This window comes from Lepus europaeus, chromosome 13, assembly GCF_033115175.1.
Source record: "Lepus europaeus isolate LE1 chromosome 13, mLepTim1.pri, whole genome shotgun sequence".
Lineage (NCBI taxonomy): Eukaryota > Metazoa > Chordata > Mammalia > Lagomorpha > Leporidae > Lepus > Lepus europaeus.
The window spans coordinates 64360675-64504853 of NC_084839.1; the positions used below are offsets into that span (position 1 = coordinate 64360675).

At 40.0% G+C, this 144179-nt stretch overlaps 2 protein-coding genes across 5 annotated transcripts; one reads left to right on the forward strand and one right to left on the reverse strand.

Moving 5' to 3' along the window:
* Positions 1-7375: 7375 nt before the first annotated feature.
* FBXO48 (F-box protein 48) lies at positions 7376-10342 on the reverse strand. Of its 4 annotated transcripts, none has more exons than XM_062209565.1 (4): positions 10262-10342; positions 9255-9621; positions 8106-8443; positions 7376-7635 (listed from the first exon to the last, which is right to left on the reverse strand). In XM_062209565.1, the coding sequence occupies exons 3-4, from the start codon at positions 8409-8411 to the stop codon at positions 7474-7476; spliced, it is 468 nt and encodes a 155-aa protein (XP_062065549.1). In that variant the 5' UTR covers positions 8412-8443; positions 9255-9621; positions 10262-10342; the 3' UTR covers positions 7376-7473. The 4 variants fall into 4 exon arrangements, with proteins under 4 accessions (XP_062065549.1, XP_062065550.1, XP_062065551.1 ...); XM_062209566.1 differs by having other exon boundaries at positions 10266-10331; XM_062209567.1 differs by lacking the exon at positions 10262-10342 and adding an exon at positions 9899-10252 and having other exon boundaries at positions 9352-9621.
* Positions 10343-10576: 234 nt separating this feature from the next.
* APLF (aprataxin and PNKP like factor) lies at positions 10577-117389 on the forward strand. The gene is made up of 10 exons (XM_062208696.1): positions 10577-10878; positions 24115-24186; positions 48845-49017; positions 53261-53408; positions 54373-54505; positions 66774-66958; positions 76194-76546; positions 83354-83479; positions 109021-109067; positions 116905-117389. Exons 1-10 carry the CDS (start codon positions 10783-10785, stop codon positions 117099-117101), a joined length of 1530 nt encoding a protein of 509 aa, XP_062064680.1. The 5' UTR covers positions 10577-10782; the 3' UTR covers positions 117102-117389.
* The last annotated feature ends 26790 nt before the right edge of the window (positions 117390-144179 follow it).

Below are 144179 nucleotides of genomic sequence, written 5' to 3' on the forward strand. Positions count from 1 at the left end.
TGTAATAACTATTACTTCACCCATGTAGTATAATTGCTAAATGTTTTACCTGAATTAAATCATGAAAAGAAAATCAGGCAAACCAATTATGGAATATTCTATTGCATAACCAACTTCAATCCTTAAAAAAAATTGCTAATATTTTGAAAAACAAAACCAAAGACAGCAGACTGCTTTTGGTTAAAAAAGCTTGGGGACACAGAAATCAGATGCAAGTGTAAACCTTGTTTGGATCCCGAATTTTAAAAAATCTATAAAAGATACTTTGGAAGCCACTGGGAAATTTCAATATCTCTAAATTAGATGATATTACTGAATTAATTTAATTTAGACACGATGATTTGAGGCTGATGTGGTGCAGCAGGTCAGGCTGCTGTTAGTGAAGCAGGCTTCCCATATTATAGTGCCAACTGGAGTCCTGGCTGCTGTGCTTCTGATCCAGCTTTCTGTTACTGTTGACTGGGAAGGCAGTGGAGGATGGCCCAGGTGCTCGGGACCCTGCCACCACTTGGGAGACCAGGATGGAGTTCCTAGCTCCTGGCTTTAGCCTCACCTAGACCTGACTATTACAACCATCTTAGGGTTAGATGGAAGATCTGTTCCTCTCTCTCTGTTGCTCTGCCTTTCAAGTTGATAAACAAATAAGTCTTTAAAAAAGTGGTGACAAATTTTATATAGGAAAGTGTACTTATTGTCAGGGAATGCATGCTGAAGTGTGTAGGGGTGAAGTATCACGTATGCAACTTATTTCCAAATGTTTCAGCAAAACTAAATAAAACACAAGCAGAAACATGTTAACAACTGCGATATCTTGGTGGGTGGTATAAATGAGTTGTTTGATTTTTAACTTTTCTATGCAGTTTTTCAGAAGAAAAACTTGGGGGAACATTCTTGGTTCTTCCTCCAAGCAATACATTCTAAGCTTTAAAATCCATTGAGTAAACATTTACTGAATACCTTCTATGCAGCACATACTCTTGGAGGTACTGGAATGCGGTGATGAATTAAATTGGTAAGATCATTCTCTTTTTGTTTGCTGAACTATAATATGGAGGTGCAATAAGAACACAATGCTTGGTGCAGAACAGGCACACAATGAATGCTGGCTATTATAATTAATCAGCTTTGTCCACTGTTGATCTAATTTTACCCTTTTTTAAAATTTTTCAAATCTAGGCCGGCGCCGCGGCTCACTAGGCTAATCCTCCGCCTTGCGGCGCCGGCACACCGGGTTCTAGTCCCGGTCGGGGCACCGATCCTGTCCCGGTTGCCCCTCTTCCAGGCCAGCTCTCTGCTGTGGCCAGGGAGTGCAGTGGAGGATGGCCCAAGTGCTTGGGCTCTGCACCCCATGGGAGACCAGGAGAAGCACCTGGCTCCTGCCATCGGATCAGCGCGGTGCGCCGGCCGCAGCGCGCTACCGCGGCGGCCATTGGAGGGTGAACCAACGGCAAAAGGAAGACCTTTCTCTCTGTCTCTCTCTCACTGTCCACTCTGCCTGTCAAAAATTAAAAAAATAAAAAATAAATAAATAAATAAATAAATAAAATTTTTCAAATCTAAATAAAAGTATGTGATCTTCTACCCTTACTCTTCTTCCCAATCCAATTCCTGGTGTTACTATTCATCTATGTTTTGTTAACATTGTTAGAGTATTTGAAGTCTTGGAGAGAAGACAAGGTATAACATCAAAGCAAAGGTGAAATTAAAGTGGTTAGGGGTATGTTATATTTTACAAATTGCACATATACATATTCAAGTATCCTAAGGTTTAAAGTTTATATTCATATAGATTTTTATTCATGTTTATAACCTTAGGGAGTGGTTTAAAACTGGGTTATAAACTAGAGACAATAACAAAGCTTTCTAAATTTATTTTTAAAAAAATGCTAGCACTTAAGCTGATTACAAATTAAAATACACTATAAGTTCTCTAGTACTTTTGCCCACTAATCTTGCTTCTTTTACACACTGGGTGTACTTGGCAGGTTATTTTTATCTAAGAGTAAGTGCACGCCTTCTCCCATTCTGCCCCACCCACTCAGGTTCTCAGATGCTAATGGCCTGGTCTGATAAATGCACAGGTCACTCTAAGCCCACACCACGTAATTCATCATTAAGTTCTGAAGTTTTCCTTTCAGTTTAAACTGTGATCATAGATTATAACTTATTAGAAAGAGTTATTTTCATGTACTAGTAGTAAAAATATTAAAGTTTATTTATATAACTTGCACAGGTAATACTTACAATTAGGCTAATCCAGTAATTTAAAATAAACAATATTTTGAAGTTGTTTGTTTTCAAGTGTTTATTTAAAAAACATAACATTTCTACTTTCCTAATTTTCCTTTTTACAGCTTTGGAGAAGACTAGAACAATTATTCAAGAATTAATATCAAGCACCTCATATATTTTAAGGACTGTACATTGCATTTCAGTAAATCTTGTCCACTAACATACAGTAAATTATTTTTATTATACATTCATGGTAGGAATAAAATAAATAATTACATAAATAATTTAACAGATCTTTATGGAGTTCTTACTATGTACTAAGTTTTGGGAACACAAAAATAAATAAAAAACAGTCCCTGCCATTAAGAAGTTCACAGTGTAAAGGGGCAGAGAGACAAATAAAAGACAATTTAATGTAGGATGACAGCTTTGCCAGCAGAATGTATAAAGAACTACAGGGACCTTACCAGGGTCACTTAATCTAGATTATTAGGGATGGTTTCTAGGCCAACGTAATAAGTTTTTTTTTTTTAAGGAAACCTGGAGTCACTTGGTGGCAACCAACCAATTGCTTTTTTTTTTTTTTAAGATTTATTTACCTATTTGAAAGGCAGAGCCATAAAGAGGCAGAGGCAGAGGCAGAGAGAGAGAGAGAGAGAGAGAGAGGTCTTCCATCTGCGGTTTACTCCCCAGATGGCCTCAATGGCCGGAGCTGTTCCAATCCAAAGCCAGGAGCCAGGAGCTTCCTCTGGGTCTCCCATGTGGGTGCAGGACCCCAGGGACCTGGGCCATCCACCACTGCCTTCCCAGGCCACAGCAGAGAGCTAGATTGGAAGTGGAGCAGCTGGGACCTACATGGGATGCCGGCACTGCAGGGGGCGGCTCCACCCACAATGCCACAACACCTGGCCCTAACCAATATAATTTTTTACAAAAGATTTTGAAGAAAGGAATTAATGGTGCATGAGAAGAACAGTATAGGTATTATCAAGCAGTCTGTGTAAAGGAGGAGAAGTGAGAAAATTTTTTTCCCTTTTTTTTTTTTTAAGATTTTATTTATTTGAGAGATAGGGTTACAGAAAGGGAGAGGGAGAGACAGAGAGAAAGGTCTTCCTTCCATTGCTCCACTTCCCAGATGGTTGCAATGACTGGAGCTGCGCTGATCGGAAGCCAGGAGCCAGGAGCTTCTTCCCAGTCTCCCATGTGGGTGTAGGGGCTTAAGCACTTGGGCCATCTTCTACTGCTTTTCCATAACAGAGAGCTGGATTGGAAGAGGGGCAGCTGGGACTAGAACCGGCACCCATGTGGGATGCCAGCGCCACAGGTGGAGGATTAACCTATTGCACCACGGTGCAGACCCCAAGACAATTTTCATGTTCAGGGAGCTGCAAATAGTTTGGTATAACAGAACTGAAAGTTACAGGAAGGAACAGTTGTGAGAGGAAAGACTAGAGACATAAGTCCGACTGTATCATTAAAGGCCTTATAGGCTTTGCTAGCGATACAATTTCTACCTGAGTGCAATGAAGAGTTTAAGTCAGGAGCTAATAGCTATTGTAATAATTCCAACTTCAAATAAGAACCAGAATTAAGTAATGAAGCAGACATAAAGATGGAGAAGGGTTATATTACTTAGATAGTTGGATGCTAAGATCAGTAAGAACTGACTCTTGATCAGGTATGGATAATGATGGAGCAAAGTAAAACATGGTGACTGTCTTGGAGCACTGGTATGAATCCGGAGAGGCCTAGAGGAACTTCCTGAGCCTGCCTTGAATTTGAAAACCTGTCTTTAAGTTTCAAATTCCTGGTAGCAAACACCCCAGTCCCAGGACTCTTCTGCCTAAAGGATCATTAAGGTGGTATAATAGGAGTGGCTAGGACTCTTTTGCATCACAACACCCCATCCCTTGCCTGCATCCTCTCATCCGCTCTGTACCATCCGCTCTGTACCTCAGCTATATATACACCTCCCTTTTACAATAAAGAGAGACCCTGCTTCCACTGGGCTCCACAACACGCCTGATTGTCCCCGGGTTTGGGAAAGGCTAAGTGGCAGGTGGCGCACTTTCCCCTCCTCGGTCAAGGCAAGCTGTGGGCAGCCTGCCAAATTCTCCGGAGGTGGCGAGGAACAGTCACCTCACCGCAGTAATTCAGAACTAGGGACTCTGTGAGATGATGAGTTCTGATTCAGGAGTTTGTGATTTAGCTAAGGATCCAATAGAGGGTGGCACATGTGTTTCTGGAGCGATCTTATCTTGAGACACGGACAAGGACAGCATCCATACCAACAATGGTGGTTGACATTGAAGAGTAGATGGGATCACTCAGGATGTTTAGAATATGAAGAGAAGAGAGGACCATGGCCTGAACTTTGAGGGACCAGATGAAGAAAAGCGAGACTTTGAAAGAAACTGAGAAAACTGATCACAGTAGGAAAAGAAAAATCCCAGAGACTATAATCCCAAACCTAGGAGGAGGGCTTCAAGAAGAAGGGAATGTTTATGTGCCAAATACATTAACAACTAAACTACATCCAATGGGAGTGTAAGTCACTTGTGACTTGGATAACTAGTTTAAATCACATGAGTGAGGCAAGATTAGAAAGGACTGAGAAATGAAGGACAGGTGAGAAAGGAAGGAATTCCTTTTAGGAGGATATATAATTAGCAGCTCTAAGGATAAAGCAAGATTTGATACCCTAAGAAGTAAGATACTAATGTAAATCATGAATATTACATACTGGAAAAATAAGCAAAGGACACACGGGGAGGGCTCGTCTCGTATGGGTGAGCAGACCAGGAAAGGCTGTGACCAGGACCTCGGACACAAGTAGGGTTCTCCCTGCAGCCGTTTATTTCTCCTGTTGGCTACACATGCTCTTAATGGGTTCTGTTTCTCTGTGTGGGGAACAGTTTTATCACCAAAGAAGAAATGGCTTCTTTCTTCCAGCTCAGAAGGGGGTGGTTTGGGTCATGTTCCCGTCCCTACACCAAACACAGAAGGTTGGGGAGGCAGGACACTGTATAACCAGCATAGGGAAGACTGAGAAGGGTGATTCCCCTCCGTTAGGGTGATGGCTCCTAATACATAAAGGTGATTCAGTCAGGGGGCTGGACAAAGACCTGACACATCGATTACAAAAAACAGATAACAAATACCACATGTATTTATATGCTACCAGTAGTATATATTTATATATATATATTTATATATAGCATATATATATAGATAGCATATATATTTATATGCTATTCAGTAGAATGCTGTATAGCTTTAATTTTCCCCATAGTTTCAAATTTTTCACAGTGCTTTCTTATCATTTATTTTTAAAAAATCATCAAGATATCTTCCTTTCTAGGTACACTTTTGTCAACAGAGCATGGACAGAAGAGAATGCCCTGGGTCTAGAAATTATACTGATCAGCCGGTGAACTGAGAATATGGCACAGGAAGAGACAAGCTAGAAGTCTTTAATGTCTGAATGGTAATCATAGGGAGGACTGGATCCACCTAGACGTACAGGGTGGAACCAAGCAAACATTAGAGAGAGGTGGTCTTCAGTTCAGTGAGGAAGAATTTCTAAAGAGCAGAGCAATCTTAGAATAACAGCAGACTGAAACGTGATGGAGATTCTATTACAGTAAGTATCTGAGTTTGGACTGGCTGGACTTTCAGGGTTCCTATAGAGGAATTACTGAATAGATGTGGAGACTGGACTGCTTGATTTTCAAGGCCTCTTCCAACGCTATGCAGATCCCAAGGGAATCTGTATACAGTAGGGCATCTTTCTGATATTTGCTTACTTGTTAGATATGGGGTTCCTCTATATTTATTTTTTGCTATAGAACACACTTTTAAGAAGAAAACCTTGCACTAACTAAAATGTTTTGTAGACACTTTTTACTGTGGTGTTGACCAGAGATTCAGAGTGAACAATCTGCTACAGTAAGTATTATCTCATCTGGTTTTAAGAAAAAGAGAAACAAAATAAAGTTTCCGGGAAATTTTTATAGGTTTTTTAATAAGTCAAGTGTTAAGGGCTCTCTAAAATATTATTTTTCTTTCTTTTCAATATGGAAAAACAAAACAAGAGCTCCAAGTCCTCTGTCTCGGAATTTAGGAGCAATACACTAGATGGTGCTATAAGGCTGTCAGAAAAGTTTTACCACCAGTGTGCCCCTGCTGGTAGCAATTAAGTATTCTGAAAACTTTCCATATATTTTCAGCTCCTGCAAGCAACCCTAGATTTGTAGTAAAGTAATGGGAAAAGCTTCATACCTAAAATAAGATTAATTTGAAACTAAATCACAGGTTTAACATATTTTAGAACAGTTTCACTATTTGGCAATTCAATCTGAATTCCATGGAAATAGAAATTTTTTTTTTTTTTTTTTTGACAGGCAGAGTGGACAGTGAGAGAGAGAGAGACAGAGAGAAAGGTCTTCCTTTGCCGTTGGTTCACCCTCTAATGGCCGCCGCGGTAGCGCGCTGAGGCCGGCGCTCCGCGCCGTTCCGATGGCAGGAGCCAGGTGCTTATCCTGGTCTCCCATGGGGTGCAGAGCCCAAACACTTGGGCCATCCTCCACTGCACTCCCTGGCCACAGCAGAGAGCTGGCCTGGAAGAGGGGCAACCGGGACAGGATCGGTGCCCCGACCGGGACTAGAACCCGGTGTGCCGGCGCCGCAAGGCGGAGGATTAGCCTGTTGAGCCACGGCGCCGGCCGGAAATAGAAATTTTAAAGTTACTGAAATGCAAATTCACTGAAATGTGCTATTAATTTCACTTGGCTAGTTTTCCCATGAGACTGATTATTTCTACTACTTAATGAATCTTAAGTCAGTTTCTTCAGGTGGCTTCCTGAGTTTTCCAATAATCATTAAGCAGAAAACACCAATCAAATTTTATCATTGAAAGTACTGACACACTAACCCAAAGGCATGAAACAATACATTCTGAAGAAAAAAAATACATTCTGAAATTATTCCATCAATATTTCTTATGAAAATAACATTTCATGATTTTCCACATTAAAATAAAATCAGAAAACTATTTTTTACTAAAGTGCAAAAAATAAAAATAAAGTTTTATCATAATAATACTTTTTGTTTTCTTTTAAATATTAACTATTAGAAAGGTGACAGAAAATGGGCAGTTTAAGATATACCTTTTGCAACAATCTAAGAGTCATTTTAGTTTTAAACTCTCCAGGTTAGGAGATCTGTTTCTGATTTTTCTGGTTATCTTTCCAGCTCTGCTTCTAGAATCTCCCCCCATGTATCTGCATCCATGGGGTACATGATTTTCTCTGGAAGGCTAACTGGAGAACTTATGTTGCTGTATCTGCCACTTAGCCATTCATGTTTCACTTTACTCTTCTGGTAATTCCTTAGTAGTATTACCTGCAAGAGGTAAACCATCATCATTAAAAAAAGAATGCAGTAGTGGTTGGTTAGTGAATTTGTTTGAAACTAGAAAAGCTGACTGAAGGGGCTGAACAGAAGACTGAAGATTTACACTGATACATATAATAATAAATTTATGTGAGTGTGTATGAGTACAGAGTGAGCCAGAATTTACTGGAAGTTCTGGATAATGTGCAGTGAAAAGAAGTAGCTACTCTCCTTCTGGTTAACAGGGAAAAAATGCTGAATTCAGGATCCAAAAAATGTAAAAGGATGGATGGGAGATAGATGGAGACAAAGTGGTTGGCAGGAAAAGAACAGTAACTCAACTTTAACCCATTTCCAAGTCAACTCTGTGCACTATTGGGCACATACCATCCTACCTTCTCCAAACAGAAGTGAGAACCGGCTGAAATCTGCTCCCACGGCATGTCATAAACACTACACACTGCACAGATTAGACTTACCCGCCAGGAATAGCCGCGTTCCAGGTCGCCATCTATTTCTCTCTGGCACACTGTTCTTACAGTCAAGCAGTGAGGTTTCCATAAGGAGTCACTGTTTCTTATTGCATAATTCCAGCTCCTGCACGTCACTGACGCCCTGCACAAACTCCGAATGTCTAGCTGACTGAAAATTTTAAACGTGACTTCTAGAGGCAGCAGTTCAACAAAGTTATTTTGACTCTTGTTTCTTTCCGTCTCAGTATCCACAGAGTTCACTTCTAGGGCAGGAGCTCTTGAATTATTGTTCCTCTTAGAATTTTTCTGCATAGCTTGATGTTTTAGTTATCCTCATGGGCAACCTAAAAGGCAAAGTTTAAATACACTCAGTTTCTTCAGCCCAGACTGTAACTCCTATCCCGAGTCAGATACTTTTTGTTTATGATTTAATGAACTGTGACTTTCTTGACACAGAAGCTGTGTGTTCCTGCAAAGATGAACAGTGATGACATGTGAGACACCAGTCTCACATTTGAATTTCACATGGGAGGCACTCAACACAGGAAGTTAATCATGTTTTTAATAAACATTTTTGGTAAATGAGTATGTTTCAAAATTTTTGGTTTTGTTCCCAAAGATTAATATCTAAAAAAAAGAAAGAATTCTCTATATGCCTGATCATGTTTATTTGGTGGTGGCAATGCTACTGTGAGAATACATTCATGTATTTATCACAAATACTTTAGAAAAATTATATGAGTCAATAGCATTAAATTCCTGAATCCTTGTTGTTTGTGGGAAGTGATACTTTATCACTAAGCTCTTCAGCTGCAAATTCTGACTTAACCATAAAACAGCTGGACTTTATAAGAATTACCTATTCATACCTAATGTTTGGGTATTCACATTTGATACAAATACTATCTGAAATGGACAAGAGGATGAGATCTGGGTTATAATAATGCCAAATTTCAATTATTCAATGTTATTATAAGACTGGTATTTTGGAAATGGCTCCTTGAAGGTATGCTACAGGCGTTAGTTAATTATGAGCTAAGGATGGGTCACTGAAGCTATCAAGCAACAGCAAGGAACATCTATAAACAATGTCTGTAGCTCAGTCAGCAGTAGCATGTGATAAAGAATGTAAAAGTCCCACTTCAGCTAATTTACCCAAGGCTCCGGATGCAGGCTTCTGAAATCAGCTGAAAGCAGACTAGGTGCATCACCCCTCCCGGGACACTCCTCAGCAGTCAGTTCCTCTACTCACAACCAGTTGATTCCTTTTGGCACTTCCTTCCACGCTGGGAGGTGGTGACACGGAGGAGGAGTTTGAGATACGGCTAAATGCTTCTTTTAACTCAACGAGTAACAACCCAGATGCGCTACTCAGGCATATGTTTCAGGACGTGCCAAGATCATCGCGGCTCTCATTCAGCAGGCTGTTTACGATCCATATTAGCCGCGGTGGTTGAAAGGGAGGAGTCTTTGTTCGACAGAGGACTTCCTCTCCAGGGACAGGGGGAAGTAAGAAAGCAAACTGGTAAAAACAAGAGCAGGAGTCAAGAGCAAGTTCTTGCCACACACCTTCCTCCCTCCCATCATCAACAGAAACCAAAGCCAAAGCGCCACGTTCTGGGGAAGAATCTCGCATTAGGAGAGCGTTTCGGTGCGTTTCGGGGTTTGCCACTTCGCCCAGGAGCTCACTGGGGAATTCTCAATCCACAACAGGGCTGCCTTGGCGAGGTCCCCGGAATCCACTAGGATGCCTGGAAAACTACCTTTTTCCCTTTATGAATCAGCCTTTGCTGAATTACCTCTCCAGTTAAGAGAGAGCTCGTTCCCCTCTCCTTGTCACTCGGAGGGATGGGTCGGAGGCAGCGCATTCGGAGGGGTGGGTGCCGCTCGGCTCAGACTGGCTCTCAGCGGACCCCACTCCACCTGGACCCTGCAGGTCGGGGCGGGGGGAATGACCCCACGTCCCATCTGAGCCACCCTCCCTGTGTGCCCCACAAGGCTGCAGCAGCTGCCCGAGTCCTAAGAACACCAGGCACTGACAAGAGACACCGTCAGTCCTGTCACCGCGGCTCCAGGCCGCTAAAAGAAGGCTGGGCTTGCATCCGGACCGCGCCCCTGAGCGTGCCGGCACCTTCGCCACCTGGAAGAGAAGACCCTCCTACCTACTGGGCCGCGGTGACTTTTCCTCCCGCGGTTTAAATCCTCTGGAATTCAAATCCCTCCCCATCGTCCACCACATCCCGCCCACTCTAGCACCGCCTTGCTGACCTCGATTCGCACAGGCGTAGAGGGGATCGCGCACTGCTTTCTGGGATTGTAGTTTTTCTAGGGCGTCTCAGCTCAGGAGAGGCAGGAAGGAAGGGACTACAATGCCCAGCATCCTCTGGGCCCGCGGGGTGGTGAGAAGGGATGGGGGGGTAATAAGCCGGGGCTTTTAAACAATAACGCGGAAGACGTGGTGGGGGAATTCCCTAGTGCGTCACTGGCCCTGGTGGAGGGACGGGACTCCGGAAGCAGCCCCGGGGCCTCTGCCCTGAGAGCACAGAGCATTTCTGAGCCGGGTCTTCACTCCTCCCACCTCCGTGTCTTTCCGGGGGCCAGGGCATGCCTCGCGCGTGTCTGTGGGAGGCGGAAACGGCTGCTGGGGCCGTCTACTGGCAAAGGGGCCTAGTCCTCATCCGCCATGTCCGGGGGCTTCGAGCTGCAGCCGCGGGACGGCGGCCCCCGGGTGGCCCTGGCGCCCGGGGAGACGGTGATCGGCCGCGGGCCACTGCTGGGAGTAAGTGTGGGAGGGGGCTCGGCTGGCCCGGAGAGCCCTGCGAAGACCCTCCTGGCTAGGCCCTGCCTCCGGCCCTGGCCACATTCCCCACCACGTCGATCCTGCCTGTCTGCACTGTAGACGTTTGGGGGCAGCAGTTTTTCAGTCCAGTGTGATCACCCACAAACATTTATTGATGTTAACTTTGAAAAGCACCTACTGTATAGTCATCTTATCCAGAGGTTGGCAAACTGTGGGGAGGGGAGTGGAGGGTGAGGGCGCAAACCAAGCCTGTGGCTGTGTGGGCCAGTGGACTCAGAATGGTTCTTAAAGTTTGAAACGGAAAATGTAAACAAACAAGCCTATTTGCTTTTCGGGAACAATGGCTGCTCCAACGGTGGAGAATATTGTGTCTTGGCCTGCGAAACCCGAAGTAATTACTGTAGTATCTGGCGCTTTACAAAAGAAATTGACCAACCCGTGAACTTGCCTCTTCCAGGCTGATTTAGGCTCTGGCAATAGTGTTTTCCAGTAATATCCATAGCTAACTGTAAAATAGTGTGTGTAGTGTTTCGCTGGTTAAATAGACTACATAGGCCAACTTCTTTAATTCTTTCAAAATTCTTTGCATTCTTTTATCTTTATTGTTAAGATGGGAAAATTGATCCACAGATCATTTAAACGTCATATAGAAGCTTTAGGACTCATAGTAGCACCAAGTTATGTATGCTTTGTACCGTCTTTGGGAGGTAAGAGTCAGAATATTTGCATATTGCCTACTGGTAGGCTGTAGGTCTCACCCTGTTAATCTGTTTGACACCCAGCGTTTTCTGTTGGCACCCATTTTATGGAAAACCATTAGCAGACAGTGAATGAGATATGGACCCCTTCTCTGGGCATCTTCTCTTGGACTGGTCATTCTGTGTCAGCCAATACCAGGGAGCAAGAAGTGTGGGCTGTTAACCCTGGTTAACTGCCAGTGCCTGGGGGGACCACAGGTTTCTGGAAGGGCTCTTCTGGGAGCAGGAAAAGGCGTGGTAGTTTAAGGTTGTCTTGTGGAAGTTGGATCTTTAGTGGTGAGTGTGTCTGAAGGTTGAAGTTCACAGTATGTTTAGTTTTAGCTATTTAAATGTGCAACATCCTGTTATTTTCCATAGTTTATTAACTATAATGACATATGAAAGAACTGCCTGGGAGATTTTTTCTTTTCTTTTAAATCCCCTGGTTAGAAAGCTTCATGGAGTATATGCTTCACTTGACAGTCATATATCTAGGAATTAACGAGTTTTAACTTGAAGTCCTGTCACCAATGCAGAGTTCTGTGGGTCTGGTTAAAAGGTTATTGGATTTTAGGCCTGTGCTGGTGACTTGGTGCAGATCCTTGCACTATTCATACCTTGTTCTTTGTATTAAAAGCTTGCTAATGTGAGATGAGCCAGTTTTCTGTTTTTGAAAATGTTAAGTTGGGGGCTGGCATTGTAGCACACACAGCGGGTTGAGCTGTCGTCTGCAGTGCTGGTGTCCTATATGGGCACTGGTTCAAGTCCCAGCCACTCTACTTCTGATCCAGTTCCTTGCTAATGCACCTGAGAAAGTGACGGAAGATAGCCCAAGTGCTTGGGCTCCAGCAACCTCATGGGAGACCTGGATGAAGCTCCTGGCTTCTGACTTCGGCCTGATCCAGCCCTGGCCATTGTGGCCATTTGGGGAGTGAACCAGCGGATGGAAGATCTCTCTTTTTCTCTCTCTCTCTGTCCCTTCCTGTCTCTGTAATTTTGACTTTCAAATAAATAAATCGTTAAAAAAGATGTTAAGTTGTAAAAGTTGGTCAGTTATCAGGGGTTTGCTTTTCCTTTTAAAATAAACATTTAGCCGGTGCCATGGCTCATTTGGCTAATCCTCCGCCTGTGGCGCTGGCATCCCATATGGGCACCAGGTTCTAGTCCCGGTTACTCCTCTTCCAGTCCAGCTCTCTGCTGTGGCCCGGGAGGGCAGTGGAGGATGGCCCAAGTGCTTGGGCCTTGCACCCGCATGGGAGACTAGGAAGAAGCACCTGACTCCTGGCTTCGGATTGGTGCAGCACCGGCCATGGCGGCCATTTGGGGAGTGAACCAACGGAATGAAGACCTTTCTCTCTCTTTCTCTCTGTCTGTAACTCTACCTGTCAAATAAACATTTAGTAATAAGATTCTGTTGCTAAATTTGGTAGATATTAAGAGTGGTTATGGATGACATCAAAGAAAAAAATGAAGAACAAGCAAATCACCTTGTAGGTTTTCAGATTTTGGAGCTGACAGGTGCTCTTGTTTCTCTTCTGTGGTGTTGAAACATAAGGTGAAGGTTGCTGTTTCAAAGACAGCAGTGCCAGTGAGAATTTTGTAGTATGTGAGAGAGAAGACTTACTTCTAAGTGGGAAAACTCAGGAAGTTCATTGTAAATTTCTGTGCATCAAAAATGATTAATATTAGTAAGGATGACTTTTTTTTTTTTTAATTTTAGAGGCAGAAATACAGATAGACACAGAGACACACACACAAGCACATCTACTAGTTCACTTCCCAGATGCCTATAACAGCTGCATCTGGAGCCAGGAGCTGCAAACTCAATCCAGGTGTCCCATGTGGGTGAGAGGGACCCAACTACTTGTGCTATCCCCAGCTGGCTTCCAGGGTCTGCACTGGCAGGAAGCTGGAAACAGGAGCTGGAGCTGGAGGGTGAACCTGAGGCACTCGGATGTGGGATACAGGCATCTGAAACGTTAGGTTAAATGCCTGCTCCAGTAAGGATGACTTTTGTACTCTACAACTTAATTGTCCATGTTTTCCTGAGAAAAGCTTCATAAACCTTGATTACCCCATAGCTTAAGGGTTTATAATTTTGGTGCATAATACTCTTCATAGTAGACAGGGGTCCATGTTGTGGCATAGTAGGTAAAGCTGCCACCTGCAATGCTGACATTCCATATGTGTGCTGGTTGATGTCTAGGCTGGTCCACTTCCAATCCAGGTCTCTGCTAATGGCAGCGGAAGATGGCCCAAGTGTTTGGCCCTTGCCACCCACATAGGAGACCCAGAAGATGCTTCTGGCTGTTGGGGCCACCTAGGGAGTGAATGAGTGGAGAAAGATTCTCTCTCTCTTTCTCTCTGTCTTTCCTTTCTCTGTAACACTATCAAATGAATAAATAAATCTTAAACAAAAAGACAGTTTGACAATGACAATGTCTTTTTGTCTTTACAGTGGCAGGAAAACAGCAGAGAAGTCTGTCACTTATAGGGATTTTAAATAGAGTAAAGAAGCAGTGCTACCAGCTTCAAAGATTAAGAAGCAATGTTCGAAATAAATTGTTAATGCTATTCCTGTTTTGGTTAATAAGTTACTAAATTCAGAAAGGTCAGGGGGTGAGCATTTGGTGCCGTGGTTATGACGCTTCTTGGCATGCCTGCATCCTATATCAGAGTGCATGGTTTCGAGTCCCAGCTCTGCTTCCATTTCCAGCTTGCTTCTAAAATAGTTGGTCCCCTGAACCTATGTGGGAGAGTTGGATGGAGTTCCTGTCTCATGGCTGCATCCTGGCCCACATCCTGTTTTTGCAGGCATTTGGAGAGTAAGCCAGCATGTGGAAGATCTGTCTCTCTGTCTTTCATATAAGTAAAAAAAAAAAAAAAAAAAAAAAAAAACAACAACAAAAACAAAAACAAAAACCCAACTTGATGAATATATACTGTAGTTGGTTGAGAAGAAATAAAGGGAAATGAAGATGAATGGGAAATCCTTGCTCTCTAATTTTAGTAGGCACGAGAGACTATACACATGTAAGTGAACAGGTTGTAATCGGAAATGAGGACTGGAGCTAGATAGTGCTTTACGTGAAGTGGGAGGGAGGCAGGAAATAAGACAGTAGTAAATGACGACCACTGTACCTCAGGGTTGGAGAGGCCACACAAAGGAGGCTCTGATTCAGTCCCTGCTGCTTGCCCCATTCCTATCTAGTAACAGATGTGTCACTTTTTTTTTTTTTTTTTAGATATAATTCCTGATTTCTTTTTATCTATTTGAATTACAGAGAAAGAGAGAGGTCTTTTGTCCACTGGTTCACTCCCCAAATAGTTGCAATGGCCAAGGCTGGCCAGGCTGAAGCCAGGAATTTCTTCCAGGTCTTCCATGTGGGTGCAGGGGCCTAAGCACTTGGTTTCTCCTCTGCTGTTCTCCCAGGTGTGTTAGCCGGGAGCTGAATCAAAAGTGGAGCAGCTGGGACTTGAACCAGAGCCCATATGGGATGCTGGCATTGCAGGCGGCAGTTTATCTGCTGCACCACAATTCCTGATTTTTAAAAGGTTACATTTAATGAAAAGTTTTGTTTCAGTATTGTAAGCCAAGCACAATGATAGCACATAATGCAGAGAAGTAAAAGAAGGAACCCACACTTAAGATGAAGGAACTTGGTAACACTGAGCTGGACTTTGCAGTGTTAGAATTCTGAGTTGGGATTTTGGTAGGTGGTCAGTGAGCTGTTTGGAGGGAAGGACTATTTAGGCTAAGTGAATGATGATTTACAGCCATAAGATTTGAACCTGTATGGCATATTGGATGATTGGGTAAGTGCTGACTAGACTTGTGGGGTAATCACATTATATAAATGATCTCATTTAAGTTTTACAAACATTGCTTTGTAAAATATGTTAATTTTGGAGCCAGCATTGTGGAGTAGTGGGTTAAGCCATCGCTTGCAGCACTGGCATCCATATGGGTGGCCAATTTGTGTCCCGGCTGCTTCACTTTTGATCCAGCTCCCTGTTAAAATGCACCTGGGAAGGCAGTGGAAAATGACCTGAAGGCTTGGGCCCCTGCACTCTCATGGGAGACCCGGAAGAAGCTGCAGGCTCCTGACTTGAGCATGATTCAGCCCTGGCCATTGTGGCCATTTGGGAAGTGAACCAGCAGATAGATGATCTTTCTGTCTCTCTCTCTCTCTCTCTCTTTGTAACTCTGCTTTTCAAATAAAATAAAAACTCTTTAAAAATAAAATATTATATTTTAATATTATATATAATAAATATATAATAAACATAAAATATAACATAAAATAATATATATAATAAAATATAATACATTATATTTTAATATTAATTTTAAAAAACAGGCTTGCATTTATTAGAAAGTTTTAGGTTTATGGCAAAACTGAGTGGAAAGTACAGAGAATTTGCCATAGTTTTTCCTTTTCTAGGATGTTATATAATTGGAATCATACAATATGTAGCCTTTTCAGATTTCACTTAGCTTTGTACATGTGAGATTCATTCCATCATGTTTTTTAATAGCTTGATAGCTCATTTATTTTATTAATTTCTTTTATTTGTAAGGCAGAGACAGAGTTTTGTCCACTGGTTCAGTCATCTGATACCTACATCAGCCAGGCCTGGACCACACCAAAGCTAGGAGCCAGGAACTCGATCCATCTCTCATTGTGAGCAGCAGGTTCCCAAGTATTGAGCCATCACCTGCTACCTCCCAGGATGCACATTAGCAGGAAGCTGTGTTTGGGAGCAGAGCATTGCAATCCAGGCATTCTGGTATGGGATGCAGGCAGCCCGAGTGGTGTGTTAACTATTACCCCAAACTCTTACCCTGACAGCTTGTTTCTTTTTACCACTGAATAATATTTCATTGTCGATGTGCCACAGTTTATTCAGTTGCCTGCTGAAGGACATCTTGGTTGCTACAAGTTTTGTAATTATAAATAGTGCTGCTATAAATATCCATCTGTAGGTTTTTGTGTGGATGTGAATTTTGGGTCATTTGGGTAGATAGGAACATAGTTTCTGTATCATATGGTAAGAGTATGGTAAGTTTCATAAAAAAACTGCCAGGGGCTGGCACCGTGGCGCAGTAGGTTAATCCTCCACCTGCAGTGCCAGCATTCCCTATGGTGCTGGTTCTGGCCCGGCTGCTCCTCTTGTCCAGCTGCCTGCTATGGCCTAGGAAGGCAGTGGAGGATGGCCCAAGTACTTGGGCCCCTGTACCCTCAAGAGAGACCCGGAAGAAGCTCCTGGCTCCTGGCTTTGGATTGACAGAGCTCCAGCTGTTGTGGCCATTTGGGGAATGAACCAACGGAAGGAAAACCTTTCTCTCTGTCTCCTCTCCCTCTCATTGTCTGTAACTCTAATTTTCAAATAAATAAATCTTAAAAAAAATAAAGGGGCTGACGCCATGGCGCACTAGGTTAATCCTATGCCTGTGGCATCAGCATCCCATATGGGCACCGGTTCTAGTCCTGGTTGCTCCTCTTCCAGTCCAGCTCTCTGCTGTGTCCTGGGAAAGCAGTGGAGGATGGACCAGGTGCTTGGGCCCCTGCACCCAAATGGGAGACCCAGAGAAAGCTCCTGGCTTCGGATTGGCGCAGTTCTGGCCGTTGTGGCCATTTGGGAAGTGAACCAACAGAAGGAAGACCTTTCTCTCTGTCTCTCTCTCACTGTCTGTAACTCTACCTGTCAAATAAATAAATAAAAAAACCTTTAAAAACAACAACAAAAAGATACTGCCAAACTATTCCAAGTGGCTGTACTAGTTGCATTCCCATTAACAATGAGTGAGAGTTTCTGTTGTTCCAAATCCTTGCCAGCATGTAGTGTTGTCACTGTTTTGCATTTTGGCTTTTTTTTTTTTTTTTTTTTTTTTAAGATTTATTTAGTTGAAAGGCAAAGTTACAGAGAGAAGGAGACATACGCACAAACACAAAAAGGGAGAAAGAAAGAGGTCTATCTGTCTGTCAGTTCACTCCCCAGATGTATGCCATGACAGGTTCTGGACCAGGCTGAAGTGAGGAGTTTCTTCCAGGTCTCCCTTTTGGGTGCAGGTTTCCAAGCACTTGGGCCATCTTCCACTGCTTTCCCAGGTGTATTAGCAGGGAGTTGAATGGAAAGTGGAGCAGCTGGGACTTGAACTGGCACCTATATGAGATACTGGCAATGCAGGCTGTGGCTTGACTCATTGTGCTACAGCACCCACCATGGATTTTGGTTATTCTAATAGCTCTGTAATGAGTTATTTTCATAAAATATGACAATATTTCACAAATTCATGTAGATGGAATTAAAAGATAATGTGCATTTCCATGAACTTTTCAAAGACCCTTTGTGTGTGTGTGTATAGATGTATACATCCCCACACCGCACCCCTGTAAGTCAGTGCCTCCAAATTCTTACCTCTGATTTCCTACTGTTCAACCTAAATGTGCTGTCTTCTCACGTACCTCTGTACTCTGGTAATTTGACTCTGTAGGTGTATCTCAGTGATTATATTTGTAATTTGTAAAAGTCTAAAGATGATTCTGTTGCAAAGCCCGAGTTGAGAACCACTTGTGAACACACTAAGTAGAAGACTTGGTATAGAATAGTTCTCTAACGAATGTGTGCTGAGCTGAATTGAATAAAAATGTAACTACTCGGAAACATTAATTTTCCAAATCCCAAATGGGAATTTAAATCCAGTTTGATCTTCCTAAGCTCTAGTCATGTTTTTATTCACTATATTACCTCCATTATCATATGTTAATGATAAGATAATGTTCTCAGACTTTTATAACATTCATTGTGCAAGGAGCATTGCAAACCTGGATGAGCAGAAATTTCAGTTTCATCAAGTCCTCAAAATCCTGTATATAAGTTAATGATTCAAGTGCATTCAATTAGGAGCTCAGAAATTGTTGACTTTTACGTCTTAAAATTTAGGGGTTGGGGACTCGTGTGATGCAGCAGGTTAAGCTGCCACTTTTGATGCTGGCATCTTGTATTCGAGTGCCAGTTGGAGTCCTGGTTGCTCTGCTTCCAATCCAGCTTCCTACTAATGTGCCTGGGAAGCCAGTGAAGCCCAAGTGCTTGGGCCTCTGCCACTCATGTAGAAGACTTGGATGGATTTCCTGGATCCCAGCTTCAGTCTGGCTCAGCCCTTGCTGTTATAGTCGTTTGGGGGAGTGAACCAGCAGACGGAAGATTTTCTTTCTCTATTTCTCTCTCACCTCCTCTCTTTTCATCTCTGTGTCCCTTTCTCCCTGTCCCTCTTTCATGATGTGTCCCTCTGCCTTTGAAATAAATGAAAATTAAAAAGTGATTTAGAGCTGGGCATTGTAGCGCAGAGGGCTACGCTGCCGATTAGGACACCCTACTCCATATCAGAGTACCTGGGTTCAAGTCTTGGCCACTCTGCTTCCAATTCAACTTTCTACTAGTGCATCTTGGTAGGCAGCAGTTGATGACTCAAATGCGTGGGCCCCTGCTACCCACATGGGTGACCCAGATGGAATTCTGGGCTCCTAGCTCCAGCCTGGTCCAGCCCCAGCTGTTGTAGGCATTTGGGGAATGGACCAGTGGCTGGAAAATCAATCTCTCTCTCTCTCTCTCTCTCTCTCTCTCTCTCGTAGATGAGAATAAATAAAAGTTTAAAATCTAAGTGATCTACATTTCACCAGTACTGTGAATTAAATAGGTGTTTGGTAACCTAATAAACTAGTTACCATTTACACCATTATTCTTATGGGGAAGTATATTTCAAAGAACATTTATGAGTATTAATCTTTTAGAGAGAGCTTATTTATTAATTGGAGTTTGCACAGAGAGCCTTTGGCCAAAATCAAGTCCGTTTCCTCAAACTTGCTCTGTCTTAACATCAGAAACTGGATTTTGGTAGATTCCAAGTGAAATAGATTAAGCATCAGCTAACTTGCCCTGTAGAGGAGTTAGACCAATTTCTCATCAAATGTTCGTTCCAGCACAGTCTCAGAGCTGGTGACTGAGCTCTGGAGTATGTGCTGGGCCTGACAATGAGAGCTCTCACAACATTTTATGGTTTGTAGATTTCTTTGCAATAACCAGTCATGATTCAATTTTGGTTTTAATTTTAGGTTTATTTACTTTTCACACACACAATACACGCAAAAGTGTGAAGAAAGAATCTTATGCACATTATGCTCTGAATAAATCATATTCTTCATTAGGTATATATGCATTTTCCCAAAATATTGGCCCAAATCCCATGCTAGATGTATTAGGTTGCTTTTTGTTACTTTAACTAAAATACCCAGGAAGAATTTCTTGGGAAATAAAAGGTTTATTTCAGCTTTCAGTCTGGAGGTTGGGGTTCAGGATTGGGCAGCCCTGTAGCATGGTGTCTGGTGGAGACTGGTCATGGTGGGTGCATAGGAACTAACACATGGTGAGCTAGAAAGCAGAGAGAATAGCTAAGTCGAACTTGAATTCAATAATCAGCCCTTTCTAAGAACCACCCTCTCAGGGCATGCCCCAGGTGACTTAAAGATGTTCAGAGCCAGACCACCACTCCGAGACCATAATCTCCACCCTCAATCCATCAGCCATTAACATTAGACATCGTAGTTTAAACATCTGCATGAGTTCTGGGAAAACTATTGAACCCATAATACTAGATGATTTTGTTTTTGTCCATCCTGAAAATTTGGATTTGTCAGTTTTTTGCCTATTGTTGATAGAGCAAACTAGATAACCTGTGGGAAAGCCTGTAGATGAGAAAATATTATATAAGATAATTTTTATTTTATCAGCTCTTGGTGTATAATACAGTTTATACTGAAAAATAAATGTTGCTTATTTTCTGTTCTTAGGTTTATAGAAGCCAAGCTAAATGTGAACTTGGAATTCATGAGATATATTCTACGATATTCAGAAATTTCTCTAGGAAAACATTTTAAGAAAATTTAATTGGTTCTGGTTTTTCCATAAATGTTGTATACAGTCAAAAATGAAATGAAACATAGCATTCTATTATATTTCAGGATCCAGTTGCTTTTCTACTTTTGTTCTACTGAGTTTTCTTTTCTTCTTAGAATTTTGAGAACAGTAGTCAAAACAAATAGGTCAGGAATTTGATTCAAAATACCTAAGCATTTCTGCTGGGAGCAGAAGAAAATCTTCATTTTGTTGATTTTGGTGACTCTTGGTCTTCAGTAAGGAAACATGAGTAAGCCTTCAATGTGTTTTGAAGTATTTTGTGACATTTGTCCCTACCCTAAATGGTCTCTAGCTGTTTTTGAGTCCTTGGATTTCTTTGCTTTTTAATAGCTTTTCCTTTCAATTTGCAGACCAACATCAGGCATTTCTCCCCATTGTCAGCGCTCTGCCTACTAAACCCTATCTACTTTATTATCTGCTATGAGTAGAGAATAGGGAATTTGGGTAGCACTTTGTTAAACTTATCTAAGAGATTAAACAGAACAGAATGAAACTTGAGTCTTCATGGAATATCTGTTGATTATTAAATAATTCTTCCTGCATTATTTCCAGTCCTTTAGACAAATAAGCTAGGTAAATTATCTTTAAAAATAAAGTTTTACAGGACGATATTGAGGGAAGCAGTGCAGTGCTAATAGCTAATAATTTCTTGTGTCCAAACCCTGACCTTGCTGCTTAATTGGCTGTGTAACTGTGAGTAGTTGTTTAACATCTCTATGCTTCCATTTGCTTGTCTTAAAATGAAGACAATAGAATCTTTCACATGATAAGTATAGAACAGTGCCTTGGTCCTGATAAATAATTATTACGGTTCATATGTTGATTAATAAGAATGTGTTAGATAATAAGTTCATATAAGCAGCAGTGATAGGCTTTGAATAAATCAGGGTATCAGGTCTTCAGGATAATCTGTATGTTACCTGTTCCTACCCCATACTGCTGTGTTGCAATTAAAATGTTTTAAGTTATTAGCTCTTTAAGCTTCTTATTGAGAAAGCTTACTCACTATTTAGAGTTTTAGCTTAAAAGGAAGGTTTATAACTAAATAATGTTAATAAATGATGTCAGTTTTGAAGACTGAAGTACTTAATTTGTACTCTGTAGAGAAGTGTAGCATGTAATGAAATTAACACTTGTGGAATCATGTGTCCACTAGAGGTCACTTTATACTTTGTATTACTTAAACTATCTTTTCTCCCTGGTGTCAGTGAAGCCTACTCAATAGGGAAAGTCCATTACTCCTACGTGGGAAAGAAAGAAGGAAAGTTAAGAAGGACTGTTTCAGGAAGCATCATTATGTTATATAATAATATACACATAATATAATATAAACCTTCATATTTATTGCTGTGATGGTTGGAAGATTGGCTTAGGTTATTGAAGTAGTGATGAGATTTTAGTACCCACATTAGAAACAGAAACTTCTTTTTCCTAGCCACAGAGTAATTTGCGTTTCCTGAGATTACTTTTGAATGATTACACATAGGTGTAAAATGAATGCTTTCCTCCCATGAGGAGTCTTCCAAAGGTTCGTGGAAATATGAATTATGAAAAACTACACATGGATTTAAAAGTGTTTGCACCAAAATTAACTTACCTTTTAATTCCATTTTCCCATAAGCTTTTAAAATTATCCCTATATTATTTATTTTTAGTAACAGAACCATAGATTGAGAGTACTGCCGGTTTTTAGTTTCTAAATACATAAAATGTAAAGCATAGCTTTGATAGTATAATGGTGAATCTCAATATTTAATAGAAAATTCTGTGCACATGATAAAGTGAGTTGTCAAATAACTGGTGTCATTTTTGCCCACTGAGGTACATTCTGGGAAAAACAAAGGAGTCTAAATTTGTATGCTCTTTTTTCTAATAGAAAAGATTATTAGTTTATATTTACTTTTCTGAAATAGCCATTGTGGATAAAAATAGATATATATTTTTAGTTTATTTTTTTAAAAAGATTTATTTATTTATTTGAAAGAGAGAGGGAGAGACATAGAGAGTGTGTGCACTTTCATCTGCTGTTTCACTCTGCAAATGACTGCAGTCACCAGGGCTGGGCCAGGCTGGGCCAGGAGCTTCTTCCAGGTCTCCCAACTGGGCAGCAGGGGCCCAAGCACTGGGCCATTTTCTGTTGCTTTAGCAGGGAGCTGGATCAGAAGTGGAACATCCAGGACTTGCAATGGCACCCATATGGGATGCTGACATTGCGGGCAGGGACTTTATCCGCTAGGCCACAACACAGGCCCTGCTACTAACGGATACATTTTAGATGGGCTGTGTTTAAGATAATTTATTTTAGAGGATATACTAAAAACAAATTTTAGTTTTGTGGAAAATTCATGCTTATACTACTCATTCTTTTGTGATGCTTGATGTTACTGTTTGTATACAGTCATAGTGTCAAGTGTGGAGGAAAAAATGAGTTCCAATTCCTGACAATTTCACATTTTGGCAAGTTGTTGCAGAACTGATAGGTTTGATTTTGTTTAAACATTGCTGTAGTCTGCTTTTACAGATAATTTTGGTCTTGATGTGGATAATTCCACAAGTGCTAGATAACAAGGTAACCAAGAGACAGCTCAGATAATTATGGTGTTAAGTGAAGCCGATGCTTAAAATGTTTTCATTATATATCAACCACAAATTAAAAAGGTAATCTTAAATATAGTGTTTACAGTAACAGGGGAGGAATACTTGGCATTTTCAGCATTTAAAGTGCAGTTTTTGAACTTCGGTGTGCGGAAATGGTTACGAGGCTAAGTAGACTTATAGGTCACTGTTGGCTCAAAACAAGAAGCATGGGAGCCAGCGTTGTGGCGCAGTGAGTAAAGCTGCTCCTGTAATGCCAGCATCCCATTTGGATGCCTGTTAATGTCCTGGCTGCTGCACTTCCAATCCAGCTCCTTGCTAATGTCCTGGGAAGTCAGTGGAAGATGGCCCAGGTGCTTGAGCTCCTGCACCCAAGTAAGAGACTTCATGGCTGCTGGCCCTAGAGTTAAACTGCAGATCTGCTTATCTGGCTCTCCCTGACCCCAAAGGCTGTAGGCAGGCCCTTTCATTCTATTAACTAAACTGCCTCTTTTTAAAACTTCTGTTTTTTTAGCATACTTTATAATTCTTGTATTTGAAATATTTCCTAAGATGTACATATTAGATGCCCCCCCTCCCAATTTGGTGAATTTTACTGGTAAGAATACCCACTATAAGTCTGTCCTGAGTGGAAATTGCCCCATAAGGTTTGGGATCTGTTAGCTCCTAAGCTTTCAACTTAGCTGATTCTGTCATTTCTTCTTTCGTAACTTTGGGCAGGTCCCTTTATCTCCTTGTTTTGTTATCTGTTAAATAAGGACAATCATTTCAATATACAGTCATTATTGAATGATATATATTATATATAGCTTACTGGTTTCAGAATTGTTGCTAAGGGATTTGTTTGCTTGATTTGTTTCTTTAAGGAGGTGGCTGTGTTTGAAATTTAATTTTTCCCCTGTAGATAACAGACAAGAGAGTCTCCCGAAGACATGCCATTCTTGAGGTGGTAGGAGGTCAGCTTCGCATCAAACCGGTAAAGATGTTATTAATGATTTTTTTAACTTTCTACCTCTCACCCTTTCAGTTATTGATAAGAGATATCTATTTGCTAACTCTTTGAAAACAGGGAATTAATATCAGAGTATGTCTTTCATGTTTTTGAATGAAACTTAATTCACCCCATCTCAACCTTGAACAAATAATTTTTCAAATTTTATTTTTATTGTTTATTTTTATTGCTGTTTTACTCCCCCAATACTTGCAATGATTGGAGCTGGGCTAGTCTGGAGCCAAGAGCTGGGGACTCTATTCAGGTCTTCCACGTGGGTGGCATGAGCCCAGTTACTTGAGCAATCAACTGCTGCCCCCTCAGAGACTGTATTATCTTGAAGCTCAGGAACCAGAGGCAGAAGTCAAACACAGGCACACCAGTGTGGGACTTGAGCATCTTAACTTCTAGAATAAATGCCCACTCCCTGAATAAATAAATTTAAAAAAGGGTTGTGTCTCATTCTCATTCTGCTTTGCTTGAAAAAGTAATACCTGTAGTCAGCACTCCCTGGGAGCTGCCTGAGCCAATTATTAATCTGTGATCTTCCCTCACTCTCTTATGAGACTTTCTAGATCATAATTCTGACCAATTTGTATATCCCTAGGACTTAGCACACTGTCCAGCACAGAGTAGATACTTAATGAATATTTGTTGAATTCATGAATAAATGCTGTAGTGAGATACATATTTAGCATTTCTAGGGGCAAGTGGTATCATGATTTTTTATGAAAGTGTGTTAATTTTCCAGTACCTGGTTTCTAGTACCTTCTAATGAACTGCAATGACCCAAAATAAAGAAGTTTGTTTTTGTTACTGAAACACAAAAAGGGAAAGAATATGTGGATTTCTAAATTCCTATCTTGCCTTTCTGATAGAACATATTAGTTTGTTTTCACTTTTTTTCAAAATAAAAATCATACACCTGGTTCCTCAAATGAAATATCCATGTCTTAACCCTGCCCTTCTATGTGATTTACACTAACTCACAAAAGTTTCCTGCTAAGATGCCTGGGAAGGTGGCAGGTGGTAGCCCAAGTATTGGGCCCCTGCAGCTCATGTGGGAGACCAGGATGGAGTTCCTGGCTCCTCACTTCTGCCTGGCCCAGCCCCTGGTATTATGTCTATTTTAGAGGTAAACCAGCAGATGGAAGATCATTTCCTTTCTGTTTCTTCCTCTCTCTCTCTCACTCTGCCTTTAAAATAAAACATAAATAACTACATAAATAAGTTTGAAAAAAGATATGTGTGGCCGGTGCTGTGGTGCAGTAGCCTAAGCCTTTGCCTGCGGTGCCGGCATCCCATATGGTTTGTGTCTTGGCTGCTCCTTTTCCAATCCAGCTCCCTGCTGATAGCCTGGGAAAGCAGTAGAAGAGGTCCAAGTGTGTGGGTCCTTGCACCTGCATGGGAGACCCAGAAGAAGCTCTTGGCTTTGGATTGGCCCAGCTCGAGCCATTGTGGCCATTTGGGGAGTGAATCAGTAGATGGAAGACCTCTCTGTCTCTACCTCTCTCTGTAACTCTACCTCTCAAATAATTAAATAAATGTTTTTTAAAAAAGGTATCTGCATAGCAGTATTTGGTATAGCAAATAGTGTAGTAATAAATTTTCATTGATAAATATATCCTGATATATTTATGCAATGAAATATACTCCAAAAGTGAAGATAAATAGATTACAGTAAAAACATGAAAAAACATGAATTCAAATCAGGATCATAATATTGAATGGTATTAAAAGTATAGAAAGAAGCAAGAAAGTGATAAAAATCAAAATAATAATTACCTCTGATGGAGCTGAGAGCAGGGGACCTCAAAGGTAATAACATTCTTTTTCTTGAATGCAGTGGTGGGTCCACACATAGTACCTATGTATATATATTATCTCTTTTTTTTTTGGACAGGCAGAGTGGATAGTGAGAGAGAGAGACAGAGAGAAAGGTCTTCCTTTTTGCCGTTGGTTCACCCTCCAATGGCTGCTGCGGCCGGCGCATCTCGCTGATCCGAAGCTAGGAGCCAGGTGCTTCTCCTGGTCTCCCATGCAGGTGCAGGGCCCAACGACTTGGGCCATCCTCCACTGCCTTCCCGGGCCATAGCAGAGAGCTGGCCTGGAAGAGGGGCAACCGGGACAGAATCCGGCGCCCCGACCGGGACTAGAACCCAGTATACCGGCGCCACAAGGTGGAGGATTAGCCTGTTAAGCCACGGCGCCGGCCCTATATTATCTCTTTTTTTAAAGATTTATTTATTTATATGAAAGTTACACACACACACACACAGAGAGAGAGAGAGAGAGAGAGAGAGAGAGAGAGAGAAAGATCTTCCATTCGATGGTTTACTCCCCAGTTGGCCTCAATGGCTGGAGTTGCACCAATCTGAAGCCAGGAGCCAGGAGCTTCTTCCTGGTCTTCCATGCGGGTGCAGGGACCCAAGGACTTGGACCATCTTCCACCACTTTCCCAGGCCATAGCAGAGAGCTGGATTGGAAGTGGAGCAGCCAGGTCTCAAATCGATGCCCATATGGGATGCTGGTACTTCAGGCCAGGACATTAACCCTCTGTGCCACAGCACCAGCCCCTATATATTATCTTTTTGAAAATTATTATGAAGCATTTATGTGAAGAAGATGTAAAGGATAGTACAGTGTAATGCAGCTAACTCTGTTATGCCTAATTACCAAACATTGGAAGACATAAAAAAGAGCACTTATTTTTAAGGAAATGTGTAACTCTAGTTTTGAAATTTAATTACTGTTTTAGGAAACTATTTGAGTTTTAGATTTTATTCCAAGAATTAATGTTTTCACTTTTTTTTTTTTTTGCCAGGCGGAGTTAGAGAGAAAGAGAGAGACAGAGAGAGACAGAGAAAGGTCTTCCTTCCATTGGTTCACTCCCCTAATGGCCGCTAAGGCTAGTGCTGTGCTGATCTGAAGCCAGGAGCCTGGTACTTCCTTCTGCTTTCCCATGCGGGTGCAGGGACCCAAGTACTTGGGCCATCCTCTGCTGCCCTCCAGGGCCACAGCAGAGAGCTGGACTGGAAGAGGAGCCCCAACTGGAACTAGAACCCAGGGTGCTGGTGCCGCAGGCAGAGGATTAGCCAAGTGAGCCACGGTGCTGGCCAGAAAAGCTGCATCTTGGACTTGTTGATGCATATATAGGTCCTTTATTTCATGTAATGCTTTATTTATTGTTTCAGCAATATCATGTAAGCAATATAGTTTTAATAAAATGCCCTGTCTCTTGAAATAGATTAATTTATCCAGCTACTTGCTAAAAGATATAATTTAGAGAAATATAGATATAGTCTAAAATTGACTTTAATTTTTAATGGAAATTTTAAGATCTTAAAGATAATGAGAATGAGAGGGACAAGTGACTTCTAGTTCATTTTTTTTTAAACTTTTATTTAATGAATATAAATTTCCAGTGTACAGCTTATGGATTACAATGGCTTCCCCCTCCCATAACTTCCCTCCCACCCGCAACCCTCCCCTCTCCCGCTCCCTCTCCCCTTCCATTTGCATCAAGATTCATTTTCAATTCTCTTTATATACAGAAGATCAATTTAGTATATAGATTTCAACAGTTTGCACCCACATAGAAACACAAAGTGAAACATACTGTTTGAGTACTAGTTATAGCATTAAATCAAAATGTACAGCACTTTAAGGACAGAGATCCCACATGAGGAGCAAGTGCACAGTGGCTCCTGTTGTTGACCCAACAAATTGACACTCTAGTTTATGGCGCCAGTGACCACCCTAGGCTGTTGTCATGAGTTGCCAAGGCTGTGGAAGCCTTCCAAGTTTGCCGACTCTGATCATATTTAGACAAGGTCATAAAAGACAGAGTGAGGATAGTAACCAATGATCCTAAGAGTGGCATTTACCAGATTTGAACAATTATACAGCATTAGTAGAGCCATTGGTGGTAGAGTAGAGGTTATGATTACAAAGGAATGAGGCCCAAGTGTGCTAGACAGGGTCTAGAACAAAGGACAGAGTCATTATTAGAGGAGCTAAGAAAGGTGCTGTCTAAGCTACAATTAAGTTTTCTGATTTAGAGGCAAATAGAACCTGATAGAAGGGGCTTGATAATAATCTGGTGGGCTTTAGGCCTTGTAAGTTAAGAGGCCCAGACCTATCTATCTCTTCACATGGGGTATATCCTAAGGGAGGTGTGAACCTCCTAGGGGAAGGCACTCTGTTGACTTTCATTACTTGGCTGGCCTGGGAGGAGAGCTGGCCAGGTAAAGGCAGGGGGCATCTCTAACAAGAAATTTACAGTTCTGCCTGCAATGTTGCTGACCCTACTTGACCATCCCCTCAGCTGCAGTGGTCACTTTGGAAGTTGGGCTGAGTGAAGGGCTTTTCAGCTTAGAGCCAATAAGATCTGTGGCTCTGACCTGGGCATCCTTCGACTCCAGGGCAGGTCCATTTCCAGTGATCCAACTCTTGGCAGAGCTGCCAGGGCTCTTCACAAGCTGACTTCTGCTGAAGCCCAGGCTTACCACATTGAAAGCCACTGCAGTGGACTGGCCTGTTGGGTCTCCTTGAGGGCAGATCACTGTACAGATCAGCCATTAATAGGCCTGCCACCCATTGCTTCTGATGCCTAGCTTTCTTTTCCTCCTGGTTTGTGTTAAAGCAGACCAGAGGATGCAAGTCAAGGGAGTGCCCAAGTCCCATCTCTAATCTTCGGTGGCCTGAACTACAAGTCTATAGTCACAGGCATGTTCTGTAGTAGTTTTTCTAAGGTAGACAATGCCCATGAGGAAAATAATATTCTCATTTTAAAACTTTCTTTCCCTTTGGTCTGAAAGGGGTTTTTTTTCTACTTACTGTATACTTCGCTGATGGCAAAGTGAATCTAGCTATGAGATTATTATTTAAGTTCTTATTTTGGCTATGCAATTACAGAAAAATATTAGCCATCTCTTTTATAAGGTCTAAAGATTAAATTGTGTGTCCTACAGATTCCTTCATAATAGAATTAGTTTCCTACCTTGAAGAGAATAGAGAAATGAAAGAACAAGTTGGGCTTAGAATAGAGAAATGAGGGAGTAAGTCCTAGATCGCTTGCTGACAATAGCAATATTACATGAATACTTAGCAAACAGTTTCAACCACCAGACAACAACCCAAGAAAACATCTACCAGAAGGTCCAATGCCCTCTATAAATTTTAAGAATCATGTATTTGAAAACACCTCTTAAATATCTAACATGGTGTAGTTTGTTTAGCCAGTAAACTTAAGCACAACCATATAAAATGTTTTTAGTTTCTTTCTACCAACAAGTTTAAAACATATGATACACAGATTCAGGTCACACAAATTAAAATGTATCTTTGATTTTAGCAGCTTAAATTTATGGACAATCTTATCTATAAGCCATTTAAAATAAAACTCTTAATAAAATTTCCCCATGTGGACATACAATATGTACACACATATAACATAGCATAGTAGACCAATATAGCAATTTTAATAATAGCTTTTAAAATCTTTAACTCTTTTTGTAGATTGCCAATTGATTTGAATTGCTTTTTGTTTTTAGTAACCTCAGTTAACCATACTTTCTCTCAGTTGGTACTGTTAATACATTATTGGCTTCATCTGTTTACAGAGCCATCCCAAAGTACTGAATACAATAGAAGTGGCTGGAAAAAGTCCATAGGAACCTATAGGAGGACAGCTAAACACAGAACCAACAACGCTTTAGTTTTATGAGCAGCACATCATATATAACTGTGGATGACAAAAGACTTTAAGTTGCCATGTTTAAAATATAAACTCATCAACCAACAAGAGGCACTTGCTTACTTCACAGTATTTTTGAAAGCACCTGTAGGATTTTACAAGTATTTAACCCTTTAGGCCTCTGGGGCTTTCTCATTAAGATAGCTATCATGTCTAGTAACACAAAATCATTAGACTTTTTAATTCTCAAACATTTGTATCAATAGCATTTTCCATTATAGAAACTTAAAGTTTGGTACCACATCACATCTTGACAGTCCTTCTAATATAATCCAAATAGCCTGATTAGTTGGTGTCTCTATAAGATGAGAGACATAGGTCCTTCGATTTTTTCAGTTGGGCCCAAACTGGAAAAACCAAAGTCCAGGATTTACTGGAAATTTTAGAGACCAGATTGTTTGAAACTTTGATTTTTTGAATGCCTGTCAAGAATGCCAAGAAGGCTCAAAATCCAAAATATCTGGTTGAAATAAGATTCCTTAAAATCATGACATAACATAGACCAAATTTGATCATTGTTACAAGGTGATTATTCAAATCTTTGAAAATAAGCACATATAAAAATAACCCTTAGCTCTTAATAAAAATTCAGCTGTTTTTGAACAATTAGAATTAAACAGACATCAAGAGAACATAATAGATTACTTTAACACATTGCTTTAACAGAGCATCAGAGTTTAATTCTATGTCAAAGAGAAATTGAGCTTCCTGTGATCTTTTGCTATGAGGTTTCCTTCCTTTACCTTCTTTCATATTGGTGACCATGTTTCTATGTTTCTGTGTGTAACACATCTTTAAGCATCTTTTGCAGGGCAGGATGAGTGACAACAAATTCTTTCAGTTTCTGTTTGCTATGAAAAGTCTTAATTTCACCTTCATTCACAAATGAGAGCTTTGCAGTATATAGTATTCTGGGCTGGCAGTTTTTCTCTCTTAGTACCTGGGCTATGTCTTGTCATTCCCTTCTAGCTTGTAGGGTTTCTGATGAGAAGTCTGCTGTGAGTCTAATTGGAGATCCTCTAAGAGTAATCTGACGTTTCTCTCTTGCACATTTTAGGATCTTTTCTTTGTGTTTCACTGTGGTGAGTTTGATTACAACGTGTCGTGGTGAGGATCTCTTTTGGTCATGTTTATTAGGGATTCTATATGCTTCCTGTACTAAGGTGCCTCTGTCCTTCTCCAAACCTGGGAAATTTTCTGCTAGTATCTCACTGAAAATGCCTTCTAATCCTTTCTCCCTCTCCATGCCTTCAGGAACTCCTAGAACCCGAATGTTAGGTTTCTTAATAGTATCCTGTAGATTCCCGACAATATTTTTTAGATTTCTAATTTCTTCTTCTTTTCTTTGGTTTGCCTGTTTCCTGTTCTCTGTCTTCTAAGTCTGATATTCTCTCTTCTGCTTCGCCCATTCTGTTTTTAAGGCTCTCTAATGTGTTTGTCATTTGATCTATTGAATTCTTCATTTCATTATGATTTCTTGTCACTATCACAGTTTCTTGTTCTACTAGTTGTTTCATTTCATTTTGATTCCTCCTTAATATTTCATTTTCACGAGAGAGATTTTCTATCTTGTCCACTAAGGATTTCTGTAGTTCAAGAATTTGTTTTTGAGAACTTCTTAATGTTCTTATCAATTTTTTGAGATCCGCTTCTTGCATTGCTTCTATCTCATCATCTTCATAATCTTGAATTGGGGTGTCTTTTTCATTTGGGGGCATCATAGTGTCTTCCTTGTTCTTGTTAGCTTGGTTTTTGCGTTTGTTGTTTGGCATGTTGGAGATATTTGGTTTCTTCACTGTGGTGTTTTTTCTTGTTACACTATGGCTCTATATTAAGTGGACTGTCTGCTTTCGGTGGAGCCTTAGAGGCTTGAGATGAATGTGGACTGAGAGCTGTGTTTGGTTCCTCAGGGTTGAGGGTGTGTCAAAGATGACACTCCCAGGTTAGGTGTGGTAAATCTCTCTTTTTTTGATTTAAAAGGGAAATAATTCCGCACAGCTGAACGTAATTGGAGGTAGTTAGCAGGCGAATGATATACCCACAGGAGCCAGAGATCGGAAGCTCTTTCCCAAGGACCACACAGGGAATCTCTGCTGCCCTCAGTGTGGTCTCCAATTCTCCTGCAGTCTCCCACTGGGTTGCCAAGTTAGATGCTAATCTCCTGTTATTTCACCCCTCCCCCCAGAGTCAGGTTTTCTGCTAGGCTCAGGGCTGGTGCAGACCTGAGGTTGCCCTGCTTATGACGTATGTCCAAAATGGCGCCTGCTCTTTGTCTTGCTCGCCTTTGAGGGGTGAGCGGAGAGAGAGAAACTCGTGTCCATATCGGTCACTTTTTTTTTTTCCTCTCTCTCTTCTAGTTAGCCTGGTGAACTTTTCCCCACGGAGTTTCAAGCCTCGTTCCTACTCTAGCCTCCTCTTTCCGCTTGCCCGCTGGTGTCTTGGGCTATTGAGGTTCGGCTCACCTCGCGTTCCAGCGCTGGTGCGTTGAGTCTGCCACTGGTGTCCCGAACTTGGGCTCCCACGCTCTCCATGCAGGTCCACTGTGAATCACTAGTTCCGGAAGAGTGTCCTCTGCTGTTTCTTCCCCTACTCTTCCTTGACGCTGCAGTATCTCCACTTTTATTAACCTGTCTCTCCCCCGGACTAATAGTGTGCTCCCTTCCTGTTCCACCATCTTGCCGCTCTCTCTTCTAGTTCATTTTTAAAAATTTATTTATTTATTGGAAGGCAGGGTTACAGAGAGAGAGCTTCCATCTGCTGGTTCACTCCCCAAATGGCCACAGCAGCCAGGGAATTATGGCCAGGCCGAAGTCAGGAGCCAGGAACTTCTTCCAGGTCACCCATGTAGGTTCTGGGTTTAAGTCCTTGAGCCATCCTCTGCTGCTTTCCCAGGTACATTAGCAGGGAGCTGGATTGGAAGAGGGGCATCCAGGATACAAACCAGCACCCAAATGGGATGGTGGCATTGCAGGTGGTGGCTTAACTGGCTATGCCACAGCACTGACCCCAAGTTTGTTTTATTTTAATGCATGGTAAGTATAATTTATTCTGTATTCCCTAGTCATTCATAAATCTTTGATATTCTTGAGCAACTTACATTTATATAGCTGCAATAAAACATTGAGAAGACAATTTTAGTTTAAAAAACCTCTATAAAATTATATTAATGAATCTATCATGTTTTGTTATGATGATCTCTTATGTGTACTCTATACCTTGACATATGTTTAAGTGATTAAAATGTTTTTCTGCTTTTCTTCAACTTGTAAATCCAACCCTACCATCAAGTGAAAAAACTAGTTTTTATTTTGATAATGATAGTTGAGTGTAGGGCAATGACTATTTGTTCTTTGGATGAAATTCTCTTTTTCTCCTTTAAAAAATGTTCTAGCTTTCCAGCAGTTCTTGGAAATACTATATAAGGAGATGATGTTAGCTCACAAGGAAATGATGTTCCTAGCTTTTTAATGTGTAATTTAAACTTAATCTACAATCTGATATCAGCAGGGAGAAAATGCTTTATAAAGGCAAACTGATGATGTTCTTTGTAAATGACTATATCACCAGTTGTTACTTCTGTCCTTAGGGTGAATGCATAGTTGTCAATGATTTATTTCATTTTAATAAAATCTTACTCATTTTTATTCTTAGATGATTGAGGCATTAGTGTTATAACTACATATAAACTGTTTTGATATTGAGCCTCAAAATAAGTCTTTGGGTAATTATGTTTTTTTTTCTGTTTGTACAACATTTCTGAGTTGGGTTGTTTTTCTGTCCCATGAAATTATAAGCTTACTTGTAAAATATCTGCAAAAATCTGTATTAGCCTGTTCTCAACTCATTTTGATTTAAAAAGTACTTTCTAAATTTAAAAAAACACTGAAAATAAAGGAGCCATTTTGGGGAGTACACATCAATCTTTCTTTCATATTTAGTGATATATCGAAGAGAAGGCTGTAGAAAACTGGTTTGTGTTTTAGTTCCATTTCATAAGGGATCCTTTGTAGCAGATCTTATGTTATAGCATGATCTATTTAAGTTTGCATTTGTCATCCCATTGATATGTTAAAAGGCACATACCAGCACAGAATCTCTCATAAAGGCAATTTCTATCTTTTATTCACTTTGTTTTGTGTTTTTCAGTATTTTGTCTCCTTTCCTCTGCTTTTAGAATTAAAGGTAAACTTCCATCTTTTTGGTCTCAAGATGAGTTTGAATATTCTGAAAAATCTCTAAATCCAGTTGATTCTGATTTTGGGAGGGGTTTGAAAGATTTTAATTATTTTCAAAATATCAGCCTCCTTTTTTCATAATTAAATACTTTTAGACATGCATACATTCCTATACACAAACATATTTTTTAAAGGTCAGTTGGTATATATTCTGTAAGGCAATTATTAATTTTGAGCATACTTACAAATGTACCGATATGGCTCCAAGATGGCAGAATAGGGAGGGAGCTCACTGATAGTCCAGGAAGAGATAGTTTAATAAAAGATGAGATACTGTAGTTTCAGGGAAGAGTTAGAGAAAAAAACTGTAGAGGAAACTCTTCCGGAATTAGAGGGACATGGTGGATCTACGTGGAGGGCACTGGTGCCCATGGCTCGGGAGCCCTGCTGCCGAGAGACTCCACTCCAGTGCTGGAAAGGGAGGTGAGATGAAACTGCAGTAGCCTGAGACACTGGTGGGAGAGTGGCAGGAAGAGCCTAGAAGGAATGAGGCTTAAAGCCCCGTGGGGGAAAGTACACCAGGCTAACTAGAGGAGAGAAAAAAAACAGAAGGGACCAGTATGGACACAATTCTCTCCACTCACCTTACAAAGGCAAGCGAGACTATAGAGCAGGCGCCATTTTGGACATACCTAACAGCTGCACCAGCTTGGGGCTGTGCCCAACCTGACTTTGGTGGGGAGAATTAACAGGAGACTAAGAGCTAGTGAATGTGTGGAGCTTATGAACTGGGACTGTGGAAAAAAAAAAAAAACACAACTGAGGGTGTGTGGGAGAACTCACGGTGTGGCTGACATGTGAGTAGTCTTGGGAGATGCCACAAATTCAGGTGGTCTTGGCTACCCAGTGAGAGACATTGCAGGGGAATCTGAGCTTACACTGAGGACTGCACAGATCTTTTGTGTGGTCCTTGGGACAGAGCAGACAAATATTATACCCACTGGGGCTAGTGCTCAGGCAGTGATTGCCATCAAGGAGAAGAGCTCAGCTGAGTGGAATTACTTCCCTTCTGAATAAAAAAAAATAGAGAAGATTTACCACACCAAACCTGGTGTGTCACCTTTGGCACACCCTTAACCCTGAATAACTGAACAGAGCTCTCTGGCCACCACAAGCCTCTAGAGATTCACCATAAGCAGACAGTCCACTTAATCCAGAGTCACAGTATAACGAGAAAAGCCACCACAGAAAAAAAAAAAGAAGAAACCAAAGAATATCTTCACAATGCCAAAGAATATCTTCGCAAATGCAGAAACCGAGGAAACAAGAACAAGAAAGACATTATGACACTCCCAAATGAACATGACACTCCAATACAAGATTATGAAGATGATGAGATAGAAGACATGCAAGATACTGATTTCAAAAAATTTATGATAAGAACATTTAGAAGTTATCAAAAACAAATGCATGAACTACAGAAATCCATACAGGACAGGACAGAATCTCTCTCATGAAAATGAAACCTTAAGGAGGAATCAAAATGAAATGAGGAATTTAGTAGAACATGAAATTAAGATATTGAAGAGAAACCAAATGAAATGAAGAATTCATTAGAACAAATGAAAAACACATTTGAGAGACTTAAAAACAGAATCAGTGAAGCAGAAGAGAGAATATCAGACTTAGAAGACAGAGACAGTCAAACCAAAGAAAAGAAGAGGAAATTAGAAATCTAAAAAATATTGTTGGGAATCTACAGAATACTATTAAAAAACCCAACATTCAGGTTCTAGGATTTCCTGAAGGCATGGAGAGAGAGAGAAAGGATTAGAAGGCCTTTTTAGTGAGATACTAGCAGAAAACTTCCCGGGTTTGGAGAAGGAAAGAGACATCCAAGTACAGAAAGCACATAGACTCCCCAATAAACATGACTAAAAGAGATCCTCACCACGACACATTGCAATCAAATTCACCACAGTGAAACACAAAGATTCTAAAATGTGCAAGAGAGAAATGTCAGATTACTCTCAGAGGATCTCCAATTAGATTCACAGCAAACTTCTCATCAGAAACCGTACAAGCTAGAAGGGAATGGCGAGATATAGCCCAAGTACTAAGAGAAAAAAACTTCCAGCCCAGATCCTGGAAAGCTCTCATTTGTGAATGAAGGTGAAATAAAGACCTTTCATAGCAAACAGAAATTGAAAGAATTTGTCACCACTCATCCAGCTCTGCAAAAGATGGTTAAAGATGTGTTACACGCAGAAACACGGCCATTAATACGAAACAAGGTAAAGGAAGAAAACCTCCCAGTAAAAGATCATAGGAAGTTCAAAGCATATATTAGAAATATCTTTGGAAAAATGGCAGGGCAAAGTCACTACTTATCAATAGTCATATTGAATGTAAATGGCCTTGGAGCCGGAGCCGTGGCTCACTTGGTTAACCCTCCGCCTGCGGCGCCAGCATCCCATATGAGTGCCAGGTTCTAGTCCCAGTTGCTCCTCTTCCAGTCCAGCTTTCTTCTGTGGCCTGGGAAGGCAGTGGAGGATGGCCCAATTGCTTGGGCCCTGCACCCACATGGGAGACCAGGAGGAAGCACCTGGCTCCTGGCTTTGGATCGGCGTAGCACACCGGCCTTAGTGGCCATTTGGGGGGTGAACCAACACAAGGAAGACCTTTCTCTCTGTCTCTCTTCTCACTGTCTAACTCTGCCTGTCAAATAAATAAAAAAAAAAAGAATGTAAATGGCCTCAACTTTTCAGTTAAAAGACAGACTGGCTGAATGGATTAAATACAAAACCTTCTATTTGCTGCCTACAAGAAACACATCTTTCCAACAAAGATGCATGCATACTGAAAGTGAAAGGTTGGAAAAAGATATTCCATGCCAACAGAAACCAAAAAAGAGCTGGCATAGCCATCTTAATATCATTCAAAATAAACTTTAACACAAAAACTGTTAAGAGAGACAAAGAGGGGCACTATATAATGATTAAGGGATCATTTCAACAGGAAGATGTAACTATTATAAATATATATGCACCTAATTACAGGGCACTGGTTTATTTAAAAGATATGTGAAGGAACTTAAAGGGAGACTTAGATTCCAATACAATAGTATTGGAGGACTTCAATATTCCACTTTCAGAAATAGATCAACCAGGCAGAGGGTCAACAAGGAAACAGCAGATTTAATTGACACTATAGACCAAATGGATCTAACAGATATCTACAGAATTTTTCATCCTACACTTAAAGAATATACATTCTTCTCAGCAGTACATGGAACCTACTCTAGGATTGACCACATACTAGGCCATAAAGCAAGTCTCAGCAAATTCAGAAGAATCAAAATCATATCATGCATCTTCTCAGACCACCATGGAATGAAGCTGGAAATTAGCAACTCAGGAATCCCTATAACATATGAAAACACATGGAGGCCGGCGCCGCGGCTCAATAGGCTAACCCTCCATCTGCGGCGCCAGCACCCCAGGTTCTAGTCCCGGTCGGGGCACCAGATTCTGTCCCGGTTGCTCCTCTTCCTGCCCAGCTCTCTTCTGTGGCCTGGGAGTGCAGTGGAGGATGGCCCATGTTCTTGGGCCCTGCACCCCATGGGAGACCAGGAGAAGCACCTGGCTCCTGGCTTTGGATCAGCACAGTGCGCCAGCCACAGCGCACCAGCCACAGGGACCACTGTGGGGTGAACCAACGGAAAAAGGAAGACCTTTCTCTCTCTGTCTCTCTCTCTCTCTCACTTTCCACTCTGCCTGTCAAAAAAAAAAAAAAAAACCCACACATGGAGACTGAACAACATGCTCCTGAATGAACAGTGGATCATAGAAGAAATCAAAAGAGAAATCAAAAACTTTCTTGAAGTAAATGAGGTTAACAATACAACATATCAAAACTTATGGGATACAGCAAAAGCAGTGTTAAGAGGAAAGTTTATAGCATTAGGGCCTACATCAAGAAATTGGAAAGGCACCAAATAAATGAGCTATCAATGCATCTCAAGGATCTAGAAAAACTGCAGCAAACCAGACCAAAAACTAGTAGGAGAAGAGAAAGAATTAAAATTAGAGAAGAAATCAACAGAATTGAATTCAGAAAAAATTACAAAAGATCCACAAATGAAGAGCTGGTTTTTTGAAAAAATAAACAAAATTGACACACCATTGGCCCAACTAATAAAAAAAGAAGAGAAACGACCCAAATCAATAAAATCAGAGATGAAAAAGGGAATGTAACAACAGACACCACAGAAATAAAAAGAGTCATCAGAAATTACTACAAAGAGTTATATGCCAGCATGGCCGGTGCCGTGGCTCACTTGGCTAATCCTCTGCCTGTAGCACCGGCACCCTGAGTTCTAGTCCCAGTTGGGGTGCCAGGTACTAGTCCCAGTTGCCCCTCTTCCAGTCCAGCTCTCTGCTGTGGCCTGAGAGGGCAGTGGAGGATGGCAAAGTGCTTGGGTCTCTGCACCCGCATGGGAGACTGGGAGGAAGCACCCTACTCCTGGCTTCAGATCAGTGTAGCGCCTTCCGTGGCAGCCATTATGGGAGTGAACCAACAGGAGGAAGACCTCTCTCTCTCTCTCTCTCTCTCTCACTGTCTATATATCTCTCTGTCTCTCTCACTGTCTAACTCTGCCTGGCCAAAAAAAAAAAAAAAGTTGTATGCCAGCAAACAGGGAAATCTATCCGAAATGGATAGATTCCTAGACACATACAACCTACCTAAATTGAACCATGAAGACATAGAAAACCTAAACTGACCCATAACTGAGACAGAAATTGAAACAGTAATAAAGGCCCTCCCAACAAAGAAAAGCCCAGGACTGGATGGATTCACTGTTGAATTCTACCAGACATTTAAAGAACTAACTCCAATTCTTCTCAAACTATTCAGAACAATTGAAAAAGAGGGAATCCTCCCAAATTCTTTCTATGAAGCCAGCATCACCTTAATTCCTAAACCTGAAAAAGATGCAGCATTGAAAGAGAATTACAGACCAATTTCCTTGATGAACATAGACACAAAAATCCTCAATAAAATTCTGGCTATAGAATGCAACAACATATCAGAAAGGTCATCCACCTAGACCAAGTGGGATTTATCCCTGGTATGCAAGGATGGTTCAATGTTTGCAAATCAATCAATGTGATACACCACATTAACAAACTGCAGACGAAAACCCATATGATTATCTCAATAGATGCAGAGAAAGCATTTGATAAAATACAACACCCTTTCATGATGAAAACTCTAAGAAATTAGGTATAGAAGGAACATTTCTCAGTACAATCAAGGCAATTTATGAAAAACCCCGGCCAGCATTCTATTGAATGGGGAAGAGTTGGAAGCATTTCCACTGAGATCTGGTACCAGACAGGGATGCCCACTCTCACCATTGCTATTCAATATAGTACTGGAAGTTTTAGCCAGAGCCATTAGGCAAGAAAAAGAAATTAAAGGTATAAATTCGGAAGGAAGAAGTCAAACTATCCCTCTTTGCAGATGATATGTTTCTTTATTTAGGGGATCTAAAGAACTCTACTAAGAGACTATTGGAACTTTATTTAGAGGATCTGAAGAACTGTACAAAGAGACTATTGGAACTCATAGAAGAGTTTGGCAAAGTAGCAGGATATAAAATCAATGCACAAAAATCAACAGCCTTTGTATACACAGGCAATTCCTCAGCTGAGAAAGAACTGCTAAAATCAATCCCACTCACAATAGCTACAAAAACAATCAAATACCTTGGAATAAACTTAACCAAGGGCGTAAAAGATCTCTATGATGAGAATCACAAGATGTTAAAGAAGGAAATAGAAGAGGATACAAAAAAAAAATTGGAAAAATCTTCCATGCTCATGGATTGGAAGAATCAATATGATCAAAATGTCCATTCTTCCAAAAGCAATTTACAGATCAAATGTGATACCAATTGAAATACCAAAGACATTCTTCTCAGATCTGGAAAAACAATGCTGAAATTGATATGGAGGCACAGGAGACCTTGAATAGCTAAAGCAATCTTGTACAACAAAAACAAAGCCAGAGGCATCACAATACCAGATTTCAGGACATACTACAGGGCAGTTGTAATCAAAACAGCATGGTACTGGTACAGAAACAGATGGATAGACAAATGGAACAGAATAGGAACACCAGAAATCAATCCAAACATCTACAGCCAACTTATATTTGATCAAGGATCTAAAACCAATTCCTGGAGCAAGGACAGTCTATTCAACAAATGGTGCTGGGAAAACTGGATTTCCACGTGCAGAAGCATGAAGCAAGACCCCTACCTTAGACCTTACACAAAAATCCACTCAACATGGACTAAAGATCTAAACCTATGACCCGACACCATCAAATTATTAGAGAGCATTGGAGAAACCCTGCAAGATATAGGCACAGGCAAAGACTTCTTGGAAAAGACCCCGGAGGCATAGGCAGTCAAAGCCAAAATTAACAACTGGGATTACATCAAATTGAGAAGTTTCTGTACTGCAAAAGAAATAGTCAGGACAGTGAAGAGGCAACTGACAGAATGGGAAAAAATATTTGCAAACTATGCAACAGATAAAGGGTTAATAACCAGAATCTACAAAGAGATCAAGAAACTCCACAACAATAAAACAAACATCCCACTTGAGAGATGGACCAAGGACCTCAATAGACATTTTTCAAAAGAGGAAGTCCGAATGGCCAACAGACACATGAAAAAATGTTCAGGATCACTAGCAATTAGGGAAATGCAAATCAAAACCACAATGAGATTTCACCTCACCCCGGTTAGAATGGCTTACATACAGAAATCTACCAACAACAGTTGCTGGAGAGGTTGTGGGGAAAAAGGGACATTAACCCACTGTTGGTGGGAATGCAGACTGGTAAAGCCACTATGGAAGTCAGTTTGGAGATTCCTCAGAAACCTGAGTATAACCCTACCATACAACCCAGCCATCCCACTCCTTGGAATTTACCCAAAGGAAATTAAAATGTCAAATAAAAGAGTTGTATAGACCTCCATGTTTATTGCAGCTCAATTTACAATAGCTAAGACATGGAATCAACCTAAATACCCATCAACAGTAGACTGGATAAAGAAATTATGGGATATGTACTCTATAGAATACTATACAGCAGTCAAAAGCAATGAAATTCGGTCATTTGCAACAAAATGGAGGAATCTGGAAAACATCATGCTGAGTGAAATAAGCCAGTCCCAAAGGGACAAATATCATATGTTCTCCCTGATCTGTGACAAATAACTGAGCACCTAAAAGGAAACCTGTTGAAGTGGAATGGACACTATGAAAAACAGCCTTTGTCTTGAATGTCAAGGAACAACTTATTCTTTTATTCCTTTTATTTTTTGTTTTACTTAATACCATTGGTTGAACTCTTTAATTAATACCCAATTATTCTTAGGTGTTTAACTTAAAAGTGATCCCTGTTAAATATAAGAGTGGGAATAAGAGAGGGAAGAGATGTACAATTTGGCACATGGTCAATCGGGCTTACTCCTAATGGTAGAGTTAGAAATGTGCCAGGGGATTCCAATTCAATCCCATCAAGGTGGCATGTACCAATGCCATCTCACTAGTCAAAGTGATCAGTTTCAGGTCACAATAGACCATAATGATAGGTCTAAGAGTCAAAGGGATCACATAAACAAGACTAGTGTCTGCTAATACTGATAGAATTAAAAAGGAGAGAACAATCCAACATGGGAAGTGGGATACACAGCAGGCTCATAGAATGGCAGATGTCCTAGACAGCACTCTGGCCTCGGAATCAGCCCTTAGGGCATTCGGATCTGGCTGAAGAGCCCATGAGAGTATTTTAGGCATGGAAAGCCAAGACACTGTGGCAAAACACACACACACACACACAACTAAATTAAAGATCTCTGTGATTGAGATCCCAGTGGAAAGAAAGGGCCATCAAAGAAGGAAGTATCTTTCTCTGAAGGGAGGAGAGAACTTCCACTTTGATTATGGCCTTGTCTAAATAAGATCGGAGTTGGTGAACTCAAGAGGCTTCCATAGCCTTGGCAGCTCATGACAAGAGCCTCGGGTGATTACTGATGTCATAAATAAGAGTGTCAATTGGTAAATAAACAACAGGAGTCACTGTGCACTTACTCCCCATGTAGGATCTCTCTCCTTGATGTGTTGTACTATGTGAGTTAACTGTATAACTAGCTCTCAAACAGTACTTTATACTTTGTGTTTCTGTATGGGTGCAAACTGTTGAAATCTTTACTTAGTATATACTAAATTGATCTTCTCTATATAAAGATAATTGAAAATGAATCTTGATGAAGAGTGGGATGGGAGAAGGAGTGGGAGATGGGATGGTTGCGCATGGGAGGGAGGTTATGGGGGGGAAGAAGCCGCTACAATCCAAAAGTTGTACTTTGGAAATTTATATTTATTAAATGAAAGTTTAAAAAACCAAATGTACCGACTTAACATATTTAAAGTATTTTGTTATTTTTCAAGTTTTGTTTTATATGTCATTGTCATTTCTTTCATTTTCAATTTTTGTGTGTTTGTTTTCTACTTCTTTGCTTATTCATATTGTCAGATTTTTGTCTACTTTAAAACTTTATAAACTACCTTTTCGACTTCACATACATGTGACATTTTTGTTAGAATGTATATGAGTTTAGTTTGACAGTTTTTTTTTTGTTAGCAGTGAAAAATATGTATTTAGGTTTAAGTTAAAGGATCAAATGTTAGACTTTCTTTGAATGTCATTTTTGTTCTCAGTTCTGGGATTTTATGTATTAACACTTGTAGGAAAAAAATTTCATGAAGCACACACATATAAAGATTTACTATCTTTGTGACTGGATTTACTGTCAGTATTTAACCACCTATGATTTAAAATGAAATGTTTTCAGTTGAGGAGAAATTACTCAAACTGAATATTTCTTCATCTTTGCAATGACTTTCTAAAGAACATTTCCTTTTCTTAAGGATTTTACATTTTCCACTCTTAAGAATTTTGTGCCTTTGTAAGCTTAGGATTGTTAATACTTCATGTTTAGAGACTCAACTGAAGGTTTAGAATACTATATTAGTCTAAGGTCAGAAGCAAACCTCATTTAATGAATATTCAAAGTTCAGGCAGGAACTATGTATTGACTTGTTTTGAATCTATCTTTTCCATCAGCCCAACATTCCCAACTTTGATGACCATGGCATACTGAAGGCAAGGGATGACAACTAACTCTTAGATGAGGAGTAACAGGGAACTATCCCAAGTCCAGAGATGTGCACAGGCTCTGGATCTGCTGATTTGTCATGAACTTTTTGCACTTAGAAGCTCCACCTGTATAAGTCAGAGGACCACAGAGATAAATTAGGAGTGGCTGTTAACACAGAGAAAGGTTTCTAAATATTAAGTTTAAATTATAGCTTGACTTTTATGAAATGTAGCAGGATTCTCTAGCAGAGAGGTGAGACACTGAGGCTTTCAGCAGGAAGCAGCTTTTATTCTTGTAGATGCTTGCCTCAGTGGAGTCACTTCCAAAGGCTGAGCCCCGACCATGGCAGGGCATCGTCTTATATACCCTTTAACAAACACCTTTACATACATGGTTGCATACAACCTGATTGGAAACTCCAGAGCTGTAGGATTGGTTACAGAATGCACATACAAATACTGATTAGGCCATGCTGATTTTTTTTCTCAGAAGGTCTCTCTCACCCCATGTTCTTAGAAGCCCCTCACCACATTTTTCTTTAAGCCAGTGCATCCTGATAGCTTTTACTTTCTCTTGCTTCTATCCCAAGAGGGACCTTCTGCAGGGTCAAAGAGCATCATCTTGGCCCAGGGACTTATATTCCCATAACATCATTATGTGAGCGGCTTCCTTTCAACCATGGCCTCCATTAGGCTGGAGATGAATCTTATGACCAGGGCAACAGGCAAGGTAGAATCAGGCAAGCCCCTAGTATCAAAACCACACACTTAGGAGGGTCGTGAATCCCCTAAAGGTTGAAAACTACCCCTCAGATAAATCTCTAGGGTTCCAGGCTTTCCAGGTCTGGGCCATTTTCTTCCATGTCTGGATGTGGGCCACTTTTTTTTTTTTTGATCTGTGATTTTCTCAGTTACTTTTTCTTCATCCAATGTAGTCAGTTTTACCTTTTCTTTAGACCCGCAAGGGCCTTTGTAAATCCCTTTCATCTTTTGCCCAGAATCCTCTGCCATGTATTGGGGTTACTTACTACATTAACTTGTTGAGAATACAAAGATCTTATTTTTTCTTATTTTACATTACATGTCAGACAAAGCTGAGTTAAGGTTGTCCAAACAAACTCACCAAACTGATTACATTATATAGAGTACTACACAAAATTTAATTTTGGAACAAAATCCATCTCTGTTTAAAAAATCTCATGGAGAAATTAAAGTTTTGTATGTGAACATCATTGTCCGCTACCTCTTCCTGATTCATCAGCCCTAGCCAGATGAGCCCATCTACATCTCCAGGTGAAGTCTGATCCCCTTGTTAGCAGCAGCTGTTGTGTGGAGTTGTCTTTTAGAATGAATGCAGCTCCTTCCACACCTCCAGAGCTGAAGAACTCTGGGTCTCCCACATCACATAGACCCAGAGTTCCAGGGAGCAATCAGATCTTGTAAGAAATAGCAAAGCATCTCAAAATTCAGAAATAACAACCAAAGCCCAGGAACAAATGTAACTGCTGTGAAATCTTACAATGGAGGCCTTAATTCCTATAGGTGAAGGCTATTTGCAAATAAAAAGTTACTTTCCCCAAAGAAAAACACAATAATCAAAGAGTCATATTGAGGTCATCAACTACTGACCGTGGTGTACGTGAGGACAGAAAGTAGACAGAAAAAAAAGAGAAAAGACTCCCTGATTTTAGTTTTTCCAGGACTTCCCCCAAGCTTCATCACTTGAACACAATCTGTTGGCTGAAGAACTAGATCACAAATGGGAGAAATCCAGCATCACCAGGACATACACATCAAACAGTGCTCCCACACACACTCACACAGGACACCACCATGGCTGTCAAGCTTGTGGCAAGGATTGGGGCCACAATTATAACTATAGACAGTAGCAGAGAATGACAATATATTACAGTAAGAGATATCAACAATCTAGAATAAGCTACTTATCTTGTAGGTTGCAGGGCTGTTGGTTCCTCAAGCTTTAACCATGCATAGATTGGTCAGCTTCCAGAAGGCCATTGTCCTTGGGAGTCTCTCAAGGGATGGCCTGATTATTCCAGGTGGTCAGGTGGTCAGGTGGTCATCTTACATGGTGCAGCTGGATTGGGGATGCGCTCTGGGTCATGAGAGGCCAGTTTCACCCTGCTGTATTGGATCCAGGGCACCACCTTGGCAACCTTAACTGCAGTAGGGGTGGTCAAAACAGCTGTGAACAGACTTCTTCAAAGAGGTTTTAGGGGCTGAACATTTTTTTTTACCCACATAGCATCTCCTGGTGTTTTACAATTAGGGTGATGACCAGTCTGGCTTCTTTAAGTTGATGCGGGGTGAAGTAGGGACCTGCAGTCAGACAGGGTTCAAGCAGAAGATGGCCTCTCGAGGGGGCTGCACTGCCAGTTTGCAGAAGCTGTTTCAAGGTTTCATATGCATGGCCATCTACAATTTCATTGCTGTACATCTGGAGGAAACATATCTAACAAGCAGATTAAATACACAGGGTCCAAAGCAAAAGGACAGAACCATTATTAAGAGACCTAGGAAAGGCACTGTCCAAACCAGGAGGAAGTTTTGCCCTTGAGCTCTGTCTTCATGTGGGGTACTGGAAGAGACATAGAGGAAGTTGTGAAGATCCTTAGTGTAGATACTCTGTTGGCTTCTATTACCTGGCCAGTCTGGGAGGAGAGCTGGTTTGAATAGGAGGTTAGGATGGAATAGGCAGCGTTTCTAAAGGGAAATTTATAGTCCTGCCTGTAATGTTACTGGCCCTAGGTAGTCCCCTCACTAGCAGTGGTTACCTTGGAGATGGGTCAAAATGAAGGCCTTTTCAACTTAGGGAGGGCCAACGGGGTCTGTAGCTCTGACCTGGGAGTCCTTCATTCCCAGGGCAGTTCTGTTTCCAGTGGCCCAGCTCTTGACAGAGCTGACAGGACTCTTTAGAGGTTGGCTTCTATCATGACTGTTGTTTGCCCCAAACCTTGTCTTTCTACGTCGAAAAATGATGCCATTTGGAGGTGGACTGGCCTTGTTGGGTCTCCTTGATGGAGGATCACTGTGTAAAGCTGTTATTAATTGACCTGCCACCCATTCCTACATTGCTCCTGTTTCTTGGCTTGCTCCTCTTTTCCTGGGTCTTTGTTGAAGTAGACCACAGGGTCAGCCTTTAGGATGTCAGCCAAAGGGGTATTCAGTCCCATTCCTAATCTTCAGTGGCCTGAGCTAGAAATCTGTAGTCATAGGCATGTTTGACAGTTTTTTCCAGTGACATAAGACAATGCCCATGAGAAGAGCTATGTCTTCTAGGTAAGATCATGCACTCAAGGGGGGTAGATTTATTCTGTTGGCCATCTATATCTTCCTTCTAAAAGGTGATAATCACACATGAAGAGAGAAAGAGAAAGGGTGAGAAATCACTTTGTAGCCTGTCTCGTTCAGTCACCATTCACTCACACTCAGAGAATGTCTCCAACCTACCACCCACTGCCTTAGAATTGTAGTTTCATTTGAGAGAGCCTTCTCACCTTGGTACTCCTTCTGTCTTACGAGCTATTTGGGCAATTCTGGGATGTGATCAGGCTCCCCTTCTGCCTCTTTGGAGGCGGGCAATCAAACCTAATGAACCTCAGGCTCCTACCAGTTTTGACAGGCAGTGCTCCCTTGCCTGTTTCCTGTACCACACCAGGTTCCTTTGTGCTCCCCAGGTCCTTGCCCTGACATACTGGGAGGGCTAGCCTCCTATGGATCAACCTTTCTGCTAGGCCAGGTGTAGTCACCTCTCCTGGTGTCCCCAGGCTTGTACCCCAGCGACAAAGGAGGTGGAAACACCATCTCTGAATCCCAGACATTAGCTCCCAGAAATGTAGTGGGATTCTCCAGCAAAGTGTCAAGACACTGAGGATTTCAGCAGGAAGCAGCTTTTAATCTTGGGGGCACTTAGTTCAGTAGATTCACATCCAAAGACAGCCCGGGACATGGCAGGGCATTGTCTTAAATACCCTTTAACAACTTTACTTCCTCTTTGCATGTATGGTTGCATACATTCTTATTGGATACTCCAGAGTTACAGAATTGCTACGGGCCATGCTATCCACCCCTACTCCCCATAAAGTCCTTTTATTACAATGTTCTCAGAAAGCCCCTCACCACATTTTCCTTTTAGCCAGTGCCCCCTTAGAGCTTTTTCTTTCTCTTCCCTCTATTCTGAGAGGGGCCTCTGCCACAAACTCTAACACCCATGACTCCTTAGGAATATGCTGTTGCATAAATTACACTGCATCCCATTCATATGCAGTCTTATATATAATTTTTTTAAATGACTCAAACCAATTTTAAAAAGCCTATCAAATTTGTATTATCTCTGGCCTTTATCTCCAGGTTTTATTTTATTGCTTTCTTTCCTTTTTTAAAAAAATTATTTATTTATTTGTAGAGTTTCAGAGAGGCAAAGGCAGAGAGAGGAGAGAGGAGAGAGAGAGAGGAGAGGAGAGGAGAGGAGGGAGGGAGGGAGAGAGAGAGAGAGAGAGAGAGAGGTTTTTTATCCACTGGTTCACTCCCCAAATGGCTGCAACAGCCAGAGCTGGGCCTATCTGAAACCAGGAGCCAGGAGCTTCTTCTGGGTCTCCAGCATGGGTGCAGGGGCCCAAGCACTTGTGCCATCTTCCACAGGCACATGAGTAGGGAGCTGGATCGGAAGTGGAGCAGCCAGTACTGGAATTGGCATCCATTTGGGATGCTGGCACCACAGGCTGCTTTACCCACTACGCCACAGTGCTGGCCCCTTTACTGCTTTCTTACAACACAGAATTAAAGGATAGAAATGTTTGTAATAACAGATAAACAGCAAAGAATTATGACCAGATCTTCATGAAGTTAAACTAGATAGATTATTATTATTATTTATTTTTTTGACAGGCAGAGTGGACAGTGAGAGAGAGAGAGAGACAGAGAGAAAGGTCTTCCTTTGCTGTTGGTTCACCTTCCAATGGCTGCTGCGGCCGGTGCACCATGCTGATCCGAAGCCGGGAGCCAGGTGCTTCTCCTGGTCTCCCATGCAGGTGCAGGGCCCAAGGACTTGGGCCATCCTCCACTGCACTCCTGGGCCACAGCAGAGAGCTGGCCTGGAAGAGGGGCAACTGGGACAGAATCCGGTGCCCTGACCGAGACTAGAACCCAGGGTGCCGGCACCACAGGCGGAGGATTAGCCTGTTGAGAGCCGCAGCGCCAGCCAAAACAGGAAATCTTTTAACCAGTTAAGTGATAACTTTTTTTTTTGCCTCATGGAGAAATGGAAAGTATATTAGGGCTTTAGTTTTTATGTATAAATAATAATTGTGGTACTTATGGGTGCCAGGTTTATTAAACTTTTAAGTTTATACATAAATTATTTTGATACCAAAGTTCTGAATGAATTCATATTTAGTTGAATTTTGTCATAATATGGATTTATACCATCCCTGTATTTTTTCTTTGTTAGATACACACAAATCCATGTTTTTATCAGTCTTCCAAGAGGAGCCAGCTCTTACCAATGAAGACAAATCTGTGGCGCTGGTTGAATCCTGGAGATACTTTTTCTCTGTTAGTTGACAAATATATTTTCCGTGTTTTCTCTACACGCTCTGAAACAGAAATGGAATGTACCTTGAGGTAAGCTCGCCTGAGGAAATGAGAGTGAGTAATCAGTCATCACAAATGCTTCAGTAGAAACCATTCCCAGATTAAATTGTATTGGACATGTAGTTGTTCTGTGTTTGTGTGTTTTTGTGTATCTGTGTTTCTAGAGGACATTTGACTTTGGAAACATTATGCCTCAGTAGTCATTGCCCATCCACGTGTGGAATCTTTTACATTGTATTCAGAATATGTTTGCCATCTAACAGAAACCAAGGTACCTAACTTGAAAATGACTATATTTTCATCATATTTTAGCTTTATAAGTTTTATTAAAGTATTAACCTCTGACTTAGACTATATTTTAACTTCTCTTTCTTATATGAAATAACAGGAAATACAGAATAGAGAAACTGAGGAAATTAGAAAATAGAATAAGCATATTAACATTTATTACAAAGTTAAAATTCATACATTACTTTTTTGAGCCAGTCAGTAGAGGATTACTTGGCATTGTGCTAGCTTTAAAAAGATAGCAAGTATAAACTGGACCTGTAATAGCAGATGGGCAAAATTCTCTGATGGTAATGGTATTAATCAGAAATAAGTACCAATACAATATCTATGAAGATCTTCAGTTATTTTGAAATTAAACAACATATTTATAAGTAACCCTATAGGTCAGTTATTCCCAAAGTAAATAGAAAGGAAGAAAAAGCAAACAAAAAGATTGGAAGTCAATGAAACAGAAAATAAAAAAAAAAGAACATCAGAAAGTATAGTTTGGGTTCTTTGAAAAGATCAATAAAACTGGAAAAAAACCTTAGTAAAGCTTATCGGGGGAAAAAAAATATGAGAAAACACAAAATTTGCCACTGTCAGGAATAGAAGGGAAGGATACCATTGCTAATACTATAGACCTTAAAGGAACAATAGAAAAATATTATTGAAAATTTTATGTCAATGAATTTGACAGTTTCAGGGGTGAGGAACCTTTGGTCTGCCAAGGGCCATTTGGGTATTTATAAAATTATTCATGGGCCATACACAGTTATCAGCTTAAAAATTAGTCTGCTATAGATTTATTGAATTTCAGTTCCCACCTGCAGGGCCAGACCAGATGATTTTGTGGGCCTAGTACTGCCCACAGGCTAGACGTTCCCCACCTCTGGAATAGGTACAGTTCTTTAAAAACAAACTTCCTGAAACAAATGCAGGAAGAACTAGAAATCTGGAGTTGGGTGTTTTGTGTAGCAGTTAAGATGGTGCTTGGGATGCCTGCATTCTTTATTGAGTCTGGGTTTGAGACCTGGGTTCAAGTTCCAACTGTGCTTCCTGTTCCAACTTCCTATGAATGTACACCCTGGGAGGCAGAGGTGATGACATCAATACCTGGGTTCCTGACACTCGTGTTGGAGGCCTGGTTTGAGTTTCCAGCTTACAGTTTTGGACTGACCCTGTCTTGACTGTTGTGGACGTTTGGCAAATGAAGCAGCAGGCAGAAAGTCTTCATGTCTGTCTCTCTCTCTTTCTGCCTTCCAAATAAATACACTTAGAAAAGAAATAGAAATATAATAAATCTTATCTCCATTAAAAAATTGAGGGGTGAACATTTGTCCTAGAGTTAAGACACCTTACCTGCATTCCCATGTTGGAGTGACTAGGAGCCTTGGGCTCCTGATTCCAGCTTCGTGCTAATGCATGCTCTGGGAGACAGGGGTAATAGCTCAGGTAATTGGTTCCCTGGCACTCAGATAGGAACCCTGGATTGAGTTCTCAGTTCCTGGATCCAGCCCCAGGCAGGAGTCATTGTGGGCATTTGTGGAATAAACTAATGGATGGGAGCACTCTCCTCTCTGCCTATGAAATAAATAAAAATTTAAAAATTCTGAATTCATAATTTATGAATTCCCTTCAAGGAATTTCAATAGTGAATTCTATTGAACTTTTTTTTTTAAGATTTATTTATTTACATGAAAGTCAGAGTCACACAGAAAGAGAAGAAGAGGCAGAGAGAGAGAGAGAGAGAGAGAGATCGAGATCTTCCATCCGCTGATTCACTCCCCAGATGGCCGCAAGGCTGGAGCTGTGCCAGTCCAAAGCTAGGATCCAGGAGCTTCTTCCAGGTCTCCCTCATGGGTCAGGGGCCCAAGGACTTGGGCCATCTTCTACTGCTTTCCCAGGCCATAGCAGGGAGCTGGATCGGAAGTGGAGCAGCAGGGACTCGAACCAGCGCCCATGTGGGATGCTGGCACTGTAGGCAGCGGCTTTACTTGCTACACCACAGCCCAGCCCCTCTATTAAACTTTCAAGAAATAAACAATACCAATATTATACTTTTTTCCCTCCAAAATAGAAGATGATACACTTCCTAACTTATTTTATGTTTCCACAATCATGATACCAAAATCTGACAAGACTTTACATAAAAACAATACTACAGATAAATATTCTTCATAGCAAAATATTTGCAAATCAAATCCAGCATTATATATAAGAAGTATAATACCATATACAATTACCAAGTGAGTCTTGTTCAATAAATCCAAGGTTGGTTTTTTTTACATAAAAAGCAATCACAGAAATTCGCTATAATAAACTAAAGAACTATCCTAAGCAGCATCTTTTTTTTAAAAAAAATAATATTTATTTTATTTACTTGAAAGAATTAGAGAGAGAGGTACAGACAGAGAGAGGTCTTCCATCCTTTGGTTCACTTCCCAATTGGCTGCAACATTTAGAGCTGAGCCTATCTGAAGCCAGAAGCCAGGAGCCAGGAGCTTCTTCCAGGTCTCCCACGTGGGTGCAGAGGCCCAAGGACTTGGGCCATCTTCCTCTGCCTTCCCAAGCACATTAGCAGGGAGCTGGATCGGAAGTGGAGCAACCAGGACTTGAATTGTTGCCCATTGAGATGCCAGCACTGCAGGCTGGGGCTTTAATCCACTGCGCCACAGCGCTGGTCCCCCTAACCAGCATCTTAACCACTAGGCTAATCATCTGAAAAGTAGAAACTTTTTTTTTTTTTTAAAGAGAGAGAGAGAGAAATCTTCTATCTGCTTTTTCACTCCCCAGATGGCCACAACAGCTCAGGATGGGCCAGGCCAAAGATGGGAGCCAGGAGCTTCATTCGGTCTCCCTGAATGATGGATGGCAGGGGCTCAAGTACCTGGGCCAACCTCTGCTGCTTTCCCAGGCGCGTTAGTACGTTGCTGGATCTGAATTGGAGCAGCTGAGACTCAACTTGCGCCTATATGGGTTGCTACATTGGCAAGCGGTGGCTTTTCCTGCTACACTACAACACCAGCCCCTAGAAACTTTTTAATCTTCATGACAATCTCTATATGGAATAGGTACAGTTATTATCCCTGTGTTAAAGATGAAGAAATGTAAGACACAGAAAGTCTGAGATTTGGCCAAGGTCATATAGCTAATATATGGTGGCAGTAGGTTCCAAATCCAAGCCAGCTGTTTCCACAGCTGGTACTTTTTCTGACTATCCCAGGCTGGAAAAAAGTACTTACTTTGGCCGGCGCCGCGGCTCACTAGACTAATCCTCTGCCTGCAGCACTGGCACACCGGGTTCTAGTCCCGGTCGGGGCGTCGGATTCTGTCCCGGTTGCCCCTCTTCCAGGCCAGCTCTCTGCTGTGGCCCGGGAGTGCAGCGGAGGATGGCCCAAGTGCTTGGGCCCTGCACCCCATGGGAGACCAGGAGAAGCACCTGGCTCCTGGCTTCGGGTCAGCGCGGTGCGCTGGCCGCAGCGCGCTGGCCACGGCGGCCATTGGAGGGTGAACCAACAGCAAAGGAAGACCTTTCTCTCTCTCTCTCTCTCACTGTCCACTCTGCCTGTCCAAAAAAAAAGTGCTTACTTTAGCACTCATTTTAGTTGTGAAAACACTTGAAAAATGGTTAAATAAATGTGGTGTAGCTCTGTAATAGTGTGCAAGAGAATGAACTAGAGAGAGCTACAGGTTAAAATGTTGATAAATCTTCATGGTATATTGAGAAACCAAAAAGTTAGAAATATATAAAGCATATACCTTTTCTATCAGATAATAGATGCATACATACATGTAATAAAAGCATAAAATGTGTCTGGGACTAAAAATCATCTAATTCAAGTTGGTATTTACCTTTAGAGAAAGAATAAGAGGGAACAGAAAAAAAGCTGGGCATGGAGGGAGCTTTGCTTTTATTTGCAGTGAAATGGTGGCCAACCATGATACAATAATGATGTTTAAATTTAAGTGATTAAAAATAAATTTCTCTTTCATTTTATAGAAACAGTCAAATGCTTGAAGAAGATAATACACCAGATGAAATACCAAAATCTCCCATGATTAATTTGCCTGATAAGACACCTAGTACCTCACAACTGGAAATAAGAACAGAAAATACCAAGGGCCAGACCACTACCACAGCAAGTGCGGTGAGAAATCTAAGATCTCCTCCATTTGTTTTTGTTTTGTTTGTTGTTTTTTTGACAGGCAGAGTTAGATAGTGAGAGAGACAGAGAGAAAGGTCTTCCTTCATTGGTTCACTCCCCAAACGGCAGCTACGGCCAGCGCTGCGCCAGCCTGAAGCCAGGAGCCAGGAGCTTCCTCCTGGTCTCCCATGCGGTTGCAGGGCCCAAGCACTTGGGCCATCATCTCCCGGGCCACAGCAGAGAGCTAGACTGGAAGAGGGGCAACCGGGAACAGAATCCGCACCCCAACCAGGACTAGAACCGGGGTACCGGCGCCTCAGGCAGAGGATTAGCCTAGTGAGCTGCAGCGCCAGTCTCCTCCGTTTGTAATATGGCCTTCAAGTTATTTCCAGGAGAGAAAAGAACTACAAATAGGCATATCCTAACAGTAGTGCCAGTATTGATATCATTTTGCTGCTTTTTTTAAAAAAATATTTTTTTATTTATTTGAAAGTCAGAGTTACACAGAGAGAGAGGCAGAGTCTCCCCCCTGCTGGCTCACTCCCCAGATGGCCTCAACAGCCGGAGCTGTGCTGATCCGAAGCCAGGAGCCAGGAGCTTCTTCTGGGTCTCCCATGCAGGTGCAGGGGCCCAAGGACTTGAGCCAGCTTTTACTGCTTTCTCTGGCCATAGCAGAGAGCTGGATTGGAAGTGGAGCAGCCGGGACTTGAACTGGTGCCCAAATGGGATGTGGCACTCCAGGTGGTGGCCACTGCTGTTTTCTTTAAGCTGTAGAGAATATCCCACTGGCATAGCACTGCAATTAATAGAGATCATTAATTTCCTCATTTAAGATATTTGACTAACTCATCTATGCATTGAGATGCAGATGAATATTTTCATGGTGATTTTCTGCAAAAATGAATACTACCAAGTCACTAAGGATGCACGATTATTTTTAGGAAGTAACCTACAGGTGCCTTTTTAGTCTTTTGTAGGTGACTGTAGAGATGTCAGTAATCACCAGCCAAACCTTACACAGAGGAAAAGAATCCTTCCAGCTTGGATGTTAGCAGAAGATTTAAGTGATCAAAACCTTTCATCACCTGGCATCAGTGGAGGTAGGTTTTGTTTCTGTCAATGCTACTTGCAAGAAAGCATTACACAGAATTTGAAAATTGTTCAGAACAAATGTTCATGGAGTAGTGGTTGTGTAAATGTCTAGCTTAGCCTAAAACATTTTTTGATGTGTAAGTGAAGTCTAATTTAAAACATAAGTTATCTTCTGCTATCTGTCAAATACCATCTGGCTCATTTCTTTCCTGAATTTAACAAGTGCTGTTTCCTGGTGTCCTAAACTTAGGATACTAATACAGGTTTTCAAATGAATCTATCTGTGTGAAGTCTAAGATAAAAGGCCACACAATAAGAGTGTTTAAACTCTTTAAATTAAAACTAATTTAATTAAATAAAAAAAAAGAATGGACACACAATATTTTGTGCTGGGGGATTCAAAGTGCATGTGATATTTGTCTTGGCACAGATCACTGTCTGGTAGATATCACAGTGTTTTATATAATCTTGCTGGATATTGCCAGTGTTTCTCAAGATTTTTTAAAAGTCTACTAATTATCTTATTTAGATAATATTTTGTTTATTGAGAGGTAATAGAGGCTAGTTTAATTAACGAAATTTGTTAGGTATGTCCGGGTGGCTCTCCAAGTCCAGGTAAGGAAATATAATCAGATATGGTTGGAGACTGATGATCATAGAGTTGCTCCCTTTCTTTTTCTGAGAATGTGACCTCATTTCTTTGCTTCTTCCTCTTCACTGCAAAAGCTCTTAGTTGCTGTTTACTGATGACTTTGCACATGGCTTTGCCCTGCCTAACTTCATTGGCTAACTCTCCTTAAGCAGTCACAGCTCAGCACTCTCAGTTTTAAATTTCAGATGGGCCCATGTGTCCTAAGGGAGTGTTATCAGGAAGAAAATGTTAGGCATCTTTAACAGACTTAAACAAATGCAAGTGTTAGTCGAATGTACATGCAGATAGTTTAAAATCTTGTCATTTCTGCAATATGATATGTCATTTATTTAAATTTACTTTTAACTTATTAAATTATGCATATTTATGGCATACAATATCTTGTTTTGATCTATGTATAAATTGTAAAAATATTAAGTCAAGGTAATTAACATATCTATTATCTTACCAGCTTATTTTTTGTCATGTGAATGTTAAAAATGTATTCTATTAGCAATTTTGAAATATACAGTATGTTATTAGCTATCATCACCATGCAGTGCAGTAGATCACTAAATTATTTCTGTAGCATAATGGAATTTGGTCAGTATCTTCCTTTTCTCCATCCATTTTTGGTAGTCTCTCTTCCTATGGAAGCAGCTTTTTTAGATCCCATTTACAAGTGAGATCATGTGTTTGCCCTGTGCCTGTGTTATTTTACTTACCATGTTCTCCAGTTCTATACATGTTGTGGCAAATGATAACACTGCTATATGGTATTCTTTGTAAATGGAATATTTTTTAAATTTCAGTTTTGATTGTTTGCTAGTATATAGAAATATCATTGGCTTTTTAAAATTGATGTTATATATTGTCACTTTGTTAGACTTATATAGAAGTTCTGATAGCTTCTTTTTTAGATGCTTTGGGATTTTCTATGTAGACAATATTCTCTGTGAAAAGACAGTTTTACATCTTCCTTGCCAATGTGTTTTATTCATTTTTTGAAAAGATTTACTTATTTATTTGAAAGTCAGAGTTACACAGAGAAAGAAGGAGAGACAAAGAGAGAGAGAGGTCTTCCATCTGCTGGTTTGCTCTCCAATTGGCTGCAATGGCCAGAGCTGCGCTGATCTGAAGCCAGGAGCCAGGTGCTTCTTCTGGGTATCCCATGTGGGTGGAGGGGCCCAAGGACTTGAGCCATCTTCTACTGCTTTCCCAGACCAGAGCAGAGAGCTGGTTTTACTTCTCTATTTTGTTCATTTGGTGGATATGTCAGTAGACTTTGAGCATTAAATCAACCTTGCATTCCTGGATAAACTTGTTTGACTATGATGTTATATATTCCTCAGATCGATTTGTTAAGGATTTTTCATCTATATCCTGGGTGGTGTTGCTTTGTAATTTTCTTTTCTTGTAAATGTTTTTTGTCCGATTTTGATATTAGGGTTATGCTGGTTTGATAAATTGAGTTGGAAAGCATTATTCTTTCATCTGTTTTCTGAAAGTTTGCCTTAGCTCAGGCTGCTATTAGAGTACACCATCTAGTAGTTGGCTAACAGCATTTATTTTCTCCCTTGTTTTGGAGGCTGGAAGTTTGGGTTTAGGTTGCCAGCATAGTCATATTCTTGTGAGGACCGTTTTCTTGGTTTGTAGATGACTACCTTCTGAGTCTCATGTGGCAGAAACATTGAGCTCTGGTCCTGTCATCCACTTTTTGATTTGATTTTTTTATTATTATTATTTTATTTATTTATTTATTTATTTTTTGACAGGCAGAGTGGATAGTGAGAGTGAGAGACAGAGAGAAGGGTCTTCCTTTTTGCAGTTGATTCACCCTCTAATGGCCGCTGCGGCCAGCGCATCTTGCTGATCCGAAGCCAGGAGCCAGGTGCTCCTCCTGGTCTCCCATGTGGGTGCAGGGCCCAAGGACTTGGGCCATCCTCCACTGCCTTCCTGGGCCATAGCAGAGAGCTGGCCTGGAAGAGGGGCAACCAGGACAGAATCCGGCACCCCAACCGGGACTAGAACCCAGTGTGCCGGCGCCTCAAGGCGGAGGATTAGCCTGTTAAGCCACGGCACCGGCCTGATTTGATTTTCTAGATGTATTTATTTGAAAGTCAGAATTAGAGAGAGAGTAAGACAGAGAGATCATCCATCTGCAGGTTCACTCCCTAGATGACAGCAATGACCAGGGCTGTGCCAGGCCAAAGTCAAGAGCCAGGAGCTTCTTCTGGAGCTCAACCATGGATGGCAAGGGCCAAAGCATTTGGAACTTCTGCTTCTTTCCCAGGTCATTAGAGGGAGCACTGAATTGGAAGCGGAGCAGCCAGGACCCAGACTGGCGCCCATGTTGGATACTGGCATCGCAGGCAGTGGCTTTATCCCCTGAGCCACAATGGCAGTCCCCTGTCATCCACTTTTTTTTTCTTGTTTTAAATTTTATTTAAGTTATGCAAATTTCATGTATTTTATATATATAGATTTAGGAACATAATTATACTTCCTATCATACCCTTCTTCCTGCCCGTGCTCCAGTCCTTCTTCCTCTCCCCTCTCCCATTTCCACTCTTAATTTTTACAAAGATCTATTTTCAGTTTACTTAATGATCGTAAAGACAACCCTACTTTAAGTAAAAGAGTTCAACAAATAATATGAAGAAAAAAAAAACAGTTCCCCAATGAAAGAGACAAGGGCTGTAAACAATTATTGAATCTCAAAATGTCCTTTTCACATACAGTACATTTCAGGTATTCTATTATTTACCTCGGCTCAGGGAAAACATATAATATCTATCTTTTTGGACTAACTATAATGATTTCTAGTTGCTTCCATTTTGCTGCAAAGACAGGATTTAGTATTTTTACAGATGAGCAGTACTCCATCGTGTATATATATCATAATTTCTTTGTCTAGTCAATAGCTGATGGACATCTGAGGTGATTATAGCTATTGTAAATTGTGCTACAATGAACATGGGGTACAGATAAATCTTTGAGATGCTTATTTCTTTTGGTTTGGGTAAATTCCCAGGAGTGGGATGGCTGGATCATATGATAGGTCTATAGTCAGATTTCTGAGATATTGCCATACTGTATTCTACAGTGGCTGCACCAGTTTACATTTCCACCAACATTGGATTGGTTCTAGATGTATGTGTCTAAGGAATGTATCCATTTCTTCTAGGTTTCCAAATTTGTTGGCATATAGTTCTTTGTGGTAGTTCATGATGATTCTTTTTATTTCTGTGGTGTATGTTTTTACATTTCCTTTTTCATCTCTGATTTTATTTATTTAAGTTTTCTCCCTCTTTTTTGGTTAATTGAACCAAAGGTATATCAATTTTGTTTATTTTTGCAAGAAACCAGCTCTTCATTTCACTGATCTTTTGTAGTGTTTTTCTTTTATTTTTTTTTAGTTTCAATATTGTTTATTTCTTCTCTAATTTTGATTATTTCTTTCCCCTAATAACTTTGGGTTTAGTTTATTGTTGTTTTTTCAGGTCCCTGAGCTGCATTGGGAGCTCACTTATTTGGTACCTTTCCAGTTTCTTCATGTAGGCTCTGATTGCTATAAATTTCCTCCTTAATACTGCTTTTGCTATATCCCATAAGTTTTGATATGATGTATTGTCATCTCTATTTGTTTCCAGAAATTTTTTGATTTCTCCACTGGTCATTCAGGAGCATGTTGTTCAGTCTTCATGTGTTTGCATATGATCTAGAGATTCTTGAGTTGTTGGTTTCCAGCTTTATTCCATTGTGATCAGAGAGGATGCATAATATGATTGCGATTTTTTTTGAATTTTCTGAGATTTTCTTTATGGCCTAACATGTGATCTATCCTAGAGAAGGTTCCATGCACTGATAAAAAGAATATGTATTCTGTAACTATGGAGTGTAACGTTTTGTAGTTTTGATTAGCTCTGTTGTTTCTTTGTTGATTTTCTGTCTGGTTGATCTGTCCATTGCTGAAAGTAGGGTGTTGAAGTCCCCCATTGCTATTGTATTGGAGTCTATGTCTCCCTTTAGATCCATTAACATTTCTTTTAAATAGCCAGGCACCCTGTAGTTAGGTGCATATACATTTATTATAGTCAGATCTTCCTGTTGAATTGATTACTTAACCAATGCATAGTACCCTTCTTTGTCTCTTTTAACAGGTTTTTCAGCTAATGTGGGATTATTTCATCTTATCATCAACATCCCTTGCATACTATTGTGAATTTCTCAGGCCTTAGCTAAGATATTTTCCATGTTCCGCTAGTGATTGGGACATTAATATATTTAGCTAAAGACTTCTAGAATTTACCTGTTGATATCTAGTTTTCCAGGTCCTTAGAATGAATCACAACCCTTGAGTTAATGGCATTGTTGATAAATACCATTAGGTTGTATTATTATTATTATTATTTTTGCTAGCATGCTATTCTCTAGAATTCTCCTTCCCCATCTTCTAACTTTGCAACATGGAGTTATAAAAAATCACACATGCTGATAAAGATTGAAGTAGTCCCCACACCATTTGGTTTACATTTAATTTTGTACTGTGCATCTTTTCAGTATGACATCTCAGTGCAGATTATATTGAATTGACATTATTTTAATTGAACTATAGTTCAAAATTAATTACATTTATACAAAGCACTAGTTACTCTATTTGTTTGCATCAACCTTGCTAAAATATCTCATTATAAAGGTTGCTGAACCTCTTATGTTTTCCATCTGTATAATCATGTTATTTCTAGAATTATGATAATTTTGGCTCATCTGATCTAACTACTGTTTCATTTTCTTGTCTTAGCAAGACCTTATACATTTTCAATACAAATGGATAACATTGACATTTATGTTTTGTTCCCAAATATAATAGAAATTCTGTCAGTATTTTAGCATTTAGTATGGTTGATATTAAACTCTGATAAATGTTCATATTGCATTTAGGATTTTTTATTTGAAGTTTTTGATATAGAAATAGTTCTGTATTTTCTTTTTTTTTTTTTTTTTTTTTTTTTTTTTTTTTTTTTTTTTTTGACAGGCAGAGTGGACAGTGAGAGAGAGAGAGACAGAGAGAAAGGTCTTCCTTTTGCCGTTGGTTCACCCTCCAATGGCCGCCGCGGTAGCGCGCTGCGGCCGGCGCACCGCGCTGTTCCGATGGCAGGAGCCAGGTGCTTATCCTGGTCTCCCATGGGGTGCAGAGCCCAAACACTTGGGCTATCCTCCACTGCACTCCCTGGCCACAGCAGAGAGCTGGCCTGGAAGAGGGGCAACCGTATAGTTCTGTATTTTCATGTCTTCATGTCCATGATGGTCTTAGTACATTTCCTAATGTACTATTCTTGTATTCTTGGAATAAGTTCAGCTTTATCATGATAGGTTATTATGGTTTTTACTCCGTTAGATTAGATTTGGTTTAGGAAATCTGTATCTATGCTCATGGTTTGTCAGTATTTTTCTCCATGTATGCTATCAATGTCAGATTTTAATGTTAGAGCTATATCAGTTTGTATAAAATGAATTGAGAGTTTTTCCGCATATGTGTAGGGACAGTTCACATAACAGAAAAATTATGTTTCTTCTCTCAACTCTCCTATGTCACAATCTGTGCCTGGTGCCTGCTTTCAGTGGTTGATGGTTCTGGCACAGGATTAAGAATAGGTAATCTAGACCAATAAGAAAAATGAAATACCCAGAAATTGATAATTATTTTTATATCTAGAAATAATTATTGTAACACAACATTTATTTATATATTTATTTATAATTATAATAATTTAATGTTTTTATATTTATATTTATAAAAATTATCAACTTAGGGAGAGAAGATACAATCAAATTTCATGTAGGGAAAATTAGCTGTCCATTTGGAAGAAATTCATATTAGAACACTACTTCTAATATCACAGTAAAATATAAATTCCTGTTGAATTAATAATATTCACATGAAATTGAAGCTATTAAAGCATTTGAAGAAAATATGGGAAATATTTTTATTACTTCTGTAGGCTTTCTTATGATAATTGTGACTACAGCCATAAGAGAAAGTTTGACAGATTTATCTACATAAAAATGAAAAAATATTTGGATGCAAAAGATACTAAAGTCATAGGAAAATAACAGACAAACAAACAATATACCAGGAGATATTATCTGCAGTAGTTGTTAAAGACAGAATATTTTTAAAAATCATCTGTTTAATGACAAAAAGATAAAGCTCAATAGAAATTTTGAGCATTGTATGTGACACATGAATAGTAAATATCTCCACTGTCAGATAGAAAAATGTAAATTAAAGTAACAATTTGCCATTTTTTTGGTTATTAACTCTTCCAAATTTAAGCAATTGCTAATAACCAGAGCCAGCAGAGATGGATCTTTTTTGAACATTGTTGGTAGAGGAATAACTTAATTACCAATATCTCTTAAGTGTTTAAATATATAGCACAGATTCATTTTCAATTATCTTTATATACAGAAGATTGATTTAGTATATATTAAGTAAAGATTTCATCAGTTTGCACCCACACAGAAACACAAAGTGCAAAATACTGTTTCAGTACTAGTGATAGCATTACTTCACATTGGACAACACATTAAGGACAGATCCCATATGAGAAGTAAGTACACAGTGACTCCTGTTGTTGACTTAACAATTTGATGCTCTTGTTCATGGCGTCAGTAATCTCCTTAGGCTCTAGTCATGAGTTGCCAAGGCTATGGAAGCCTTTTGAGTTCGCCAACTTCGATCTTATTCCGACAGGGTCATAGTCAAAGTCGAAGTTCTCTCCTCCCTTCAGAGAAAGGTACTTCCTTCTTTGATGGCCCCGTTCTTTCCACTGGGATCTCACTCACAGAGATCTTTCATTTAGGGTTTGTTTTTTTTTTGTTTTTTTTTTGCCAGAGTGTCTTGGCTTTCCATGCCTAAAATACTCTCATGGGCTCTTCAGCCATATCTGAATGTCTTAAGGGCTGATTCTGAGGCCAGAGTACTATTTAGGACATCTGCCATTCTATGAGTCTGCTGCGTATCCCACTTCCCATGATGGATCGTTCTCTCCCTTTTTGATTCTATCAGTTAGTATTAGCAGACACTAATACTGAAATGAATGGGAGAGGGAGCGGAAGATGGGAGGGGTGCGAGTGGGAGGGAAATTATGGGGGGGAAACCATTGTAATCCATAAACTGTACTTTGGAAATTTATATTTACTAAATAAAAAAAAAGAAAAAAAAGAATTGTATCTACAAATCACATTGAGTCTGTTAAAAACTAATTAAAAATTAAAATTAAACATTTTTAAATAAATTAAAATCCTATTAAAATCATTAATTTTATCTATTGAGTCAAACTCTTCTATGAAGCTAAGACGATTTACATACCATGTATCAAGTAGTATCCATATGAATACAGTAACTTTATTTACCAATAAAATATTTCATATCTGAAAAAAATAAATATATAGCACAGTTTGATCCAGAATTTACCTTATAGATAAATAAAATACCTTGAGTATTTGTAGTTCATATTTGTGTCTGTTTATATATATGTATTTGTAAATACATTTGTTTAAACTTAGGAAAAAATTGCGAACTGTGCACATAAATTTTTAATACAGCAGTTAGGAGTACTTCTTTTGGATGAAAAGATTGGATAGATATATTTTTAATGACAAATACACATATAATTTAGTTATCATTCATTCATTATTAGTGTAACAGCTCAGATAAGTACGATTAGAACTAGTTAAAAATAAAGTAATTTGAATTAACAGTTAATTTCTATTGCATTTCTGTCATTTATCTGTACCTAAACAGGATTTAGAAAAGTGCTTAATATAGGCCAGCGACGTGGCTTAACAGGCTAATCCTCCGCCTTGAGGCGCCAGCACACTGGGTTCTAGTCCCGGTTGGGGCACCGGATTCTATCCTGGTTGCCCCTCTTCCAGGCCAGCTCTCTGCTATGGCCCCAGGAAGGCAGTGGAGGATGGCCCAGGCCTTGGGCCCTGCACCCACATGGGAGACCAGGAGAAGCACCTGGCTCCTGGCTTCGGATCAGCAAGATGCACTGGCCGCAGCGGCCATTGGAGGGTGAACCAACGGCAAAAAGGAAGACCTTTCTCTCTGTCTCTCTCTCTCTCACTATCCACTCTGCCTGTCAGAAAAAAAAAGAAAAAGAAAAAAGAAAAAGAAAAGTACTTAATATGTCAGATATAAAGGTTGTTGTGAGCCACTTAATCTATTTATTTCATATACCCTTTGTGGAGTGCATTTTAAAAGTATTACAATGACTTCTTCCTGTGTAAAAAGAAATTAGCACTAGTTCCTAGAAGGAATATTTATGGTAGAGAATTTAGAATTTTGAAGAATTGAATATTTTAAATATAGATATATGAGTATTTAATTTTAGAATTTTATATACATGTGTGATACTTGGAATGTTTTAAACTACCATTTGAACAGCTATGTCTTAATTTATATTTTGTAGTTCTTAGCTGAGTTAGCAATATTTAGTTCATTATTTCATGTGGGTTGATTAATTCATAACTGTTGTAGCATTTGGTCATTTATTGCACCAAGCTGTATGGTTTAATTAAGTCCTATTTCTGATAATTTCCAAAAAATGATATGAAATACTTAATAAGTTAGGTTCATTATGACTCTTTAAACAATTTAGTCAAAGTTTAGTTGTTGGAATAATATATGCATAAGTTTTCTTTGATAAATACAGTGTTCCACCCTTATATATGGGGGATACCCTGAAACCACAGCTACTCCTGAACCTTTTAAATATTTACTCTCATTTGCTTGAAAGACAGAGAGACAGACAGACACGGAGGGAGAGGGAGACAGAGAAAGAGCTCTTCTGTTTGCTGTTTCACTTCCCAGATAGCCATAACAGCCGGGGTTGGGCCAGATTGAAGCTTGGAACTTAAGACTCCATCCAGGTCTCCAACATGAGTAGCAGGGCCCAGGCCCTTGAGATATCATCTGTTACCTCCCGGGGTTCATTAGCAGGAAACTGGATTGGAAGCAGAGGTTCCAGGACACAAACCAGCATACTAATGTGAGATGTGGGTATCTAAAACAGCAGCATAACTACTGCACCACAGTGCCTACCAGTACTGAATCTTACATGTGTTTTCATATACATACATACCTGTGATAACATTTAATTTATACATTAGGCACAGTCAGAGATTAACAGCATCAATAATAGAACAGTTATAACAATGTGAATGTGATCTCTCTCAAAGTTTATTTTTGTACTTAAATGTTTTCATTTAAAGGAAGCAATTTATATAAAGCATCCTTTGGGCATTTCTGAAATGCCAAACACTGGGATACCCTAACAGTCAAACTGAGAACTGAGATGGCTCCTGAGTAACTGACTAATGGTTGCATAGTGTACTTAGGGTGGATATGCTGCACAGAGGGATGACTTATCTCCTGAGAAAGATGGTACATGATTCCATGAAACCCTCAGAACGATGTGCAATTTGAAATTTTATGAATAGTTTATCTTGGAATTTTCCACATTTAGCAGTGGTAACTAAAGCAACCACAGGTCAGTGAAACCACAGAAAGCAAAAACTATGGATAAAGGAGGATTACTATACATTATTTTTTTTTAAAGATTTATTTATTTATTTGAAAGTCAGAGAAGGAGAGGCAGAGGGAGAGAGGTCTTCCATCCACTGGTTCACTCCCCAATTGGCCACAAGGTCTGGAGCTGCGCTGATCTGAAGCCAGGAGCCAGGAGCTTCTTCCAGGTCTCGCATGTGGGTGCATGAGCCCAAGGACTTGGGCCATCTTCTACTGCTTTCCCAGGCCATGGCAGAGAGCCGGATCAGAAGCAAAGCAGCCAGGACTCAAACCGGCACCCATATGGAATGCCAGCACTGTAGTCAGCAGCTTAACCTGCCATGCCAGAGCACCAGCCCCTATACATTATTTTTATATTAATTCAGTTGATAATCCTGCTTGATAATATGGATAGTATTCCCATGGCATTTCTTTCCAGAACTTTAGGAATATTATTTCAGTCCACTGGAATATCATTTAGAACAGGGCTAGGCAGAGGCTGGCGATATGACCCAGTGGGGTTAAGCTGCCATTTGCAATGCTGACATCCCATATCAGAGTGCCAGTTTGAGTCCTCGCTGCTCTTCTTCTGATCTAGCTTCCTGCTAATGTGGAAGATAGTGGATGATGGCACAAGTACCTGGACCCCTGCCACCCATGTGGGAAACCAGGACAGAGCCTGGCCCAGCACTGGCTGTTGTGGGCGTTCTGGGAGTAAAACAGTGAATGGAAGATTTATTCTCTCTCCCCTCCCTCCCTCCCTCCTTCCCTCCCTCTCTCCCTATTAATCTTCCTTTGAAATAAATAAATCTTAAAGAAGAATAAGGCTCAGCAATCCATGGACTCAATTTGACCCACTGCCTATTTTTGTAAATAAAGTTTTGTTGGGATACAGCCATCCCATGTACTTATTGTCTATGACTACCTTCATGTTAGAGACAGAGTCTAGTTGTGACAGATACTATGTCATCTCAGGGCTTAACCTATTTACCCTCTGCTTCTCACAGAAACAGGTAGCTAGTCCCTGCTATAGCAGATTAGAGTAGTGACTGAAGGTTGTTTACATACCTGTATCTTGGTTCTTAAGGGACTATTTGGACAAATTCTGGTTATGTTCATGAGTGTCAGTTTTATGCTAGGCACAGTTGTAGATATAACAGTAGATATAACAGAAAAATGCATATACTGTCTCTGCCCTCAGGAATCTAGCCTTCTATTATAGAGGAGATGGACAGTTAGCCATGACTTGTTTCTTCATGAGAACAGGCTGTCCTTTTTTCTTTTTTGATTACATGATTCATGGATTTGCTAACAAAACTTCACATTGATTTAGTTTTGCAAACTGTGTTGAACTTTAGGATTTTATAGTACACAGTCTTCATCATTATTGGGACTTTTTTCTTCATGCACAAACACTGTGGAGGTCACTCTCCCTTTTGGATTGTTTGTGTTCTTATCTGTCTTTAAAATAAAGTAAATTCCTCACTGTGGATGTTAGGGGATCAATAAGTTCAGGTAATGTTCATTTAATAGCTGTGTATAAGATGTCCTGTTGGAGAAATTCATAAAATAAAGTAAATTCCTCACTGTGGATGTTAGGGGATCAATAAGTTCAGGTAATGTTCATTTAATAGCTGTGTATAAGATGTTCTGTTGGTACCATATATATGTAAAAGTATGTATAAACTAACATTATCAAATACTCTGCTAACTAGTTTGTACATCTTCATTATCTTCTGTTTCCTCTGTGAACTACTACAGTTCACACTTTCTGTATGATGAAAGTGTTGTTCAGAGAGATGAACCAAAATGAGTTAAGGGGTGGATTCCACATAGGTGTGCTGGCTTGGAAGACTCCAGGGCTAAAGCTCTTGGCCATTGTGATTCTTAATTCTTGTTGAGATTTGCAAATAAATGTTTCTAAGATGGAATTACTATAACTGGGACTTTAATTTTACTTGCCCTTTTATCTCTTTTCTTGGTATATATTAATGACATTTGAAGATACAGAAGATAATTCTCATGTTTTTCTTTATGTGTATCTATATGTTTTTGTGTATTTAAGATAACAATGTAATCCAGGGAAGTGGAAAAGATGGAATCTGTGACAATAAAACCCAAGTAAATATATCACAGCAAGGAAGAAAACGATCGATTTCATCAGGAAATTCAGAAAGTACATTAGCAGAACAAAACACAGGAAAAAAGTACAAAAATGCTGATGAAGAAGAATCTGCCATTTCATCCAAGGTGATTTTTAAAAATTCATTATTTGGTTCTTTTCTTTGTCAAGTGTCCTAGATTAGAATTAATTACATGCTGTATGCAGCTGGAAAAAACTAAAACTGCTTTTTATTATTGAGTTTATGACAATGAAAACTAGGCCCCCCCCTTTTTTTTTTGCTTACTAAAACTAATATTTACTGTAGATTTTGCATTATAGAATATAAATTATTAAATTTTGAATTCTTCAGGCAGAAGAAAAATGGAGACCACTTACCTCTGATCCAAGTATGGCCCCTCCATTCTGAAAATCTGGCTTCTTTTATTCCATTGTTCATTCTGAAATTGCTTGTAACTACTTTTTTCTTGCTAAGTAGAAGGAGAACAAATGATGGGATAGATAATTTTTTTAAAGGTTTATTTATTTATTTGGAAGAGTTAGAGAGAGGGAGAAACAAAGATCTTCCATCTGCTGATTCACTCCTCAAGTAACCACAATGACCATGGTGCCCATATGAGATGCTGGCATTGCAGGTGGTGGCTGTATCTGCTATGCCACAGTGCCAGCCTCTGATGGGATGATTCTTAATACTCTGTTGTAGGATCATTTCGGGGAGAATTTATAGTATTTGTACAACTTGTTTGCTCTTTCAGTTTTTGCTGACTCAATAGGATGATTTGGTTAAATTATGTACTTTTTAAAATATTTATTTATTTATTTGAAAGACAGAGTTACAGAGAGGGAGAGAGGGAAGGGAGAGAGAAAGAGAGATCTTCCATCTGTTGATTAATTCCCCAAATAGCCACAATGACCAGAGCTGGACCAGGCTAAAGCTAGGAGCCAGGAACTTCTTCCAGGTCTCCCAAGTGGGTACAGGGGCCCAGGATTTGGGCTATCCTCAGCTGCTTTCCCAGGCACATTAGCAGGCAGCTGGATTAGAAGTGGAACAATCAAAATTTGAGCTGGTGCTCATATGAAATGCCAGTGCTGCAGGCTTTAGCTTAACCTGTTGCACCACAGACCTGGCCCCTAAATTATGTATACTTTATCAGTGAGAACTCTAAGTTCTCTAAGTTGAGACCTATTTATTACATGCGTTTGAAAACAGAGAAAGACAAAGATGGCCCCAGGTCAGAAAGTTCAGACAGTTTTCTTGATCTGAGCTTCGTGGGTCCCTATCTTTTTAGTCTCAGGGTGAGCCAAAGGAATAGAATTGGTATTGGAGGAGTTTGTACTGGAAAGATTGAAATATTGGCAGCTATACTAAAGGTCATTCATTTTATATACTGCTGTCACTCCTGCGTCTTCTCCCAGGGAGAGGACCCACCTTCTTACTGGACCTTCACTTTCAGGTAGAGAGGTGAGGTGTAGTCATTATAGACTCAATTCCATTGCTCATTTGTGGAGTCAAGTTTAATAAATGAAAACAGAGTGTTTTCTAGCTCTTGTATATTGGCCTTAAAACATTAAAATAAACTTGTTTTATATAAACTTTGAGCCCTCATACACTGAATTCTCTTAACTCTGAACATATCAGTTGGCTTTTCCTTTTTTTTTCTAAGAGGAGAATTATTTTGTTCAGAAGAAAATTTGTAGTATGCATGTTTCACTGTATTTATTCCAACATATAAAGTTTGAAAGCACCACAAAGACTTTGAGAAGTGTGCTCTTAATTGATAGATTATAGAGAGAAGCAGTAAACAGATCCAAGACATTCAAGGTGTGTATGAGGTTTTGATGACATCAAGGGAGTGCTAAAGCCAGGTCTTAGGAATGCCTCAGCTCTACTTGGCCCATTGGTCTTCCTTCTCTTAAGGGTTGTGAGGGAGATTTCTCTCTCCTTGCACAGGAGAAACAAGGCTCAAGGTTTGATAACAACGTTCAGGACTCTGGTAAAGCTGGGCCAGAGAGTGGGACTGAGACGTAAGACTCAAGTGGGGTCTTCTAAACCTACCCTCCATCCCTGCCCAGTTTCAGTTGTACCACTGGTGAGCAGCTAATCCTGAAGGGATAGCTACAGTGCAGAGCAAGTGAGAGGGAAAAGTTGAACATCAGAAAAAAATGGAGACTGGGTCCACCTTTCCACTCTATGGGTGGAGGCTGCCAATGATAAAGGACTAAGAACAGTTTTTGCTAGGCCTGCAGAGTAGGCTTAGGTCCATTTACTTGGAAAGAATTAATTGTATTCTCTTAGGGAAGAAGGGACAGTGACTAGTGACTACTAGGCCTGTATCTGAGATTCTGATTCATTTGATCTGTTGGGCATAAATATCAGTAGAAACTAAAATAAACTCCCCCAGTTTTAATGTGCCTCAAAGTGGAGGACTAGTGGTACACCATCATTGAACACCCTAGAGGGAACTGAGGCCCAAGTTAACATTGCAAGGGAGCTTGAATCTCAAACTATGTAGGTCTTTATGTTTGAAGTATAATGGATTTTTTCCACAATAGATATTTGACTGTATGCAAGAGTTGTATGACTTTTATAATTTATGTTCATGAAGGTAATTGTTCTAAAACAGTCCATATTTTTCATCAGTTATTGTTTGTCTTTTGGCAACATTTTACCAGTTTTGCAATTGTTTGTTTAGCAGTAAAATGAGAGTGCTTGAGTTGATTAACTTTGATGAAAAGGATGGTTGTTAGGCATATTAGTCCATTTTCTGTTGCTGTAAGAAAATACCTGAGGCTTAGTATCTTAATAAAGAAAAGATGTTTATTTAGCTCATAGTTTTGGAGGTCCAAGACCATGGTGCCAGCATCTTCTAGCTTTCGTGAAGACTTCTGGCTATATTATAGCATGACAGATGGCATAATGGTGGGAGCTCATGCAAAAAGGAGAGATCACATGGCAAAAGAGAAAGCCAGAGACCTGGGAAAGGCCAATCTTGCTCATTTTTTAAAGAATTTATTTATTTATTTGAAAGGGAGAGTTACAGAGAGGCAGAGGCAGAGAGAGAAAGAGAGAGTCAATCTGTTTTCTGGTTCACTCTCCAAATGGCTGCAACGCCCAGAGCTGGGTTTATCTGATCTGAAGTCAGAAGCCAGGAGCTTCTTCTAGGTCTCCCATGTGCAATCTTGCTTGTTTTGTAACAACCTATTCTAGCAGGGTCCTGCCAGAACAGCATTGATCCTTTTGAAGTGGAGCACTTCCAATGACCTAATCACTTTCCTATTAATGACCTCATTACCTCCCATCATAGCCACACTGGTGCCAAGCTTCTAGCACATAAATAAGAGGGGGACAAACCCAAACCATATCAAAACTGTGGTACTATGGTTTGAATATTTGTGTTCCTTCCAAAAACTCATTGTGTAATTTAATCCCCAATGCAATAGTATTGGGAGGTGGGGCCTAATGGTAGTGTGTAGAACATGACTCCAGGGCCGGCGCCATGGCTTAACAGGCTAATCCTCCGCCTTGCGGCGCCGGCAGACCAGGTTCTAGTCCCGGTTGGGGCACCGATCCTGTCCCGGTTGCCCCTCTTCCAGGCCAGCTCTCTGCTGTGGCCAGGGAGTGCAGTGGAGGATGGCCCAAGTGCTTGGGCCCTGCACCCCATGGGAGACCAGGATAAGCACCTGGCTCCTGCCATCGGAACAGCACGGTGTGCTGGCCGCAGCGCGCCTACCGCGGCGGCCATTGGAGGGTGAACCAACGGCAAAAAGGAAGACCTTTCTCTCTGTCTCCCTCTACTGTCCACTCTGCCTGTTTAAAAAAAAACAAAAAAACATGACTCCACTCATGAATGGATCAATACTGATACAAAAAGGACTTACAGAGATTAGTTTACTTTCATTCATTGTTCTGCCATGTGAGGAGGCACACCAGCTACTTGATCTAGAACTTGCCATACCTTAGAATTATGGAAGAATAAATTTCTGTTCCTCATAAATTAAAAAAAAAAAAAAAGCAAAGCATGGACTAAGGCAATGGTATTTCTGTTACATTATCTAATTTAAACATGTTTCAGAAGGATGCTCAACTGAAACATCTTAGGCAAAATAGGATTAGAAATGTATCAGCTGTCTACTGCTGTGATACAAAGTTTCCCCAGCACTTAGTGGCTTAATACACAATGATTTTTTAAAAGATTTATTTGTTTATTTATTTGAAAGGCAGAGGCCGGCGCCGCAGCTCAATAGGCTAATTCTCCACCTTGCAGCACCGGCACACCGCGTTCTAGTCCCGGTCGGGGCATTGGATTCTGTCCCGGTTGCCCCTCTTCCAGGCCAGCTCTCTGCTATGGCCCAGGAGTGCAGTGGAGGATGGCCCAAGTGCTTGGGCCCTGTACCCTATGGGAGACCAGAAGAAGCACCTGGCTCCTGCCTTCGGATCAGCGCGGTGCGCTGGCCACAGCGTGCCGGCCACGGCAGCCATTGGAGGGTGAACCAACGGCAAAGGAAGACCTTTCTCTCTGTCTCTCTCTATCACTATCCACTCTGCCTGTCAAAAAAAAAAAAGAAAAAGAAAGAAAGAAAAAAAAGAAAGGCAGAGTTACACAGAGAGGAGAGGCAGAGAGAGAGAGAGAGAGAGAGAGAGAGAGAGAGAGAGAGAAAATCTTCCATCCACTGGTTCACTCCCCGAATGGCACAATGACCGGAGCTGTGCCTATCTGAAGCTAGGAGCTAGGTGCTTCTTCTAGGTCTCCCACATGGGTGCAGGAGCCCAAGGTCTTGGTCCATCTTCTACTGCCTTCCCAGACCATAGCAGAGAGCTGGATTGGAAGTGGAGTAGCTGGGACTCGAACCAGTGGCCATGTGGGATGCTGGCACTGCAGATGGTGACTTTATCTGCTACATCACAGTGCCAGCCCCACAATTATTTAGTTTTTAAGTGCATGGATTGACTGCAGTCAGTTGGGCCATTCTTTTATGATATGCTTTATGCTTTTGTTTTCAGCTGTACTGTGTTCGACTGGGTCCCAGCTGAGCCTAGAGCCTTAAAAATGACCTTACTCACATGAATCATGCTATAGGAAGGTTGATGAGGTGACTAGGGACTGGCTGGGCCTACCTTCATCCACTTAAAATTAAGTAGTACAGACTGAACATCGTTACTTGGCAGCTTGATGCCAAGGGGTTGAAAGTAGAAGCTGTCAGATTTGTTAAGGCCTAGGACTAGAACTGGCATACTGTTGTTTCTGCTACGTTCTTTTGTTCAGAGTTACCAGGCCCAGGTAGATTGGACAGCAGGTGTAAGAGCAAAGGGGGTACAAACACTATGCTGAGAATTAGAATTCTTAGAATTCTTGGTGCAAAGTAGGGCACGCATTGTGAGTTGAGAGTGTAGCCTGAGGTGGGAACCAGTTTGTCAGTGACCAGACCTTGAAATGTTTTCTGGCACAGAGGTAATTCTGGCAGTTCTCTAGAGGAGAGATTTAAAGAGAGCAAGACTGAGAGCTGAAGGAGATTATGGCATTAATGTAATCAAGGAATTTAGAGACTGAGTTAGGGCAGGGACTTTAAGGGTGATGAGAAGGCACTGAGTTAAAACTGTTTAGGAAGCACAACTGTATGACTTGTTGCTTAAAGGGTCTGGGAAGAGTTAGGGAAAGAGACTGAAGGATAGGTTTTCAAATTTCTAGCTAAGCTGAATGGGTAAATTCTGTTGACAGAAACGTATAGTAGAGAATACAGAGGTAGGATTTCAGTTTTGACATTTTGAGCTGAGGTGCGTCTTCACTACCGCTGAATGTAGGAGTGTGAAGCTCAGGAAGAAGTTGGAGCCCAGAGTAGTCATTGGCACATGGGTGCTAATGGAACTGAGGCAGGACTTTGAAGGCAGCCCAGACTGTCTTGCCAAGGACATCCTGGAAGCAGCAGCACATTACCTCACCGAACTTGTATTAGGGAGAGGTTCTTTTTCCTGTCTTTTGTGGTACATTAAAACTTGAGATGGTTGACAGGCAGGGATTGCCTTGGTGCACAGACAGACTAATGGGCTATTTTAATAGCCTTACTAGTACACATCAACCACTTCTAAGCACATCTTCCACTGGCTCCGAGTTGAATGAGGTCTTATCCCCAGTCCATGAGGTCTCTATCATGTATTTTACATTGTAGAGGATCTGGTCTCTGAAGCATGAGTCTCCATCCTTCCACACTTAATCCTTTACATTGTCACTAATCTAGTAAGCTGATGTGGGACGTTTAGGAAAAATAGGGCTCTCTGTATTTCTCCTGTTTCTTCCAAATACAGAGTATCTTCCATCTTTCCTGTTCCCTCACTTTTTTTTTTTTTTTAATTTATTGTCAGGTGGTGACTTGCTGTAGTTCATGAACTTTGAAATTGGCACAGTACAAATTTATGTCTTGGCAAACTTAGAAATTACTACATGTAATGGATTTTTGGGATCATTTATAAATAATTGAAACCATGAATGTTAAATTCTTGAATGCTAAGGTTCCACTGTATATTAGTATTTTATGGCACTCCATAAAGAACATTATGAATTTTAGCTTTTGTGCCTCCCAAAGTTTATTTGAGAACCCCTGATCCATAGTATTTGACTAATATTCTGTTCTGTCTTAGAATAAATTAACATGTTAAATGTACTCCTTGTGAAGATGTTCAAATTTTTTTAATAAATAAAATTTTTCTTTATATTTCATAGAAATAGAGGGGGTTGCAATATGATGCTACACCTTTTTTTTTTTTTTTTTTTTTTTTGGACAGGCAGAGTTAGACAGTGAGAGAGAGAGAGACAGAGAGAAAGGTCTTCTTTCTGTTGGTTCACCCCTCAAATGGCCGCTACGGCCGGCACTGTGCCGATCTGAAGCCAGGAGCCAGGTGCTTCTCCTGGTCTCCCATGCGGGTGCAAAGCCCAAGCATCTGGGCCATCCTCCACTGCCTTCCTGGGCCATAGCAGAGAGCTGGACTGGAAGAGGAGCAACTGGGACAGAACTGGCGCCCAAACTGGGACTAGAACCCGGGGTGCCGGTGCCACAAGCGTAGGATTAGCCTAGTGAGCTGCAGTGCCAGCCCATGTTCCATTTTTTTTAAAGATTTATTTTAAAAGGCAGATTATAAAGAGAGAGAGAGGGAGAGAGGGAGAGGAAAAGAGAGAGAGAGAGGTCTTTCATTTGTTGGTTTACTGCTCAAATAACTACAATGGCCAGGGTTGGGCCAGGCCAAAGCCAGAAACCAGGAGCTTCTTCTGGGTCTCTCATGTGGGTGCAGGGGTACAAGCACTTGGGCCATCCTCCATTGTTTCCCCAGACACATTAGCAGGGAGTTGGATCAGAAGTAGAGCATCTGGGACTCGAATTGATGCCCATGTGGGATGCTGGTGCTGCAGGCAACAGCTTAACCCAATATGCCACAGTGCTGGCCCCACATTTCATTTATTATATTTCATTTTCTTTGTTTTTTCATTTCTTATATGGCAAAATAATACATGCTTATTGTGAAAATAATGTTCAGAAGTGTGTGAAGAGTAGAGCCTCATTTTGTCTCATCCTTTGATCCTGCTGCCTTATTACTATTTTGGTTTATATTCTAAATGTTTTCATACATAGACATATAAGGATTTTATTTTTATGGAAGTGGCATCATAGTGTCTGTATCATTCTCATTTGGTTACAATCACCTGTAGATGTCATTACTATTTCAATGTCTGCATGGTGTTTCATAGTAAGAATCAATTCTGATATATTTAGCCACTTCCCTAGTTGTGTTTTTTTCCTATTATAATTTTTTTTTCCTTTTTCTGTTATAAATGTGATGGGATATTGAGTGGGTTCTTACCCCCATTACCCCCAAAATGGTACTGAGGCCCAAAGCTGGGTACAAAAGCACTAACTGTAAATATCCCTTGTTTGAAATGAAGCCCCGCAGTAAGATCTAGCCCTTCCACTGCAGGACATATTAAAAGGTATGAGAAATGTTCACCATTCTAGCCCTAGGCTTCATAGAAAGAGAACTGAGAGGCTAGAAAGTTTAAGGTTTAGGGGAGTACAGTGTTTGTGGGGAAAGGTTACTTCCACCCTTTCTGAAATCAAGAGAAGAGTGGTGTTCCAAGAGAATTACTTGTGGAATTTAGAAATGCCCGCATGAATGAGACTGACATTTTATTGAACATCTGCATAGCCAGTGGATTTACTGACCCATCCCTTTACTATCTGAACAGGGACAAATTAGAAATTGAGGAGAGCTGCTCAGTGGAACTGATGAGTGGAGGGGTGGATTGTTGGCATGTGCAAACTTGTCTGCAGTGAAAGGGATGCAATCAGGATGTCGTTGGGCAGCTTGGAAGCAGAGTGCATGTTTAGAGGGTTATGGCATGTGTGGCATCAGACCAGCGTCAGCTATAAGACATAACCAAGTAATTACTTTCCCCGTAGGTATCTGTTACTCCTCAAAACAATGATAAGGCCTAGGTTTCTTGTACAAGGTCATTAGTCAGTTTGGATAGCACTGCAAGGTTACATATGTGTTTCTTTAAAACAAACAAATGAAAAATATTAAAACGTGTAATGATTCCTAAAGAAGCTATTCTAATGATATCACATTAAGAAATTTGGGCTATTAGATATAATGTAACATCAAAATGAGCTTTCTCCAGATGGAAGCAGGGTACATATGTCCTTTGTTATAAATGAGAGTAAACATTCATGTGTATCTGCTATGTTACCATCGCATGGCAGATGATTACCAGGGGGATGGAATTTACCTGAGCAATGTGTCTGCTCCACAGGATGTACATGTAATCAAGAGGTCATTTTTAACAAGACTAGGCTTATTCTTTGTGTTTGTTGTACGTACAAACCAAAAAGGTCCTGTAGTGCTAAAGGGAATGTTTACTTGCTTCAAAGCACCTTAAAACTGGTTAAAATAAAACTTTTGTTCAGATCATTTCAAAAGGAATCATTTTTTCTGACTTAGTGATGACATAGCTTCCTTCAAATATTTCTGTGAGGGTAGAGCAATTTTATCATTCAGCTGGGAAAATCATAATATTTAGATGGTAGAAACAATGTATTACAGTAACTTATTGGAAATTATAAAGACAGTGCTTACTTGTGAAGAGAATGACATGTTGTTTAATAGTGACATTTAAGAACTATTCTGCAGATTGTTTTAAAATTATTAAAGTAGAGCCATAGAACATATTGGTATTTTTAGTAACTTTAAAATGTGAAACTTAAGTTTTTCAAATATACATATTCCAGCATGTTGTTGTTTCATACTTTTATGCTTAAATTTTTATATTTCTTTTAATATGCTTCATTTATTTTTGATTTTTATAATTTGACTTACAGGAAAGACCACAAACATTTTCTGCAGTCACATTAAGTAGCACAGAGATGAATAACATGAAGACTGTTGCACAGAGAGACGAAACTCCAATAGAAGAGCTTGGTGAGGTTTCTGAACATAAACTCACCACTAAAGAAACAGCAGATAAAGAAGACCAGGCAATAGGTAGTTCTGAAAGCTGTCCAGCTCAAGACAAATCATTCCCTGTTGAGTCTGAAGGACCTCATCCTGAATCTGGCTCGGCTCCCACAAGTCCTGGAACTTTGCATGCAAAGGCCGCTGATTCAGTTCCACAAGGTTCTGAGGAAAACAAAGTCAAGAGGACATCCTGCATGTATGGGGCAAACTGCTACAGGTAAAATGAAGTTATGGGTAGCAAACAATTTCTTTATTTGAACAGCATGTGGCTATATAGGTATTAGGTATAGTGTATTAAAAACCTCATAAGGGCCGGCGCCGTGGCTCAACAGGCTAATCCTCCACCTAGTGGCGCTGGCACACTGGGTTCTAGTCCCAGTCGGGGCACCTGATTCTGTCCCGGTTGCCCCTCTTCCAGGCCAGCTCTCTGCTGTGGCCCAGGAGTGCAGTGGAGGATGGCCCAAGTGCTTGGGCCCTGCACCCCATGGGAGACCAGGAGAAGCACCTGGCTCCTGCCTTCGGATCAGCATGGTGCGCCGGCTGCAGCGCTCTGCCCGCGGCGGCCATTGGAGGGTGAACCAATGGCAAAGGAAGACCTTTCTCTCTGTCTCTGTCTCACTGTCCACTCTGCCTGTCAAAAATTAAAAAACAAAAACAAAAACAAACAAACCTATGTTTCTATTGGTTTGCAATTTCTCAGTGTTCATTCTAGCCAATCCTGCCAGAGAGAGGGAGGGAGGGAGGGAGGGAGATGTCTTTCATCTGTTGGTTCACTCCCCAAAAGGCTGCAATGGCCGGAACTGTGCTGATCTGAAGCCAGGATCCAGGAGCTTCTTCTGGGTCTCCCACACAGGTGCAGGGGCCCAAGCACCCAGGCCATCCTCTACTGCTTTCCCAGGCCATAGCAGAGAGCTGGATCAGAAGTGGAACAGCCGGGATTAGAACCAGCACCCATATGGGATGCAGGTGCTGCAGGCGGACGCCTAACCCACTATGCCACAGCAGCAGCCCCCAGAGGCTTTTAAGATAGAATAGGGAATTAAATATTTTATATGTAGACATGCTGACTGATAGAAGGACCTGAAAACTTGGGAATCCAGACTTGAAATTCACTCAGACTTAAATATCTGCTTATTTAATGTCTTTCTTTATGTCAGAGAAATGGCTTAACAAATAGTTGTATACAGCCTAACTATTAAGGTACTTTCAGGTTGAGTTTAGGTATCTTATCTTTTTTTTTTTTTTTTTTTGACAGGCAGAGTTAGACAGAGAGAGAGTTTAGGTATCTTATGTGTGTACATTTTTCTTTATTCTTCCTATTACTCTTTGGATCACCATGGTACCCTCTAAAATAACTGAGAATGTATTTCCTGGGTTCATTGGTTTCTCACATGCTTACTGCATTTTAATACATTTAATACATTTTAATACTATGTTTTAATTTCATATCTATTTAATTTTATATCTTGTGACTTCCAATTATAATCACTTAGTTTTAGACTACAGTTTCATCTATAATGTTTATAGTAGCTGGTATTTAACTGCATAGCCCTATTTTAAAATAATTCGTTCCCATCCAGCCTGTTAAACTCAATAACAATGCATTCCGGTAGTTTGATGTCCTTTATGCAATAGTGTATTTACATCAAATCTTCTCTTTATTTCAGGTTCATAGTATTTTTAATGTATTGCTATTTTAGTACTTAAATATTTTCAATTTCAACATTTCTATGCATTTTCACACAGTTTTGTCTATTTTCAATGGATTTCATTCTCCATCTAGAATATAATGTAAAAAACTTGTCAAATACAAGCAAATAATCTTTTGTTACTTTGGATTTTGGAAAATCCTGTTTGGTTTTTGTATTAGTTTGCTAAAGCTGCTATACCAAAATGCCAGTCTAGGTTGGGAGGCTTAAACAATGGAAACTTTCTCACAGTTCTGGAGGCTGGAAGTCTTAGCTCATGGATGGGGAACATCCAGCTCCCGGGCCATCTGAGATCTGTGAAATCATTTGCTCTGGCCTTGCCAAGACAACTGGAGGCAGGATTTGAAATTCAGTTTTTAGTTGATAATTTGTATGGCCCATGAATGATGTTATAAATATCCAAATGGCCCCTGATAGGAAAAAGGTTCCCCATTCCTGTCTTAGATAAAGGTGTCACCAAGTTTGATTTCTTCTGACACCTCTTGTCTCTTATGAGTGACTGCATCCTCACGATGTCCTTATTTGGCCTTTTGTGTGTGCTCATACTTCTCTGACGTCTCCATCTAATAAGGACACCTTATTAAACTTAATTAACCTTAATTATCTCTATACAGGTTCTATCTCTAAATCCATTCCCTTGGGGAATAGAGCTTCAACATAAGAATTTTGAGGGTATACAGTTCAGTTTATAATACAGTTAAAAAATCATAGTGATTATCTTGATAGAGAAAATTCTTTGATAAAATTCAACAGCTGGTGAGGATACTATGGCATAGTGGGTTAGGTTGCCACTTACAGTGTGGGCATCCTATATACGAGTGCTGGTTCAAGTCTTGGCTCCTCTGCTTCTGAACCAACTCACTGCTTATGTGCCTGGGAAAACAGATGATTATGGCCCATGTACTTGAGCCCCTGCCACCCAAATGGGAAACCAGGTTGGAGTTTCAGGATCCTGACTTCAGCCTGGGCCAGCCCCAGGCATTGCAGCCATTTGAGGAGTGAACCAGCGGATGGAAAAATCTACGAATCTCCCTCTCTCTCTCTCTCTCTCTCTGTCACCTTTTCAAATAAGTAATCTTTAAAAAAGCTGAACAACACATTTATGAAACAAATTTGTTTTTTTTTAGTGTTCCAGTAGATTTATTCTACTAGCAGAAAACATCTTTCCTGGATCATTGTCATCCTCATTCAAACACACCCTAGTGTTTCTTTTTTTTTAAAAAAAAAACTATATTTTAATTATATTTTATTTAAGTTATACAAGTTTCATATATTTCCTTTATATTGTGACAGGAACATAGTGGCATTGTCCCCCCACCCATGCTCCAACCTTTCTTTCCCCTCCCTCTTGTATTCCCACTCTTAATTTTTACAGTGATCTTTTTTTTATTAAAATTTTTTTAAAATTTAGTTGATAGAGTTAGACAGTGAGAGAAAGAGACAGAGCGAAAGGTCTTCCTTCTGTTGGTTCACTCCCCAAATGGCCACCATGGCCGGCGCTGTGCCGATCCGAATCCAGGAGCCAGGTGCTTCCTCCTGGTCTCCCATGCGGGTGCAGGGGCCCAAGCACTTGGGCCATCCTCTACTGCCCTCCCGGGCCACAGCAGAGAGCTGGACTGGAAGAGGAGCAACTGGAACTAGAACCCGGCACCCATATGGGATGCCAGTGCTGCAGGTGGAGGATTAACCAAGTGAGCCACAGTGCTGGCCCCTACAGTGATTTTTTTTTTTTTAGTCCACTTAATGCTTGTATAGTTAATGCTACCCTAAGTAAAAGATTTCAACAAATAGTATGAAGAGAAAACAAAACACAGCAAAACAAAATACTGTTCCTCAATGAAAGAGACAAGGGCTGTAAACCATCATCGATTCTCAAAATGTCTATTTCACTTCAATATTATATTTCAGGTACTCTTTTCATTACCTTTGATCAGGGAAAACATATGATATCTGTCTATTTGGTACTGGCTTATTTCACTAAGCATAATAGTTTCCAGTTGCAACCATCTTGTTGCAAAAGAGAAGATTTCATTTTTATGAAATCCTTTTACAGAGAATTTCATTATCTTACTCCACAGTGTATATATACCATAATTTCTTTATCTAGTCATCAGCTGATGGACATCCAGATTGATTCCATATCTTGGCTGTTGTGAAGCTGCAGTGATCATGGGGGTATAGATAAGTCTTTCATGACTTCTTTTGGTTTGGTTAATTTCCAGGAGTGGGATGGCTGGATCATATGGTAGGTCTATATTCAGATTTCTGAAGTATCTCCATACTGTCTTCCACAGTGGTTGCACCAGTTTATCTTCCCACCAACAAAGTATCAGAGTACCTTTTTTCCTACATCCTTGCCAGCATTTGTCATTTGTTGATTTCTGTATGCAGGCCATTCTAACTAGAGTGAGGTGAAACCTCTTTGTGGTTTTGATTTGCATTTCCCTGACGGCTAGTGATTCTAAGCATTTTCTCAAGTGTCTATTGGCCATTTGAATTTCCTCTCTTGAAAAATGCCTGTTTATCCTTTGCCCATTTCTTAACTGAATTGTTTGTTTTGTTGTTGTTTGTTAAGTTTCTTATTCATGAAAGTCAACAGCTGGAATAAAGTCAAAAGTTCATCAGCAGCAGAATGGATAAATTATCACAGCTTTATAAAAAGGAATAATACATGTTAGTAAAAATGTACTATTGCTGCATGTAGTGGCATGCGTTAATTATATAAACATAAAAAAGACTCTTTGACCTACTGCTTTATATCATTACTTCTTTATTTATAATCAGGACACCCCTGGAAGTCTCCAGAACACTTTTAGGAAATCTGTTAGGTTAGAACTGTTTTTATAATGCTATTAAAGCTTTTCTGTGTGTGCCTTTTTCTCTGTTATTCTCTCATTTGCATTGAGCAGTAGAGTTTCCCAGAAGCCATATGACTTGTTATTGTAAATGATTGAATGCAGAAGCAGATATGAGAAGCCAGATGCCTCTCTTAAGCCAGACATTAAAGAAATCTTCACAGTATAAAACATCTTCATGATTTTTTTTCCTTAGGAAATACTGACATATTATTTATGCTAACATTTAAAGAGTTTATCATTGATATTTTAAATCATGTATTTTTATATTATCTGATATTTAATATTGATTAGCATAAATGATCCACATAAACAAAAACTCTCAGGAGTTTAATAATTTTTTATTTATTTATTTTTTTATTTTTTGACAGGCAGAGTGGACAGTGAAAAAGAGAGAGACAGAGAGAAAGGTCTTCCTTTTGCCATTGGTGGCAGAGGGGCAACTGAGACAGAATCTAACACCCCAACCGGGACTAGAACCCAGGGTGCCAGCGCCGCAGGCGGAGGATTAGCCTAATGAGCCACATCGCCAGCCAGGAATTTAATAATTTTTAAGAGTGTAAAAGAGTCCTGAAACCACAAAGTGTGAGACATGCTTGTAGAAGCAGGATAGTTAGTTACCTTCGAGTTAGGTAAGGTGGGATTACTCAGCTGTAAAAAAGAATGAAATCCTGTCTGTCATAACAAAATGAATGCAACTAGAAACTATTTAGGGCCGGCGCCACGGCTCACTAGGCTAATCCTCTGCCTGCGGCGCCGACACCCCAGGTTCTAGTCCTGGTTGGGGCGCCAGATTCTGTCCCGGTCGCTACTCTTCCTGTCCAGCTCTCTGTTGTGGCCCTGGAGTGCAGTGGAGGATGGCCCAAGTGCTTGGGTCCTGCACCCGTGTGGGAGACCAGGAGAAGCACCTGGTTCCTGGCTTCGGATCAGCGCAGTGCGCCAGCCGCAGTGGCCATTGCGGGGTGAACCAACTGAAAAGGAAGATCTTTCTCTCGTCTCTCCCTCTCTCACTGTCCATTCTGCCTGTCAAAAAGAAGAAAAAAAAACTATTTAGTGAAATAAGCCAGTCCCAAAAAGACAAATATGTTTTCCCTGATCTGTGGTAACTAATAAAGTACAAAAAATGTGATGTATATGAGTGAAATTGACATTTTGATATTTGATTATTGTTTACAGCCCTTGTCTCTGCTGTTGAGAAATGGTGTTTTTTTCTTTTTACTATTTGTTGAATTCTTTACTTAGTGGAGGATTAAGCTTATAACGATAAAATAAAGTGAAAGTATGTTATTGTGAAAATTAAAAGAGGCTGGCACTGTGGCTCAATAGGCTAATCCTCCGCCTGCAGCGCTGGCACACCGGGTTCTAGTCCCAGTCGGGGCACTGGATTCTGTCTGCTGTGGCCCGGGAGTGCAGTGGAGGATGGCCCAAGTGCTTGGGTCCTGCACCCGCATGGGAGACCAGAAGAAGCACCGCAGCGGCCATTGGAGGGTGAAGCAATGGTAAAGGAAGACCTTTCTCTCTGTCTTTCTCTCTCTCTCTGTCCACTCTACCTGTCAAAAAGGAAAAAGAAAAAGAAAAAAGAAAATTAAAAGAAAGAATAAGAAAGGAAGCAAGGGTGGGAAGTATCACTGTGCTCCTAAATCTGTATATATGAAATACAGGAAATTTGTTCACCTTATATAAATAAAAAAAATTTTTTTAAAAGATGAGACTCATGATTGGACGGGGGCACTTGGAGACTTTCTGGAATATTAATAACATTCTCTACAAGCAAAGAGTACATTGGTATGCTCACTTTTTTAAATAGCCTTTAAAAGTTGTATATGATTATGATATTTATATTATACACTCATATACGTATGTGTCCTATATAATGTTTTCAAAGTGTCCATTGATATTCATAGCCTACCACATAACACCAAGAATTTGTTATGTTAGCATGACAGTCCTGTACTAAGTAGATGTCATTAACTTTTTTTATTATAAAGATTTATTTATTTATTGGGAAGAGTTACAGAGAGAGGGAGAGACAGAGAGATCCTCTATCTGCTGTTTCACTCCCCAAGTGGTCATAATGGCCAAAGTGGAACGGGGCGGAATCCAGGAGCCCAGAGCTTCTTCTGGGTTTCCCACGTGGATGGCAAGGTGGATGGCAGGGTGGATGGCACAAGCATTTGTGCCATCATTCACTGCTTTCTCAGGTGAATTAGCTGGAAGCTGAATCGGAAGTGGAGCAGCCAGGACTGGAATTGGTGCCATAATGGGGTACCAGCATTGCAGGTGGCAACTTTACCTGCTACACCACAATGCCCGCGCCATCAACTTTGTTTTTAACAGGGTTGCACATTGGTTCATTTTCTATATAATCACATCTGTATTGTTTGGTTTCCTGCTGAATCCACAGAAAAGCTAGACTGTTCATGAATTATTTTTTCTGACACATGATTTATCCCCATGTAGGAAGAATCCTGTTCATTTTCAACACTTCAGCCACCCTGGTGATAGTGATTATGGAGATGCACAAGTTACGGGCCAAGAGGAGACTGATGACCGGCCTGAGTGTCCCTATGGAGCATCTTGTTACAGGTGTGTGAACTGGAATGTTTGGCTGTACTTCTCTCCCCAATTTCTGCTATTTATCCAAGAGAGCAGTTTCTCTCTCAAGCCTTTACCTTTTAGCTTTTAACCTTTCATAAGTGACAGATTTTCATTTTGGTAATAGGTAGGATTATGTTTCTTTTAAATAACACCATATTGGTGAGTTATTAATCTTATAAGCGCCTGAAATTGTTCCTCATTTCTAACTTGCTAAAATGCAAATAGGATCATTTTAAAACTGTTGTACTTGAAATGTACCACACCACCAAAGAAAGAAGTAGTGATTCTGACATTTGAGAGCCTTAATTCTGGACAGCTATCTTTCTTAGATAATTGTGAATTCAGAATCTTGAACCAACTGGCCTCTTTGTAGACTTTGCTATTTCTGTGATTATGATTTTCAATAATAAGGCAACATAAGCTTCTGGTCGTGGAAAGAAAACTCAAAATGCTTACAACTTACCATTTGAGAAGTAACTATTCCATTAGAGCAGAACATTCTGTAGATAGTAAGAGGATACTATGATAAACTTTGCAATGAGCTTGAAAGTGTAGAAGAAATTAACAAATACCTAGTAAAATACAACTTTCAAAACAGAAACAAGAAGAAAAAGAAAACTGAGTAATCTATAACATTGGAGAATTGAATACATAAATAAAAGTCTTCCACCAAAGAAATTACAGACACATTTGGCTTTCATGGCAAATTCTACCAAACATTTAAAGAAAGAGAACCCAATTTTATATAAACTATTCCAAACAAAGTACAATTAAGTGTATCTTCCACCTTAAGAGGCCAGCATAACCTTGAAACTGAAACCCATCAAGAATAATACAAGAATGAAAAAATTAAAGGATAAGCTTAAATGTTGAACTTAAATATAAATTTCCCATATAAAAAGATTAAATGAATCTTACAATAATTGAAAAGGAAAATATAGTATGACCAAATGGGGTTTAAGGCATTTGTGTTTTATTTAAGGTTAAAAGATAGTATAATTTGCCATGTTGTTGGAATAAGTAGGAAAGTAATATGGTCTCTTGCAAATGATTAGAATAATAAAAAAAAAAACCTGATAAAAATCAGCATCCCATTAACAGAGCACAGGTTCAAGTCCTAGCATCTCCTCTTCCAATCCACATTGCTGTGTGTGCATTGGGAGATACAATGCCCACATGGGAGACCTGTACATAGTTCCAGACTTCTGGCATAGGCCTGTCCCAGCCCTGAACATTACAGACATTTGCAGGGTGAACCAGCAAGTGGATGCTCTCTCTCTCTCTATTATTCTGCCTTTTGAGAAGATGAAAACAAATAAACAAACATTTAGAAAAATAAAAACCAGCATTCATTTTTGATGAATATGCATTACAAAATAGAAATAGAAGGGAACTCCTTTAATATAAAAGTTATCTACAAAAATGCTTATAGAAAATATTATGCATAGAAGTAAAATATCTAAAATTTCCTTTCAGAAATGAGACAAAAATGCCTATTACTATGACTTCTGTCCATAATTGTACTTATAAGGCAGTGAAGTAAGACAAGAAAAAGAAAGTAGATAAAGATTAGAAAAGAAGAAATGAATCTTTCAGTGTTTATAGATGGTATTATTTTTATGTAGGAAATACAGAATAGGCCCCTGATGAATTATAAATGTTAATGAGTGCTTAGCAGTGTTAGTTTTAAAAATCAATACATAAAATCAATCTATGTTCTTATGACAACCAGTTGGAAAGTAAAATTTTCTAGAGATTGTAACAACATAAAAAAATATCCAGTTCCTAGGAGTAACTATAATCAATCCTTAATGAGAAATATTTTCCACAAGAAGTTAAATAATTATAAAAATTTAAATGTTCATTATTGAAATACTCAAGATTGTTAAAATGTAGGAGCAGACATTAGGGACCATAGTTAAGACACTTGTTGGCAGACCTGGATTGAGTTCCTGCCTCCCAGGCATTTAGAGAGTGAGCCAGCATCTCAAAAAAGAAAAACAAAAGATGAAAAACTGCCATTTTTCCCAGGTTGATTTGTATACAAACCCATTCAACCACAGTAGCTTTTGAATAGAAATTTATAATGTGATTCTAAAAATTATATTCACAGAATCAAAAATAGTCACAATAATATTTTTTCATATGTATAGCTTTTTAAAAAATTTTGTTTAAGGAATACAACTTCATGCATTTAATATATACAGATTTGAGAACATGATGCTTACCCCCTACTTCCCTTCCACCCATACTCCTGCCTTTCTTCCTCTTCCCTCTTCCTTTCCCATTCTTATTTTTTACAGAGATTAATTTTCAGTTAATTTTTATACTCATAAGATTAACCCTACACCAGGTAGAGAGTTAATCAATTAATATGAAGAAAAAAAAAAAGAAGTAAAGAACAAAAGCAAACAAACATACAAGAAAAACATTGTTCCCTGACAGTCAAGGCAAGGGCTATTCAAAATCATTGCATCTCAAAGTGTCAGTTTCACTTCCAAAGATCACATTTTAAGTACTCTATTAGTTATCACAGATCAGGGAGACTATATGGTATTTATCCTTTTGTGTCTGGGTTATTTCACTAAGTATAATGTTTTCCAGTTGCATCCATTTTTTTTTTTTTTGTAAATGGCAGAATTTCTTTCTTTTTTTTTTTTTTTTACTGCTGTATAGTATTCTGTAGTGAATATATACCAGAATTTCTTTAGCCAATCTTCAGTTGATGAACATCTGGGTTGATTCCGTATCTTAGCTATTGTAAATTGAGCTGAGGGGTACAGCTAATTCTTTCATTTTCTGATTTCATTTCTTTTGGATAAATCCCCCGGAGTGGATGGATGGATGGATCATATGGTAGTTCTATATTCAGCTTTCTAAGGTATCTCCATACTATCTTCCACAGTGACTGCAACAGTTTATATTCCCACCAACAGTGAATTAAGGTGGTGAGAGCCTTCTCCCCACATCCTTGCCTGCATTTGTTGTTTGTTGATTTTTGTATGTGAGCCATTCTAACAGTGAGGTGAAACCTCATTGTGGTTTTGATTTGTGTTTCCCTGGTGGCTAGCTATCCTGAACATTTTTTCATGTGTTTATTGGCCATTTGAATTTCCTTTCTTGAGAAATGTCTGTTCAGTTCCTTTGCCAATTTCTTAATTGGATTGTTTTGTTTTGGTTGAGTTTCTTGAGTTCTTTATAAGTTTTGGAAGTTAGTCGTTTGTCAGTTGCTTTGTTTGCAAATATTTTCTCCTATTCTGTCAGTTGCCTCTCTTCACTTTGCTGAGTATTTCTGTCTAGTGCAGAAGCTTCTCAGTTTGAAATTTCTCACTTGTTAATTTTGGCCTTGATTACCTATGCTTCTGGAGTCCTTTCTAAGAAGTCTTTCCCTATTCCATGTCTTGTAGGGTTTCCCCAATGTTCTCTAGTAATTTGATGGTATCATGTTGTGGATGTATGTCTTTGATCCATTTTGAGTGGATTTTTGTATAAGGTGTGAGATAGGGGTCTTGTTTCATACTTCTGCATGTGGGGATCCAGTTTTTCCAGAATCATTTGTTGAAGAGACTGTCTTGGCTCCAGGAGTTGATATTTGCTCCTTTGTCAAAGATAAGCTGGTTGTAGATATGTGGTTTATTTCTGGGGTTTCTATTCTGCTCCATTGGTCTACATGTCTGTTTTTGTGCCAGTAACAGACAGTTTTGATTATAACTGCCCTGTAGTATGTCTTGAGGTCTGGTGTTGTAATGCCTCCAGCTTTGTTTTTGCTTTTTAAGATTGTTTTAGCTATTTGGGGTCTCTTGTGTTTCCATATGAATTTTAGCATCATTTTTTTTCTATATCTGAGAAGAAAGTTATGGTATTTTGATTGGCCTCACATCGAATCTATAAATTGCTTTTGGCAGTATGGACATTTTGATGATGTTGATTCTTTCAATCCATGAACATGGAAGATTTTTCTACTATTTTATGTCTTCTATTTCTTTCTTTAATGTTTTGTAATTTTCGTCATAGAGATCTTTGAAGTCCTTGGTTAAATTTATTCCAAGGTATTTAATTTTTTTGTAGCTATTGTGAATGGGATTGATCTTAAAAGTTCTTTCTCAGCCATGGCAATGTCTGTGTATGCAAAGGCTATTGATTTTTGTGTGTTGATTTTATATCCTGCCACTTGATCAAACTCTTTTATGAGTTCCAATAATCTCTTAGTAGAGTTTTTTGGATCCCCTGCATATAGAATCATGTCATCTGCAAATAGGGATAGTTTGACTTCTTCCTTCCCTATTTGTATCCCTTTGATTTCTTTTTCTTGCCTGATGGCTCTGGCTAAAACTTCCAGGTCTATATTAAATAGCAGTGGTGGGAGTAGGCATCTTCATCTGGTTCTGGATCTAATTTTTCCCTATTCAATAGGATGCTGGCTGTGGTTTTGTTATAAATTGCTTTTATTATGTTGAGGAATGTTCCTTCTATACCCAATTTGCTTAAGGTTTTCAAAATAAAAGCATGTTGGAATTTGTCAAATGCTTTTTTTTTTCATCTATTGAGATTATCATATGGTTTTTGATCTTCAGCTTTTTAATGTGGTTAATCACATTTATTGATTTTCAGATGTTGAACCATCCCTGCATACCAGGGATAAATCCCACTTGATCTGGGTGAATGATCTTTCTGATGTGTTATTGGATTCAATTGGCTAGTATTTTGTTGAGGATTTTTGTGTCTATGTTCATCAGGGATATTGGTCTATAGTTCTTCTCTGTCATATTTTTTTTTCTAGTTAGAAATTAAGGTGATGCAGAAGAAGTTTCTTCTTTTGTAAACTTCTTCATAGAAGAAGTTTGGGAGGATTCCTTCCCTTTCAGTTGTTTTGAATAGCTTGGGAAGAATTTAAGTTAGTTCTTTAAATGTCTGGAAGCCAATGAGACCTGGGTTTTCTCTGTTGGGAAGGACTTTATTACTGATTAAATCTCTGTTTTCTTTTCTTTTTTTTTAAGTCTGTTTGGGAGCTCTATGTCTTCATGACTCAGTTTAGGTAGGTTGTATGTGTCTAGGAATCTATCCATTTCTTTCAGATGTCCCAATTTGTTGGCATACAACTCTTTATAGAATTCCTGATTATTCTTTTATTTCTGTGGTATCTATTGTTACATTTCTCTTTTCATCTCTGATTTTGTTGATTTGGGTCTTCTCCCTCTTTTTATTTTTGGTTAGTGGGACCAATGGTGTGTAAATTTTGTTTATTTTTTTTAAAAATCAGCTCTTCATTTCATTGATCTTTTGTAATTTTTTGGTTTCAATTTTGTTTATTTCTTCCTTAATTTTAATTTTCTTTCTTCCTATTAATTTGTGGTTCAGATTATTGTTTTTTTTCCTATGTCCTTGAGATGCATTGACAGCTCATTGATTTGGTGACTTTCTACTTTGCTGATGTAGGCACTGTTTGCTATAAACTTCTCACTTAACACTGCTTTTGCTGTATCCCCTATGGTTTTTTTTTTTTTTTTTTTTTGACAGGCAGAGTGGATAGTGAGAGAGAGAAAGACAGAGAGAAAGGTCTTCCTTTTTGCCGTTGGTTCACCCTCCAGTGGCCACTGCGGCCAGCGCATTGTGCTGATCTGAAGCCAGGAGCCAGGCACTTCTCCCGGTCTCCCATGCGGGTGCAGGGCCCAAACACTTGGGCCATCCTCCACTGCCTTCCTGGGCCATAGCAGAGAGCTGGACTGGAAGAGGGGCAACTGGGATAGAATCCGGCGCCCCCAACTGGGACTAGAACCCGGTGTGCCGGCGCCGCAAGGTGGAGGATTAGCCTGTTAAGCCACGGCGCCGGCCTATCCCCTATGTTTTGATATGAGGTACTATCATCTTCATTACTATTACTATTGTAATAGTGCTATTATGTTACTATTGTAGTAAGGAGTACTATGTTCTTACTATGTAGTAAGGGAGTCTATGTCTCCCTTTAGTTCCGTTAACAGATATTTTAAACAGCCAGGCACCCTGTAATTGGGTATATATACATTTATTATATATATATATATATATATATATAATATACACATATATTATATATACATTTCTTCCTGTTGTATTAACCCTTTAATCATTATATAGTATCTTTCTTTGTCTCTTTTAACAATTTTTGCATTTAAGTCTATTTTGTCTGATGTTAGGGTGGCTACACCTGTCCTTTTTCTTTCCGTTTGCATAGTCACATAGAATATCTTTTTCTATCCTTTCACTTTCAGTCTGTGTATCTTTGTTGGTGAGGTGTGTTTCTTGTAGGCAGCAAATAGATGGATCTTGTTTTTTTTTAATCCATTTGGTCATTCTGTATCTTTTAACTAGAGAGTTGAGGCCATTTACATTCAAGGTGACTATTGATAGGTAATTACTTGGCCCTGACATTTTTCCATGAATATTCCTATTGGTTACTTTGGATTTCTTTTGTATTTTCACTGGAGGATTTTCTGTCTTCACATTATTTCATGATGGTGGGTTTCTTTCTGTGTTTCTGTTTGTAGTACATCCTTTAGCATCTTTTGTAAGGCTGAACATGTGGTGACAAATTCTTTCAATTTCTGTTCAGTGTGGAAGGTCTTTACTTCACCTTCATTCATAAATTAGAGCTGTGCAGGGTACAGTACTTGGATTTTCCTTCCTTTCTCCAAGTTAGGGAAACTTTCCGTAATTATTTCATTAAGTAGGCCTTCTATTCCCTTTTCTTTTTCCATTCCTCAAGCTCTCCTAAGATCTGTATGTTGGGTCATTTGATAGTATCCCAATATCTTTAAGTTATCTTAAGTTATCTAAATTTTTTTTAAAGATTATTTATTTATTTGACAGAGTTACACAGAGAGAGGAGAGGCAGAGGGAGAAAGAGAGAGACAGAGGTCTTCCATCCGATGGTTCACTCCCCAATTAGCTGCAACAGCCAGAGCTGCACCGATCTAAAGCCAGGAGCTTCTTCCAGGTCTTCCATGTGGATGCAGGGGCCCAAGGACTTGGACCAACTTCTACTGGTATCCCAGGTCATAGCAGAGAGCTGGATTGGAAGTGGAGCAGCCGGGTCTTGAACCAGCGTCCATATGGATGCCAGCACTGCAGGCCACGGTGTTAACCTGCTGCACCACAAGCACTGGCCCCTATCCAAATATTTTTAAGTAATTTTCCTTCTTGTTTTTGGTCTGACTATAAAATTTCCAGAGATTTGTCTTCTAGTTTGGATATTCTTTCTTCTGCCTCACCAACTCTGTTGTTAAGGCTTTCTACTGCATTTTTATTTGATCTATTGAGTTCTTCCTTTCTAATATTCAATTTTGATTTCTCTTTAAAATCTCAATTTCATGGAAATTTTTTCATTAATATTGGTTTTATTTAGTTTGTGGATTTGCTTCTGATTGACTTTAAGCAATCCTATGATTAATTTTTTGAATTCAATTTCCAGCATTTCCTCAATCTCTTCATCATCTCAGTCTAACAAGTTTTTTTTGTTTTTTTTTTTTTTTTTTTGACAGGCAGAGTTAGAGAGAGAGATAGACAGAGAGAAAGGTCTTCCTTCCATTGGTTCACCCCCCAAATGGCCACTACGGCCGGAGCTGCACCGATCCAAAGCCAGGAGCCAGGTGCCTCTCCTGGTCTACCATGCGGGTGCAGGGCCCAAGCATTTGGGCCATCCTCCACTGCCTTCCTGGTCCACAGCAGAGAGCTGGACTGGAAGAGGAGCAACCGGGACAGAATCTGGTGCCCCAACCAGGACTAGAACCTGGAGTACCGGTGCTGCAGGCGGAGGATTAGCCTAGTGAGCCGTGGTGCCAGCCAACAAAGTTTGTTGTTTTTTTTGTTTTGTTTTGTTTTGTTTTTGACAGATAGAGTTGTAGACAGTGAGAGAGACGGACAAAGAAAAGGACTTCCTTCTGTTGGTTCACTCCGCAAATGGCTGCTACAGTCTGCGCTTTGCCGATCCTAAGCCAGTAGTCAGGTGCTTCTTCCTGGTCTCCCATACAGGGGCAGGGGCCCAAGCACTTGGGCCATCCTCTACTTCCATGCCAGGCAACAGCAGAGAGCTGGACTGGAAGAGGAGCAACCGGGACTAGAACCCGGTGCCCACATGTAATGCCTGCACAGCAGGCGGAGGATTAACCAAGTGAGCCATGGCGCCGGCCCGATCATCTCATTCTAATATTGAAATGTTGTGTTCCTTTGGGGGAGATCATAGCATCTTCCTTATTCTTGTTTCTTGAGTTTCTACATTTATTTTTAGGCATTTGTAGAATTTATTTATTTTTTCCTCTGATGTCTTTTATCTTTGAGCCATGCCTCTGTGGCCTAATGGAATGTCTGTACTTTCAGTGAATGCCAGGTGTGTGATCAGTATGGCCAGGGTGCTCTGGTCTGTCATCCAGGGTGGAGAAAGTGTCTAGGGTAACACTTGTTGGGCATGGTTGCTCACCTCTGGTTAGTAGAATGTCTTGCTGCAAGCACCCCATCACCTTCTCTCCTCCAAGCAGAGGCATGCTCAGGTGTTAGCTCCCAGTGTGTTCAACACTCATCTGCACCACCGTATGAACCACACAGTTTGTCTGCACAGTCTTTCCTGTGAGTACGGTTCCGTCTGCTATGAGTTACTCTATGCAACCAAGGGATTCTGAGAGTGTGCAGCAGTACTCGGTGATTGTCCAGAAACACAGCTATTCTCTGCCTCCTCTCATGCAGTCGCAGTGTTTTCTTAGTCACAGCACCCAGGGCTCTCATGGTCAAGGAGTGCGAGAGGGACCATTCCACCCTGCTAGCCTGACCTGTCCACAGAGAGACCGAAGTGTTCCCAGAGCCACTGCTTGTGTGTGTTCCTCCCCACTGGACCAGGCCCAATCCTCCTAGCAGACTCAGAGTCAGTGAGGAATGTGGGTTTTTCTCTGGTAAAATCTCTGGATCCCAGGCACTTACCATACTCACTGGCTGCAGCCCTGCTTGCTTCCCAGTCATCCTGGGCACGTATAAGAGTTCCCGCAGGCACACTTCCCTTCCTTACAGATGGCTCCTGCTCCCCACCCGTTGCTGGGTGGGTATAGCTAGCCAGGTGGAGACCATCCCTGCCAGTTGCTCTTTTTTTTCTGCCAGTTGCTCTTGAACTATGCAGCTGTTCCTGCTGACTGGGTGGAGAGTGTCCTCAATAGTTGCTGGGTGTGCGCACCAGAGCTGGAGCAGCTGCTACCTGCTTATGTCCAAAAATGGTGCCAGCCCTCCCACAGCTGGCCGCAGGTTGCTGTCATAAAGGGAAGGAGGGGAGAGAGAGATGCACTGCCTTTCCCCCACACCGTGGGTGAGCATTCCTCTGCTGCCCCGAGCAACCCGGCTGGGCTTAAAAACAGTGCAGTCCGCTAGGTTCCCCCTCCAGCTGAGTCAACAGTGGCATAGGCCCATGCAGTCTGTCTTCACCTTGTTTGCCAGTGGGGGGCAAGCTGATCCAAGCTGCTGGGTCCTTTTGTTTCCTTACACGTTGCTGCGTGTCTGCACCTTCCACACAGGTCTGGGTCATTTCTACTGCGCAGGACCTCACGCTGCAGTTTTCCCTGCAGCTTTACCCTGAGAGTGTACTTTCTCCACTTTGTTTCTATCAATTTCGTTTAGCCTAGATCAGATCACCCTGTTGCTATTCAGACATCTTGGACACCCTCCACCCCCACCCCCTGCCCTGTTGTGTTGGAGGCCAGATGTCCAAAATCAAGATGTTGGCAGGACTATAGGGGAACATCTGTCCCTGTGTCTTCCAGTTCCCGTGATTGTCGTTATTCCTTGGCTTGTGGCTGCATCTTTCTCTGCTGTCTTCATCTGATTTTTCTGAAGTTTTGTTAATCACAGGAGAAGAACGTTAAAGTCTCAACTCTGTTTATAGGTTGGTCTATTTCCTCCCCTCATTCTATTAGCTTTTCTTAATGCACCATCTGGAATACTCAGTGGAAAAGCCATAAACATGGGAAATTCACTCAGAAAATTGCATCAGTTTAATTTTATTTATCTCCTTTTATGCCTTTTTTTAAAAAAAAGAACAAAAAACTGTCATGATATTTCTCCCTTTACACATTAATTCAAAACATTATTTTTTTACATTTTAAGTGTCAACTTTTTAAATTTTTATTCAGATATTTATTCTTTTTGTTCCCTTTATTTCTTCCTGAAGTTTTATCCTTTCATATGGGTTCATTTATTTTAGTCCTAAAAACTTTTTTGTATTACTTGTAGTGAAAATCTCCAAGACAATCATTCTTTTAGTTTCTGTGTGTCTGAAATAAAAGGTGAACACGTTCTTACTTTGATTCTCTTTTGAAGGTTCTGTTCACTGCTTACAGATGCTAGCTTACCAAACTTTGTTTCCTTTTGTCATCTCTAAGATGTCATTCAGCTGACTCTTGCATCCATAGTTTCATTTAAAAATTGGTTATCTCTCTGATTTTTGCTCCTTTGAAATTGATACATCTTTTCTTCGGCCATTTTCAAGAGTCTTTGCTGTTATTTTTCAACAGTATAACTAGCATTTGCCCAGGTATAGTTTTTTTGTATTCATCTTCTTTGAGATTTACTGAGGTTTTTGTGGGTTGAAGTCTTTCATTAATTTTGGGAGACTGCATGGCTTTTATCTCATCAGAAGTTGCTTCCACTCCAACCCATCTCTTTTCTCCTTCCACTTAAACATATATTAAATTTTTACTGTATCCCATGTCTTTTCTGTATTGTTTTATTCTTTCCAATTTTTTTCTTTTGTATATACTTCAAATTTGATATTTGCTATTGACTTGTCTTAGAATTTAATAATCATATCATCTTGTATGTCTAATCTGCTGCTTAACCCAGAGTTCTTAATTTCAGATATTGTATTTTCTAGTTCTATGATGTCCATTTGATTCTTGTCATTTCTTACATATTCTTAGTGAAATTACCCAGCTTTTTATTCATTTTCCCTATTTTTTCTTGCTCTAAAATATATTAGCTTTAAAATAAAATATTTTTGGAACTGTGTCTTTTTTTCCTTGATTGTTAATCATATTATTCTGCCTCCATATGTCTCATAGTTTTCTAATCATAATGTGTAAAATTAACTGTAAGAATTCTAGATATTATCTTTCATATGTGAGGGTATTACCTCTGCATGGCTATTTATAGAGGCTAGTGTTTTCATTCCAGGCAAAGATTTAAATAGGAAATAACTAGGTTAGAACTTTAGTAAAACTCAGTCTACCTTTGGTTTGTCCCTGTTCCTTTTCATGGTTTTTCTAGACTTTTCTTTGAGAATTATGTCTCTACTTAGCTCTAAAAGTTCATGTTTGAAATTTTGAGTTTTCCGTATTACTTACCAATTCTCAACATGTCTCAGATTCTGATAAGTTTTATATTTGTTACAAGTCCCTTCCGTATAGTGAGACTTTGTCTCTGAAATACTATGTTAGTGGGAGATTTTACTTTGCGTTTTTTTGACATTTTATACCGAACCTTCAGCTTGTCACACCTCCTTGCCAGATATTTCTTAGGAAAAAGAAGCTTTGTCTAAAACTCCTTTCATTTCCAAACTGTCAAGACAATCCCAGCAAAGCATGAAAAGTTGTACTAGTTCCTTCCTTTGATAGGTTCAAATCCTATCCTTAATCCACACCAAGAATTGGTAAATACCTTTAGGGAGGAAAATAGCTAATGACTGTCAGCCCATGTAGGAATGACTTTTTAACTTCTGGAATTCATCTAAACTTTCATTGCTTCCACAATTCTGTCACAAGAGTAATTTTTAAAATCTATCATTTTTCACTAGTTGTAAAAGGAAGAAAAAGAGAGTACTGGTCTCCTATGATGTGTACATCCTTTCTAGAAGCAGAGGCCCAATGTGTTGTTTTGAGACGAGGAAATAAAGCAAAGGATTTTCTAAGAATAATGATGTCAAAAATTGATGTCTCTGTGTCATCAATCACTTTTAAAAAGGTTAGAGCAGTGAGTAATCAAGAGAAAGTTTTCCAACGCCAGTAGCATACATGTGCTAATAAAAACTTTCATATCTAAGCATATCTATATATAGACATGGTGTGTAAGTTGTGTTTTGTTTTTATTTGTTGAGGGTTTTTTGGTATTGATTCTGGTTGCAAATAAAAAGTTAGCTTTTTGCCCCCTTGTTAATTTTAATTACAGTTCAGAGAGACTTTTGAAGAATGTCAGGTATGGTCACTTACTCTGTCTGGGAAACTAAGATTAAATGATTTATCTCATTCATAAAGCTGGTGAGATCAAGTCTCCTCCCTTCTCTAGGCCAGAGTCTCTCCAGGACATTGCCTGACTCCATCACTGTTAGGAATAGGTTTCTAAAATAGAATAGCAGTTGTCTTTTTAGTCAAATGACAAAGTAATTTTTTGACATTAAAAAGAAAAACACAACAAAATTAAGGAAAAAACTCTAATAAAATAATTTGAACAAATCATTAATTTTGCAAGAAATTATTATTAAATTATTATTAAATGATTATTATCAAGAAGATAATAGAAACTCTAGTTGCAGAAGCATGGTATAAATTTATGTAGCCCTGTATTGCCACATTATTATTTGTTAGAAAACATTTCAGAGATTTATTGTATGTCATTGTTAAACTTTTATTATAATCAGTTTATTATATAATAATCTTGTTTATAAGAATATATTATTGTTATTCACCAGATAGTGTTTAGGGCTAGAAAATAAGTCCAGTATTTCAGAATGATAAAATGTTCTAACTTAATTTGCTTAAGAGTGAGTTTCTATGTATATGCATACCCACTTTTTCTTACAGGCACAAGAAAAAAAATTGACATTTCACAGGTCATAAAATAAGCCATCAAATTCAGCAAGAAATTATTATATTTAGAAAAGTGGTAAGGTATTCTAGAAGTAGAGTTGGGATGAGCCTCTTTGCCATGATAGATAACATGTTTGGTTGAGATGGAGTTCATGAGCAGTGATAGGTTTTTTGATCTTTAAAAATGTACCTTCACAAAATGGGTAAAAATTATTACCAAATAAAAATGTTTACTCTCTTAGGTGAAATGCTAGATCAGTTTGTGATTCTTGTCTTACTACCCAATCTTACCTTTGAATCCCTTGAATGTGTGTCTTTTAGATAGATCTAGGTGATCTCAGGTTTACATAATGTTAAATAATCATAATCTTATACTACATTCAGCCACCTACTTTTATATAATATTATATTTTCTTTACTTTTTTTTGACAGAGTTAGACAGTGAGAGAGAGAGAGAGAGAGAGAGACAGACAGACAGAGAGCAAGGTTTTCCTTTTTCCATTGGTTCACCCCCCAAGTGGCCGCTGTGGCCGGCGAGTTGCGCCGATCCGAAGCCAGGAGCCAGGCGCTTCTCCTGGTCTTCCCATGCAGGTGCAGGGCCAAGCACTTGGGCCATCCTTCACTGCCTTCCTGGGCCACAGCAGAGAGCTGGACTGGAAGAGGAGCAACCGGGACAGAATCTGGTGCCCCAACCGGGACTAGAACCTGGAGTGCTGGCACCGCAGGCAGAGGATTAGCCTAGTGAGCCATGGTGCCGGCCTATAATATTTTATTTTCAAGTGTTACCATGTAAAGTCAAAATTTTATCATTGTAGAGCAAATATATAGACACAAAATTGTACATGTGTCAGCATATTTCATTTTTAGACATTCTATCCCATGAGTTAAACAGGGAAAGGTAGTTAAAGAACACATAGGCAAGTATATACTATAGTAAAAATAAAGATTTCCACAGCTCATCTGATATAGAAGGCTAGTGTTTAAAAAGTATGTGTCTGTAATTATTAAATTTTACTCTTTTCTAGACTATGGGCATCCTTAACATTTTCTCTTACACATTTTTTTTTTTTTTGTCAGAGTGGACAGTGAGAGAGAGAGAGAGACAGAGAGAAAGGTCTTCCTTTGCCGTTGGTTCACCCTCCAATGGCCGCCGCGGCCGGCGTGCTGTGGCCGGCGCACCACGCTGATCCGAAGCCAGGAGCCAGGTGCTTATCCTGGTCGTCCATGGGGTGCAGGTCCCAAGCACTTGGGCCATCCTCCACTGCACTCCCTGGCCACAGCAGAGAGCTGGCCTGGAAGAGGGGCAACCGGGACAGAATCCGGTGCCCCGACCGGGACTAGAACCCAGTGTGCCGGCACCGCAAGGCGGAGGATTAGCCTATTGAGCCACGGCGCCAGCCCTCTTACACATTTTTAATCTAACAAAATTGAATTGAATTTGAAAAAATGATAATTTGAAAGAACTAGTTGTTGTTCTCATTTTAAGTATCTCGCCCACTTAACTAATTTATTCATGTGTGCTGTACACTGGAGCTTGCCAGAAGACTCACTCAGTTTAATGGACTGGATTAGTTTAAGGCACTTGTCTGAATTAGAACATTAGATCATGTCCAGCATAACGCAGTGACGGCTATCCCTGCTTCTGACTCACTCACTTCCTCTGTGATTAGTAGGATTTCCTGCAGTGTGTTACTCCTGTTCTTACTTTAAACTGAGCATTAAACTTAGGAAAATACGCACACAGAAATGCATAGAATCTATTTTCAACCAATTTAGTAGAAGAATGTAAAGTCAAACTTCTATGCAAAGCCTTTGGCAGTTGTGTATCATGCCAATGAAAATGTTGGTACCTTGATATTTTTCAAAAGCTGGTGCCTTATTTTTAAACAAATATTTTATTATATTTATTTGAGAGGTAGAGTTAAGACAGAGAGAGGGAGAGGCAGAGAAAGGTCTTCCATCCACAACACCAGCCACACTTACTAGAGTTTTTTTTAATTTTTATTTATTTATTTATTAGAAAGTCAGAGTTACACAGAGAGAAGGAGAGGCAGAGAGAGAGAGAGAGAGAGAGAGAGAGAGAGAGAGAGGTCTTCCATTTGCTGGTTCACTCTCCAATTGGCCTCAATGGCCAGAGCTGTGCTGATCTGAAGCCAGTAGCCAGGAGCCAGGAGTTTCTTCCAGGTCTTCCACACGGGTACAGGGGCCCAAGGTCTTGGGCAATCTTCTACTGCTTTCCCAGGCCACAGCAGAGAGCTGGATTGGAAGTGGAGCAGCTGGGACTCGAACCAGAGCCCATATGGGATGCTGGCACTGCAGGTGGCAAATTTACCCACCACACAACAGTTTTATATAATATTTTACTCTAATTATATATAATAATTTACTGTAATTTTTTTAGACTTCATCACATCAGTTGTGTTAATATAGCCTTGACAGAATATACTAGAATATCTTCTTTTTTCATTTTCATAGTAATCTCTTTATTTTTCTGTTATATTTAGTGTTGACTGTACACATATAAGAATTTTTCACAGTTTGTTTGGTATGCATAGTAAATTGTGGTGATTTTCAATGGACAAATGAATTGTTTTCATTATTTTATGATAGTTTATTCTACTATTATTTAACAAAGACCATATTTGTTAATTTTCCTGATTCGCCTAAATCTTAAGACATGGATATTTGATAAATTGGGAATTATGTTTTTGTTTCAGGATTTAAAATGTGTTGCATTTCAAAAATGCAAGATAAATTATTTTATTTTGATGAAACAAAAATATGGTACGAGCATTTATTCAGTGAGTAAATATTGAGCATCAGAAAGGTACTAAGTACTCAGTGTTCTAGGAGCTGGCATAACACAGATTTTTAAGTTCATTTAAAATCATAGTATTAAGTTATCAAATCTTTAGAAGTAAATGAAAATAAAAATGACTATGTTCTTACTACCACTGTCTAGCTAATCTCTAGGTGGTTCTTAATTATGGGAACATAATGGATTTTTAAATCAGCATTTAGAGTCTTTTTAATGTAATAAGATTAGGTATTTTCTGGGATATATCCAACAGAAAAACTGCCTTTGAAAAGTCCATTTCTGGAAAAACATCAGGATCCATGGATTAGGATTTACTAAATAGATACGTTTTCTGTCCAGAAATTATTAGAAACTGTGTTTCATGCCAACCAATGAGAATTTTAAACTCCTGATTTGTATTATAAGTGATTCTTTCAATTTCTGTTCAGCAGTCATTACTTAAGTAGTAAAGATAGTGAAACTGAGATTTTCCCTGTTAAAACAGAAAAATACAGCATCTGTCATGACATTGTGTAGTGAAAATCCAAAAGACTCTACCCAAAAGCTGTTAGAACTAATAAAGAATTCCATAAAGTTGTAGGATGCAAAGTCAACATACAAAAATTAGTAGCATTTGTATATACTAACAGTGAAGTATCCCAAAAAAGAAATCAAACAATGATATATCTAATTGCTACAAAAAGTACAATAAAATAAAATATTTAGGAATAAATTTAACCAAGAAGGTAAAAGACTCACACAAATAAATGGAAAGGTATACCATATTCACAAATTGGGTAGATAATATTGTTAAAAAGTCCATACCACCTAAAGTGATCTACCAAGCCAATGCTTTCACCATCAAAACTAATAAAAAACCCTAAAATTCACATTAAACTTTTGTGGGGCTAAGGGTCCTCAGCTGTATTTATTCCAAGGCTCTTAGGTTGTCATAAATGATGAATTCAGCTGGTGCTGTGGCTCAGTAGGCTAATCATCCACCTGCGGCGCCGGCACCCTGGGTTCTAGTCCCAGATGGGGTGCCGGATTCTGTCCCGGTTGCTCCTCTTCCAGTCCAGCTCTCCACTGTGTCCCAGGAAGGCAGTGGAGGATGGCCTAGGTGCTTGGGCCCTGCACCTGCATGGGAGACCAGGAGGAAGCACCTGGCTCTTGGCTTCAGATCAGCAAAGTTCGCTGGCCGTAGCAGCCATTTGGGGAGTGAACCAATGGAAGGAAGACCTTTCTCTCTGTCTCTGTCTCTGTCTCTCTAACTCTGCCTGTCCAAAAAAAAAAAAAAATGATGAATTCAAAGCAGAGGCTATATAGATAAAGTGCAGGAATGGGAACAGGATTTATTTAAAGAGATAGTAAACAGGCAGCCTCATGATGAAAATTACACACACCCAGTTCATTTTCCTCCTTTATCTGAAAGAGGGTTGTGCCATAATTAAATATACTAATGGGTGGCATTTGGATGGGGTTCAGTGTATATGATGATCTCTGGCAAGATTTCATGGTGTCTCTAAAAGGAGCTTAGTAAACACATGTTCATCATGACATTCATAATGGATGAGACGTGAGTGCCTATGGGAAAGTGGGTGTGCTGAATTGGCATGGAAGAGAGTAGAGGTTTGTTGTTGTTGTTGTTTGTTTGTTTGTTTAAACATACAAGACTGTGGCATAGAGACTGCTGGATGCCTCTTGGCTCATTTCACATAAAACCCACAAAAGACCTCAAATAGCCAAAGAAATCATAAGCAAAATGAACAAAGCTGGATGCATTCTGTTACCTGACTTCAAAATACCTACAGCATTAGAGTAGTCAGCATGTTATTGGCATAAAAACAAATAGATCAGCAGAAAAGAGTAGAGAGCCAAGAAATAAGCCTATTCGTTTAATAGCAATTGATTCTTGAGAAAGCTATGAAGAACAGTGGGGAAAGAACAGTCCCTTTAATAAATGGTGTTGGAAAAATTGGTTATCTATGTGGCAGAAAAATGAAATTAGGCTTACCTAGCCATGTTTATGAAAATCAACTCAAAGTGGGTTACAGACCTAATGTAAGACCCCAAACAGTGTAACTACTCAAAAGATCACATAAGGGTCTCCCATGTGGGCACAGGGGCCCAGACACTTGGGCTATCTTCCACTGCTTTCCCATATCATAAGCAGAGAGCTGGATTGGAAGAGGAGCACCAGGGATGCAACCGGGTGCCCAGATGGGATGCCAGTGCTACAGGCAGAGGCTTTGTCTATTATGCCACAGCACTGGTCCCCCTAAAAACTCAGAGAAGCAGAGAGTAGAATGGTGGTTACCAGGTACTGGAGGCTGGTTGAGTTGCAGAGATGTTGTCCAGAGGATAAAAATTTTCAGTGAGACAGAATAAATTCTAGTGACCATTGTACACCATGGTGACTGTAGTTCATGGCTCTGAATTGGTGTACTTGAAAATTACCTCTGGAGTAGATTTTACATGGTCTTGCCACGCACACAAAAAGTTAAATATGTTGAGTACTATATATGTTAACTAGTTCAATTTAGCTGCTCTTCAGTGGATACATATTTCAAAACATGTGTAACATAAATATTCATATACAATTTTTGTCAGTTAAAAATGAGTAAATATTGCATAATTTTATAAACTCATGCAGAAGCTCATTTAAGAATTATTTGAAGAGAAAAAGTTGGTTATATTCTAGAAGATAGGTATGTCCATGAAAATAGAGTTTTATACCACCTTGTGAAAAGCATTGTTGTAGGTACTCTGAAAGATACTAAAAATGCAAAAAAAAAAAATTCACATTCTCCAACAACTCATTTAGCAAATGATGGAGATGATACATGGACACACACATGTGCAATTGTGTGTGTATATTGAAAATATAGATGACAATATTAGAAATTATGTGGTAAATACCCAATGATAGATATAGATAACTCACTCTTGAGCTATTTCCCAGTCATTATAAAACTTATTTCCCTAAAGGAGATCTGACTTGAGCTTAACAGTGCAGTAGTAGGATTTTCTTGGAAAACAACATATGATCAACTGCCTGTCAATGAGAAAGAAGCAAAACCCACTCCCCAAGAGTACAAATGAAAGACTGAACTGCATGTAAATGTTGAACTGAGATTAGCGAAGATTTGGAGAGGATAATTTAAGAATTTAGCGTTCAGAATATTCAATGCAACATTTAAATTTTTATGGAAACCAAATATATCTAAAATTTTGAGTGGTATTTTGATGCCTTCAGCCATGCTTTTGTTGTTTAAGTTTCCTTTGGCTATTTGGGGTCTTTTAGTGTTTCCATATGAATTTTAACATCACTTTTCTAGATCTGAGAATGATGTTGTTGATATTTTGATTGGGATCCCATTGAATCTATAAATTGCTTTTGGTAGTATGGACATTTTGATATTTATTCTTTCTACCCATGAACATGGAAGATGTTTCTACTTTCTTATGTCTTCTATTTCTTTCATTAATATTTTATAATTTTTATCACAGAGACCTTTGATGTCCTTGGTTAAATTTATTCCATGGTATTTAATTTTTTGTAGCTATTGTGAATGGGATTGATCTTTAAAGTCCTTTCTCAGCTATGGCATTGTCTGTGTATACAGAGGCTATTGATTTTTATGTGTTGATTTTATACCTTGTAACTTTACCAAGCTCTTTTATGAGGTCCAGTAGTCTCTTAGCCCTGGGGTCTTTTGGATCCCCTATATGTATTGAATCATGTCATCTGCAGATAGGGAGAATTTGACTTCTTCCTTCCCAATTTGTATTCTTTTGATTTCTTTTTCTTACCTATTGGCCTTGCTAAAACTTCCAGAACTATATTTACTAGCAGTGGTGGGAGTGGTCATCCTTGACTGGTTGCAGATCTTGGTATGGATGCCAACAATTTTTCCTCACTTGATAAGATGTTGCCTGTGGGTTTGTCATAGATTGCCTTGATTATGTTGAGGAATGTTCCTTCTATACCCAATTTACTTAAAGTTTTCATCATGACAGGATGTATCTTATCAAATGCTATCTCTGCATCTGTTGAGATAATAATATGGTTTTTGTTCTTCAGTTTGTTAATGTGATGTATTACATTTATTGATTTGCAAATGTTTAACCATCTCTGCATACCAGAGATAAATCCCATGTGGTCTGGATAGATGATCTTTCTGTTTCGTTGGATTCGATTGGCTAGTATTTTGTTGAGGATTTTTGTATCTATGTTCATTAGGGATATTATTCTATAGTTCTCTTGTTATTTCTTTTTCTGGTTTAGGAACTAAAATAATGTTGGCTTCATAGAGGGAGTTTGGGAAGATGCCCTCTTTTTCAGTTATTTTGAATAGCTTGAGAAGAATTGGAATCATTTCTTCTTCAAATGTCTGCTAGAATTCAACTTTATTGACAGGGTCTTTATTACTGATTCAGTCTCCATCTTGGTTATTGGTCTGTTTAAGTTTTCTTTTTCTTCATGACTCAATTTTGATAGATTGTATGTGTTCAGAAATTTATCAATTCTTCTATGTTTCCCAGTTTGTTGGCGTATAGCTCTTTGTAGTAATTCCTGATGATTCTTTTTATTTCTGTAGTATCTGTTGTTACATTTCCATTTTCATCCCTGATTTTATTGATTTGGGTCTTCTCCCTCTTTTTTAGTTAATGGGGCCAATGGTATGTCAATTTTGTTTATTTTTTCAAATAAAAGCTCTTAATTTTATTGATCTTTTGTGATTTTTTTGTTTCAATTTTGTTTATTCCCTAATTTTAATTATTTCTTTCCAGTTACTAATTTGGGGTTTGGTTTGTTGTTGTTTTTCCTAGATCTTTGAGATGCATTGACAATTCACTTATTTGGTGCCTTTCCAATTTCTTGATTTAGTATCAGTTGCTATAAATTCCCTCTTAAAACTGCTTTCGCAGTATCCCATAAGTTTTGATATGAGGTACTGTCATCTCCATTCATTAAAAGAAATTTTTTTATTTCTCTTTAGATTTCTTCAGTGACCCCATGTTCATTCAGGAGAATGTTGTTCAGTCTCCATGTATTTGCATGTGTTCTAGAGATTCTTGAGTTGTTGATTTTTAGCTTCAGTCCATTATGATCAGGAAGATGCATGGTATGATTTCAATTTTTTGAATTTTCAGAGACTTGCTTTATGGCCTTATGGTCTATCCTAGAAAAAGTTCTGTGCACTGATGAGAAGAATATGTATTCTGCAACTTCGGAGTACAAAATTCTATGGATATAAGTCAGGTCCATTTGGTCCAAAGTTTCTATTTGTTCTGTTGTTTGTTTGATGATTTTCTGTCTGGCTGATCTATCCATTGATGAAAGTGGGGTATTGAAATCCCCCATTGCTCTTATATTGGAATCTATGTCTCCTTTTAGGTCCATTATCATTTGTTTTATATAGCCAGGCACCCTGTAATTGGGTACATGTATATTTATTATAGTTATGTCTTCTTGTTGAGTTGATCACTTAATCATTTTACAATGCCCTTCTCTGTCTCTTTTATCATTTTTTTGGTGTTAAAGTCTATTTCATCTGATACTAGAATGGCTATACCTGCCCTTTTTTGGTTTCTGTTAGCATGGAATATCTTTTTTCATCCTTTCACTTTAAGTCTACGTGTGTCTTTGTTGTTGAGAAGTGTTTCTTGCAGGCAGCAAATAGATGGGTCTTGTATTTTAATCCATTCATTCAGTCTATATCTTTTAGCTGGAGAGTTGAGGCCATTTACATTCAAGGTAACTAGTGAAAAGTAACTACTCAGCCCTGCCATTTTTCCATTAATATTCCTACTGTCTAGTTTGGATTTCTTTTCTACATTTACTGGTTGACTTTCTGCCTTCGTATTCTTTCAGGATGATGGCTTTCTTTCTGTGTTTCTTTGTGTAGCACATCCTTTAGCATCTTTTGTAAGGCTGAATGAGTGGTGACAAATTCTTTGAATTTCTGTTTGTTATGGAAGGTCTTATTTCACTTTCATTCAGAAATGAGAGCTTTACAGGGTACAGTATTCTGTGTTGACAGGTTTTTTTTGTTTTGTTTTGTTTTTTTCTCTTCAGACTTAGACCATATCTTGCCATTGTCTTCTAGCCTTTAGGGTTTCTGATGCAAAATCAGCTGTGAGTCTAATTGAAAATCCTCTGAAAGTAATCTTGTGCTTCTCTCATGCACATTTTAGAATCTTTTCTTTATGCCTTGCTGTGGAAAGTTTGACTATAATGTATCATGGTGTAGATCATTACTGGTCATGTCTGTTAGGAGTTCTGTGTGCTTCCTGTATTTGGATGTTCTTTTCTTTCTCTAAATTAGGAATCTTTCCTGTATTTATTTCACTAAATAGGCCTTCTACTCCATTCTTTCTTTTTACACCTTCAGAAACTCCTAAGACCCATATGTTGGGTATTTGATAGATCCCATAAATCTCTAACACTCTTTTTAAGTTTTCTAATTTCTTCTTCTCCTTCTCCTTTTCCTTCTCCTTCTTCTTCTTCTTCTTCTTTTTTTTTTTTGTCTGACTGGATAATTTCCAGAGATTTGTCTTCTAGCTCAGATATTCTTTCTTCCGCCTCACCAAGTCTCTTGTTAAGGCTCTCTACTGCATTTTTTATTTGATCTCTTGAATTCTTCCTTTCTAATATTTAATTTTTATTTCTCTTTAAAATCTAAATTTCATGGGGAGAACTTTCATATCATGCATGATTTGCTTTGGTTCATGGACTTGCTTCTGATTGCTTTTGAGTAATCCTATGATTATTTTTTTAATTCTGTTTCTAGCATTTCTTTAATCTATGTCTTCACATTCTATTATTGAAATGTTGTGGGTTTTTTTAGAGGGATTATGCTGTCTTCCTTATTCTTGTTTCTTGAATCTGCATTTATTTTTAGGCATTTGTAGAATTAATTGTTGATTTCTTTTTTCCTCTGATGGCTTCCATCTTTGAGTTATACCTCTGTGGCTTAATGGAATGTCTGTACTTTCAGTGAATATCAAGAGGTGTGTGGTGGGTGTGGTCAAGAAGCTCTGGTCAGTGTCCCAGTGTGAGGCCAGTATCCAGGTAACATCTCTTGTTAAAAGAAGAGGGGGAATGGTCACCTATGGTGGTGTGATTACCCCTTCACCTCCTTTCCTCCAAGGAGTTAGTCCCCAGTGGGTGCAATACTCATCTGCACTGTCATCTGAACCCCATGAATGATCTGCACAGTCTTCATTCTGAGCGTGGGTCCTGCTGCAGTGACCCATCCCAGGCAACAAGGGAGCTCTGGGTTTTTGGAGCTACATTCAGCGATTTCCCAGAGACCCAGCCAGACCCTGAACCCTCTGTTACAGCCATCCAGTCTCCACAGTCTCAGCATACAAGGTTCGCACAGGGTGCAAAAGTTCTACTTTGCCCTGCCATCCTGTCCAGTCCACAGAGAGGCAGATGTTCCCCAAGCCAGCTGTCCATAAATGCTCCACCTAGGTGGCTTGAGCCCCAGCACCTGTGGTATGTTGGGAGGCTGGAGGCACCTCAGAGTCCTACATAGGTGCCCAGACTCCCATCAGTACTCCCAGCCAGTCTCAAAGTCAGTGAGGACTGTGGATTTTTCACTCTGCTAGAATCTTTGAATCACACATGTATATAAGAGCCACTGGCTGAATATTGCCTTCTCCCCCCACTGCCACCAGTACTGCTGAGAAGATGGAGTCCTGTCTCAGCCAGTTGCTATGCATGCACAAGGCCTTCTGCAGCTGCCAGCAAGCCTAAAATGGCACCTGCCCTCTCTCAACCAGGTGCTGGGCACTGCTGTGGTGAGGATAGGTCCACAGGTAGCTGTTGGGCCCTAGATCTCCAGGTCAGACTCAAGCCGCGCTCTCCCTCCGGTTGTATCATGGGTAGCTGCCATTGGTCTCACCTCCGTTTTCAAGCTGCCGCCTGCTCTGGCTCTCTGCTGCTGGAGTCGTGTGTTTTGTCCATATTTGTGCTGCGCATCCACACCTTCCACACAGGTCCAAGGCATTCCTCTTCCTTGCCTAGAATTTCCACTGCAATTTTCTAAGTCTCCCCTGAGAGTGCACTACCTACACTTCCCTTCCCTTTCCTTCCCTTCCCTTCCCTCCCCTTTCCTTTCCTTTCTTTTCCTATTTATCCCTAACCTAGTGTAGTACATTGTTCCCTGTTCCACCATCTTGGAATTTTCAATAATCTTGTTCTGTTTAAGGTAAAGCAGGAAAAGACAGGACTGTGTGGTGCCTGAAGCAGACATTTATTTAAAAAGAGAAAAGAACCTTTAAATTGCAAATGACTGTAGAAAAGACATCTGTATGGAATGCTAACACTTGAAGAACTTAGATGAAGCTATGTGGAATCTCAGTGTACTATTTTTGCCCACTATTTAGTGGGCTTGAATATTTTTCAAAATAAAAAGTTACCAAAACAAAATCTCAAAGGACTAATAATCTTTTCGTAGATTAATGATGAAGAATACCTTTGGTTTTCATGTTTCTGTGTTTCTGTTTTTCCTCTCATAGCATTCATTTTTCTTTAGTAAAGACTGAATGAAACAAATTGATGGCCTGTGCCAGCATGTGCAGTAAGGGAAGTTTGTCCCACAAATCATCACCACAGCTTTGTTCATTTGCAGCTGCCTTCATCACAGCTAGGCCGTCCAGGTCATTTTTCTTTCCTTGATGTTCCTTTTGCATCAAAAGGTCAAATGTGGGTTAAGTACCCCAAACATGTCATCTTGTATAGAATTGGTTTTTTTTCCAGTTCTTAAAACTTGAGTTAGGATTCTAATTAATCGTGCATTTGCATTCTTGTGCTGTTTAATGCTCATATTGTAAGAAACGTTACTAAAGAAGCAGCATTATTAGCAGTAGGGGACTTACTGATACTGGACATAAGGCTGGTAGTAAGTGTCCTGTGACTGTGTTTTGAATGACAATGAGTGAATCAATGGCTCCCATGGATTACTTACCACGCACCAAGCCCGTAGTCAAGTGACCTACTGTGCGTTATATCAGGATCCTCACAACAGCTTCTGTTAATTTCCCCTGTTTACAGATGGGCAAACTGAAGCTTAGGCAGCATGTAGGAGGTGGCTGAACCAGGATTCTAACTGGGAACTCCCTCATTCCAGTCACTCCTCTCATCTGATTCAAATCACCACCCTCATACTTTATACTAGCATTTCTACCCATAGAATTTTGGATTTTTTGAGGATCAGTCTGTAAGGAAGAGGTTGTTTTGTTGTTTTTTGATTCATTTTAAATTAACCTTGAATGGGGAGAGAGGATCCTCCTTTTTTTTTAAATTAAAATTGCATACAATATGATGATACTGGCTGTTTTTATTTAAATGTAAATTAATTTAAATAAAATTTGAAATTCAATTCCTCAGCTTTATTGCCTACATGTGACTCGGTAGCCACATGCAGTTGATGGCCACTCTGTTGGACACCAAGAGAGATTTCCCTCAGCACAAGAAGTTCTATTGAATGGTGTTACAAAATTCCAGGGTTTTCAGTTGAAACTCATACAATAAACACTAGTTAAAACCCATGTTGGAAAATAGATTCCATAATTACCACAGCTTTGGCATCCATATGGTGGTATCGCAGGCAGCTATACCACAAAGCCAGATCTTTAGTGTTATCTCTTGAAAGTTCGTATCTTTCTAAAGTATAAGTTCTGAAGTGAGAACTGTGTCTTGTTCACCGTCCTTTGTGTCGGGATATGTGCCTGAAATAAAGTAGCTACTCAGTATGTTACTGTAATTCAAAAGCAAATGCTTTACAATGAGAGGCCAGTTGGGGCTGAATTTTGTTTGAAGGTTTCTCAGTATTCTAATTTAAATAATCTTAACTATTTTCTAGTATTGGAAAAGTAGATCTTACTTTTACTTTCTTTTCTTTTTCCAGGAAGAATCCCCAGCACAAGATAGAGTACAGACATAACACACTCCCAGGTAAGTAAGTGCACTTCAGAAAGCTGAAAATGAAAAGTTCGAGTAATCTACATACAGTTTGCAGATATGATGAAAATATTTAACTCTTTTTCTGTAAATTTGTTGTTCTTAGACTTAAGATAAAACAATTGTGAATCTTTTATGTATCAGGTATCTTCCCAATCATTGATCAACAACACATAATTGTTCTTCTACTATTAGGATTATTTACTTATTTACTTGCTTACTTACCTGAAAGGCAGAGAGAAAGCTCTCATCTGCTGGTTCCTCCCAAAATGCCCAGAATAGCTGGGCTCGCTTTTGCTTTCAAATAAATATATTAACATTTTTTAAACTTTTAAAAAATTACATTAAATTCTTACTATTTAATTTCTGATTTGTACCATTCCTGAAATGCTTCAGTCTGTAATGTGTTTCTGTACCTATAACAATTTATGTAGTTTATTCTGGTTTTTTTGTAGGTTTGACTGCTGTCATCTGTTAAGTTTCTTATCTATCTAATTAGTTTAAGAGTTCACTAGCTTTCCACATTCTTTTTTTCAGAGTGCTATAGCTTTGTCACAAGTTACTGAATGCAAGAGTAATCCATGCCAGGAAAATTTTATTTTATACATTCTTAGCTACCTTACTTGTTGACAGCATTTAAAAGAAATTTTCATCAATGTTTTAATTTCTGATTATTGAAGTCATTCTTTCTGGCCTATTATTGTATGGTGTGCATTATTCTAGGCAATTGGTAGCAATCTTGGCTGAGAATTTAGAATATTTTCCTGGTAATTACCTTAGTGTTTGAATGGTTTTGCAATAGTATCCACATGAGTGCTTATAAATACTTTTTTCTTACAGACATTGAAACAAAAGATCTGGAAATGAAGATTTTAAGGAAGGGTCGTGGGACTTAATTGAGATTCCATAAATTGTTCCTTAGTTTGGGGCAACCTGGGAGTCTAGAAAATCAGAAATCCTGGCACAATGGTGTTTTTCAAAGTGCATCATAAATATAAAAACTGCTTTCCCAGAATATAAACAGCTGCTAGTAGTTTGGTGTGTTTTTTAAAAAATTAGTCTTTAGTAGTAAAATGAAGCATTGTTTTAAAAAAATTCTTATATAGTAAATTCTCATCCTTAGGGATATTTCTTCATGAAAATTAACATTCTAGTTCTAAGATTTACTGGAAAAGGAAAGAAAACCTGAAGAATTATTGGTGTTAAGCTGTTAATCTGTTATAAAACATTGATTGTCTTAGATCCTAATATCTGAAAATTATTTGGAAAATTCACCAATTTGAAAATATTTTTCTCCATGTAAGATCAGCAATTTTTCTAGCAGGGATCTGATATGGCATGGTCCTTAGCAGCACTGCCAACCTGAAATGAGAATTGACTGTAGAATTTTAAAATGTGATAAAAATTTTGAATACAAAGTTCACAATGACCTTCTGTTATTACAAATTCCTCTGCAGAAATAGAGAAGGCAGAAATTGCCAAATAGTTAGAAACATGTTGTTTTATATATGGTAAAAGGTTTATTATCTTTTATAAAAGCTATTTTTCATCATCGTGGTAGTTAAGTGTTTTTCATCAATTTTTAACGATAAACGACATCTTGTTTCTCTCATTTTCTGCCTTCAAGTGGACAAGCTCTCTGTCCATCTTCACATTCACACTAGTTCACTCACCTGTAGAAGGGGATTCATGTATTGACCTTAATCAAATTCTGGAGTTAAAAAAGGATCTTTGAGCTCACTTAGTCACTTTGATGAAGAGATTTAAGTAAATAATTCTATTAGATTCATCGTTATGGGCTTATTTATGGCAGATTTTTGGACTTATGCCCCCTTAGTTCAGCATTCTTTTTTTCAAACCATGCTATTTTTAAGGTATAGCCAACCAAGTAAGAGCAATAACTTACAGAAAGAAACCTCTGTGTAAGCTTTCTAGGTAAAGGTTAAAAAAAAATTTCTTCCAAACTCACCTTGATTTGAAAGAAGTAACTCACTTCTGATTTTTCAGACACTCTTAATAATTATATTTCAGATAAATTGCTTGTAGTTCAGGAAAATGCAATAGGCTCTCAATTTTTAAAAATTTACATTATGCTGTTTAATTCTGTGTGCCTCTGATGGAAATCACAGCTACAAGATACAAAACTATAAAACGTTATATTTTGTTTTTGATTTAAAAACTTAAGTGCTGCTGTTCTATCTCCTGTTATCATTTATGTGCTTCAATAAGATTTCAATAACAGTGGTGTTCTCTGTATAACACCAAGGTCATGGTTTGCGATGCATCAAAGATATGACTCCTTAGGACTGAGGTGCCTGGCTCTCTTAACTAAAACACCTTCTCATATGAAAAGACTTCTTTGAATTTTTGTATGGAAAATAGCACTATGACCATCAGATGTATGGGAACTATGCTAGTTTCATCACTTTAAATTCAGATACTCAGACACTGTCTGAACAATTCAGCTTGCCAAGGCGGGGAATGCATACAAAAGTGAGCTCTGTTGTTTTAGTATTCTCCATATCCCTTTAGCATAAACTCATATTGATTTTTATGACAATAGCAGACATTTTATCCTGGGGTTAGGTGCTAGTCCTATTTACTTCAGAGCCCTGCTTCCTAAGATTGTTCCCATGAATCAGGAAATCATATAGTTTAGATCACTGAATTCACTGATTCAGTGTATTTTCCAAGTAAGTAAAATTTCATTATTCATGAAAGGCAGAAACATTCTTCTGAAACCACTCAGGGTCTACTAACAATTGAAAAATATAAAAGGAAAGGAAACTGCCATCTAGATGGCATTTGCTTTGTGTGCTATTTAAAGTTGTTAACTGAATTTACAAGAATCCATTAATTGGTTCCATAGAGATGATCACATTAGCACATTTTAAAAAGATTTGAGGCTGGTGGCGCGGCTCAATAGGCTAATCCTCCACCTGCGGCGCCAGCACCCCGGGTTCTAGTCCCGGTCGGGGCACCGATCCTGTCCCAGTTGCCCCTCTTCCAGGCCAGCTCTCTGCTGTGGCCAGGGAGTGCAGTGGAGGATGGCCCAAGTGCTTGGGCCCTGCACCCGATGGGAGACCAGGATAAGCCCCTGGCTCCTGCCTTCGGATCAGCGCGGTGTGCCGGCCACAGCGTGCTGGCCACGGTGGCCATTGGAGGGTGAACCAACGGCAAAGGAAGACCTTTCTGTTTGTCTCTCTCTCTCTCACTATCCACTCTGCCTGTCAAAAAAAATCCCCTCTGGAGTGAGTGGTGATTGTAAGAAAAACAGGAAATGTATTGAGCTATAGGAATTAAAGGACAGGTTTATTACTTCCTTTGCTATTTTTCTCATTTTTTCCCTTATTAAATTTCTTGACTTGTATTTAAGTTATATCTTTATATATTACATGTGAGCATTTTAGGAAATTGTTAACCAAAGCATATACCAAAGTACAGGCATTTATACTTCAACTTATAAACCTAACTGTTCATCAGGGATTGTCTTCTGCACTCAGAAGATTTCCAGATAAAATTTCCCTAGTTGTTTTTCAAATGCTCCACATAGTCCTGGAGTCTTCCACTGGATTATTTTAGATCACTTTGTTGCACATGTGAGTAGGATGAGGGAAGAAATGAATTTGAAGACAAAAAGAGCTCTAACATTATATTTGGAAGTATAGAAATTCTAAAGCTGCTGCCATAGCATTCATAATCTTTACTGAAACATGAACTGATGAATATCTGAGACGTATAAAACAAAACTGTCCAAAGTACCTAAACTCTTGGGGCCATCATTATGATGCAATGGGTAAAGCTTCTGCTGGCAATGATGGCATTTGGGCTCTGGTTTGAGTCCTGGCTTCCTTGCTTTTGATCCAACTCCCTGCTGATGTGCCAGCTCTCTGCTAATGCACCTGGGAAAGCAGCAGAAGGTGGCCCAAGTGCTTAGGCCCCTTCTACCCAAGTCGGGGACCTGGAGGAATTCTAAGCTTCTGGCTTTGGCCTGGCTCAGCCCTGGCCATTATGACCATTTGGAGAGTGAACTAGCAGATGGAAGTTCTTTCTGTCTTATTCTCTTTGTCCCTCTCTCTCTGTAACTCTACCTTTCAAATAAATAATAAAATCTTTCAAAAACAAACACAAACAAAAAGTAACTAAACTTCTTTCATCTCATCTGATCATATCCCTGGGTTGTCAATCAGATTTTGCTAGGTTTACGGTTCAGTATCCAGTGACTTAAAAAATAAATGTGTTTCTGCTTCATGGTGCACGTGCAAGTTTGCTGTGGCCTATCTCATGTATATTCTCCTCCTGGAATCCAGGCTAAAGGATCACCCCTATCTGGGACATGCTTTTCTTGTGGCAGAGTGGGAATCACAAAACAGAACCATAGAAAGACTCTTTTTTTTTATATTTTATTTAAGTTACACAAGTTTCATGTATTTCATGTAAACAGATTTAGGAACATTGTGACACACCCCCCCCCCATCCTCCTTCCCACCCACACTGCAACCCTTCCTCTTCACCGCCTCACATTCCTACTCTTAATTTTTACAAAGATCTATTTTCAGGTTACTTAATTATCATATAGTTAACCCTACACAGGGTTCAACAAATAATATGAAGAAAAAAAAACTAAAAATACCATTCTTCAACAGAAAAGACAAGGGCTATAAATAATCATCAAATCTCACAATGTCTATTTCACTCTAATACATTACATTTCAGGTACTGTATTAGTTACCTCAGATCAGGAAAAGCATTTGATATCTGTCTTTTTTGGGACTAATTTCACTAAGTATAATGGTTTCCAGTTATGTCCACCTTGTTGCAAAAGACAAGATTTCATTTTTTTTACAGTTGAATAGTACTCAATAGTGTATATATACCATAATTTCTTTATCCAGTCAACAACTGATGGACATCTGGGTTGATTCCATATATTAGCTATTGTAGATTGTGCTGAAATGAATACAGGGGTCAGATCACTCTTTCATATGCCGATTTCTTTTGGTTTCATTAAATTCCCATGAGTGGGATGGCTGGATCATATTGTGGGTCTATATTCTGATTTCTGAGGTGTCTCCATACTGTCTTCCACAGTGGCTGCACCAGTTTACATTCCCACCAACAGTGGGCGAGGGTACCTTTTCCCCCACATCCTTGATAGCATTTGTTATTTGTTGATTTCTGTATGAGAACCATTCTAAATGGAGTGGGTTGAAACCTCACTATGGTTTTGATTTGCATTTCTCTGATGGCTAGTGATTCTGAGCATTTTCTTAAGTGTCTGTTGGCCATTTTAAATTCCTCTCTTAGAAAATGCCTATCCAAGTCCTTTGCCCATTTCTAAACTGGATTGTTTGTTTTGTTGTTATTGAATTCTTGAGCTCTTTTTAGATTCTGGATGTTACTCCTTTATCAGTTGTGGAGTTTGCGAATATTTTCTCCCGTCAGTTGCGCCTTCACTTTGCTGAGTGTTTCTTTTGCAGTGCAGAAACTTCTCAGCTTGATGTAATCCCATTTGTCAATTTTGGCTTTGATTACCTGTGCTTCTGGGGTCTTTTCCAAGAAGTCTTCACCTATGCCAATGTCTTACAGAGTTTCCCCAATGTTCTCTAGTAATTTGATGGTATCAGGTCTTAGATTTAGGTCTTTGATCCATTGTGAGTGGATTTTTGTGAAAGTGTAAGATGGGGTCTGATTTCATACTTCTGCACGTGGAGATCCAGTTTTCCCAGCACCATTTGTTAAAAAGACTGTCCTTGCTCCAGGACAAATCTATAAATGTGATACATCACTCTAACAAACTGAAGAACAAAAGCCATACAGTTACCTCAATAGATGCAGAGAAAGCATATGATAAAGTACAACACCTTTTATGATGAAAACCTTAAGCAAACTGGATATAGAAGGAACATTCTTCAACAAAGTCAAGGCAATTTATGACAAACCCATGTCCAGCATCCTATTGAATGGGGAAAAACTGGAAGTATTCTTACTAAGATCCAGAACCAGACAAGGATGCCTACTCTAACCACTGCTATTTATTATAGTTCTGGAAGTTTTAACCAGAGCCTTTAGGCAAGAAAAAAAAATCAAAAGGATACTAATTGGAAAGGAGGAAAATCAAGCTATCCCTTTTTGCAGATGACATGATTCTATATATAGGGGATCCAAAAGACTTCACTGAGAGAATGTTGGAACTCATAAAAGAGTTTGGTAAAGTGGTAGGAAATAAAATCAACACGGAAAAATCAATAGTGTTTGAAAATATATGGACAATGTCATGGCTGAAAAAAGAACTTTTAAGATCAGTCCCAATCACAGTAGCTCCAAAAAGAATTAAATACCTTAGAATAAATTTAACCAAGGACATCAAAGATCTCTACAATGAAGATTACCGAACACTAAAGAAAGAAATAGAAGAAGACACTAAAAAATGGGAAAAAAAAATCTTCCAGGTTTATGGATTGGAAGGATCAACACCATCAAAATGTTCATACAAACACAAACAATGTACAGATTCAGTGCAGTCTGAATCAAAACACCAATGACATTCTTTGCAGATCAAGAAAAAAAAAAGCTAAAATTCATATGGAAATACAAGAGGCCCCGAATAGCCAAAGCAATCTTACACAACAAAAACAAATCTGGAGGCATCATAATACCTGATTTCAAGACATGCTACAGGGCAATTATAATCTAAATAGCCTGGAATTGGCACAAAAACAGACTTGTAGACCAATTAAACAGAATAGAAACTCCAGAAATCAATGCATGCATCTACAATGAACTTATCTTTGATAAAGGAGCTAAAATCAATCCCTGCAGCATAGAAGGACTCTTAACACTTCTCCTTGAAAGTGGCATACTAAGGGGGCTGGCGCTGTGGCACATCAGATTAAAAGCCCTGGCCTGAAGCACCAGCATCCCATATGGACGCAGGTTCTAGTCCTGGCTGCTTCTTTTCTAATCCAGCTCTTTGCTGTGGCCTGGGAAAGCAGTAGAAGATGGCCCAAGTCCTTGGGCCCCTTCTAGCCATTGTGGCCATCTGGGGAGTGAACCAGCAGATGGAAGACCTCTCTCTCTGTCTCTACCTCTCTTCTGTAACTCTGTCTTTCAAATAGATAAAATAAATCTTTTTTAAAAAAAAAAGTGGCACACTATTTCCACTCATATTTCTTAGGTGCAATCAGAAGAGATGGAGGAGGGTAATTATATCACAGGGAGGGGCAGTGAAAAACTCTTAAAAATAATTCTACCACACAGGAATGTAAGGTGGCATAAATAGGATTACGATATTATTTTAAAATTATTATTAGAGAAGCAGAAGAAGAGTGAGAAGAAGAAAGAGGTCTCATCTGCTAGTTCACTTCCCAGATATGTGGGAGTCACTCAATCCAGGTTTCCCATGTGGGTGACAGGGACCCCGGTACTTGAGCCATCACCTGGTGCCTACCACAGTGCTTGCTTATTATCAGGAAGCTGGAATGAGGAGCAGAGCTGAGACTGAAACAGAGGTACTCTAACAAGGGATATAAACACTGTGCCAAATACTTGCCCCATTGAAGGAGCCAGTATTATGAACCTCATGGGCCATTTTAGTCTCAGAAGCCTCATAGTAAGAGAAGTTAGAATAATAAATAATAAATGACCACTTTCGTGCCCTTAATAAATAGCAAGTGACTATTTTAGTGCCCTTTTTAAAGAAATTTATAATAATAAGATGTATATGAATAAAATGAGTTCCTCTTGATGCAGAAGGATATTTTACAGTTACACATCTCTAATGGCTGATTCAGTGGTGACTGATACTTGGTGTCCCAATCTTCTTTTTCAGTGGGAAATGCTGCAGGTGAAGATAATGAGCAACCTGATGAATGTGACCTCAATGACAGCTTTCAAGAGGAAGAAGAAGAAGAATGTGATCCAACAGATGAAGATCCTGACTGGGAACCAGGAAGGGAAGATGAGGAGAAGGAAGATGTGGAAGAGCTTTTGAGAGAAGCAAAAAAATTTTTGAGGAGAAAGAAGTGACCCTTTTCTGCAATAATAAATGGTTCACATGTGCTTTTTCTTTATGGAAGAAAATCAATAAGTAGGTACTTCAATGATAACTTTTTCTTTCTTTCGGTAGTTATAACAGCTTTTACTATTGATTCATTGCAAAGGAGACGCTGAAATGTCAGCCTTCAATGTAGTAGATTTTGTTGCCTTTTCTGTCCTATTTAAAGTATCTGGAAATAGGAAGAGGACAGAAGGTAAAGAGTAGTAATTTGATATTTTTCATGTTATTTGTGTGTTGGTAATAAAAAGTGAAAACCATAGGTTGCACAGAATTTTGGTCCTTTTTTCTGGAGCTTCTGTCCTCATAGAGCACGGTGTATGTACAGGTAAATTACATGATGGTGGGAAAGCACACCTCTTTTATTGTTATCAAAGTAATTTTTTAAACAGAACCAAGGTTTTAAAAATGACAGCCATTACATAATGGCTATTATTTTTCTAGCACTGTAGATATGAGCTTTGCAATTTCCTTTATTACTTTTATCCTTTGAAAGTTTGGGAAAATAGCACCTAATGGATACTGAAAGTAGAATCAACTAGGTGATAGTAGAGAAACGCTCACCATGCAGAGAATGCTATGCTATGTCCATATTTGTAATTTACTGTATGTCTGAGTCTGAAGCAGAAAAATTCAAAGACTTTGACAGTTTTTATAAACTGAAATCTCATCTGATTAACTCTCAAAATACTACCTTAATATTATATTAGTTTTTTTTTGTGTTTTTTTTAAAGATTTATTCATTTCTATTTCTTAAAAACTAGCACAGGAAATTTGATAGGGATTGCATTAAATCTGTAGATTACTTTGAGTAATTGATATCTTCACTGTCAATTATATTGTCTATGGCTACCTGTTTGTGACTTTTTTAAAAAATGTATTTATTTGAGAGGCAGAGTTGGAGAGAGAGGGAGAGACAGAGAGAGACAGGACTTCCATTTGCTGGTTCACTCCTCAAATGGCTGTAATCGCTGGAGCTGAGCCAATCAGAAACCAGGGAGCCAAGAGCTTCTTCCAGGTCTCCCCTGTAGGTGCAGGGGCCCAAGTATTTGGGTCATCTTCTGCAGCTTTCCCAGGCCATCAACAGGTAGCTGGATTGGAAGTGGAGCAGCTGGGACTTGAACCAGCACCCATATGGGATGCTGGTGCAACAGGCAGATGCTTAAGCTACTATGCCATAGCCATGGCCCTGGCCCCACATTAGTTATTTTAACCTCAGATAAAAATAGCAAATTGTTGGCCATTCTTCAAGATTTTGGGTGCTTGTATCAAGAATAAGCCACTCATTTTCAAGTTTTATGAAGTATATTTCTTTTTTTCCCCCCAGAGGTCTTATTATTTATTTATTTTTCTTTTTTTAACTTTTATTTAATAAATATAAATTTCCAAAGTACAACTTTTAGATTATAGCAGCTTCCCCCCCCCATAACCTCCCTCCCACCCACAACCATCCCATCTCCCACTTCCTCTCCTATCCCATTCACATCAAGATTCATTTTCAATTATCTTTATATACAGATCAACTTAGTATATACTAAGTAAAGATTTCAACAATTTGTATCCACACAGAAACATAAAGTATAAAGTACTATTTGAGTACTAGTTACACCATTAATTCACATAGTCCAACACATTAAGGACAGAGATTCCACATGGGGAGTAAGTGCAGTGACTATTATTGTTGATTTAACAATTGACACTCTTGTTTATGACATCAGTAATCACCCGGGGCTCTTGTCATGAGCTGCCAAAGCTATGGAAGCCTCTTGAGTTCACTGACTTCGATCTTATTCAGACAAGGTCATAGTCAAAGTGGAAGTTCTCTCCTCCCTTCAGAGAAAGATACCTCCTTCTTTGATGGCCCGTTTTTTCGCTGGAATCTCACTTACAGAGATCTTTCATTTAGGTCTTTTTTTTTTTTTTTTCTTTGTGCCACAGTGTCTTGGCTTTCCATGTCTGAAATACTCTCATGGGCTTTTTAGCCAGATCCAAATGCCTTAAGGGCTGATTCTGAGGCCAGAGCACTGTTTAGGACATCTGCCATTCTATGAGTCTGCTGTGTAAGGCTCCCCTTGGCCATTCTATTTAACATTTCATCATCTCCTGATCCCCTATATTTAGCTTTATTTTTTCCCATAACACATAATTCTTTACATAGTGTGCAATTTATTTGTTTTTTTTTTTCATTATGTGGAATTTTTGTTTATTTTTAACAACATTATATGGGGCTGGCACTGTGGTGCAGTGGGTTAATCCTCCGCCTGTGGCACCGGCATTCTATATGGACACCGGTTCTAGTCCCAGATGCTCCTCTTCCTGTCTGGCTCTCTGCTGTAGCCTGGGAAAGCAGTAGAAGATGGCCCAAGTCCTTGGGCCCCTGCACCGCGTGGGAGACCAGAAAGAAGCACTTGGCTCCTGGCTTCAGATTGGCCCAGCTCTGGCCATTGTGGCCATTTGGGGAGTGAACCAGTGGACAGAACACCTTTGTCTCTGTCTCTCCCTCTCACTGTCTGTGGCTCTACCTCTCAAATAAATAAATAAATAAAATCTTTAAAAAACTTAATATTATTTTGAGATAACAGTTTAAATTTACATTTTAATCAAAGGTGTAATTATCCCACTAAATAAAGAGTTCAACAAATAAAAAGTAAAAAGACTATGCTTAGTTCAGCAGAACAATAGGCAAGGGCTATAAGCAATAATCAAATGTTCAACCTCGTTCATGTAAAGTAAATTTTAACATAGTCACAATTTATATTTGCTTTTCCTTCTCACTCTATTACAATATGAACTCCATCAGGACAGGAATTTTATCCATTTCTTTTCACTGCTAAATCCCCAGTGCCTGGGACATAACTTGTACTCAGTACACAATTCTTGAGTGGATAAATGTCTACTTGGATATTTTTGATCATGGCAAGAAGAGTACCATAGCACAGACAAAAGCAAGATTACAGAGTTTTCAGGAATACATGGTGGAAAGGAGTTAAAGGTATTGATTGCAGTCACTCTGGAGAAATTTAGAGATGAATGTAAATGGTAGAGGTGTGTTTTGTGTTTCTACAGCGAGTACACAGAGTATGTTTTATTGGTGACAAAGAGGAATCTGTGGAGAGGGAATTTCAGAATGTTGTGAATGTTTGAGTCTTAAGGACTGGATAATTACACTACTATTAATATTTTTTAAATTTAACCAAATTTATTATAAAAGTGATTTTCATGTTAGCTGTGGATCAGCAACTCCTGTGAAACTCTTTAAAAAAATAGGTGCTAGGCTCTGTTAGAGACTTACTGAGTCTGTCTCTCAGGTGGGGCTCCCTAGTTAGTTTTAAAACCAGCAAAGAAACACCCACACACTGTACTTTCTGGTATCAAGGATGAGATGCTATTGAAGGAGAGCTTCTGTAACGCAGGTCATATGGACCTACTTCCACATATCTCTAATGAGCACTTCAGTACAGCCCAACAATGCAAACCAAACAGATTCTGGGATATCTGAAATGGAAATTAATTGTTCCAAAGTTTGGGATTACTCCGTGAGACTTATTTTTCATAAGTATGAAAGATGAAAAACCAGGGATAGAAGTAGCTAATATTTCTAAAGCCACAAAATTATAAGTATAGTACTTCCACCAGCATTGTACGATGTTCTTGAGGTTTTAAACTTCATTAGGTGTGAGTTTAGCAGCTCACACTGGTGCTAACTATAATTTCAGAGCACTTCCTCAGTTGACATGCCACAGATAGCATTGGATCTGTGTAGACTGCAGGGAAGTCTTCCTGTGAGGTAAGGGAATTACAAAATGAACAGCCAAAGGACATGGAAAATAAATGTATCCAATTTGAAATTTTAGTCCAACTTTCTGAATAGATTAAAATCATCCTGCTGAAAAAAGTCAATAGTTTGAAATTTCAAACTATTTAGAAATAAGCAATAATGAGAATAATTTTGTTGTTTATCAAGTAGAATGTACTTGAAAGAGAATAACATATAATCTTAAATATGTATATACATATATATGGAAAAACATTAAAAATAAATGAAGTAAGTGTTTCACTCAAAAAGCAAACACAAAGTATCAAATAAACACAACAGAAGTAAAACAGAATAAAATTCAGATAAGATTTCAAAAAACAGTAGTTGGGATCAATAAAACAAATATAGTCTTTGAAATCATCAATAAAATAGACAACTCATAGCAGAATAAAAAAGCAAATATTAGAAATGATAGTGTTCTCAATGCAGATGTTTCTAAAATGTTAAAGGAAAAGAATATATATTACCTTAAAATTTTTTTTAAAACTGAACAGGTCAATAACCACAGAGGAAATGGAAACCATTCAGAGCCCTACAACTAGTATAGTACTAGAACCTTTTATTAAAGTGAATTCTATCAAACATTTATTCAACAAATAATTCTAAGAATTAAGACTACCAAAGTGTTCATATAACTTAAAGCAATCTACAGATATAACACAATACCCATCAAAATACCAATGATATTCTTCACAGAATTAGAAAAAGCTGTTCCAAAATTCATATGGAAGAAAAAAGACCTCAAATAAACAAAAGAATCTTGAACAAAAGGAAAAATTTGTAAGCATCACATTACCTGATTTCAAGGTATTCCTCAGAGCTACTGTAACCAAAACAACGTGGTACTAGCATAAAAACAGACACATAGACCAGTAGAACAGAATGGAGATCCCAGAAATTAATCCACACACCCATAGCCAACTGATGTTTGGCAAACATATCAAAAATACACACTGGGGAAAGGACAGTCTCTTCAATAAATGGCTGAGAAAACTGAATGTCCACATCCAGAAGACTGATCTTCACCTTCCACCATATACAAAACTCAACTCAAATGATTAAAAGATCTAAATGGAAGTCCTGAAACTATGGAGGGTAGAAGTTTGGAGTAGCAGCTAAGACATTGCTTTGAGATGCCTGTATCCCTAGTCAGAGTGCCTAGGTTGGAGTCCTGGTTCTGCTTCCACTCCAGTTTCCTGCTAATGTGCACCATGGGAGGCAATAGGTGATGGTTCAGGTGGTTGTGTCCTTGCCCACCCATGTGGGAAGACCTAGATTGAGTTCCTTGCCCCTGGCATCAGCCTGCCCCGGCCCTGGTTGTTGCAAGCATCTGAGGAGTGAATGAGTTGATGGGAACTCTGTCTCTCCCTCCATCATCTCCCCCTGTCAAATTAAAAAAAAAAAAATTAGGTTCACTGAAAAAGGGAGTTAAAGATAAGTTTATTTTGGTATAAACATTTTTTAAATCCTCGCAAGACTTTTTTAAAAGATTTATTTATTTGAAACACAGAGTTACAGAGAGAGGTAGAGACAGAGAGAGAGGTCTTCCATCCGCTGGTTCACTCCCCAGATAGCCACAGTGGCCAGAGCTGCACCAATCCGAAGCCAGGAACCAGGTGCTTCCTCCCAGTCCCCCACACGAGAGCCATATTCTACTGCTATCCCAGGCCATAGCAGAGAGCTGGATCGGAAGAGGAGCAGCTGGGACTAGAACCAGAGCCCATATGGGATGCTGGTGCTTTGACCAGGGCATTAACCCGCTGTGCCACAGTGCCGGCCCCACAACTTTTTCATGATGCACATTTTCCACAAACCTTTTGAAGACCCCTTATAGATATAAAAATCCTGAAGAACCATTCAGTTGAATCCAACAATACAATAAGATATCCTGACCTAGAAGGATTTATACTGAGATTTCAACAATAGGTCAGTATCAGGAAATCTATTAATGTAATTTATCACTTTAACAAATTAAAGACTACCTTATTATAAAAAGTACTGATGACTCAATATTTGCCACCTTCAAAAAACTAATAATAAATCTTGTGATAAGCTACCAGTAAAATGAAACTGCTTTGACTGGATGGAATTGCTAGAAATCAACAGCAAATATCTGAATTTACAGGGAAACACAGGGTGCATTCTCAGCGAAGTCTGAAGCAAAATGAGAAAGTCCACTATTGACTCTACCATTTCATGTTCTGGAATTTCTCCCTCTAGTGGAAGAAATAAAAGAAATAATCATTTTAATTATTGAATAAGGGAAAAAGCATCGGTACAATATGCAACATATTTGGCTCCTTAGGAAATACAAGAAAGTCAACTGTCAAATTATTAGAGCTAAGTCAAATTATTAGAACTAAGGTGGTTTTAAAAAAATTAAATACAAGATCACCGAAAATTAACAGCTTCCTTATACTTCAGCAATGACTAGTCAGAAAAATGTAATGACTAAATATTTAGAAAATAAACAAAGGTCAAAATGCCTTGTAATAAACCTAACACAAATGTGCATTAAATTGTCAAAACTTTAAAGGGCATGAGGTATTGACATACATGCAGATACATGTCATATTTCCAGAAAAAATGCAGTTTTGAGATAAAAATTCTCCCTAGTCCATAAATGCAATCTCAACATTACAGATGGGTCCTATATAGAATTTTAGACTCTGATTCTAAAGTTCTTAAAAATGCTCTAGACAAATCAATTTTTAAACAAGACCAATGAAAATAGATAGTGTCCTACCCTGTCAGAATGTCTATATCAAAAAAATAGAGCTATCTATACGCTTTTCCTTTCTTTAAAGATTTATTTATTTTATTTGAAAAGCAGAGTTATAGAGAGGCAGAGGCAGACAGAGAAAGAGATGTCTTCCATCTGCTGGTTCACTCCCCAGATGACCACAATGGCCAGGGCTGAGCCAGTCCAAAGCCAGGAGCCACGAGCTTCTTTTAGGTCTCCCACACGAATGCAGGAGCCCAAGAACTTGGGCCATCTTCAATGCTCTTCCAGGCACATTAGCAGGGAGCTGGATCAGATGTTGAGCAGCTGGGACTCAACCGGCACCCATATGGGATGCTGGCACTGCAGATGGTGGCTTTGCCCACTATGCCAGAGTGCTGGCCCCCAACCTACCTATATGCTCTTTTTAAAAAAAGAGTGACTTTGATGCAGGGAATGACAGTTGAACACAACAGAATAAACTCTGGAAACAGATCCAGTTTTATACCAAGGTTCTTCAGAAGGTTTAGGGAAAAACAGTAGCATCAAAAAATAATTTTAGGGGTGGATATTTGGCTCAGCAGTTAAGACACTACTTGGAATGCCAGCATCCCATAGTGAATTGCCTGGGTTCAAGTCCTGGTGCTGCTCCTGATTACAGCTTCTTGCTAATGTATACTCAAGAATGTGGATCCCACCACCCATGTGGGACGCCCAGAGTTCTGGGCTTTGGGGTTCAGCCTGGGCCAGGCCCAGCTGTTACGGGCATTCAAGTGTGAACCATTTGATAGCACATCTCTGCCTGCCTGCCTTTTAAGTAAATAAATAAATACGAATACTAGGAAGACTAGCGTGGTGCCAAAAGATTTTGAAATCCATCCATTCAGTGTTACTTCCTGGTTGAGGCTCCCGTTGAGGCTTCAGCGGTGTGACAGACATGCGTGTGACACACGTAAAGTGCTGAAATGCAGTCCCCTGCTGATCGACGTTCTAGAAAAGTGCATGAACGTGCCAGGGGATGCCCGTATAGTTCTTCCTGGAAGCAGACATGCCTTCTACCCAACCTGCCAGGGGGCACGGGGGGAGGGGATGTGGGGATGTGGCCATAGCTGTGCATCTGGCCACTCCCTAGGGTCCTGGGGTCCTCTCTCCTCACTGGGGGCTGGGTGTCATCATCTTCCTTCCCCCTGTGTAGCCTGAATCTTACGACAAAAATGTCTGCAAGTACCACGTGTGTCCCAAGTAAATCAATCAATCAATAAAATGCTGGGGATACCAGTTGAGGCCAACTGAAAGAAACAGCCTGCTCTCAGAACAACTTAAAGAAGAACTTTTGGAGCCTCCTTGGTGGAGACCCTTACGGAGGCTGCCCTGTTCAATGATCTCCCTCTTTAAGAACAGCCAGTGACGAGAAAGGGCCTCCAGGTGGCTACGAGATCTTACCTCTGTGGCCCCGTTACTGACCCAGGGTGAGCTCTGATCCCCACCAGCGGATCTGGACTGGACAGGGACAGAGATGATAAGCCAAGGCAGGGCAGCCTTCACTGTGGTGCTCTACGAGCAGATCTCCAAGCCCCTTTCATCATTTACCCCAAGATTGTTTAAATGTTTCCTTCGCTAGTCAGAATGGATGCATACAACAAAAAGGAAAAAGAATCCCTTTGAATTATTATACTGAAGAGTAAATGATGATTAAGCTACATGAGAGTACATCAAAAGTTTCATGCCACACTGGACTTAAAAGATAAGTTTAATTTGCTGCAAAATATTTTGAAGTCCATGTGTAACTTTTTTTTTTTTTTGACAGGCAGAGTGGATAGTGAGAGAGAGAGACAGAGAGAAAGGTCTTCCTTTTTGCTGTTGGTTCACCCTCCAATGGCCGCTGCGGTCGGTGCATCGCGCTGATCCAAAGCCAGGAGCCAGGTGCTTCTCCTGGTCTCCCATGCGGGTGCAGGGCCCAAGGACTTGGGCCATCCTCCACTGCATTCCCGGGCCATAGCAGAGAGCTGGACTGGAAGAGGGGCAACCGGGATAGAATCCGGCGCCCTGACCGGGACTAGAACCCGGTGTGCTGGCGCCGCAAGGCGGAGGATTAGCCTGTTCAGCCACGGCGCCGGCCCCATGTGTAACTTTTACATCATGTGCATTTTCCATGAACTTATTGAAGACCCCTCATGCAGTCAACACTATGATGGTCATTTACTTTTGGAAATTGTAGCCGTAATGGTTATGATCTTTCTTTTCCTCTTCTTTCTTCAGAAGTTGGTAATTAGGAGGCAGACTGAGATAGAAATGTTGAAAAGTTAATGTTTGTCTTTTAAAAGATCTGACATAGCTCTGTAACATGAACTTGTGGCATTTTGCCTAGTAATGAGTTTGAAAGTTTATTCAATTGTACAGGTGCTATGTTGATGCTTCCTGAGCTCAAATATGTAGAGACTTCTTAAAGGAAAAAAATTTTCAGATCTTTAGACTCCAGTATGTAAAGTGTTGTAGCAACCTGTATGCAGCTTATTAGCAGAGATTTAAGTGTAGCTTTTAACAGCCACAGGTTGAGGGATAGTCTGTGTTAAAGGTGCATTGCAGATAGCTGGGAAGCAGAGCAACAGCCACACAGGTGGAAGGGCTCTTTACTTTTCTCAAGGTTGTCTTTGTCAGGACCTGGGAAATGTGAGTGGGACAGCTTCAGGCAGAGCAGCCCAGGGCCTTGGAAGTTGGGAGCTTCCTCAGGAGTAGGGGGGCAGGGTGCTCACTTCCCACACCAACGGCATCCAGAACTGAAGTCAAGTTCAGAGGCAGATTTGCAGAGCAGAAGCCATGAACAGGATCTCAGGGTGAGGGTAGAGGGGCAGTCTAACCTACTTCCTTGAAGTGAGGTGAGAGTATCAATTCAATACTCAGGAGCCTCATGTCTGTGTGCCTGTTGGATGGACCAGAACCTCTTCCCCTTCGGACATCATTTTCTAAGTCACTAAATGGCTCCGAATGCTATGAAGGAAGGAAAGCAAAGAGTTGGGGTTTGGGAATTCTGGACGTCACAGAGCCTGTTCAATTTGTGAAGACATTTTCAGCTGAGGAAGTGATCTGTGCTTTTGTGATCAGTGATCTGTAAATACTAATGCTGTAAAATTGTGCTGGGTGTAGGCGTTTGGTATGGCAGTTGAAGATGCCACTTGGCATGCCTGCATCTGATATCAGAGTGCCTGGGTTCAAAGTCACAGCTCTGCTTTGGATTCCAGCATCCTGCTAAGGCAGCAGGTGATGGCTCAAGTATTTGGGTCCCTGCTACTCACATAGAAATTCAGGTTGAGCTCTAGGTTCCTGGCTTTGACCTCACCCAGCCCAGGCTGTTGCAGACATATGCGGAGTGACTGGGCAGATGAAAGATCTCTCTCTCTGTCTCTCTTCCTTTCGAATAACATGAAAATAAGTAAATAAAAATTTAAAAAATAAAGTTGTGTTGGCCTTTGTAACTCTTAGCATTCATTTATTTACTCAGTAAATATTTATTGAGCTTTCACTAGGACCAAGCTCCATACAAGACACTGAGGGGACGGAAATCCTGTATGAATTTGCTCCAAAACAGCGATTGCTTGGTTGGTTCTTAACTGGGGTCTAAACACATATTTTTGGGGTCAGGTGGATAGTTCCTGCTGCCTGGCAACTTCTGTTTTTCAACTGTGCCCCATACACAAATATATTGTCTAACCCCTTGAGCAAACAGCCTAGACTATGATGCCAAGATTGGGCTTTCTTGGAGTAATCAACTCAAGGGCAGGCAGAAATGAAGTTCCCAAGCAGTGGAGATAAATAGCCAGAGAAGACAAGGTCAATGTTCTCTATGAGGAGATGCCAGCTCCTGCCACACCCATCTCTGTTCACCTGCCACAGACTGGTAACACTTGGAGCTGAACTTGGGGGTCAGATCAGAAATATGTAGGCTAAAAAAGACACCAGTAGCTTTTCCTTGCTTCAGATAAATGTCTTCAAAGAGCTATTTGCAGTTACCTGACCCTCATTTTCTATTCTTTGTTTCTCCTTTCCTCAACCTTAAACAGGGAATGGTCTAATTTTTTTTAAGATTTATTTTATTTATTTGAAAGAGTTACAGAGAGAGGTAGAGACAGAGAGAGAGAGGTGTGCCATCTGCTGGTTCACTCCCCAAATGGCTGCAACAGCCAGAGCTGTGCCGGTCTGAAGCCAGGAGCCAGTAGCTTCTTCCCGGTCTCCCACATGGGTGAAGGGGCCCAAGGACTTGGGTCATCTTCTACTGCTTTCCCTAGCTCACAAGCAAGAAGCGGGATCTAAGTGGAGCAGCCAGGACTCAAACCGGTGCCAGTATGGGATGCTGGTCCTGCAGGCAGGGACTTTAACCCACTGTGCCACAGCGCCAGCCTCAGGTTTTAATTCTTATGGAACTCAACTGGAAATTCGATGGGCTCAGGCAAAGCTTGACCAATGCTGGGAGTTGCAGCCAGAATAAGCAAGCTCAAAGCCTTGGTCTCTAATAGAAAAGGCAATTTACATAATTTACAATATATAATTTACAATTTACATAATTTACATTCCCCCCATTCCCTTTAATTTAAAAAATTTAACATATTTCTGTCCTGTCAACAATGGCTATAGACAACATGGTGAAATTCAGTGTGATTTATTGTTGAATACCAGTGGGAATGGCATTTCAGGATCCAGTGTGGTGTGGTGCTTCATGACCTTCAACTCTGATGACTAAACTTTGCAAGGAAGGCAAACATGTCAGCACTCATTAGCATCTCCCTTTGTCTGCACTGTGCACCCTGCTGCTCTCCACAGCCCTCTTTGGATTTACATCCTGCCTCTTTCCATTAAGGACCCAAGGCAGCCTACAGAAATGCGTAAGATGGAAAAGAAATGGGGTCATTAAAGCAGGATAGAAAGCTGAAGCTAAAGATGAAGTTAATGCACAAGGATGCTCAGCAGAAAGCACTTCACAGTTCGGTACAGGCACAGCTCCAGTCCAGCTCTCAGTCTTCCCAAACCAGAGGGCAACAGGTGCAAAATTCATGGCCCATAAGTTTTAAAATGATAAGTAATGGAAAATACAGCTTTCAGCAGCACAAAGGAAGTCAAATTATCCATAATCTATGCCTATAGCAGAGCAAACAGAGAAGGCTGTGAATGGCAACTTACATGGAAGGTGTAATGACCGTATGAGGCCACGAGACAGCATTTGTGCCTAGGACACATCTGAGACACAATGGGAATAATGTGGGAGAAAGGAGAGTGCAACCAGTCCTAGTGGGGGTGAATCACAGATAACTTTCACTGGAGTTCACCTGCACAGACAGCAGGCAGAACCCTTGTCATGAATGTTCAGTGAAATTTAATCATGGTTTTGAATCTAACTTGCAGCACACACAGATAAGAGAGGGAAGGGCAAGTCGAAGAGGCAAACAGACTTATCCTCTCCTGGCAATGTCCCCATACTGTCACATCTCAATATGAGGATAGTCCAGTGTTGGGAGGACACGGAACTATGGCAAAACTGGATTCTGCTGTGCTGAAGGCTCCTGGCACCGGTGTGAGATAAGCTTGGGTGTCACATGGTTTGCCTCCATGCATCTCTTTGACTATCAAATTCTCCCTAGTGGACACCAGCAGATAGAATTTCTCCTTTCTCAAGCCATCTCCAGACTACCAGGAGTAGAGTTTAGCTCTTGGTCTAAGGAAGAAATCAGGAAACTGGAAAGCAGGGAGAGGTTGTCAGTCCCTACCCTAAAATATCCACAGTGGATTTCATCAGTGAACAGCAGCCTTTCCCAAAAGGAATTCTATTTCTATAGGCTGTCCAGAAGTGAGGCTCCTAAAGGGGTACAGTGATGAAATGAATTTGGGAAATGTTGAGTTAAATGAGTTTCAGATTTTGAGCTGTATCAAAGCCTTGCATAGCCAAATTTGTATTGTGAAACTTCTGAATTGGGTTTATAGTATCTACTGTTTCTGAAAACTTTCAGAAACAGTATAATCATGATCTTTTATGGTATATTCTGAAAATCCTGGAATAGTCATTCACTCATTCATCATATAGTTGTTGAGTAGCTAGAATTGTGATTGATATTGCTGTTGGCACTGACAATATGGAGATGAGAAAGACAATGGTCTTTCCAAAATGGAACTTATATTCTTGTGAGATTATAGGAAATAAGATGATAAAATAGGATATTATATTTGTATTATAAGTGCTATAAAAATAAAGCAGGGAAAAATGATAGGGAGGGGGAGCTTGCCATGGGTGTGAGTAGCAGTGGCTGTATTTTTTTAAAAGATTTATTGGAAAAACAGAGAGAGAAAGAGAGAGAGAGAATCTTCTACCTGCTGGTTCACTCCCCAAATGGCTGCAACAGCCAGAACTGGGCCAGGCTGAAGCCAGGCGCCTGGAGCTCCATTTAGGTCTCTATGTGGGTGGCAGGGGCCTAGGGATTTGGACCATTTGCTGCTTCCCCAGGTAGATTAGCAGGGAGCTGGATTGGAAGTGGAGCAGCTGGGACTTGAACCAGTATTCAAATATGATGCTGTCATTGTAGGTATTGGCTTAATCTGCAGAGCCACAATGCCAGTCCTGGTGGCTGGCTTTTTAAAAATTAATTAATTAATTTTATTTGAGAGACAGAGGGGAAGGAGGGATAGAGAGAGTGAGAAAGAGAGAGAGAGAGAGGACCCTTATCTGCTGTTTTATGCCCCCAAATACCCACACAACTGGGGCTAGGCAAGACTGAAGCCAAGAGTCCAGAACTTTATCCCAGTCTCCCACACAAGTGACAGGGACCCACATACTCGAGCCATTACCAGCTGCCTCTCAGGGTGTGAATTAGCAGGAAGTTAGAGTCAGCAGCAGAGCCAAGATTCAAACCCAGGCACTCCAGTATGGAACGTAGGCATTCAAAGTAGCACATTAAATGTTGGACAAAGCAACCATCCCAGCAGTGGGTTCTCACAGTTCTGTGATTAGGGAAGACCTCTCTGAAGAGTGACATTTGAGTAAAGACAAGTGAGGCCACACAGTGGCCATGTGAAGAGCTAGGGGAAGAGTATACCCAGCAGAAGTAACAAGCATAAAGGTCATGGGCAGGAAGGAGCCTGGGGAGTTCCAGAAACATCTGGAAAGCTGAAGTGTTCAAGATGGAGTGGTAGGGAGGAGATATACAGTGATCATCCCAGATTGTGTGGGGTCAGATCATGGGACTGTTCAGAGAAGACGTGAGCATTTAGGGGATTTTGCAGATGACAGGCAGTGAGCTACAGAGGACAAGAGTGTAGGCTTGGGAAGGAGGGAGAAACTGGGTCAGATTTGTATACATTGTGTATCCGTAGGTATAAGACAATAAGTGAGGCACGAGCAACCTGGTATCATGGATTCTGGTGGTGACGGAGCATACAAGGCTGATGGCATATTGGCAGCAATCCTGACAGCCTGCGACTTGGATTGGTCTGTGGGCAGCTGAGGCTTGTGTTGTCCTGAAGGCGGGGAAGCGGAAGACTGGCAGGGGCAGTCAGAGCTCTCTGGGGATCCCTCATTTCTAGGAGAGAGCCCTGGCCAAGCAGAGAAAGGGTGGTCCAACTAGAAGTGTCCCCCAGAGCCCAGTGTTCTGGAGGATGGGAGCTGTGTTCTCTTTCTCTTGCACAATACTTAGCCCAGTGCTGAATGTGGAGCTGATTCTCCATAAATATTTGTCCCAGTGAATTGAATTTAGATCTCATGACTTTGAGAAAATATTCCAGAAGAGAAAGCAAGTTACACTGTCGCCAACAGAATCCAAGTCCATTTCAGCTGAAAGATAAATCTGTAAACAGGAAGCATTATAAACATTTCTATCATAACCACTATTAACTCCCAAATTGTTCAGAGTTTGAAAAAACTTCAAATGGGAATAAGGAAGGTCTTTTGTTCATATTAATGAAATTTGTTTTTGTCATGAATGCTAGTATATGTACAAGGATTCTTCAAAAACTCACAGAAAGTGAATTAAAAGCTGAGTTGGCTGTGCTGGGCAATCTTTAGAAATCATTGTATTTGAAGCAATCATCAAAAAGTTCATGAAAATGTATATTATGAAGAAAACTATGCATGTATTCCAAAATGTTTTTACACCAAAATAAACTTGTCATTTTTTTTTTTTTTTTAGATTTTATTTACTTATTTGACAGGTAGAGTTACAGACAGTGAGAGAGATAGAGACAGAGAGAAAGGTCTTTCTTCCATTGGTTCACTCCCCAAATGGCTGCAATGGCCAGAGCTGCGCCAATCTGAGGCCAGGAGCCAGGAGCCAGGAGCTTCCTCCGGGTCTCCCACGTGGGTGCAGGGACACAAGGATTTCAGCCATCTTCTACTGCTTTCCCAGGCTACAACAGAGAGCTGGACTGGAAGACGAGCAACCAGGATAGAACCAGTGCCCATATGGGATGCCGGTGCCGCAGGCGGAGGATTAACCTAGTGCATCAGGGTGCCAGCCTCAAACTTGTCTTTTAATTTCATTTTCCATGAACTTTTCAAAGTACCCTCAAATAACATAGATGTCTTCTTTCTTTCTTTTTAAAGATTTATTTATTAATTTGAAAGTCAATGTTACAGAGAACACAAAAGACAGAGAGAGAGACGTCTTCTATCTGCTGGTTCACTCTCTAAATGGTCAGAGCTGGACCAGGACACAGCCAGGAGCCAGGAGCCTTATCCAGGTCTCTCATGTGGGTGCAGGGGCCTGAGCACTTGGGCCATCTTCTACTGCCTTCCCTGGCACATTAGCAGATATCTAGATTCAAAGCAGAGCAGCCTGGACTCAAATCCATGTTCTGATATTGGATGCCTGCATTGCAAGTGATGGCTCAACCCACTGCGCCATAATGCTGGTAATGCTGGCCCCCTTTGTTTCTACTTTTTTTTTTTTAAAGAGATTTATTTATTTATTTGAAAGGCAGAGTTACAGAGAGGCAGAGGCAGAGAGAGAGAGAGAGAGAGAAAGTCTTCCATTTGCCGGTTCACTCCTCAGATGGTGTCAATGGTTGGAGCTGCGCTGATCCGAAGCCAGGAGCTTGGAGCCCCCTCTGGGTCTCCCACGTGGGTGCAGGAGCCCAAAGACTTGAGCCATCTTCACTGTTTCCCAGGCCATAGCAGAGAGCCAGATCGGAAGTGGAGCAGCTGGGACTCGAACTGGCACCCATACTGGATGCCTGCACTGCAGGTGGCGGCTTTACTCGCAACACCAAAGCACTGACGCCTCTACTTTTAAAGTTATATCATATTTGTAATTCAAAAAGATCATTTCTTTCTGGCCATCAACATCCTGAAAAAAAAAAAAAAGAAAAAGCTATAGAAAATGTGATTAATCATGCACCCTAAATCTTTGTTCATTTTTAATTTATCTGAGAGACACAGAGAGAGAGATAGAGTTCTCCTATTCTCCAGTTATCCTCCAGATGCCTGCAGTGACAGGAGCTGGGTCAAGTTGAATCCAGGAGCTGTGAGGTCAGTCTAAGTCTTCCATAAAAGTGGCATCTGAGCCATCTGAATCATCACCTGCTGCCTCCCAGGATCTGCATAAGGAAGCTGGAATAGGAAGTGTGTGGTGGAATGAGAAGGCCATGCCAAGATGGCCACTGGCAACAGAGTCTGCCTGGCAACAGGCTGTGATTGGATGGTTTCAGAAACCACATGACAGTGGAGTCTGCCTGGCAATAGGCTGTGATTGGATGGTTTCGGAAACTGCCTGGCAACAGGGTATGATTGGTTAGGGCATAGACTGCCCCATGACCGGATTGGCTGCCTTGGCTATATAAGCTGTTGTAGTAACTGAAATAAACGAGTCTGCAGGCTGCTTGCCTCAGGCCTGCTTTCATCCAACTCCCGGGGTCTGTGTGGTGACTTTGAGCCTCTTACCCCCACCACGCTCCTCGAAGCCAGCCACTCCAATATGGATGTGGGCAGCCAGTGACCAAATGCCCACTCCTAATCATGCCCTTTAAATAAAGTGCATAAGGATGAACACTGTGGCACAGTGAGTTGAACCACTGCTTGGGACACACACACCCCATATTGGGTATGCCTAGTTCAAGTCCAGGTTACTCTGCTTCCAATCTGGCTTCCTGCTAATGTGCATCCTGGGAAGGCAGCAGATGATGGCTCAAGTACTTGAGTCTCTGCTACCCACATGGGAGACCCTTATGGAGTTCCAGGCTCCTGGCTTTGGCCTGACCCAGCCCTGGCTGGGAAATGAACCAGCAGATGGAAGATCTCTCTCTCTCTCTATGTAAATCTGCCTTTCAAATAAATCTTCAAAAATATATTTTAAAAAAATAGGTAATTCCTCAAGGTGGTAACAACATTTAATATTCTTGGGGCCGGCGCCATGGCGCAGTAGGTTAATCCTCTGCCTACGGCGCTGGCATCCCATATAGGCACCAGTTCTAGTCCCGGATGCTCCTCTTCGATCCAGCTCTCTGCTATGGCCTGGGAAAGCAGTGGAAGATGGCCCAAGTCCTTGGGCCCCTGCACCCAGGAAGAAGCACCTGGCTCATGGCTTTGGATCGGCGCAGCTCCAGCCGTTGCGGCCATCTGGGGAGTGAACCATCTGATGGAAGACCCCCCCCCCTTTCTCTTTCTCTCTCTCTCTCCCTGTCACTGTCTTACTCTCTAAGTAAATAAAAAATCTTAAAAAAAAAAAAAAGAAATATCTGTGCAAAAAAAACAGTTAATATTCTTACTTTTCTATATAGTTCATTAACTCTTGGTCAGACATTAACCTCAGAAAGTAAATCTGTTTCATCATGAGGACTGAGGAATATGTATTGGGTGAAAGTAGCTAAGAAAATCATTAATTCTACTGCAGGAAAAAGCTTCAGAACACATTAAGAATCACAGAGACTGTAGGAAAATGTTGGCCATAATTTGAGTCAATCATGGACTTTTCCCCCAGATATGTGTAAAACACCAACAGAAGATACAGAAGACATCAGCAGCTCACCTGTAACATAGGGAACCTTGATGTCTGAAAATCAAAAATATTCTCATTTAATTATATGTTTAAAGTTTTATTTCACAAAAATCTTACAAAACAGACAAGCAGAAAAACTCCATAGCAATCACCTGTAACCACTGCCATCACCAGCAACTTCCTTTTTCTTTTTTTCTTTTTTTTAATCTTTTATTTAATGAATATAAATTTCCAAAGTACAGCTTATGTATTACAATGGCTTCCCCACCCCCATAACTTCCCTCCCACCCACAACCCTCCCCTTTCCCGCTCTCTCTCCCCTTCCATTCACATCGATTCATTTTCAATTCTCTTTATATACAGAAAATCAGTTGAGTATATATAAAGTAAAGATTTCAACAGTAGGAACTTCCTTTTTCAATATTCTATTCGTATTTGGCAATTGGTAAATTAAAGATTAGAGAGGCTAAATGAATTCACCAAAGTTAGGAAAAATGAGTGGTTCTAAGGGAAGATGGCAGGTGATTTTGCCTTTCTCACTCACAACATCAACAGTTCAGGCCCTTTCCAATCTACCCCTCTATATCGCTCCCAAGTCCCTTCCACCTTCTGAAGCTGTCCATAGTTAATGAGGGAGTTCAGGGATAGAATCGTCAGTTCTCCAGCATGGACAAGCCCCTCTCACTCCTAAAAGAAACAAAGTGAAGTGCGGTGAGGTCTGGTTTTTATCTCATACTTTCGTCTTGCTTCAGGGAACTACTTTAGAATGTGTACAATTAGTGACAGATTAATACAGTTATCAACCCTACTGAAATCCATCATCTGAGTCAACCAAGGTCTGTTTGCTACATTTGCGACTTGAAAGAACAAGATACAGTAGAGAACAGAATAGATGCCGACTTGGCATTGTTCTTTCCATGATAAATAAAGTATTTCTGAAAGAGGAGTTCCTGATTAGAGATGCAAGGTCCCCATCATGCTAACAGCAGCTGACTTCCTGCCTTGAAATGTCTTCCTGCCTCTGTCACTGCCAGTGACTGACAGCTGGCTTAATAATCGAATTCAAGCCCTGTTTGCTTTTCCTGACCTTTACTGAGAAACGAATTTTGGAGCTCTGGACATGAATAGAGTGTTTTAATTTGGAGAGAATAATGTGTTTGCATCATTTCCAGCAGCCCGTGGACCTGATTACCTGTGTTATTTCTGCAGCCCACTTCAAAGCAGGCTGTGAGAGGATGGCTGGTTGTTGAAGCCATTCCCCAATCAATTCCCAGTTTTGCATAGCACGCGCGTGTTATCCAAAAGAGGAAGTATTTGTTGCTGGTAGAATTAATAAGGGCGCTAGTACACCACTTCTATCAAGTGACTCCAAACATATTTATTTCGAACGCCTTATTTTTCATATTCTGTTGAAATCTTTGTCCATGCTGGTTTATATGCACAGTTTCCCGAGCCAGGATTTTCTTTCCTTTCTTCGCTTTCCGCTCTTTCGCTTCCTCGCATGCTCTCCACCGCCCTCTACAGGGGGAGACGGGGTGGTGCTGCAGCAGAAAGCTCGCGAACCTGAGTGAGCTGGCACACCGGCCACCAAGAATCCTTGAAAGCATGAGGCAATAAGATGCATGTGGTGGCTACAGGCTGCGGTAGGCTCTGGATCCACGTAACTGTTGCTGTTACTTTCTTAGGTCTTCAAAGTTGTCTTTAGGACCCTTCTGTCCCCTGCTCTGTGGGCTTTGTGGATCATCCTCTCTGAAATTCTAGAACACTTTTTAAAAATCCTTCAAAGAGAGCCAGTGAGAAGATTCCTGCTGCATGTCAGGACTGGTTTATTCTTCCAGAACATGCTGGAGTTCTCTCGAGTCAGTGGAGGACACCATCTCCAAGAACTCAGTTGGCTACAGGAGGCAGCCTCATCTGAGCAAAAAGTCATTTCCAAGCCTGTGACTGAACGGGCATGAGCACCTTCATGGGCAGGCCAAGCTCTGAAGCCATGATTTGTGTGTGTGTGAGAAATGTATTACAAAGTGGCCAAGCAAGGACCCAAGGCAATACTCAAATATTACTCCCTTCTATGGGTTCTGGAGAAAGTTTTATGGGACTAGGAAAGAGAAGTCAGGATGTGGACCCACTGACAGGCCAATTTCCAATTGGATGGCCAGAGGCAGGACTGGTATGGGGAAGAGAACGGTGGACATTGCAGTCTTCAGATCTCTGCTTCGTAGAGTGGTCTGGCTCTCCTGTTTCCACTCATCCTCTGAGTTTTGGGTTCTATGGGAGGTGCACAACATTGGTTCCTGGTGTCACCTGAAGGTCACAGTCCTCCCTTTTGTGCAAGTGTAGCTCAGCGGGTCTGTCTTGATCTGGCTGAGAATGCTTTAGGCCAACTTGACTGTAAACATGTTAAGAAATAGTGATTTAGTAAGCTTATTTGAATGACTGGAACCTATTATTAAGGAAGATAAAGAAGATTATAGATTTTCAAGGAAGAAAGGAGAAGACACCAAAGGGGGCTTTTTACTTCAGGATTGCCAGGAGATCCAAGTAAGGTAGCAACGAGCCAGTGTCAAGTCTAAGGATAAGTCAGGACAAGCCCACAGGCATCAGAAGCCTGCATTTGGGGAACTCAGGATGTCCGTACCCGTTTCCTATAGCCAGAGTGGCTGTTAACTCAGTGCCACACTGGGACACTTCTGACAGTGAAAGAGAACAGCGTTATATTTAGAATTAAATGATTTCAAACATTTATTTATTAACCAACAAATTGGTTTATTGTATTAACAGACCTGTGAATTAGTTTTTAAAATTATTTTTCAATTTAAAGTCTCTTTAATAAATTAAATGTATGGCCTGGCATTGTATGTATGACATCCCATTTGGGTGCTGGTTCATGTCCTGGCTGCTTCCCACTTCTGATCCAGCTCCATGCTAAGGGCCTGGGAAAAGCAGCAGAAGATGGCCCAAGTTTTTGGGCCCCTGATACTCATGTGGGAGACCCATAAAAAGCTCCTGGCTCCTGGCCTCAGCCTGACCCAGTCCTGGCTATTGCAACATCTAGGGAGTGAACCAGTAGATGGAAGATCTCTCGATAGATAGATAGATCGATAGTTATCTTCCCCTATATATATATATATATATGTGTGTGTATGTATACGTATATATATATATGTGTGTATATATATATATATACACCTTCTCTCTCTCTGCATAGATATATATCTTCCTCTCTAAGTCTGACTTTCAAATAAATAAGTAAATCTTAAAAAAAATTTTATATAGAAGCCAACATTCTGTCACAATAGATGAAGCCATGACTTGTGACAGGATGCCAGTTTGAGTCCTGTCTGCTCTGCTTTGGATCCAGCTCCCTGCTAATGTGGCTGGGAAGGTAGTAGAGGATGATGACCCGAGTGCTTGGGCCCCTGCCACCCGTGTGGGAGACCTGGATGGAGTTCCTGCCTCCTGGCTTCAGCCTGGTTCAGACCTGGCTGTTATGGCCATTCAGGGAGTAAATCAGTGGATGGAAGATCTCTCTCCTCTTGTTCTGCTTTTCAATTATGTAAATCCTTAAAAAAAATAGAAAAATTCAGAAAAAGCAACAAAATTAGAAAGGAGAAAGTAAAATTATCTTTGTAAATAATATGAACTTATACATAGGAATCTCACAAAAATCTGTTAGAACTGACAAATTCAGCAAAGTTACAGGAAACCAACGCTCAAAAATAATTTCTATTTTTATATACTAACAATGAACAATCTGCAATAGAAATTAGTAAAACAATTCCATTTACAATAGCATCAAAAATAATAAAACAGGAGTAAATTTAAGGAAAGAAAAGACTTATACACTAAGAACTATAAACCTTGCTGAAAGAAATTAAAGAGGACAACAGTAAGTGGAAAGGTACCCAGTATTATTTCTGAGATCTTAATAGGATTCCAAAAGACCTACAAATTTAATGCGATCCCTATCAAAATCTCAGAAGTGCTTTTTTAAGAAATAGAAAAATCCATTCTAAAATTCAGACAGAATTCATACAGAATCAAGGCATCCCAAGTAACCAAAATAATCTGAAAAGGAATGAAATTCAAAGTCCCACACTTGCTGATTTCAAAACCTATTAAAAACCTACAGTTATCAAAACAGTATGATATTGGCATAATGGCAGACACACAGACCATTGGAATAGAACAGATATGTCAAGAAATAAACTCTAATTTATATGGTGAAATAGTTTCAACAATACTGTTCAAGACCTTTCAAAGGGAAAGATAATTTTTTCAATAAATGGTGTGAGGAAAACTGGATATCCACAGGCGAAAATAAATGAAGTTGGATATTTAATTTGCTATATTTAAAAATTAAAATGGATCAAAGACCTAAACTGGCTGGTGCCGCGGTTCACTTGACTAATCCTCCGCCTCGGTGCCAGCACACCGGGTTCTAGTCCCGGTCGGGGCGCCGGATTCTATCCCGGTTGCTCCTCTTCCAGTCCAGCTCTCTGCTATGGCCCAGGAATGCAGTGGAGGATGGCCCAAGTGCTTGGGCCCTGCCGGCCGTAGTGGCCATTTGGGGGGTGAACCAACGGAAGGAAGACCTTTCTCTCTGTCTCCCTCTCTCTCATTGTCTAACTCTGCCTGTCAAAAAAACAAAAAGCAAGCAAGCAAACAAACAAAAAGACCTAAACTATGAAATTCCTAAATGAACACACAGGGAAAAAATTTAACATTAGATTTGCAAAAAAATTCTTGGATAACACCAAAGAGCAAGCAAAAATACAAGATACAAATAGATAAATAGGACTAGCCAATATTTAAAACTTGAGTAGACAACAGAATAAAAAGACAACTTACAGAAAGGTAGAAAATATTTGCTAATAACCTATCTGATAAGAGGTTAATATCAGGAGTATATAAATAACTCCTTCAACTCAACAATGGAAAAAAAGCAAATAACCTATTCAAAAGTGGTAAAAGGACATGTGTGGGTGTTTCTCCGAGGAAGATACACAATAACCACCAAGCTTATGAAAAGCTGCTCTCCACCACTAGCGTTCAGGGAAGTGCAAATCAGAAACACAATGAGCTCTATCAGCTAACACCTCTTAGCGTGGCTGCTATCAAAACAGAAAACAGTAAGTGTTTATGAGGATGTAGAGAAATTGGAGCCCTTGTGCATTGTTCATGGAAATGGTGTGCCCACTGTGGAAAACAGTATGGCAGTTCCCCAAAGAATTAAATCCAGAATTATCCTGTGATTTAATAGTGCTACTTTTTTTAAAAAGATTTTTTTATTTATTTGAAAGTCAGAGTTACACACAGAGAGAGAAGGAGAGGCAAAGAGAGAGAGAGAGAGAGAGGGAGGGAGAGAGGTCTTCCATCCACTGGTTCACTCCCCAGTTGGCCACAATGGCTGGAACTGAGCCAATCTGAAGCCAGGAGCCAGGAGCTTCTTCTGGGTCTCCCACAAAGACTTGGGCCATCTTCTACTGCTTTCCCAGGCCATAGCAGAGAGCTGGATTGGAAGTGGAGCAGTTGGGACTTGAACTGGTGCCCATATGGGATGCGGCGCTGCAGGCAGAGGCTTTACCCACTACGCCACAGTGCCAGGCCTTAAATTATGATTTCAAAAAGATACTTTTCACAAGTAGAATATTCCGAAGCACTATCAGAGTTAAATCTTTTATTTAATTTTTCAGCTACTCTAGCTTTTATAGGAATAAATTTCAATATTTCTGCTTAGAAGCTTTGTTCCCAATAACTAAAGTTTTCTAAAAGCTTCAATTTTTAAATTGCTTTTACATTATAGTCATTGAAATCTTTATTTGAAGATTTTCGATGCTTTAAATGCAGCCAGAATTTAGAGGAATCATTAAAAATTTTTATACAATTGTAAGACACATTGATTTACAAAGAACTCATCAAAGGCATAAAAATTTCTAAAACCTGATTGAAAGCAGAGGCAAAGTGTGAAGCACCTGCTACCAAGTTAAAGGGCTTTTTGTATTTAATGATATCATTAATTTTAAAATTTGGCATTTATGTTATTCTGTGTGTATATAATATTTATAAATGTTGACAACTGCAGTTTCTAGTTGGTTTTTCAAATATTGAAAATTTGAATATAAAAATGGATTTATAGGTGTTCCTGAGGCCTCCAGAGGCCGGCCTCAGCCTCTAGGTAGGACTTGGGGCCCGTTTGGAGCGCCGGGCTGGCTCTTGTGTGCCCTGGGGCGAGCGAGAGGCAGACGAAGCCCAGCGCAGCCAGGCCTGCTGTCCTGACCGCGGGCCTCTCTCAAGCCGCGGCCTGCATTCTGCCCTGCGTTCGGCCGGGCAAAAAAAAAAAAAAATGGATTTATGGGCAAAACAAGTAATTCTAGATGTATTTCTGTTCTATGAGTTTCTTAATTTAATAAAAATACCGTTTTTACCGTAATAGTGTGTTCCAGTAAGATCTGGATTATCAATACACACATACTCCCCCCACCCCCATGCACCAAATAATTTCATTTTCAATGTTGAACTTACTACTTGAATTTATAATAACATTTACAATAATGCCAAATATTTTCTTTTGCTAAAATGAACATCCAAAAGATTTACTATGATTCTGATTGTTGAAAAAAGAAGTAATCAAACCTTTACTGGAATCAGCTCAACTGACTTTCAGTTAGAATCATTTGATGACAACAATATATAATGTTTCTATAAAATTTTTCTTTTACAGTGTACATTAGTAGGCATTGCTTCATTTGTTTGCACATACCAAAAGGCATAGAATTAAAGCAGAGTTTTAACTTAGAAGAAAGGTTGTTTAACCTAAATGAAAAGTCATGTCATGGAGTATTAACTAGCTGCACATTTTATAGTTGGACATGTCAAGTTGGGCACAGTTTTCTTTTTTTAAAAAAGATTTTATTTATTTATTTGACAGGTAGAGTTACAGACAGTGAGAGAGAGAGACAGAGAGAAAGGTCTTCCTTCCGTTGGTTCACTCCCCAAATGGCCGCAATGGCCAGAGCTGCGCCCATCCGAAGCCAGGAGCCAGGTGCTTCTCCCTGGTCTCCCATGCGGGTACAGGGGCCCAAGCACTTGGGCCTTCTTCTACTGCTATCCCAGGCCACAGCAGAGAGCTGGACTGGAAGAGGAACAACCGGGACCAGAACCAGTGCCCATATGGGATGCTGGCGCCACAGGCGGAGGATTAACCTAGTGCACCACTGGGCCAGCCCCTTGGGCACAGTTTTCTTAAAAACCTTCTCATTCTTGTGGCAGATGCTAATGTTTTTCTAGCAGACTTACATCTTCTTGTTTTCCTGTGGTCAGTGATGTCAGATTGGCTCCAAAGTGGGCAATTACCATCAAGTGCCCTAAGTTGCTTGCAATTTGCTGGCCATAGCATGGATCATGGCCCAGCTGGCTGATTTACCAAGTAGCCAGCATACACACCAACATGAACACTTCTACCCTCACAGGAAGAACTGGAGGAGTTAGATAACCTTCAAGTCTAGTTTTAGCTGCCTCTTATAGTTCCACCTGTTTACATTGCCTTCTGGGCAGACATTTGAGTTTGCAAACACCAGTGTTAAAATATTCTTGCGTTCCAGTTCTATTAAAGTGGATTTCTGTTTTTAAGCCTTGTATTTTTCTCAGTGATTTCAAATAGTTCTTATATGCATCTACTTACTTTCTCAAGTACTTGTGACAGAAGCAAAATGCTGCTCCCCTTCCAGCAGTGGAAAATGAACGTACAACTACTAAGTGACAACACAGGAATTTGGACCTAGATTTGTCTGATTCTAAGACTCATGTTCCGTCCAAGGCTCTATACTGCTTCCTCTGATTTCTAAGCACTGGTGAGGACACAGAAGATGGATGGTAATAGGAGCTGCTGTTTGTTGAGAGCTGCCAGGTCCTGCAGTAAGCAGTTTAGGTTTTGAAGCACTTCAAAGTTTGAGAGTTGTTGTTTGAAGCTACAAAGTTGGAAGAATTTTTATGCAGCAATCAATAATTAATATAAATATAAGCGTTCGTTCCTTCCCTGCAACCTCCCAACCTTTTTCAGCTGCCATTGCTGCCCAAGACACTTACATATGCTGCTGGACAAATTACTAGGCCCTTACTGCTCAATGCTGGATAGTCAATTCACCAAAGATGAGAGTTGGTAAGAGGAAAGGGTTTATTTTAAGAAGCAGGAAGTCTTAGGGAAAGAGTGATCTATGGATCTAAAATGTGCTCTTTCTACCCAGCAAGCCAGCAGAAGGGGTTTTTATAGGTAAGGGGGTAACTGCTGGGGAGGTTAGAAAAATCAATGAGCACTAAGGCCTGCCATTCTAAGTCATCTCCCTTCAGTAGGCTCCAGAAACTCTTAGGCAAGCATTATAAATTAGACAAGTCACAGATACGTCACAACATCAGTAGTTGGTTTTTGTTAGATAAAATATGAAAAGAAGGGAAGGGAAATGCCTTTATTATGATTACAGACAGAGGAGATACGCATCAGTAGGATGTATGACTTCGCTTGTGCTTCTTTGCTGTACTGTTTGTGGCTCCGGTATATGGGAAAGATCCAGTGTATGTTCTCTGTGTATTTTCTCATTTTGGGTCCAAAGATGAAGGGGAAGTCACTCCCAAGGTTGTTCTCCAGCCAAAGCAGGTGCTCAGAACTTCAGGCTAAATCATGCAAGCCCTTGCAGAGTGTATGTTCACTCACTTTCCACTGGCTAAAGGTCTTCACATGATAAATTCCCATGAGTCGGATGGTAAAAATAGCATTTCAGGTACTTAATAATGTGGACCGGGCTAAAGAGGAAAGAGTGCTCCAGTATGGGAAATAGTCAACGCAGCTGGCTTCTAGAATGGCAGTGGCTGTAACTAGTACTCAGCAACCTCAGAATCAGCCCAGGAGGCGTTCTGGTCTGGCTAAACAACCCACAGGAGGAGACTGTCAGGTATGAGAAGCTTAGATGCTGGCACAGGAATGTCATGTCCCTCCATGAAGGACCCCTGTGACCCACGCCCCCAGTCCAAGAGAAGTGGTCATTATAAAGGAGGGAATGCCGCCTCCTCTGAAGAGAGGAGAGAACTTTTGCTCATGTTCTTCTCTGAAGACTGATGGGGTCTGAGGACACAGGAGCCTTCCACAGCCTATGCAACTCATGTCAGGACCTCAGGGTGGTTGCTGACATCATGGGTGGGACTGTTAATTTGTTCAATTGATGCAGGAGTCACTGTGTACTAGCTTCTCATGCAGGACCCCAATCTTCAAAAAACTGTATTATTTTAGCATTTGATGGCAAGTCTCATTCTCAGAGGTTTACTTTACCTTAGTTTGTGAAATAGTGGGTATTCTTATCTACCACCAGTTTGTGGTGATGTCTGAATGTCCAACCCCATGCTTGGGAGAGATTGCTATCAACCCTGGGTTCTGCTCTTAAGTAAATTTCTCCTAAGTCTAAGTCATTTGTATGATGTTAACGAACACTGAGGCAGACCCCAGTTTGGACAATCTTCTTACTGAAATAAAAGGCAGAGTGAATCCTCAAGT

What these genes read in the sequence shown, in the direction of transcription:
- FBXO48 (XM_062209565.1), bottom strand. Translation starts at nt 8,411, where the DNA reads ATGCAGAAAAATTCTAAGAGGAACAATAATTCAAGAGCTCCTGCCCTA. An exon ending in AACGCGGCTATTCCTGGCGG is followed by an intron (nt 7,636 to 8,105) that starts GTAAGTCTAATC and finishes TACCTCTTGCAG; the next exon opens with GTAATACTACTAAGGAATTA.
- APLF (XM_062208696.1), top strand. Translation starts at nt 10,783, where the DNA reads ATGTCCGGGGGCTTCGAGCTGCAGCCGCGGGACGGCGGCCCCCGGGTG. An exon ending in GTCAGCTTCGCATCAAACCG is followed by an intron (nt 24,187 to 48,844) that starts GTAAAGATGTTA and finishes TTTCTTTGTTAG; the next exon opens with ATACACACAAATCCATGTTT. An exon ending in GAAATGGAATGTACCTTGAG is followed by an intron (nt 49,018 to 53,260) that starts GTAAGCTCGCCT and finishes TTCATTTTATAG; the next exon opens with AAACAGTCAAATGCTTGAAG.